Raw genomic sequence first — 144,179 nt, 5'->3', positions numbered from 1 at the left:
AGACAAAATAAATTCGATATTAATTGACCTTGAAGGGCATTTTACACAATAGTATCTGTATAATGACCATAATAACTCGAGCTTGTTCAAGCAAAAGTGCTTTGTCACGCTGATACTGAAGCCTGCAGCAGCCTGGTGGTAGGTTTCAATTCCCCAATAGATCGAATTGGTGGAAAACATGAGCTGGAGGTAACAGTTTCTCTCCTGAGATAATCAGCTCAGTTGGTTTATTGGCATCAATGCCAGCGTCTACCCGACGCTGTAAAAGCTGCCCAGGTACTGGTGTCCACAAGAAGCAGAGCCAAATCCAACACTTAACACGTGAATAACCTGCTCGGTTTGGGTTCGTTGGGGTAACTGGATCACAGAAAAGAGCTGAATTCCAGAGATGAGGAGAGAGTGTCTGCCCTCGACATCAAGGCTGAGTATGGTATCAAGGGATCCGAGTAAAGTTGTAGTCAATGGGTGTCGGAGAGCAAAGCCCTGCACTGACTGGAGTCATAACTAGCACAAAGGAAGATAATTGTGGTAAATCAATCGTCTCTGCACAGGACATCACTGCAGGAGTATCCTAGCCCCAACCATCTTCAACTCCCTCATCGTCATCAATCATGAGGTGAAAAGTGGGGATGTTTGCTGATGAGTGCATCGCGTTCAGTCTGAGACATAAGGCCTCAGATAATGAGGTGGAGATGCTGGTGTTGGACTAGGCTGATCACAGTAAGAAGTCTTACAACACCAGGTTAAAGTCCAACAGGTTTGTTTCAAACACTAGCTTTCGGAGCATTGCTCCTTCCTCAGGTGAATGAAGAGGTATGTTCCAGAAACATATATATAAACATAGTCAAAGATGCAAGACAATGCTTTGAATGTGAGCTTTTGCAGGTAATTAAGTCTTTACAGGCCCAGAGATAGGGGTAACCCCAGGTTAAAGAGGTGTGAATTGCCTCAAGCCAGGGCAGTTGGTAGGATTTTGTAAACCCAGGCCAGATGGTGGGGGATGAATGTAATGTGAGATGAATCCAAGGTCCCGGTTGAGGCCGCATGATTGCGGAACTTGGCTATAAGTTTCTGCTTGGAGATTTTGCATTGTCGCATGTCCTGAAGGCCGCCTTGGAGAACGCTTACCCGGAGATCAGAGGCTGAATGCCACGGATAACCTCACGATGCTCCACTTCTCCAGCTTCCAACCTAAACACATTAAGGAAGCCATCCTCTATGGACAAGCCCTCCGTATACACAGGATCTGCTCAGGCGAGGAGGAGCCTAACAGACATCTACAGATGCTGAAAGATGTCCTCGTACGAACTGGATATGGTGCTCGACTCATCGATCGACAGTTCCACAGCAAAAAACCACACCGACGGACTTCCGGTTGCGGCTATGCGGAGCTAAGCCGCACGTTCGGCAGCTCCCGCTTTAATATCTGGGTCCAATTCCAAACCCCTCTAGAACTGCCATCAAGTATCCCCATTCTACCTGGTCAAACGCTTTCTCGGCGTCCAATGTCACAACCACCTGTTTCCTTCCCCTCCACTGGTACCACAACCACATTCAATACCCTCCTAATGTTTGAAAAGTGCTGCCTCCCTCTCACAAACCCCGTCTGATCTTCATCTGTCACCTTCAGGAGGCACTCCTCCAGCCTACCCGCCAGTACCTTCGCCAATATCTTTGCGTCCACGTTTAAAAGTGATATGGGCCTAAACGACCCACAGTCCGTCAGATCCTTGTCTTTCATAAGTAACAGGGACATCGATGCCTGCCCGCAAGTTTGTGCTAACACCCCCTTCCCTATCGTCTCCTCAAACATCCCCACCATCAGCGGTACCAGCTTATTTTTGATTTTTTTATAGTATTCCACCAGAAACCCATTCAGCCCTGCCACCTTTCCAGACTGCATCCTCCCAATCGCATCTTTTATCTCCTGCTCCATTATCTCCCCCTCTAATGTAGCCGTGTCTCCCTCCAATAACCTCGGGTATTCCAGCCCATCTAGAAATTCCTGCATCTCCCGGCCTCCCCCAGGTGGCTCTGACCTGTATAATCTCTCACAGAATTCCTTAAAGACCTTGTTAATCTGATCTGGAGCTACCACCAACTTCCCTGCCCTGTGCTGCACCTGGACAACTTCCCTTGTCACAGCCTCCCTATGGAGCTGACCCGCCAACATATGGCCCACCTTCTCTCCATGCTTGTAAACTGCCCCCCTTGCTTGCCTCAATAGTGTACCGCTTTCCTGGTAGATAGTCGGTCAAAGCTCGCCTGGAGTTCCTTCCTCTTTTCCAACTGCGCTGGGTCCCTATCTTCTGCATACCTCCTGTCTACCTCCAGCATCTCATCTATCACCCTCTGATGTTCCAACCTCTCCTCTTTGTCTAGCCTAGCCTTGAACGAGATCACCTCACCCCTCACCACCGCCTTTAAAGCCTCCAAGACAACCACCTGTGACACCTCACCCGTGCAGTTAAAACCTACATATTCCTCGATTACTTTTTGATTTTGTCACAGAACCCTCAGTCCCCCAACAGTCCCGCATCTAACTTCCACCCTGGTCTCTGTACTCCGACCCTTTAACCCCAGCCAGCAGCGCCTTCCCCACCATGAAAAAGTTGATCCGCGAGTACACCTTGTGGACCGCTGAGAAAAACGAGTACTCCCGCTCCCTCGGGTGCAAAAACCTCCAAGAGTCCACCCCTCCCTTTCCGCCATTAACCCAGTCAGTGCCTTCAGGACCAGCCTGTCAGGACCAGCGAGCGCAGCTGTGACCTGTCCAATTTTGGTTCCTGCACAAGTTCCAGTCACCCCCCCCCCCCCCCCCCCCCCCCCTCCACTATCAGTTCGTGTGAGTCCAAGCTGGGAATGTAGCCTCCCCTCCAGCGCCCCTGTCACAATCATAAACTTACCCCCCCGATCTGCAACCACCTTCTCCATCTGACTATTTGCTGACCATTACCGCTACCCCTTGAGCTCTTCCGTCAAATCCAGAGTGAAACACCTGACTAACCCAGCCCTTTTTAAGTCTCACTTGGTCCTTCACCCTCAGGTGATTGTAGCATTGCTACATCGGCCTTCAAACTTTTAAGATGCGCAAGCACTCTTGACTGGGCCTCCCAGCCCCCTCACGTTCCACATGACTACCCTAACTGGGGGTCTCTCACCCCCCCCTTCTTATCCACCATCATCATACCACCTGTCCCTGCCCCATGAGCCTGACCCCTCCCTTTCCATTATTAATATTGAACCCCCTCCCCCCTCCCAGAATACCCCCCTACACTTCCCCTCAAGAAACTCTCCCCCAGTATCGATCCTTCCCCCCCCCCGCACTTGCTCGCCTCGTAGGCCCATCGAAACCTGATAACCAGGCTCCAATGTCTGCAGCCCTCCTCTCTCCTCACCTCCGTTTACTAGCCAACTTTAGTTAGCTAGTGTGGGTAGTCCCCCTCTCCCCCAAAAAAGCATACTGTCCCCTTCCACCCAGTCCCAGAAGAAAAAGAAAACCAATCTAACCCATGCAATTCAATGAAATAACATATAACCGTTGCAACAATAAAAAATGTAACTAGTCAGGTGCCACAGTGTTCGATCTTCAGGCCCCAACTATTTGCAATCCGTATTAATGACTTTGATGTTTGGATAGAAGGTACTTTGCCAAAATTGCAGATGACACTAAAATACGTGGCATAGTAAGTTGCAGTGAAGAAATAAGAAATTTACAAATGGATATAGATGGGTTACGTGAGTGGGCCAAAATTGGCAGATGGAGTTTAACGTGGATAAGCGTGAGGTTATTCATTTTGGTCAGAAAAATGGAAAGGCCCAAGTTGGTGGGGTATGGTTGTTGGTTGGGGGGGGGTGTTACTCACTGAATTATGTTTACATCTTTGTATCTTTTGTTGTTATAAAACCATAAATGCCTTAATAAAATGTTTGTTAAAAAAAGAAAAATAGAAAGGTAACTTATTATCTAAATGGACAGAAACTTCAGAGTGATTCAGTGCAGAGGGGTCTGAGTGAATCTCAGAAAGCTAGTATGTAGGTACAGCAGCTAATCAGTAAGGAATGAATTGGAATTTTATCCTTTATAGCTAAAGGAATAGAATATGTTATGATAGGGAGATGTTACAAAATTGGATCAGGGAATGGGATTGAAGATGTAGTGGGCAATTTAGGGGTTAACAGACTGAGTCAGAGGTATACACCTACACCTGGTCTGAGTTAGATTGTTCCATTCGTGCTTAAAATTGTTGGTGGGAATAAACGGGATACTCCTGTTCAGCTGGGTTGATTCACTCATGATCCACTGTCCTTGGCGATACTCTGATCTGACCAGCTATTAGCCCATTGCAGAGTCTGATGGCCTCTTTTGTCTGTAAATTGGAGGTTAATTGCATAGACATAGCACGGCCCTGTCCTTTTGTGTAAATGGGAGTGGGCAATGAAAAGCCCAGAGAGCAATGATGAGTTCAAGTCCAGACAGCCCAGGACAGAACCATTATTCGATGGGCTGGGCGGAGCTCAGAGTGAGAAAGGAATCCTGTTCAAAGAGGTGGGGTGAGACAAGGATTTGTAAAGTCACTGGGAGAGGTCATGAAAAGCTGCCACAGAGACTGGCTTTCAAAAAGGGGTCTAAAGGAACTATTGTAACAACAGGAATATATTCTGTGAATGCAAGAATCATTGTTGCCTGCCTAAGTGGAGTTGAGAGCTATATGTGCTGATTAATGGGAAATCATGTCATAGGATTAAAATAAACATCTAAGCTGTTCTTGTTAGGTTTGAAGTTTAGAAGTTTAAATGTTGTTTTTTCTTTTGTTTTAATAAGGTTTTGTTTGTAAAAATAACCAAGCCCTATTTCTCATACAATCACTCCTGGAGCAAATCGGTCTTTCTGCACAGTCTTAACTAATTTTTAAATGTTGCAATTCTGGCGCAGTATCTTAGCCACTATTGGGATCTGACCAGGTGTCCATAACAAGTATAAAAGTTGGGGATATAAAAGTTGCTGCAACTGTATAAGGCATTGGTGAGACTGCACTTGTGTACGGTTTTGGCCCCATATTTGAGGAGGGACATAGTTGCGTTACAGGCAGTTCAGAGGAGGTTCCCTAGGTTGATTCCAGAGGTAAGGGGTTTGTTAGATGAAGTTTCGAAGAATGAGAGGAGATCTAATTGAAGTATATCAGATGATAAAAGGTATCGACAAAGTAGATGTAGAGCAGATACTTCCTCTTGTGGAGCAATCTAGAATGAGAGGTAGCAGATTTAAAACAAAGGTGAGGAGAAATTACTTCTCTCAAAGGGTTGTGAATCTGTAGAATTCACTATCCCAGAGTGCAGTGGATGCCGGGACTTTGAATAAATTTAAGGAGGAGATAGACAGATTTTTAATCAATAATGGGAAAAGGGTTATGGAGAACAGGCAGGAAAGTGGATTTTTCATATAATTTACAGAGCAGAAAGAGGTCATTCGGCCCATCGTGTCTGCACCGGCTCTTGGAAAGAGCACCTTACCCAAGCCAATACCTCCATCCTATCCCCATAACCCAGTAATCCCACTCAACACTAAGGCCAATTTTGGACACTAAGGGCAATTTAGCATGGTCAATCCCACCTAACCTGCACATCTTTGGACTGTGGGAGGAAACCGGAGCACCCGGAGGAAACCCACATACACACGGGGAGAATGTGCAGACTCCGCACAGACAGTGACTCAAGCCGGGAATCAAACCTGGGATCCTGGAGCTGTGAAGCAATTATGCTAAACACTATGGTACCGTGCTGCCCATTTGAGGCCGTGAGCAGATCAGCCATGATCGTATTGAATGGCGGAGGGGGATCGAGGGGCTGAATTGCCTCCCAGTTCTTCTGTTCTTACGAAATCAAAACCTGAATACTCTTTAGCGTTTCAGGAGCATGCTGTTCTGGCTGACTAATGACTGTGGTAGTCTTGACACTTTCCACTAGCTGAAGAAGGTCAAGGGCTATGCAAGCAATTCTGCTCAGAAAAGTGAAATGCCAATTGTAGGCAACATACATCAGCTCAAAGATTTGTTTGTCTCCATACCACAGTGGTTCAAGGACTCGCTCTATTCCACACTTTGGGTGGCACAGTGGTTAGCACTGCTGCCTCACAGCGCCAGGGACCAGGGTTCAATTCAGGCCTTGGGGTGACTGTCTTATCTGGAGTGTATATTTTTGCCCCATGTCTGTCTTTCCTCTCACATTCAAAGATGTGCCGATTAGATGGATTGGCCATTATAAAATTGCCCCTTAGTGTCCAGGGATGTGCAGGTTAGGTGGGGTTAAGGCGATAAAGAGGGGGAGTGAGCCTAGCTGGGGTGTTCTTTCAGATGATTCGTGCAAATGCAATGGGCTGAGTGGCCTCCTTCTGCAGTTTAGAGATTCCATGGTTCCAGAGATTCTATAAAGTGGAGTACCTGTCATTCGAATTTAAATGCTTTGAGCCAAGGTTCCTTGTCTGACATGACTGTGACGCTGGCACCTGAATCTAATCTAAAATTTGTTAGATGACCACTTATCAGGGTGTCAGCATTCCAAAAGGAAGAACCACAATCCCTGATGACCCCCAAGAATAATGGTTGTGCAACTTCTGACTCTTCAAACTCTACCTCACAGATTACTTTTTTGGATATTTGTGCAATGCTGGGGATTTGTCTTTCCCAGTTCTACTACGTGAGGTAAGTTAGGAGTTTCACAATATTGAGCACTTTGGAAATGTGAGTCAGAAAGTAGAATGTGTCTTCCTTTCAACAATGTAATGATGCAAGTAAGAAAAAAAGCTTAAGGGACACGTACGCAGAAGGAACCAGAATGAACACCGACTATGACTTCGTATAACACAAGACAAGAATTTGTCAAATAGAACAGAACAAACGTCACACAGAAATAATTTAGTTGTGAAATAAATTGTCTGTTAGGTGCCAAGTGTTTTGTGTACCTTGCTCATCAATGCCACAGAGACCTTTGGACAGCTGCCCAGATTTTAGAGCAGTATTGATGTCTCGGATATACATAGAACATAGAACAGTACAGCACAGAACAAGCCCTTCGGCCCTCGATGTTGTGCCGAGCAATGATCACCCTACTCAAACCCACGTATCCACCCTACACCCGTAACCCAACAACCCGCCCCTTAACCATACTTTTTAGGACACTACGGGCAATTTAGCATGGCCAATCCACCTAACCCGCACATCTTTAGACTGTGGGAGGAAACCGGAGCACCCGGAGGAAACCCACGCACACACAGGGAGAACGTGCAGACTCTGCACAGACAGTGACCCAAGTCGGGAATCGAACCTGGGACCCTGGAGCTGTGAAGCAATTGTGACAACCACTATGCTACCGTGCTCTTTTAAACATACTTGAGACGGAGTTTCCACAGCTCTCTGGGCTAGACAATTCCATAGATTCACGACCCTTTGAGTAAAAAGATTTCTCCTCATCTTGGCCCTAAGTGGCTTCCCTCTTATTTTGAAATTGTGTTTCCTGGTTCTAGACTTCCCAACTAGTGCAAACATCTTGCGTGCATTGTTATATTTATTATTGTTTCAATGATTCATTGTCTGAAATTAAAACTAGTTAGATCTAAATTTGATGATGGAAAAGTGAGATTAAAGTGTTCAAAGGAGCCAGGGATGGAGAATATTTGAGAACTGTGCGACGTAGCTACTCTGATGGCTCAGAAGTTAAATGCGCCATATGCTGTGTTAGTGGGTCATGTAGGCCAGCAAGGTCCTAATGTTTGCACTCTTGGCTGCATGGAATTGGTTGATATAAGCCAAAGCAGATACCAAGGGATTAATTGTTCATGTCCTAACTTGCATCAAGTCTTATTCATCCCTCACCGGTGTGTTCGCTTCGGCCTCAGTTTTAAGATTTGCATCTTGTTTTCAAATTCTTCCATGGCCTCGCTCTTTCCCATCTCTAAACTCTTCTCACCCTACAAACCCCCAAGATATCTGCAGTGCTCTAATTCTGGCCCCCAATTTGAATCACTCCACCAGTGGTGACTGCTTTCAGCTGCCAAGTCCCTAACTCCAAAATTCCTTCCTTGAATGTTTCCTCCTTTAAGACATTACTTAAAACTTACCTTTTAATGATCTGCCCCAATATTTCCTTATGTGACTTGGTGTCAAATATTGTTCGATAATGCGTCTGTAAAGTGCTTTGGGTTGTATTTAGACATTAAATGCACTACATAAATATAAGTTGCTGTTGTTGTTGACTGTGGTTTTGCTTTCAGGAAATTATGTATTTAAATACCTAATTATCTTTATTCATTCTCATATTGCAATGTCCTTCGCTGAGTATATTCAAATTCCTTGTTTTCCTCACAAGATTTATTACTCTGTACTTAATACTAAATTGCTTCTTTCACCTTTGCCTAATCTGCTATAGCGCCTATATTTTTCTGGAGTCTGTTCACTCCACATTTACTACAGCTCCCGATTGTGTGTTGTCAACAAGTTTCACGATTGCATTCCCTCAATGAAAGTCCAACTCACATGAGGACTAAAGAGGACCCAGCACTTACCTTTGGGTACACCACTCCCAACTGTTCTCTATTCTGAGCAATACTAGGGGCTTTTCACAGTAACTTCATTGCATTAATCTAAGCCTGCTTGTGAGAATAAAGAATATTATTATTATTACCTATCCAGGTCTTTGTTTACTACTTATCAACCCAAATTTCAATCCATGCTGCTCTTGTGCCAAATGCCTGAATTTCCACTTATGCCATTTGCCTGGATATTTCTAACACGTTCCTTCTGGTACAATGCATCAAATATCTTTTTAAAAATCATATGTGGGTCTATTTCATTCCCTTTACCTCTCTCATTAGTCACTTCTTTAAAAAAAACTATTATATTTGCCAAACATGACTCGTCTTTAACAAATCCATGTTGACGGAATATGATTAATCCAGTTAAGAATTAGTCTTTCACCTTTGAGAATAGGGATCAAATCTGAACCCAAACTAATGAGGTAACATTTTCTCTATTGAGAGTAGGGATCAAATTAATGAGGTGAGATCTCCTTTATCTCCTGGCTGTATGGCATCTGTATGAAATAGATTGGGGAGTTTCGTTCCACATCTGTCCTAATTTGGCCCAACTCTTTCTCTCTCAATCAAGAGGACCACAAATAGATGCTGTAAGAAATTGAAAAATATTACACCACGGTGCTGCTCTAACGTTCATGCCGAGTTGGCATTTCATTGGACGGAGTAGAGGGACTTTTTGCTCTTCGCCTGTTCTATTTGGTTGGAGCGCCCCCTGTTGGGAGAGATGAGTGTGGGGACAGGGACCGCAGCTCAGCCCACAATTTGTGTGGGCTGAGCTGGGTGGAAGACGCGTGAAATATATTCTCAGAAGTAGAAACCCGTTTGTGAATAGCAACTCAATTATTTGTCGGGCGATACCTTCCCAAAGGAGACTCAGCACGAGCAAGTTTTTCGCCAATGCAATAGGTAGAATATCCGAGCCCTCGAATAAAACAGCCCTTAAGACACACCCTTGAACGATAGCTTGTTCACCTCGGATAAAACAGCCATTAAAAGTTGAAAAAGATTGAATGCAAAATGGCCAGCTGGTTCTGTGTACCCGGAAAGTTGAGCTAGGTGTCAAGTAACATAGACCTCTCACAAGGAGTATTTATTCTATCTAAATTGCATTTCTATAATAGTTTTTCAACTGGGCGTACAATTTAAGCATGGTTAGGAGCATTGTGGCGGATATTGGCCCACGTTTGCACCCAATTATGTTACACTGTCACTTGAATGTTGCACGGTTTGGGGTGAAAAAATGAAAATGAAAATCGCTTATTGTCACGAGTAGGCTTCAATGAAGTTACTGTGAAAAGCCCCTAGTCGCCACATTCCGGTGCCTGTCCGGGGAGGCTGGTACGGGAACCGAACCGTGCTGCTGGCCTACTTGGTCTGCTTTAAAAGCCAGCGATTTTGCCCCGTGAGCTAAACCAACCCCTTGGCAACGCAAACGTTTTTTTTTATTTAGAGTGCCCAATTATTTTTTTCCACTTAAGGGGCAATTCAGCATGGCCAATCCACCTATCTTCCGTGCCCGGTGCACTGCAGGGTTTGGGATGCTTTATTGACCCCTTTAATTACACCCTTATTTGATGTTTTTAAGTTTCTGTTGATCGAGAGGCTACTTGTGACAATGAGTGATTATTATTATTATCTTTGATATGTTTGGCCAGTGCCCCTAACAGGAGCATCCCTTTGTCCCTAAATTTATTTATTTTCTATTTTGTTGGTGGACCTCAAAAGCCTGGCCAGTCTACCTATCCAGCACATCTTTGTCTACCCACGCAGACATTGGGAGAATGTGCAAACTCCACGCAGACAGTGACACGGGGCCTGGATCGAACTCCTGTCCTCAGCACCCTAGGCAGCAGTGCTAACCACTGCCCCCCCCCCCCCCCCGCAATGCAAACGTGGCACTAACTCGGAAGAGCAGCCAAGAAAACGACTATCCAGACACAGAGTAGTATAATATCTCCCTAAGACTCCACATTAATACATAATAATGTATTATGGGCAGCAGGGTAGCATGGTGGTTAGCATAAATGCTTCACAGCTCCAGGGTCCCAGGTTCGATTCCCGGCTGGGTCACTGTCTGTGTGGAGTCTGCACGTCCTCCCCCTGTGTGCGTGGGTTTCTTCCGGGTGCTCCGGTTTCCTCCCACAGTCCAAAGATGTGCGGGTTAGGTGGATTGGCCATGCTAAATTGCCCGTAGTGTCCTAATAAAAGTAAGGTTAAGAGGGGGAGGGGGGGTTGTTGGGTTATGGGTATAGGGTGGATACGTGGGTTTGAGTAGGGTGATCATGGCTCGGCACAACATTGAGGGCCGAAGGGCCTGTTCTGTGCTGTACTGTTCTATGTTCTATGTTCTAATGATTAAGTTACTGGGAAAATACGGTTTTGTGCAACAGTAGTGGTGATTGGAAAATGGCGGGGAGATATTTTAATGCCTTTCTTTCTACCCATCATAGTGCACTGGGATATGGTGCAACGGAAATAGGATTGAAAATTTACATTGTTCCTGAACACAGCTATCAACAACACATACAACCGAATCATGTCCGTTTAAATCGACCTTAAGTTTCCTCACAAACATAGGATTGGCGCAAGTATGTTTTACCATCAGGTTGCCCAGGGCAAGATTAATCTTGTTTATGCAAATAAGGAGAAATTTTCCTGGGTGGCAATCCAACCGTTTCTTCCTCATTGTTGATCAAATATGTGGTTTTCCCCACCCTTGTTCAATAGTTCTGAAAGCGTGATATCAAATTATTACTTATCTAAGAGATAATGTTGAGAGCAAAAAGGTGGGGTGAATTTCCCAACGCGAGAAGGAAAATCTATTTGATCTGATTCCCAACGCCGATCCGCTTCTCTTTTTCAATCTGTATTACCCTGTGTCCGTGGAGAGGTTAAAACCAAGCCCTCGATGAGGTCTTTCCTTGTCAGCTTGGATCTTGTACGTCTCTCTTGTAGAGATCATGAATTAGATTCAATTTGAATTGTTTTTTTTGGAGCAGGCAAGGGGGTGGATTGAGGACATGCCTTGTCCACTCTGCGCACAGGCTTGGTAACTGTAAGGATGGAGTCATTTTGTTTTTAAAGTGGATTTTTCGCCCTGGTCATCCTTTCTACAAAACCCGACCTTGTTCAGTAACACGGGCCATTGCAAATACTGCCAATTTAGCATTGCCCTCGATCTCTACAAATACTGGGATTGAAAGGGAAATGTTATGATTCCACAGCCTCGAACATCTGGCCTATTTCACATTTCCGAATAAGGCGAAAATCCTGATAATGGTAAATAAAAACAAAACTCAGCCCTTGGGTCAGAACCTGCTGGGGTTAATGTTTTGGGTGGTGGAACTGACTATGTTACAGGGCGTGGTCGGTCAGTTAATGGGATCATTGTGGTGTCACTTTCCTGTTTGTATAACTTGCTGTTCCTCCTGACCCATCCAATAGCAACACTGCAGGTTATACTTTTCCTGTTGTAAAGATTCTCGTATCTGTGTGCCCCCCCGAAATTTACTATTTCTGTTCCTCCCTGTAAAGCTCCCTCTGAAAAGAAAAGCGAAAAGACTAACCGGCCCCTTCATTTCTCATTAACATTTCCCTCAAGAGATATCTCCCACCTCAGATCTTACAGATTTCTTGCTCTGTTTAATTATAAAACAGACGCCAACATTTTGTATTACTAAAACGAACATTTCATTTTACCGGTGGGTTGAGAAGGTGTGCAAACAAATTAAGCGTGTGTGCTTAAAAATGATTGTGTTTGGAAACTAACAGCATGTTGGAAGAATCCTGCTGGATTTACATATCCAGTCGGCGTGCGGTACAATTTGTGACTCATGAGGATGTGGAAGAGTTGATATCAAGACGAGTGGATTGGCTAAAGCGGGAAGTGTAAACAGCGCTGTAATACATTACACATTAAACAGACACCCTTCAAAACACTGAAGCGCGTTCTCACATTTCACAGGGTTCTGCTCAGGCAACACGTTTTAACACTTCCATACCTTCAGATGGCGCAAAGCACCGAGGACCCGCACTACTCCGTGGGGATCCTAGCCACATGTGCAGGTAAACACTGGAAATAAATGGCTCTCGTTAATTAATGAAAGCGTTTTGTTCCAATATTTAAACAAAACATCTCCTTTATTTCCCTTTTGTGTGCCAGGTGCTCTGTTGCTGGCGGCGAATCACTACAGCACAGTCTCACTGATTCCCAGCTCGGCTCTCGGAGTTTTGCTGCTTATGATCGCGGCTCTTCTCTGCTATACTGGTAAGTAACAGTTTACTGCCGTCATCCAAGACAGGGTTTGTTGCAGTTACTGGCATTCCAGTTTGTTGGATTACAATGTAACTCCTCGCAGCTTTGCAGCTGGGAACAATCATTACAATGTGAGAGATATCACCGAGAGGAACCCTCACCCAGACAGTTACTTTGATCTTCTATTTCTTACCTCAAACATTCTCTCCACTTCGTAAAGTGTCAATTTCTGGTGGGTCGCGTCTCCCAACTGGGGGATTCAACGGGGAGGGGGGGGGGGGGGGGACGACACACAATTATTTCTAATCAGTAATCGCCAACCTTTCAGGATCCGGGGTCCGCTCTTTCTAACTGGTCCCAAAATGGGCTGGCAGCTGTTCCAGTTAAACTGTTCCCCCACCTCCCTTTAACCCTCACTTACCCTGCCTTCTCCATGTGCAAGCCTAAACAATAGGGACGGACTATTAACCAAACAGGCACCAGGGTCAAATTTAACCACAAATCTCACCCGAAATCTACACATTGCGCTTTTATGTGGAGGCCACTGAATATTGAGCAGGAGCTGCTATAGGGACCCGGGTTCGATTCCGACCTCGGCTGACTCTGGAGTTTGTACGCTCTCTCCCTTTCTGCGTGGATTTCCTCCGACAGTCCAAAGATGTGCAGGTTAGGTGGACGGCCATGATAAATTGTCACTGGCTGTCCAAAGGTTAGGCTTATGAGGATAGGGCAGGGTCTTGGGCATGGGTAGGGTGCTCTTTCGATGGTCAATGCGGACACGATGGGCCGTATTTTTTCTACCCTTGTCCAGTTTCTTCCTAAACACATTTGTGATTCCTCGGATGCCCTACATCATTTCAACAATTTCCAGTTTTCTGGCTCTGACCACCTCCTCTTCCCCAAGGATATCCAATCCCTCCACACCTCCATCCCCACCCGGGTAGTGAGAGGACTATCTGCTTCTCCCTCAAAATGAGGCCGAACAATCCCCATCCACCAACTCCATCCTCCCTATCGCTGAACATGTACTCTCATTGTATTTCTCCTTTACCTTGCTCACTTCCTCTGGGTAAAAGGTGTGGGACACCCTGTTTCAATTCCCTATCACCCCAACACCTCATTCCTGGGACACCCTGTTCCACTTCCCTGTCACCCCCAACACCTCATTCCTGGGACACCCTGTTTCAATTCCCTATCACCCCCAACACCTCATTCCTGGGACACCCTGTTTCAATTCCCTATCACCCCCAACACCTCATTCCTGGGACACCCTGTTTCAATTCCCTATCACCCCAACACCTCATTCCTGGGACACCCTGTTCCACTTCCCTGTCACCCCCAACACCTCATTCCTGGGACACCCTATTCCACTTCCCTATCACCCCCAACACCTCATTCCTGGGACATCCTATTCCACTTCCCTATCATCCCCAACGCCTCATTCCTGGGACACCCTGTTTCAATTCCCTGTCACCCCCAACACCTCATTCCTGGGACACCCTGTTTCAATTCCCTATCACCCCCAACACCTCATTCCTGGGACACCCTGTTCCACTTCCCATCACCCCCAACACCTCATTCCTGGGACACCCTATTCCACTTCCCTATCACTCCCAACACCTCATTCCTGGGACTCACTGTTCCACTTTCCTGTCACCGCCAACACCTCATTCCTGGGACACCCTGTTTCAATTCCCTTTCACTCCCAACACCTCATTCCTGGGACACCCTGTTCCACTTCCCTATCACTCCCAACACCTCATTCCTGGGACACCCTATTCCACTTCCCTATCACCCCAAACACCTCATTCCTGGGACACCCTATTCCACTTCCCTATCGCCCCCAACACCTCATTCCTGGGACACCCTCTTCCACTTCCCTATCATCAGCAACACCTCATCCCTCCTCACTGTCCAAGGCCCCAAACACTAATTCCAGGTAACGCAGTGATTTACTTTCAGTTCTTTCAATTTACTCTACTGTATCCTCTGCTCCCAATGTGGTCTCCTCTATACTGGGGAGACCACACAGAAAAGGTGACCGTCTTTGCCGAACCCTTCATGTAGTCCGCAAGCATGACCCCAACTTCCAGAGTCATATTGGACGCAAAATGTTAACTCAGCTTCTCTCTCCACCGAAGCTGAGTTTTCCCAGCATTTTTTATATTTTTAGCCCTAGATTAGAGCCGATTACTTTCCTGATCACATGATTGATTGTAACTACATAAATTGCTGCATTTCACTCTTCAGCCACCAGGCGGCTACAACTAATACATTCAGATAACCATCAATATGAGTTGACAATTCAAATAAGCATTTGTGAAAGCTAGGATAGATCACAGAATTTACAGTGCAGAAGGAGGCCATTCAGCCCATTGAGTCTGCACCGGCTCTTGGAAACAGTACCCTACCCAAGGTCAACAACTCCACCCTATCCCCATAACCCAGTAACCCCACCCAACACTAAGGGCAATTTTGGACACTAAGGACAATTTATCTTGGCCAATCCATCTAACCTGCACATCTTTGGACTGTGGGAGGAAACCGGAGCACCCGGAGGAAACCCACACACACACGGGGAGGATGTGCAGACTCCGCACAGACAGTGACCCAGCCGGGAATCGAACCTGGGACCCTGGAGCTGTGAAGCGATTGTGCTATCCACAATGCTACCGTGCTGCCCCTTAATGTGGGTAATGCGACTGAATACTCACTGCCTCTAATATTGATGGGAGATGAGAATGGCACCTCTTGAGCCATTTAATTCACTTCATTTTAAAACACATTCTCAGGTGAGATGTTCAACTGAGGCCGCCATAGGTGGATATTAGTTTGAAGAAGGGCAGGTAGATTCTCCCCAGTGCTCTGACCTGTATTTATCCGTCAGGCATCACTGCTCAAACAGATTCTATGGTCATTGCCACATTGCTGTTCTTTGGAGCTTGCTATACACAAATTGGCTCTACATTTCCTACATTACAACAATGACTACACTTCAAAAACTTTTCTCAATCTCTCCTCATTTGCGAATACCCTCATTCCCGTCAAGCGAACCCTCAATGCCCTCTCACTAAGTCACGTTTGTCCTGCCTTACATAAGGAGTCTAAAGCTGCACCTAGTATGCCAGCTGTAGCCTGGTATAGATTGAAGTAAGACAAACACCAAAAGAATCAGAATCAAATGAAATGTTTGTAAAATACAAAACCAGTATTTACCCCTAAAAGACAACTCCCAGCATAAAGAAATTAAGGTAACAGATGGGGTAAGAGACAGTATCCAACTCAAAGAATGGGAGAAATGTATGAAATCTTTCTGTCTGAGAGAAATATAAAATGCCAAAGCGATGCAAAAAAGATGCAAAATGGGAATATGAAAAAAAACTTTAAAATGACATGAAAGCTAACAAAACTGTGTTCAGAAATATATTAAGAAGCCGTGGTAAATTGGAATGGGAGCTTATTAGAGACTTGTGTGTGTGTGTGTGTGTGTGTGTCTGTGTGTGTTAACTATGAAAGAGAAAATGGAGAGATGGGGTTATGGTTAGTTCCATAGGCAAAGGGTGGGACTTATAATTCCACAGGGAATTGTTTGCCACTGCGATCACTGTTGTTCACAATTTGCATTAAGGACCACACCTATCTGTGCACAGTAATATGGGCAACAAATAATAAAAGGATATAGGGGCATTAGAGAAACTGCAAAAAAGATTAATTTGGATGACTGTAACACTGAGAGGATAGTCATTCAAACAGGTTGGAGCTTGTTGCTCTGGGAAATAGACGGCTGAGAGGTAACCTGATAGAAACCATAAAGATAATGAAAGAGATTGACAGGGTAGATGTAGAGAGGATGATGGGATATTCCACCATACCCCACCATCCCATATGACGTATTTTGTGGCGGGATCCTCCAGCCCTGCCGTTGTTAATGAAGTTTCCCATTGTTCGCATGCTCTGGCGTCGGTGGGGGAGGGGTTACCATCGGCAGGGCCGGATGATCCCTCTGGCGGGAACGGCCAGAAAATCCTGCCCGATGTTTCCATTTGTCAAACAATCCAAAGTCATCGATAAAAGATTGTCACTAATAAATCCAACAGGGAACTTAAGAGGGAAATCAACATCTTTGAGGCAAGTATCATCGATGCATTTAAGGAAAAGCTAGATAAGCGCATGAGGAGCATGGAATAGAAATATAGATAGGCTTAGATGAAGTAGGGTAGAAGTAAGCTTGTGTAGGGCATTAATGCTGGCATATTTTGGCAAATAACCCGTTTGGGTGCAGTGTAACTCAATGATTGTGCACCTATATGTATGTGATGCCTCTTCAGTCTTTTTTTCTGTTTTTTGTCTGCAGGTATAAAGATGTGTTCAAGAAATGCTGTGCTATTTGTGAACCTGTGCCTAACAGTATCAGCTCTCTGGTGTGGATCTGGCCTTATTCATATCTTGATTGGGGAGAAAGTAGTTCAAGGCGATGGAATCAGGAATGCTCTTGTTCCTGGCTACTCAGCTTTCACCTTGGGGCTCTTCATCATTGGGCTGGTGGGGTTAGCCCAAAAGGAAGTGATCCTTTCTATGATTGCTTTTGCCATCTCGCTTGCTACTGCCCATGAAATTGCCGCATTATATGATCAATTCTTTGGGCGTTCTGCAGTAGCTTCAAATTATTTGATTGTATCCTCTATAGGGCTTTACTTTGGGTTGGGTCATGTTTTTGCATTCTTAACTAAAGGAAAAATCATTTTCCCAGGGACTAGTCTGCCTAAAAATAATTCCTCTCTGAAATCAGAAACGATCACAAATGACACAGTGGTCCTGGGGTACATGACAAATATGCTATCTGCCAGTGTATTAGGATGCCAGGTTTTAGGTGTAACTTCCGATTTATTTGTTGGTCAAGTCCCCTGGCTTTGGACAGCAGCCGTCTATCAGATTGCTGTTTGTGTTTTGTCTTACAGAGCCATTGACAGCCTGACTGCCACATTCTTTGGTTTTACCTCCATATTAAAATTTGCGGAAGGCTATGCTTTTCTTTACAAGCTCTGGCAAGACAACCAACCCTTCTTCCCAGTTCCAGTCCCTATTGTTCTTGCTGTCCTTTTCTTCATTCTGGCTCTGTTTATGACAAGTAAAAGTCTTGTTGATGGAATCTATTTGCTTTTTTTTGTTTCCTATTGTATTGCTGTGGCAGCTCACCCAATTGGCTTTTTTCATGGTGGTGCACAAGGTGTCAGTGTGGCCATATTTGTGGCATCTTCTTGCTTAATGTTGATTTCCCTTTTCAATAGTGCTGGACCCTTTACTATTCCCACTGGAAAGGGGATCATAAAGGGTTTAATCATTAGGATGAATGCATTAACTCTGAAGTCAGACAAAGACACCCACAGTCCTTATTTGGGATACTCCAGATATTCAGATGCTGAGATCCTAGCCCATGCCTGCAATGTTGTGGCTGCCTTTGGCATCACTGTATCAGTCAATGCTTCTGTACCTTTAGCCACTGTGGTCCTGCCCTGGATAGTCATTCCTGGGGGAGTTTTGCAGCTTCTTTGCGGTTCAATCTCTTTTTCTCGGGGTAAAACCCTGGAAAGTTGTGCTTTCATTCTATATGGTCTAATATGGATAATCTGGGGTTTGACCAGATACGGTGGTCTCTATGGCTCCACTCGGGGGTTTGGTATTTCAGTCGGAATTATTTGCTTCCTGCTTTTTAATTGCTTTGTGGTGATAGGGACTTTCTTTCTTAATGCAGCATGGTTTGCCTTTTCTCTCAGTTTTCAGTTGATTCTGATCAGCTTTCTATTGGATGCTGTTAATTCGAATCCTTTTGGGTATGATATTGGGGTCACCATCATTTTTGGGTTGGTTAGCTTTTACTGCTTTCTGGCCACCCTCTTCAACCAGAGTTTTGAGAGTCCCCAGTTGCCCTTGGGGCGTGCCTGGGCAAACATATGTGGTTTTGGGCAAGGCAGTGCCACTTGCCCTCATTTGTCTTCACGAAAAACCAGTTCAGTCCGAACAATTGCAGGTAAGATTCAGACAAACACTTAAGAAAATGTGAACTCTGCCAATTCACTATAGTGTTCATATATTTAAGGATGAACAGAGAAAAATGTTACTAAATTATTTTGTGCACTGATATGCCTCAAATTGAATCTCCAACGCAGGTGGTTATTCCCTGCAAGTATTAATTACTTAATTACTCGGCTGCTAGTTTTAAACCTGCTTTATATTTGGTGTGTTTCCTGATGTATTTGAAATTGGTTTGTGGAGTAATAATATAGGAATGCAGAAATGATCAGGAACACTAGAAGCACCTTCCATAAAGGTACCCAGTTATCTCTTGAACCTACTTATACAGTCTATAAATTATTTAGACAGAGACAGAAGGGAAATGAAATTTTGAGTTCGCTCATTATGACAAATTAAGGTCTTGGCAAACAGTAGGAAAGTTGACAGAAAAATGGAAACAGGTTAGGAAGATATGTGGTACACATTATTGAGTACACAGAAATAGTACATTTTGGGAAAAGAACAGTCAATGGAAAATACCCAAAATGGTCGGATTCTGAAAAGCGAAGGAGCAAAGGGTGTGCAGATATGGAAATCTATAAAGGTGAGAGGAAGGTCAGAAGAGGCTATAACAGGGCAAACTAAGGGCTAGATTTTATATATTAGACATAAAAGGAAGGATGTGATGTTACATTTCTACAAGACGATGGTTAAAGTGATCAATGCAGTTATATGCACTCATTAAAGGAAGTATATTAGTAATTGAAAGAATACAGAGAAGATTTATGAGAATTATGAGGTTATGGAATGTAGAAACATGATGTTAGATGTTAGAATTTTAATTTCTACACAGGCTTGTTGGAATGTGAAATGGACTAGCACACTGTGCCCATACAGTTAAAAGATCATGAATATCTAAAATACCTAAACATCTAAAAAGTAATAATATTTTAAAAAGGAGGAAAGCGTGGAGACATAAGATTATACTAATAGCTCCAGTTTAACAATATGCATTGGCCCAGGTGTGATGGGTCAATGCCTCCTCCTGTATTATAATGTCTGATTCTTTCCATCAGCGTTTTGTCTGATTTCCATTCATTCGTAGCTTCTGATTGTTTTACCAGTGCTTCCTAGTACTTGGCACCTTTCACCTGGTGATCATTTAATCAGGATTGACGGTGCCAATTCCCCGCATAACCTTACAGTTTCCTAAATCTTTGGCAGGAGTGCTTTTGGTGCTTAATTATTTTTTTCCAGATTTATGAAATGAAGAAAACCCATCACAATTTGTTCTCTGCAGAGATTATGAAAAATGGAGGCACATGTGGTATTCCAACAGACACTGTGTATGTACTGGTGGCAGCTTGTAATCGTCCCGATGCGGTGGAAAAGGCTTACAAGTACGATTTTCTTTTCTGTTCTGTTTTCTTTCAATGATTGTTAGAGATCTTCTGTTCTTGAGGGAAGGGTCATCACAGTTATAAATCTGGCAAGACGCACTTACTATATTCGGACATAGGAAACAGCAGGTTGTTAAATGATTTGCTTCCGTTACAAAAAAACCAAGACTAGAAGCATGAAAATTCAACTGGAGAAAATGAAAATGTAGTATAACTTTGTCCGATTTACCAACATGGTGATATTGCAGTAAATCTAATTTCATTGCTCATTAGGTCCCCATTGACCTATCTGAAATTTGGAATACGGAACACCAAGTCTTTGTATCAGTAAATCACACCATATTTATGAAGCTTCAATTCATTTGTCATAGGGTGTATCAAGTAAAGTAACAGCATCCCTCAGATTTAAAAACAAAACTGTAGCAGATCCAATACTCTACTTACTTGATTATTTCCTATTAAATCGATACTGTGATATAACTGAGGATTCAAAGATGATTGAATTAATTTCCTCTTTCATCTCCACCCCTTATGCATTAAATGGCATACGCCATGCCCCCCCCCCCCCCCCCAATATGAGTAGGTGTAGCTTGTTGATGTTTTGAGATTTATAAGAATGGGATAGACCAACACAAATATGGTGAGTGATTTCTTTTTATTTTCACAGTACAAAGAAACAGGCCAAAGAGAGGCCAATGTCTCTCTGGATCTCTAATGTCGCACAACTAGAACCAGCAAAACATACGTTAAACCCTCTACTCTGGGACTTCATGCAGAAAGTTTGGCCTTCGTCTATCAGTCTTGTCATCCCCAGAGGTAAGACCCCTTTTCTACAATTCATATTCTCCCATCGAGGCTCAAGTGACATTTGGGCAATCTCTGCTCTCCCAGTGTTGCTCTGCAGCCAGCTTTCTGGAGGTCTGAAAATGCTGTCTGGGAGGACCCAACTAGTTGCTTTTACTTTCTCAGTTTGCTGAAGTGTCTCACCTCTGTTGAAAATATTCTGTACAAGTGTCACAGTCTCAAACCTTTTTACTAGAATTCATGTCCTAAAATGTCAATACTCCTTGTTGCAATACAACGCATTGTGTCCAAATCTCAGTTAACTAAATGTGAGAAATTAACTTGAACAAATGTTATTATTGTTGAAAGGTGAGTGGTTGAACCTATTTGGACTGGAGCATGCAAGTAAATACATTGGAACTCCTCAGAGCATTGCCATTAGAATTCCAGACTGCTCTGTTACAACACATCTCATTGATCAGGTAAGATACTTAACTCTCCACATAGCCCCCATGCTGTTGAGTGTACAAGCTATTACTGGTGATTTTTAAAAAATTGCTGTGTCTTAATTCAGGGTCGCTTTTAAACTTTACAGAACCTGTTTGTTTTAATGGGAAAGGCCCATTAAAATGACAATTAGTTCTGGTCACATTATTCTTTAGTTTTATGGCCATTTTCTAAATAGCTCTCAATTTTCACCAAAATGTTAATGAAATGAAATAAAATGAAAACGGCTTATTGTCACAAGTAGGCTTCAAATGAAATTACTGTGAAAAGCCCCTAGTCGCCACACTCCGGCACCTGTTCGGGGAGGCTCGTACATGAATTGAACCGTGCTGCTGGCCTGCCTTGGTCTGCTTTAAAAGCCAGCTATTTAGCCCTGTGCTAAACCAGTCCCGGAATGAGCTTTCTGGTTTGAAATGTGTTAACACGAGGTAAACACGAGGTAAACCTACTGTCATTGTGTCCTGTATCAGAGTCTATGAAAATAGAAAAAGAAAATACGAGGCACCTCTCAGTGAATTATACAAAAATATTGGACAGCATTAAATAGCTGGAAAGACAACAAGCGGGATTCTCCGTTTCAGAGACTATGGACGTGATCTTCCCAAAAGGGGACAAAGTCCCCTAGCGAGCGGGTTTTGCCGCATGTTTCCCGATACTCACAGTACCGAGAAACGCATGACTATTCAACGCGAGTCCGCGTTGACTCGTGTTGAATGGGGAATGAGCGGCCCAGACTCATTTTGTCCCGTTTTGTACAGTGGGGAGCTCCGCTCAGTGGAACTTCCCATTGTAGCGAGAGATCTGACTTTCCGATCTCCGAGGCCCCCGAAACAATCCCTGCCCCCCCCCCCCCCCACCCCACCCCCCCCAAACATCCATGCCCGATCGCACATGTGCAGAAAATGCCAGCTTAGCACCCTGGCACTGCTTAAGCCAGCTGGCACTGCCAGGGTACCCAACTGGCACCAGCAGTGTCAGGGCACCACCCTGCCCAAACAGCATGTAGCTGGGGGCCTCCGATCCCCACGCATGCAGTTCCATCTGGTCCCCATTTAGGGGGACCAGTACCAAACAGCACTCACCCTGGGTCTCTGAGGCAAAGGGATTGGAGCTCGGGAATCTGCACATTAGAGTAAGACTTACTGCCTAGCTCCAATATGCAGATTTGCCAAAAAGTGGCAGGATTCACCTTGCAACGTTTCACGAGATTGCATTGAATTTCGCGAGGCGTTGCGAGCCTGGTAAATCTCGGGAGTGGGGACTCCCGGCTTTCAATGGTCACGCTGTGCCGCCGCGAGCAGCTTTTACGGCGCAACCTTGCTGTAGGATCGCGCCTAAGTGCTGACGCTGGGACAGAATCGGTGGACTTCTACGGCAGCAAAATTGGCGACACTCACATCAACCGTTAATGGGATAGCACTGCCGCCAAGTGGCACATGAGTGATTCCAATGTGAAACGGTGTTGGATACACTGGAGTCGGGATTGGCACTCGGGAGGCTGACAAGCTGCAGCCCATATTAGCACTCCACGCCTCACAGACACTCATCCCAGCCAACAAGATGGCACTGGTTGCGCTGGAGCCCGCCCATCCCATTGATGGGTTGGCTGGGGCCAGAGGATACCTGGAGGGTTAGCCTGGAAGGACACCCATACAACCTGTGGCACTAAGTTCACAGTGGGCAGTCAGTGGCGTGCGCAGCTGCATGGCTGTCTTGCAGGCTGCAGCAATAGTGTTCCATGCCCATCGACCCCGACCCCACAGCCCACGTCCTAGCTGCCCGCCACTGTTCCCCGTGATCCTGGAAGAAGCACCCCGGCCAGCGGCACAAGTGTCAGCACACGATAGCAATGTTGGACGCTTTTCCTCCCTCTCGCCCTCAGCAGTCATGGTGCCTGTTGACGGATTTTCTAAACCATAAGTGAAACTCGCCATCGGTAATTCCTCCCGGCGGAACATCACGGAGGCCCTGAAAAATACTGGGTCAGGCCCGTTAATGATATGTGGACGGCGTTTCCTGCACATGCTGAGTAGAATGCATTCACGCCGCTGTCGAGGGACCGGAACATGGCATTCTGTCGGGCACCCGTCGCTGGCCACGATTTTAGCTTCACGGCCAATTCCCCGTCCAATTGCCTTTCCCGACTTCGGCGTTGGCAGGCAGAGAATCCCGCCCAATGATTCTTCCAGTGCCCTACTCACTGGGGTTGAAGTTTACGTTAAACTTTTAAATCCATTTGCGAAATGAGGAGGATTTCCACCTCATCATTGTTCTCCTGAATGGGATAATAAAGGAGACTAAATTGAGAAACAAAAGGTTCCAAACTTTGTGATTGTGGAGTAGACCATCATTTTGGCAGGCTGCACTCTTACTGATATCAGCAGGGATTCCCTGCACACACCTAAATAAGCCAATGGGTCATAATTACAACCTAGATGACATTTTGAGCTTCCATTTGGCAGAACATGCACTGTACAAACCTCACATGTGAAAATGACCATAGAGTGGCCCTTAGAGACTGGATTACTTTGAAAACATGATGTTGATTTTATAAACAAAGTATGTGGGGCTTGGAAGAGCATTAATTTTATCTGAATTTTAATTGAGGCCTTATCAAACCATCATACTTTTATCAGAAGCCATTACACACTGATCAGATGCTAAACCAATTCCTGATTTTCCTCTCACTTGTCAGAGTGCCGAGGCTCATTATTGAACCCTTACTGACTCTTTGAGCTAGATTATACACTATCGTGGGTGAGTCCTCCTGTTAGCCGGCTCACACCACTTTAATTTTTCCTTTAATTAGTATGAGGCACGGTAGCAGAGTGGTTAGCACTGTTGCTTCACAGCTCCAGGGTCCCAGGTTCGATTCTCGGCTGAGGTCACTGTCTGTGCAGAGTCTGCACGTTCTCCCTGTGCCTCCATGGGTTTCCTTCGGTTGCTCTGGTTTCCTCTCATAAGTCCTGAAAGACGTGCTTGTTAGATGAATCTGACATTCTGAATTCTCCCTCTGTGTACCCGAACGGGTGCCGGAATGTGGCGACTAAGGGGCTTTTCACAGTAACCTCATTGCAGTGTTAATGTAAACCTGCTTGTGACAATAAAGAGATTTAAAGGCATGATTTTTGACAGTCTGCAGGAGGATGTCCGGCCTCATAAGAGTTGCTGACCAATCAGACGCCAGCAGCTCTGCAGGCCCCAAGTCTCAGCAGGAGTGGTGGCCATTACTGGTACTGCAGCTAGGCCAAGGTGATGGTATTCAGCCTGCATGATTGTGCCAGACTGCACATTCAATACTGGCTCACAAGCTGCCCATAAATCAGAGTGATAGCAGAATGAGCCCCTTAACTGAATGTTAATTGTCCACTTAATTATCTCAATTTGGCCATCAGTGGGCCACCCACCCAATGTCACCCCACTACTTGTAAATTAATGGTGGGGGCAGGCGCGTAACCAGCAGACACGTCATCAATCCCACGGTGCCCTAATTTACAGGTCCACCCACCTCTTTTACCAACTGTGGGTGGTTCTTAAAATTGAGCCCTTTGGCTGAAATCTGCACAGAACAGGGATTGAGCCTGGGGCTGCCTTTGTCTGGTGTACTAACGAATCTCTGCCGTTGTCTGCTGTACTAACTAATCTCTTCCTGTACAAATGCAGGTGGGACCTATTGCAGTGACATCAGCAAACCCAACAGGAGAAGCAGATACCACTCACCACAATCAAGTCTACGCCAAACTTGGTGACAAGGTGTTATTTGTTTACAACTTATTCTTTGACGTCTGAAAATAATTTCTTGTGTGTGAAGTTATAGCTGCTCACTCATAGAGAATTGTTTATCTCTGGTACAGGTTGATGGTGTATTGTGTGATGGGCCTTCACCAGAGAACATTGCCTCTACAGTTGTGGACTGCACCAAGATTGAGTCAGGGGCACTGTCTTTCTTTAGAGTTGGCCTTGTGCCCAAATCACAGGTATGATTTGTGAATAATGTCCTGTTACTTTGATGTCACACATTTGGTGTGAAATCTACTTTTAAGCAGTTAACTTAAAATTGGAAAGCATTCTAATAATGAAAGCCAAAAGGTTCACAAATGAATTACAGATGGGGAAGACATTTGACTCCACTTAGTTTATAGATCAAGAAAGGCTCTAAAATGACCCCACCCCCCTGCATCCGACCCCAGGATTTTCATTCTCTCACTACATGATTGAATCAGTGTCCCATTCTCATAATTTAGTTTAATGCAATTTTCCAAGTTTACTTGTTCCATACATTTACCGTCTTAAGATCACTTCCCAGATGTCTCCTCTTGAGGTTGAAAAGCATATTCTCCAGTGATTCCTCATTGCTAATTTCCTTAACATGAGAATCAGTCTTGTGCTTCTCTGTAGTGTGCCTATTGGTAGAATGCCTTACTTGAGTCTGTGTTCCTGAGCTGAGCATAAGGTGTGACTTAACCAGAGATTTCTTTCACCTTCACCGTCAACTATTTCAGTAACATTCATGGTGTGTGTGTTGACCATTTGTTATCCCGTGTGCATTACTTTATTCTTGTCTGTATTACGTGTCACCTACCATTGTTCTGCCCAGTTCCATAATTTATCCAATGCCCAATTTCAAGGCCATGGTTCATTTATTGAACTAAATCTTTGCAACTGTTTTGGTGGAAAGTATCCAAATGAGAGGAGACTGCCACTGAACATGAACACAAGCTCAGCAGGAACCACTTGTTCCTGCAGCCTAACTCAATTGAAAGGATCAAGTTCCAATTAATTGCTTCCAACTGTTAAATGTGGATTGTTTGCAATACGGCAGTGCCGGCAGGCGTGCACAATGTTCTCACAAGGTATCTATTCTTCAAAGTATAATTGTCACTTCTCCCTCTTCTCTGTTGAAACTCCTTTCTGTTGTTGGGGTGTCATTTCTGAGCTAGCAGGCTGCTAAGATGACTGACACATCCAAACCTAATCCTACTCACATCTGCACTAAATAGCAATCAGGAGTGAGAGGTTTTGCTACATATACATCTTCCTTTTCTAGGCCAGAAGCATTGAGCCTCAAACAGGCCCAAATGTGTGTAGGGTGTGATATCATACTTACTCATTAAACCATCACATGAATATATTAGAATATTTATTCTGGGAATAAATGTCATTTTAGCCCTATAAATCCAAACATTGTGTTTAGTATCTGTTTATTAATCTTACTTACATTTTGACTGAAGGTCTTGCAGCTGTTTGAAGAAGTGCAGAAGAAACATCTAAAGGGTCATATTAATGGTGGATTTAACCAGGATCATTCAGAACCCAGCACATTTCAACATCCACCGGTGACAGGTGCATATGAAAACCTTTCCTTCATAAAAGAGGACGAGGAGGACAAGATGTAACATACAGATATTACTGAAGACATGAAAATAGTCTAATTTGTATTTGACTTGAAAACACTTTAATGAACTTCAGCATCTGTGGAACAGCACCTCACCTTGAACTCTTCTCTCCTTTTCTGAAGACATTAAGAGCCCCTGCCACATTCCAGTACTTTACCCAAGTGACCATTCTTAGAGAGTCTAGACAACGAATATGAGCATGCTGTTGAAGGAAGGGAACGGAGAACGTTTCACAGTGACCTCTTTGGTTCCTGACCCTGTTCTTATCATACATCATCATACAGGAACATATTTCCTGTATTGTCTTTGTCAGTATGAAGCAGTTAAACTGTATGGAAAAAACAATTACGCTATAGTCAGTGGAAGGAGCCACTGGATGATTTTGTACCTGTGATATTTTTTTAAATACTGAATTTGGGAAAATGAAAATATGCAATATTTATTGTAATTTGTGAGCATTTTGTAATATGGATTTTTCTTAACTTATAACTGAATTATTATATACTTTAACAGTAATGTAACTGATTGTTATTGTGTTACTGGATGAACAAATGGACTGGATAAACAAATGGCTTTGTTCCCAGGCTGTAGCATTTATTGTTGAATCTTTACATTTTGATTTCCTCCAAGCTTTGAGATGGAGTGGAGAGTTGTTGTTCAGTGCCCTATGGCTTCTTTTTTTTAAATGAATTTAGAATAACCAATAATTTTTTCCAATTAAGGGGCAATTTAGCGTGGCCAATCCACCTAACTTACACATCTTTGGGTTGTGGGGGCGAAACCCACGCAAACACGGGGAGAATGTACAAACTGCAGACAGACAGTGACCCAGAGCCGGGGTTGAACCTGGGACCTCGGCGCCGTGAGGCAGCAGTGCTAAACACTGCGCCACCATGCTGCCCCTCTATTGGCTTCTTGGACACCATCAGTAAGTCCCTGAATTCTTAAGAAAACAGCCAGGCATTTTCTGTTTTGTTACAGGAGTTCTTCAGGGCAGTATCCTGGGCACAACCACCTTAAGGCACTTTATCAATGATCTTGCCGCCATCCTAATAAGAAGTGAGGATGTTCACTTGTGGTTGTGCAATGTTCTATTCCATTTGCAATTCCTCAGACAATGAAGCAGTCTATGCCTGCATGCAGCCAGACCTGGATAACATTCAGGCTTAGGCTAATAAATTGTTAAATAACATTTGTGGCACAAGTGCCAGGCACTGAACATTAAATCTAATCATCTCCCATTTTCATTCAATGGCACTACCAATGCCGAATCCCCCAACATCAATATCTTCGGATTAGCATTGGCCAGTAACTTAACTGAACCAACTATATAAGTACTGGACTACAAAAGCAGGTTAGATGCTGGGAATTCTGCAGTGACTAACTCACCACCTGATTCGCCAAAGCCTGTTTACCATCTACAAGGCACAAGCCTGGACTGTGATGGAATACTGTCTACTTATCTCGGTGAATGCAATTCCAACAACACCCAAGAAGCTTGACACTAGGTGAAAACAGCACACTTGATTCGCACCCGTCCATCACCTTAGTCATTCACTCCCGTTACTGCCAATGCAGTGTCAGCAGTGTGTACCAAAACAAGATGCACTGCAGGAACTCACTAAAGTTATGGCAGCTGCACTTTCCAAAGTCATGGCCTTTACTACCTAGAAGAACAAGGGCAACAGGTACACAGGGAGACGACCAGCTGCAAGTTCCCCATCCTGAGTTGGAACTATATCATGGTTCCTTCATGGCCATGGAGTCAAAATCCTGGAGCCCATTCCCTAACAACACCTTGGCGGTAGACTCATTTTATGGACTTCAGCAGTTCAAAATGTGGCTCACCATCACCTTCTCATTGGCAGTAAGAAATGGACAATAAATGTTGGCTGCGTCAGCGATGTTCACCTCCCATGAACATTTAACAAAAATTAGACTACATATTTTTGAACTGCAGCAATATCAAGGTAAATTATAATGTGACATAAAGTTAATCACTTCCATTGTACTCTGTTTACAAGAATGTATTGTGTGCAGGAAATGTTTGATTCTCCACATATTTGTTACATGGATTGGAAACTCAATCAGACTGAGACTTTGGCTAAAAAAAAAAGGAGACAGTTTATTTAACACATAGATAAATGAACAGTATTAAGCACAAACACTGCCTTTACAGTCATTATGCGCTTGTTAACCTCAGAAAAATCAAGCTGTTTTCCACAAGCTTAACTCTTAACTTTGAAATTAGCCTTGAGAGTAGCTCTTGAGTGGAAAAATCCTACCTCATTTCGAATTGCTCAAAACCTTTGCAAACCTAACAAGTTGTAGAGTTAAATGCTGTCATTCTGAGATAACCTCACACCAGCGAAAAAATTACTATGATTCATTGCACCTTCCCCTTCTCACAGGTCAGACCCAAGACAGCTATTAATTCAACATCACAACCTCCAGGTTATCAAACAACTTAGGATTTTTGATTTGAATGTGATGGTGCATTCACTGATTCGTGCCAGAAACCACTGTCCAGCAGCTATCAAAAACACCATTCGGCCGCCGAACAACAATGACTGAGTTCAATTAAATTAGTATTTTAAAATTATTTTGATCAAAAGAAATTAAGGATTTCAAGCCCACATTGATGCCTTTGGCCTTCCAGTCTGTAAAGCATATTCCTGTACTTTGGCTACATTTACATTGGAAGTAAATCAAACTTTAGAAAGAGATTGCACGTAGCACAGTGGTTAGCACTGTTGCTTCACAGCGCCAGGGTCCTGGGTTCAATTCCCACTTGGGTCATTTCTGTGCAGAGTCTGAACATTCTCCGCATGTCTGTGTGGGTTTCCTCCAGGTGCTCCGGTTTCCTCCCACAAGTTCCAAACGACATGCTTGTTAGGTCAATTGGACATTCTGAATTCTACTTCAGTGTTCCTGGCGAGTAGGGGCTTTTCACAGTAACTTCATTGCAGTGTTAATGTAAGCCTACTTGTGACACTAATAAAGATTATTGTTACAGTATGAAGCTGGCTGCATGGGATTGAGATCTATCAAAAGAGATTAACTTGTTTGTTTTAATAACATTATCCCTCTGAAAATGTATTATGGTTGGACAGAGTACATAGGGAGAAGCTGTAACCACTTACAAATGAATGAGAGGGCACAGATTTAAGAGGATTTTCAAAAGAAGCAAATGTGATGTGAAAAGAAACTTTTTCACACAACAAGTGATTCAGGTCTGGAATTCATCGACTGGAAGTGTGGTGGAGGAAGGTTCAATTGAGGCATTCAAGAGGTCATTATAAGATTACTTGAACAGGAACAAATTCAGGGGAAAAGGCAATGAGTCATGATGCTCGTTTGGAGAGCTGGTGCAGACATGATAGGCCAAATGGCGTCCTCCTGAGCCGGTTCAATTCTGTGGTCCTGTGAGAAATCCCAGCAATTTACTTTCAAAATGACACATGAATGAAAAGCAGATGGAAATGAACTCCCTCCAGAAATAGTCATTTAAAATAAAAAACAATTGCTGAACGTGAATCAGCAAGTGAAAAGCAGTTATAAGGATAGGGGACATGGTAGCATAATGCTTTTGTTCCTGGCCTAGTAATCCGAAGGCCTAGATTAATGATTTGAAGACAGGAGCTCAAATCCCACCGTAGCAGCTGGGGAACTTAAATGAAGTTAGTAAAAAAAAATCTGGAATTACAAGCTAGTATCAGCAATGGTGAACATATACATATGCTGTGACAACCCATCTGGTTCACTAATGTCCTTTTGGGAAGAAAACCTTACCTCACTTGGCCTATATGTGACTTCACAGCTACAGGAATATGGTTGACTTCAACAGCCCTCTGAATTGGCCCAGTAAGCCATTCAATTAAAGGCAATTAGAATGGGCAGTAAATGTTGATCTTGCGAGCGACGCCCAAATTCTGTGAATTAATTAAAAAAGAATGGTGCCAGCATTGATGGTCAAAAACTTTGGTCAATCTTTTCATAAAGTGGGCAATGTTGGACAACGTAGATTCAAATTGATATCCCAGAGGTTATCTTTGAGAGATGATAGTATAGTTTCACAGAAAGTTTACAGTTTTCTCTAGAATTTTCCTTGGGATTCTTCACGTCTTTCAGATGAGTGAATAAATTAGGAAACATTTATGATTCTATGAATTGCCAAGTTACGAATCATTCATCAGCTGGAGTGGGCCTGATGAGCCAAATGGTCATCTCATATTTCATGTTTTCTCAAATTCCTATTTAGAAAATGATTTGGGATTGTATACATTTACATAACTGCAATTACAGATATTTAAAAATCAACCGCTATTACAGAAAATCAGTTTGGGTATGTTTTACAAACGGAGGGGGGGGGGAGGCTAATGATGGAAATGGCCCTATTCAGAGTTGAGGAAAGGATATGAACGTGTATCGATCAACTTGCAGACTGAGACAGAGGTTTCACAATTTGATGAGAAAGACGAGTCAGCCCCACGGGCCTCCGAGATATCTGTGCTTCTCCAATTCTGCCCTCTTCCATTGCTGTCATCTCAGCTGCCAAAGCCTTAAGCTCTGGAATTCTCTCACTAAACCTCTCCGCTTCTCTTCCCTCCTTTAAGACGCTCCTTAAAACTTTGTCCTTTGACCAAGATTCTGGTCATCTACACTAATATCTCCTGATGTTACTTGGTGTCAAGTTTGGTTGATAACATTCCTGTAAGGCAGCTTAGGATATTTTACTATGCTACAGGCATGATATAAAACAAGTCGTTGTGAGTGTAAATGTAGGGAAAGCTGATGAAGTTTGAGTTTTAATTACAGAAGGTTTCCTTTAGCTGTAGGATGGCTCTTTCCTCCGTCTGGAGTAGATAATTATCTATGAATGGAAACAGCTCACTGGGTGTGACTGGTTGAATATAACGTTCCCTGTCTGTGCCATATTTGTCAATCAAGACAACATTAAAGTGCATACTGGATAGGTAATAGACCTGTCTGCAAAAGAAACCAAAAGAAGCAGAGGTTAATAAAGTTGGCACACAACTTTTCCAATTTATAAGCAGAGTGTATTGTTCGTGCAAAGGTTGTAACCAATGTAACAAGTAACATTTGGCTCCAGTTGCCCACTGGAGGAGGCCAGTGGACTTCTTCAACAAAATCGAAGATAAAATATTCGCTACCAAACTGCCTCCGATTATTTATTGTAAATCATGGAGGATGGTGACAAGGAATGACCACAAGAGACCAGTATTTGTTTCTTAGTGTTCAGGATTAGGTTAAAATTCAATAATCATTCTTACCATCAATCAACCCTTACCATTGGATTTTCCGTGATTTTCTTGAATCAATTGATCGCATTTAGAAAGAGAATTGAATTTAGGCAAGTAGTGAGGTTCTTTTGCTATGTTCAGCTCGGCTATCTAAACCAACTTTGTTTGTTCACAGATCAATCAAAATTTATTCCACATTTAAAAGCCAATTCAGCATCAGCCTTTTACCTGAGTTGATCAACAATTTCTGAAGAAAGCCGCTGTTCCTTTATACGTCCTATTACTCTTGGTGGACTTCCAACCAATTCTACTATTGTTACTTGTCTCAGTTCCAGACCACAGGCAGCTTCCTGAACAAGAGCAGAAACAATGCTTCAGCCAGAGAACTTTTTTGGCATTTAAAGCTTAATGATCATTCTCTATATAGGCAATATGCTATCCACAGTGCTATCCTTTGCAGCACCCATTATAGTAAATATTGTCTTCTAATGATTGTATCAAATGGAAGATTAGAATTTAAAAAATCATGGTTAGAGATTTCCATTGTATTCATTAATCTAAGATATGAGTATTTACAGTCTCTAAAATGATCTCGAGATAAAACACCCAAAATGCTCATTTTCAATACCACTCCCCAACCAATCAGATGGATTTGACTATTGCCCAGGTTTACAATCCTCACTGCCCCTCCCTGACTGAGAATGCTTCCCCATTCATTCATCAGCCCATTCCGTGAGAAAATCCCTCCTCAGTAACCTTTGATGCCACGGCATGGCAGTTCTAACTTTACCAGCTGGAATCAGTCACTTCCCAATTGTTTGGGAAGTTAGGAATTCTTGTTGTTGAGATTATTGCCTGAGGAGTGAGCATGGCCTGAGCTGAATCCTCCAAAACCTCCAGGAGCCAGTGATCATGCCCGGTGGGGGTTCATCCCTAATGTCTCCACCCATTCCCTCCTTTCCGACACTTCTTACCCTGGGCTCTGCCTTCTATTCCACCTCCCCCTCCACAATCCTGCCTCCCACCTCTGATATCTGCCTCTGATCTCTAATGCCTGCTTCATTCATGTCACTCAGTACCTGAAGGGAATTAAATCTGGACACTGACAACTGGGTGGACCCAACACAATTGGTCCAGGAACTGATTAATTATCTCATCTTCCCAATCCCATCCATTTGTGAAAATAAAATCTCCGGGGTCTTCTGAGTCAGATTTCTAGGACAGGGATCACTGAATATATTCCATTATGAATTTCAGTTCCTCTACCAGTTTTCATACAGTGGACGGGTCACATTATTTGTTCTCCCTCCACTCAGCAGTCTGTGGAAAACTTTTATTTTTAATGACTTTAAACTGACGCTATGGCTCAGATGGTATTAATTGGAAAGAGAGACATGCTGTCAAAGTTTTCCATTCTTGAACACATGGACAAATGCAAGAATACCAAAAATTAACTCCCTGGTACATTCGCCATGGTAATGCCTTGACCAGTCAGAGCTGTCCAGCCTCACAATCAACATCCTTTTTTCATGCAGTATAAATTGTTGCTTCCTTTGAAATCTGGCTTTCTTGCCTCTGTCATGATGACTGCAATTTGAAAAGCTTCGACAGCATGTTTCTTTTTTAAACAATACTCAAGCTCTGTTCAACCAAGCAGCTAATTGGAAAGCTCATTAGTGAAATCTCTATTTCAACAATTTTGTGTGCTGAATATCAGTATAATGATTATAGTGTTTAACTGTACTGCACTTTACTGCAAATATCTTACTAAAAGTTTATTTGAATAGCTCAGCTAGAGAGTTCATTTATTCGATGTTATCAGTCTATTTTCACATAAGTTGGAGGGAAGGACAGAAAGAGGCCGAGTAAGTTTTCCTAAATGACCATTGACTTCCCTTCTGCTGTAACAAGATTTAAAAGTTGTGTATTCATTTATGATACGTAGCGTCGCTGGTTAGGCCAGCATTTATTGCCCATCCCTAGTCATTTATAAAGGGAGATCTCCAATAAACATTGTTCAGCAAGTTGCTCATTTGAGAAGAGTCTGAATTCCTCAACATGATCAAAATGATTAATTACAGAATCACAGAATTATTACAGTGCAGATAGAAGCCATTTGGCCCATCATGTCTGCACCAGCTCTCCAAATGAGCATTTTAACTTCTCCTGCCTTTTCCGTGGAGCCCTGTACATTATTTAAATAGAAATAATCATCTAATGCCCTCTTGAATGCCTTATTTCAACCTGCCTCTACCACACTTCCAGGCAGTGCATTCCAGACCCAAACCACTTGCTGTGTGAAAATGAGTGTGATTTAACCACAGCACTGCACCTGGCGTGGATCTGGGTGCACCGGTTAACTAGCGGGAAAGGTCAAAATTGAGATTTGTGGCAGGATCGAATCAGTTTGCAATCTAACCGGTCTGTTCAAAATGGTGAGTTCGGAATCACGCCCAAATATGGCGAGCATATCATTGACCCCGACTTGCATTAATTTCCATCTGATTAGTGTGATTGAAGGCAAATGTAACGGCCTCCCAGGAATTAACCGGCTCCCCAGACGAGAAATCACACAGGCTTCGATTAGTGCTCTTTTTTAAAAACGTGAAGGTGGTGCATTAGCTACTGAAGGGAAGTGAGGAGGTGAGTAGCTATTTCCATATTCAGCCATGCAGCTCAAGGGCACTGGATTGCTGCCCAGTGCTCGGGGGATGGGGGACCCCTCGGGTGGGTGGGGGGTTTGGTCAGGGGGGGTGTTTAAGGGTTGCAGGGGCCGCCACTGGGCAAGGGCTCAGGTGGGGTGGGGGTTGAGGGGCTTTTTGTCTGTGAAGGCTTCAAGCCATCTTGAAATATTGTGGATAACAGGAGCAACTATAGCTGCTGCCTGGCTGTCATACCAAACACTTCAAGAGTCCTGTTCTTGGTTATATGCTGAACGTCACTTTAGCTCCCTTTGAATGTGAGCAGACTAGCTTCACGGCTTAAGTTGTGAGAGCACTTCACAGCTGCAGGTTGTATTTGTTGCTTACTCCTGCTGGTGACTCATGGTGCCTGGAGGCTGCTGTTGCAGTTTCCCTCCTTTTCTGTAGCCGGAAAAAAGGACAGATTATTCTAAGATATCTGTGTCCTGGAGCACCAGGCTCAGGGCGACGTATACGAGTCTAGAAGACAATCCAGTTTGAAGCAGGAAGGCGCTGTGGGACCTGGTGTGCGACATTGTTCCAAATGGGCCACCAGATGGCGCCATTGAAGAAATGCTGTCGCAGATTGCTGATGCTTTTGTTAGAGTGCTGAATGCTGCATGTAACAGGCACATCACCGTGGGATAAACACGCTGGAGGTCAAGGTGGTCAACTGTACCTTGAGCGCCAGTGGAATACTTGGATGCCAGAATTAGGTTCCAGCGAGATTAGACTGTGTGATAGGGCCTGCACAGCTGTGGCTCCTGGATGGAAAACAGCACTGATACGTGGAACAAGTCACACATTGATGGACATATAGGGCGGAATTCTCTAAGCCTCCGCGCTAAAATCGCGTGGGGCGGAGAATGTGCGTTAGACCCGCGGTCGGGTCCGACGCTGCTCCCGCGATTCTCCGGTCCCCAGAGAATCGACGCCAATCGGGCGTGCACAGTCGACACGGCGCCTGTCGGGGGCCATTGATAAAGGCCCCCTTGGAGATTCTCCCAGTGCAGCTGGCCGAGTTCCCGCTGGGGTGGTTCTCTCACGGCGGGCACTCGGCATGTCAGCTGCGGACCCAGTCCACAGCTGCCCTGGTGGGGTGCAGGGGGATCATTCACCGGGTTGGGGGGGGGGGTCTCCAGGACAGCCAGGCTATTGATTGGGGGCCTCCGATTCACAGCCGCGCGCGATCTGGGGGAGTGCTATCTTCTTGCAGTCGCTCCGCGCGTGGGTCGGCCATGTTGCCGGTACAGGCCGCCCCTTTGCACATGTGCGGACCCCTGACCGGAAGTGCAGAGGCGGAGCTACGAGGAGTACGCTGGAGCCCTGCTAGTCCCCTGCAAATTGCAGAATCACCCTGGACTTACTAAGTCCAGAGTGATTCATGCGTGTTTTATGGCTGGCATGAGGACATAACCCCATTACTGGAGAATCCCGCCCATAATTTCTGTGACAAAGTTCCCGACAAGGGGCAGCACGGTAGCATTGTGAATAGCACAATCGCTTCACAGCTCCAGGGTCCCAGGTTTGATTCCGGCTTGGGTCACTGTCTGTGCGGAGTCTGCACATCCTCCCTGTGTCTGCGTGGGTTTCCTCCGGGTGCTCCGGTTTCCTCCCACAGTCCAAAGATGTGCAGGTTAGGTGGATTGGCCATGATAAATTGCCCTTAGTGTCCAAAATTGCCCTTAGTGTTGGGTGGGGTTACTGGGTTATGGGGATAGGGTGGAATTGGGGTTACTGGGTTATGGGGATAGGGTGGAATTGTTGACCTTGGGTAGGGTGCTCTTTCCAAGAGCCGGTGCAGACTCGATGGGCTGAATGGCCTCCTTCTGCACTGTAAATTCTATGAAATTCTATGATTCTATGTTAATACATTCGCAGGCTTATCATCCATTTCTGTTGAGGAACCTGTGAGGGGTGAGACCGTGTATTTGTTTTTATTGTGAGCTAATATAGCTTATATTTGTACCAATATGGAACGGTGATGTTTCCTTGTTGTTCAATGGTTTGTGTGATTTGTGGAATGTTAAGTAGTTGATTTTCAAATCTTTGTTACCTTTGACCGTTTAATAAAGAAAATGTTCACAAGTGGAGTCTCATGGGTACACGTGCCGTGGCTGAGACGATGATTATTGCATCGCATTTCAATCAAACTTTGGAGCCTGAACAGTTTGCCTGAACTCTAGAAGTGCCAGCACCATAGAGGCAGCTGCCAACTAACAAACACTAAAGAACAGGGCTTCAGCACTGGGATATCCTCGTGACCAAAGGGTGAGTGTGTGGATCAGGGGAGGGAACCTGAGCACGGTCTCCGTAATGTTCCCAGCAGGGGTCGGTGGTCTGGGCTCAGGGGCTCCTGCTGTGGCCACGGGTGTGTGCGCAGAGTGAGATTTTATAGCACAGCAGGCTCGGTGGATGGCACTCAGAGAAGGTGGGACAAGTAAGGGTGGGGGAGGCTTGGGGGATTTGAGGGTCCCAGGGTGGAAGCCATAACTGATTGTTGGCCTCTCTCCTTCTCCAATTCCTTATGGATGGTGGCGTTGATCCCGAAGAGAATGCCCTCGCAATGCTGGTGGCAGACCGAGCGGCCAGATGCCGGAGAAGGTAGCAGTGTTGCTGCAAGCTGGAGGTGGCACCCAATATACTCCCTGAAGACCCGGCCGCCCATCAAGTCAAGGAGGAGCCAGAGGGGGACACCAGCGACGGTCCAAGGTGTATAAGAGTCGTTGGTCTGTCAAGGAGATGACGAACAGCATGTGCCGCAGGAGACTCCGTCTCAACAAAGAGACAGTGCGCCACCTGTGTCACATCCACGTGGACTTGGCACCCGTGGAGGAGGAGGACACCTGTGCCCAATGGCCACGAACATCACCGCAGCCCTGAACTTGTATGCCATCGTTCATTCCAGGGCTTGAGCACGGACTTGCGCTGCAGTATACAAGTTACAGCCCACAATTGCATCTGTTAGGTTACAGATGCCCTGTATGCCCGGGCAGCTGACTACATTAACTTTGCAGCCCACCAAGATGCTGGGGCTGCAGGATTCTCCGCCATTGCTAGGTGCCCTCGGTCTAGGGCAGGGGTGGGCAAACTTTTCCGTGCAAGGGCCACATTTAGAAATTCACAATTTTAAAGGGCCGCATAGTATATTAAGTAAAATAATTACTTCACCCGGTTATGATTCTGGGCGCCCCATATAGAACATAGAACAGTACAGCACAGAACAGGCCCTTCAGCCCTTGACATTGTGCCGAGCAATGATCACCCTACTCAAGTCAACGTATCCACCCTATACCAGTAAGTAACCTAACAGCCCCCCCCCCCCCATTAACCTTTAAAAAAAATAATAAAAATTTTTTAAAAAAAATTAAAAAAAATTTTTTTTTTTTTTTAATGACTTGGTGGGCCGCATAAAGACATTTGGCGGGCCGCATGCGGCCCGCGGGCCGTAGTTTGCCAACCCCTGGTCTAGGGAGTAATTGATGGTACGCATGTCGACCTGCGCGCACCGGGGCAGTAAGGGTTTGCACTCCCTGAATGTTCAACTCATGTGCGACCACACCCCAGGATTATGCACAATTGTGCACGCTTCCCAGAGAGTTTGCATGACAGCTATATCCGTGGACACGGAGATTCCCAGAATCTTCGAGAACCACCCCAGGATGATGGGTTGGCTCTTGGGAGATATGATATACCCGCTGAGGTCCTGGCTGATGATACCAGTGCGGAGGCCGCAGACCGAGACCTGATATAATGAGGCTTATGTTGCCACCCGTAACGTCAATTTCCATTCCGCGTAGCTACAGATTATGACACCATCCTCCCACCTCATGCAGTGCCCACTCAGTGATCTTTAATCTTCTTGATCGTACATGGTCTACTGCTATGTCTAGGTGTGTCCCCAGGATGCACATCAGTGGAGGCAGCCTGCTGCTTTCCACACCCTGTGGCCTTTGATGCCCTTGACAGACGTCCTCTGAAGGACTTCGAGGTGTAGGACGGCAGCCAATTTACCGGTGTCACTGGCATAGCTATGCCACCCTGTTCTGCCTGCTGCCTTTGAGATGCGCTGGTGTGAAGAAGGGTGTGGGGGAGGGGGGGGGGGGGGGGGGGGGGGGAGGAGAGAGAGAGAGAAAGAGATTTGGAAGAATTGAAGACTGCTGTCGTCTCCTTGGTGGCAGACACTGGGTTGGCTTCCAGCGCTTCCTCTTCCCTGAGAGTGCCCGTAGGGCCCTGAGGTCTCGATGGGACAGAGGGGCAGCTGGAATGAACTCCTGAGGTCTCTGCTTGATCTGGCTCCGCCGGTCCTGGCGCCTCCCCATTGTCTGCACCATGATGTCAACGCCGTCAGTGATGCTCCTCAGTGACTTCGGCCCATCGCGGGCCGGAGAATCGCCGGGGAGGGGCCCGCCGACAGGCGTGGCGCGATTCCCGCCCCCGCCGAATCTCTGGTGCCGGAGACTTCGGGAGACGGCAGGGGCGGGATTCACGCCGGCCTCCGACACCCGGCGGGGGGTCGGAGAATCCCGCTCGAGGTCTAACTAGTTTTGTATAAATTCAGCATAACATCCTTGTTCTTGTACTCTATGTCACTATTAATAACTTAGGATACTGTATAACTGTTCTCTCCATGTGACCTGCCACTTCTAGTGACTTATGCACATGTACACCCAGGTAGGTACCTCTGCTCCTGCACACTCTTTACAGCTGTTCCCCTTATGTTATATTGTCTGTCCATGTTCTTCCCATCAAAATGAATCACCTCATACTCCTCTGCTTTGAACTTAATCTTCCACCTATCTGCCCGTTCCACCAACTTGCTTGTGTCCCTCTCAAGTTCTACACTGTCCTCCTCACAGTTTGCAATGCTTCCAAGTTTTAAAACATCCGCAGACTTTGAGTTTCTCCTCCACACACCACTGAGATCTAAATCATTAGTATAGATCAGGAGGAGCAACGGTCCAAATATCAACCCCAGGGGAACCCTGCTACAAACCTCCCTCCAGCCCGAGGAATATCCATTAACCATTATTCTCTATTTCCTATTGCTCAATCAATTTTGTATCCACATTAGAACATAGAACATAGAACATAGAATAGTACAGCACAGAACAGGCCCTTCGGCCCTCGATGTTGTGCCAAGCAATGATCACCCTACTCAAACCCACGTATCCACCCTGTACCCGTAACCCGACAACCCCCCCTTAACCTTACTTTTAAGGACACTACGGGCAATTTAGCATGGCCAATCCACCTAACCCACACATCTTTGGACTGTGGGAGGAAACCGGAGCACCCGGAGGAAACCCACGCACACACGGGGAGGACGTGCAGACTCCGCACAGACAGTGACCCAGCCGGGAACCGAACCTGGGACCCTGGAGCTGTGAAGCATTTATGCTAACCACCATGCTACTGTCCCTTGCAGCAGTCCATTTTAAATCCTAGTGAGAAACAAATTCATATATGTGCAACATAAAATGATTATTGTTACTGTTTCCAGATGCAACTACACCTGTAAGGAATAGATAGAAATATAGTTAGAAGGTTTTTACCCCTGCTCATCTGTATTGACTATCAGGTCCCATTTACTAACCTGCAGCGTGTTTATTTGCAGACTGTAGTATCTATCAGATGAACTTGGAGAGGATATGATGAGGAGTCGCTGCATTTCATAAAACTGGTCCAAGAGAGCGCCCACTGAATTCACATCAACATTAATCTCAATTACTGCAATGATATGAAAGGAAGAAAATATTACCTCCCAGTTCACACACATGACATATTTTGTCTGTTTGGCAGCCTGCATGTAAAGAGGCAGCCAAGGGAGGCGAGTGCAGAGGAGACCAAAGTCCTTCCTATCTGATGCTCAGCTACTGATAGGATTGAATTTATGCTGAATTTATCAAGTAAATCTGGTAATATTTAGTAATAAATGTCACCACAGTCCCAGAGGCTGCCCTCCCCTTTGAGAGCTGACTGGTGGCGATTTAACATGAAGGTCACCACACCAGACGAGGGGCAGGATTGAGAAGGCGAAACCTTCTTAAATAACTTCAGCCTTGGTGGGAGGATGGGATTGTTGTTATTGATATGGGGATTACATTACATTCGTTACTGATTATTGTTTATTGTTGGGTGTAAATTTGGGAGAAAATCTGAAAAAGGAGAATTTTAAAAAATTAAAATAAATAAATAAATAACTTCAACCGGTACGGGAATTGAACTCACACTTCTGGTTTTGCTCCGCATCACGAACAAGCTGTCTAGTCCACTGAGGTGACCAACTCTCGGAAAGATTTAGTCATGAAGGAACGGTTAGTTGTACACATACAAGGATTCTTCATGTGCTGAATCCCAAAATTAATTGATACTACCCATCCATTTGTACTGTATGCGGACACAAACCTCCCAAGACGACAATTCAAATGCAGTTGGCGAAACGCCGAGAGGCTAAAGGGATAAGAGGGACATGAAAATTGCAATAAAAAAGTGAAGAACAGCTCCACTCAGGCCCCAACTGCCGACTGACAGGTTCTAGATGCAAGGTACCTTTAAAAACATGCAGCAGATGGCAGAGAGGGGAAGCAGAGTCCAATGTCATCCTTTTGAACAACCTCCCATCTGTTTTGGACCAAGAGGGGCTGCTGACTTATTTAAAAGCTGCCTGAAATGTGAATCATGTGGTAAATGTTCCAACTGATATTCCCCAGTGGGTCATGCATTTCTAAGGCAACAAACAGGCGGAAAGCGGTTGAAAATCCCCCACATTGTCTCTTTCCTTTGACTGTAGTACTTCTTCCCAGAACAAAAAACTCCTTCCGCAGCCACATGATTAAAAAGGTTAGGGTATATCCCACCATTGATTCTCCCTGGCATCATTTGAAGTGATCGCTGAGGCTAAGAGAGCAATTAGCGAGCCAATCCAAAATGGCTGACTGAGCATATCTGTGCGACCACTTACCAACTCTAAAGTTCTGTCTAAACCGAGGGTTGTGACTGCCTCCTGGAACTAAGTATCCAGGTACCCCGCCCCTCCCTGATGCCCTACAAGGCCCCTGCTTAGCGGCTCTGAGTTGAAGCTTCCTCAGCTGTAGACACTGCTGATATGGTTGACAGTGATTACAGTGCGTTCCATAGATTCCCGCATATTGGCTTGCAGGACACCACCAGTCAAGGGTGGTGCCACGGGACACCACCAGCCCTGCCGTTTCTAGCCAACCTTCTTTATTCAATTAGTTAATAATTTGCACCTATTCAGTAATAGAACATAGAACATTCAGTGCAGAAGGAGGCCATTCGGCCCATCGAGTCTGTACTGACCCACTTAAGCCCTCACTTCCACCCAATCCCCGTAACCCAATAACACGGCCTAACCTTTTTGGACACTAAGGGCAATTTATCATGGCCAATCCACCCAACCTGCACGTCTTTGGACTGCGGGAGGAAACTGGAGCACCCGGAGGAAACCCACGCCGACACGGGGAGGACGTGCAGACTCCGCATAGACAGTGACCCAGTGGGGAATCGAACCTGGGACCCTGGTGCTCTGAAGCCACAATGCTAGCCACTTGTGCTACCGTGCTGCCCACACAAATAGAAAGTGGCTGACTGAGCTTGGAGACAAAGGAAGAAAACTCACCAACTAGTGGAGGCTAAAGTATAAAAAACTGTTGCCCTTTCCCCCTCTGCTCTGAGTTTCTCACCTGAACCAAATTCCTAACTGCACACATTTTCATCTACGTTTCACTCGGGCTGAGTCTCCTCCCCATCACCAAGAGATCATTCAGGGTATGTTTTTGTTGGAATCATAACAGGGCAAATGCAAGTTTGTAGTAACTATGGCTGCACACTTCTAAAATCTACATTTGAGAGTATCCCAGGTGAAAAGGATTAAAGTTTCTTCTTTCCCTCTGTCAGATTTGAGTATCTTAAGTAGCATAATTCTGTGTAGTGGCAATCCAGTTCTGAATCATGGTGTGCATTCCGGGCCCACTGTGATGGTTCTGCTGCTACCAGATTGTTTCTTCATTAAGCCTACTGAAAAACTTCCTGGTGATGCCTTAAAAGAGCATCAATAAACTCCTATGCAGCTCCCAGAATGGAGAAAGGAGCTCCAAGACCTTGCTACATTCCATCCATTCATTCATCTCTTCCATGCCTACAGAGAGACATGTGAGGCAGACGTGAGGCACATAATCATGTCCTCATGTCTGTTCCAATAGTTTGATGCCCTGTCACCACCTTAGCTATTAAATCCTGGGGTGGGATTTGGACACAGAGCTAGCAGATCAGAGGCACCTCTTACTGTATCAGGACTAAAATAATTTTAATATTGTTTGAAGTTGGCTGCTGGTCGCTGTGCTGCAAACAGACCTCAGACCGAGCAGGCCTGTGGATGGATTCGGTGTCACATTGGCAATATCCAAGAAATCCACTTACATACACAAGATGGTGTCGTTCCAGACCAACTTCGATTAAACAGACACACTCTTTTGTAGGTTCCCTGACGCTCATATCCTCCCTCACATGTGTAAGTGCAGGTCGCCCCATAGTTATTCCCAGCAGACGTACAGGTGATATAACCATGGACTGGTGGCTTCAGAAGAGGGCATCTTCTAACTGACAATCAAGAAATAGATGAATATTCAAATTTTACAGTGAGAAACATTGCAGATGCACAACAGGTGATTGATAATGAAGAGACCACTGCCGTCTATGTGACCTATGTTTTAAAAATAGTCAATCCACACTCTCCCATACCTCTAGTACACTATTCACCTCTACCACCTCCCCTGACAGTTGTCTGATATGTTTGCCACTCACAGTTGAACAGTCAACTTGTCTATATATCTGAGCCTGAGATCTATAGGCTTTGTAATCACATCACATACATCACTGGGGTGCAATTATCTTGGATACTTCAGTAAGAGCACCAACGAGCCTTCTTTTCTCCATACTGAACAATCCAGAAGGTTATTTACCATAAGGGCGGTTATGGCTGGACGTGCAATGCATTCCTCTGTCTAACATTTTTGCAAGAGTATTAATCAATTCATTTTGAACAAGCAACAGAGGATTGTCAGGTTAAGACTTCATCCATTAAAATCAGCAATAATTTGCAGCTTCATGTTAATTGCACGAACAGTAAGGCTCTCTAATAGCTCAGTGGATAAAATACTCTGCCTGGTGTTACAAATTAGTGATACAGAACAAGGAAATGTTCGATCATTAATCTGTCCTGAGCTCATTAATCTGCCCTAGCTCATGCTTTCCAAGACAGTGTGGGCATGACAACTGGCACTGGAAGTGCTAGAAATGTGCAGGACTTCTACTCCAGATTGTTCATTGCTGGGAAGGGTGAATGTATGGGAATCAGCTGAGTTCAGACTGAGATCCAGCAGGACATACTTATTGATCAAACTGGCCTGCTGGACCTCATTCTTACTCTTTCCAGAGCCTCGCACATTTACATAGAACTTACAGTGCAGAAGGAGGCCATTCGGCCCATCGAGTCTGCACCGGCTCCTGGTAAGAGCACCCTACCCAAGGTCCACCCTATCCCCATAACCCAGTAACCCCACCCAACACTAGGGGCAATTTTGGACACTAAGGGCAATTTATCATGGCCAATCCACCTAACCTGCACATCTTTGGACTGTGGGAGGAAACCGGAGCACCCGGAGGAAACCCACGCACACACGGGGAGGATGTGCAGACTCCGCACAGACAGTGACCCAAGCCGGAATTGAACCTGGGACCCTGGAGCTGTGAAGCGGTTGTGCTATCCACAATGCTACCGTGCTGCCCCTCATGACGAATATTTACTTGGATGAGACCCCGAATAGCTACCAGAGCCTATGCAGCCGGTTGTGACCGAAGGCAAGGACTCCACATGTAGCCAGATAGATGGGATACAAGAAGGTTTATTCTACTACTCCACAATACAATAACTCTCTCACTCTCCACTCCTCCTCAGGTTCCTGTTCCCCCACCTGTTCCCAGGCCAGGGTTTATATTATGTGGGGGATCCTCAATTGGGAGGAAGCTCTGCATTCGAAACACCTAGGGAGTTCGTACTGTAAGGAGGGGAATATGATACAATGTACATTCTACCTACTTTAGGGGTTGTAACACAGCCCATATCCAACAAGTGTCAGCAATCAGGAAAGTAAAGGGATAAAGTACGAACAAAATTAGAGGCATAAAATAGGCTTTTTACCATTTATGACAGAAAAGTTCTAAATGACCAAATTGCCTGCTTTGAATTAGCACCAAACTGAAATGCACCAGCCTGCGACCCCAACCTCAGCTGCTTGCTTTCTAACTTCCTAACTTCATCTACCGGAGAGCAGTTCCTCACTGAGAAACAGTGGCTCCACCTTATAAGTATAAATCTCAGTAGAGGAAGCAGTGAATGAGTCTCCCATCTTTGTGTACGTCGGTAAATTTTCCACCTCTCTTTGGAAATCTGCCCATTATACCAATCAATAGTATCAACAGAATCAAGAGAAGCTAAGAACTGACATAGTTGTACACTGGGCCTTCCAGACCCTTGAAATTGGGCCTCTTTGAGAGGATCAATTACCATTGAAATTTCAGCAAATTACTCCCTTTGGAGTAAACAGAGTATTCAAGCGCATGGCTGCTCCAGGACCACCAGCGGATCGGACAGGTCAATTAAGAGCCCTTATGGCCTCTGATAGCCATGTAAATGACCCCATTATCAGGGTTTGGGATCCGTAGTTTCCACTTTGGACTATAAGGAGATCTGCTGCACCATTTGTGCCAGTGGAGTGGGCACACTGGAATTTCAGCTTTGGCTTTCTCTGCTCCATTTCCCAGTATTATTTCTATTATCTCATTTCCTCTTATCTAGTGTTTCTGCTTCCATCTATCTGCTTTTCACTGCTCACCCAAACTCTCAGTCGCTCATTCTTTTTTCCTTCATCATTCGTTGAACTGACAATACATTTCTTACTACAGTATCACCAGTGTTTGTTTCCCTGATGGTTAATTTGAATGGAACAACTTCTACAAATGTCATTTTTACTGTTATTTGGAGATGCCGGCGTTGGACTGGGGTGATCACAGTAAGAAGTCTTACAACACCAGGTTAAAGTCCAACAGGTTTGTTTTGAATCACTAGCTTTCGGAGCACAGCTCCTTCCTCAGGTGAATGATGAGGCGGGTTCCAGAAACATTTATATAGACAAAGTCAAAGATGCAAGACGATACTTTGAATGTGAGTCTTTGCAGGGGAATGTAATGTGACATGAATCCCAGGTCCCGACTGAGGCCGTACTCACGTGTGCGGAACTTGGCTATAAGTTTCTGCTCGGTGATTCTGCGTTGTTGCGCGTCCTGAAGGACGCCTTGGATAACGCTTACCCGAAGATCAGAGGCTGAATGCCCTTGACTGCTGAAGTTTTCCCCGACTGGAAGGGAACATTCCTGCCTGGCGATTGTCGCGCGATGTCCGTTCATTCGTTGTTGCAGCGTCTGCATGGTCTCGCCAATGTACCAAGCTTCGGGACATCCTTTCCTGCAGCGTATGAGGTAGACAACGTTGGCTGAGTTGCACGAGTATGTACCACGTACCTGGTGAAGAAACGTATAGCCAAGTTCCGCACACATGAGTACGGCCTCAACGAGGACCTTGGATTCATGTCGCATTACATTCATCCCCCACCACCTGGCCTGGGCTTGCGAAATCCTACCAAATGTCCTGGCTTGAGACAATTCACACCTCTTTAACCTGTAATTACCCCTCTCTCCATTTGCTCCATCTGAACCTGTAGACTTAATTACCTGCAAAGACTCACATTCAAAGTATCATATTGCATCTTTGACTTTGATTTTTACTGTTGGTCATCCTATCATACATTCCAGAAAGTGGTAACTAGAAGGGCAGTGAAATATTTGGTAGGTAACCTACCATGAACTGTGACAGTGAATTTGCAGGAGGATTTGTTCCTCTCTCTGTCATATGCCACATAGCGAATAATATGTTCACCCTTTCCAAACTCAGAACCTGGGGGTGGTCCTTTCAGAACAATTCTGTGGAAAAAAAAGACAGGGAAGAGAAGACTGTCAGCCAGATCCCAGGAATTGATACACTGCTGTTGAGTCATTTCAAACTCTGATGCCCCAACCTGAGGTGTGAAGCTTGATCAAAGCCTGAGGTGTGAACCAGAGTTCTTTTTTCTTGCCCTCTTACTGGCTTGCTGCCTGAAATCTATGGATTTTACAGGGCACCACGGTCCCTGTCCTCTTCCAGCTACAAAGGTGAGGGAGAGGCTGCTTACAATCCCAGCGGCCTCCCCACAATAATTTAATGCTGAGAGCAGCATTACAAGACTTCCACCCCTCACTCGGGAGGAAGTCCCCATCTCGCCAATCAGATGGCCGACCGAGCTGTAGCCACAGCAGCGCTAACAGGGAGTGGTGGCCACTGCTGGAATTACAGGCAGTTCCACCTCACTGAAGGGCCCTGCAGGTAAACCCAGGCTCTGGGTTTCAACAAGGGCAGTGAGGGTGGAGGGGATCTGGGTCCACAATATTAAATAGGGAGCAGCCTTTGGTGGGGGCAATGTCTCTGATGGGTCCGGGCTTCCTCAAAAGGTAGACCCAATCCCTTTCCTAACACCATCCAACACTGCTAAAGCTGTTGAGCTTCCCATGTTGTGTGAACCCACCCTCTCACTGCCCTACCCCTTGCCACAGGTAAAATACTGGCAACATGGGATGAAGTCCTCAAGTCACCTTCCATGCTAACCGGGATCTAACATGAAAATACTTTAAATACTGCAGCTCCCAGGAGAGCTGTGCCACTCTTTAGATTATCAAGAAATATAAACCCTGAAGATCCAATGATTAATCTGTAGCCTGAACTGAATGGAGTACAATTGGCCTCAATACCCTGAGCTATAAAATAGTAAATTCTGCCAGAACCCCATTAAATCTTTGTTGGAAAGTTTAAGATATGAGTTGAAAACCAGAGAGAGCCAAATTGTGACTGTACACATGGTCTAATCATCTCTCAATGATTGGCTGCCTAGATGCACATGAAGAATCATTACTTGAGAGACACTGGGAAATCTCCACCTGGGAGCCAAAGTGTTGATGCCAGGACTGAATTGCGTGCGGTCCGCGTTCCCGTTTGGGGCCTTATTTGTGGAGATAATGTGCACTCTGCTGGCGCAAATTCCAAGCAATTCTCGGCCTAGTGGGCATTCTAACCGCGGGGCCAGAGTTAGCACTAGAGAGTTTTTTGCTCCGCTTACCAGACACCACAGTGGCCACCAAGATGGCTCAGAGAAGACTTACATCCCCCGAGGTCCAGAGTCCGAGGTGGACCCATAGCTCCATGCCAGTGAGGAGCGGAAGGACACCCTCTTCCCCAGCATGGGCTGCAGGCTCAAGCCTCCCCTCCTGAACATTGGCTGGGTGGTGCTGGCAGAGGCTGAGAATGCTGCCATTCTCACCAGGAGGAGACTGGGCTCACTGCTGAGGATTCCAAAGCCCACGGTGCAGGTTTGGGGTGAGCTTTGCTGATCCTCTGCTTTTCTGCAGTAGGGCAGCGTTTCTGAGGATTACCAACACCTGGTGGGCTCCTGATTGAATTTGGACTCGACCATCCCCTTGATGATACAGCTGGGGCATGAGGGTGTCCGGAGGGACGGCTTGGGTGGGTTTCATGGTGACCCAGAGGCCTCTTGAGCATTTAAGGGACACAGGCTGCACTCAGCAGTGTGAGCAGCCGGGGCCTATAAGGAGCACCAAAGGGGTGCATTTAAAAGATAGACTACAGTAATGGTGGTCTGAGCCAGGCCACTCCGATCCTGAGGGGGGGGGGCACCAAATCACTACCCACTACTGCCCGCTACCAGGGCAGCCACCCCCCCAGCACGCCCAACAGTTTTCAACAGTTTTTCAGTGTTTTTTAGCCTCCCACTCCCCCACTGCAAACATGGTGCCCAGTCCACATTTGTAAATATTGTAATTCACACCCATGAGACTTCCGCCCGAGAGGAGCACAGCATCACGGAAGGGCGGAGCATTCTGTGTCCTGAGACATTATGAGAAATGGACAGAACTATAAGGGTTAATGTTATGTCCGAATCAACCATTAGAGGGAGCTAGATGCTGAAAAGCATTGGGGGGGAAGGTGGGGGAAGGGAAAGTCAGGGAACCAAGAGGTGAAGGAATCAGTGGGAAGCGTAGCTGCTTAGGATTACAAAAAATCACAAAAAGACAGAGCTCAGGAGAGGTTACGATAGTCCCCATCTCACAAAATATGACACAGTGTATGGAAAGGCTCAGTAAACCAAGGTCCACCACACTAAGAAAACAAAAAGGGACAGTCAATAGGGAATTAAAGGTGCTATATTTAAATGCCCGCAGTGTACGGAACAAGGTAGATGAGCTTGTGGCCCAGATTGTGACTGGCAGGTATGATGTGGTAGGCATCACAGAGACGTGGTTGCAGGGGGTTCAGGACTGGCAGTTAAACATCCAGGGATTTACAACCTATCGAAAAGACAGAGAGGTGGGTAGAGGGGGTGGGGTTGCCTTGTTAATTAGAAATGAAATTAAATCAATAGCACTAAACGACATAAGGTCAGACGATGTGGAGTCTGTGTGGGTAGAGTTGAGGAACCACAAAGGCAAAAAAACCATAATGGGAGTTATGTACAGGCCTCCTGACAGTGGTCAGGACCAGGGGCACAAAATGCACCACGAAATAGAAAGGGCATGTCAGAAAGGCAAGGTCACAGTGATCATGGGGGACTTCAATATGCAGGTGGACTGGGTAAATAATGTTGCCAGTGGACCCAAAGAAAGGGAATTCATTGAATGTTTACAGGATGGCTTTTTGGAACAGCTTGTGATGGAGCCCACGAGGGAACAGGCTATTCTGGACTTAGTGTTATGTAATGAGCCAGAATTGATAAAAGATCTTAAAGTAAGGGAACACTTAGGAAGCAGTGATCATAATATGGTAGAATTCAGTCTGCAATTTGAAAGAAAGAAGGTAGAATCAGATGTAAAGGTTTTACAGTTAAATAAAGGTAATTACAGGCGCATGAGGGAGGAACTGACGAAAATCGACTGGAAGCAGAGCCTAGTGGGAAAGACAGTAGAACAGCAATGGCAGGAGTTTCTGGGAGTAATTGAGGACACAGTGCAGAGGTTCATCCCAAAGAAAAGAAAGGTTATCAGAGGGAGGATTAGGCAGCCATGGCTGACAAAGGAAGTCAGGGAATGCATCAAGGCAAAAGAGAGAGCCTATAATGTGGCAAAGAGTAGTGGGAAGTCAGAAGATTGGGAAGGCTACAAAAACAAACAGAGGATAACAAAGAGAGAAATAAGGAAGGAGAGGATCAAATATGAAGGTAGGCTAGCCAGTAACATTAGGAATGATAGTAAAAGTTTCTTTAAATACATTAAAAACAAACGGGAGGCAAAAGTAGACATTGGGCCACTCCAAAATGACGCTGGTAATCTAGTGATGGGAGACAAGGAAATAGCTGAGGAACTTAATAAGTACTTTGCGTCAGTCTTCACAGTAGAAGACATGAGTAATATCCCAACAATTCAGGAAAGTCAGGGGGCAGAGTTGAATATGGTTGCCATCACAAAGGAGAAAGTGCTAGAGAAACTAAAAGGTCTGAAAATTGATAAATCTCCGGGCCCAGATGGGCTACATCCTAGAGTTCTAAAGGAGATAGCTGAAGAAATAGTGGAGGCGTTAGTTATGATCTTTCAAAAGTCACTGGAATCAGGGAAAGTCCCAGAGGATTGGAAAATCGCTGTTGTAAGCCCCCTGTTCAAGAAGGGAACAAGAAAAAAGATGGAAAATTATAGGCCAATTAGCCTAACCTCGGTTGTTGGCAAAATTCTAGAATCCATCGTTAAGGATGAGATTTCTAAATTCTTGGAAGTGCAGGGTCGGATTAGGACAAGTCAGCATGGATTTAGTAAGGGGAGGTCGTGCCTGACAAACCTGTTAGAGTTCTTTGAAGAGATAACGAATAGGTTAGACCAAGGAGAGCCAATGGATGTTATCTATCGTGACTTCCAAAAGGCCTTTGACAAGGTGCCTCACGGGAGACTGCTGAGTAAAATAAGGGCCCATGGTATTCAAGGCAAGGTACTAACATGGATTGATGATTGGCTGTCAGACAGAAGGCAGAGAGTTGGGATAAAAGGTTCTTTTTTGGAATGGCAACCGGTGACAAGTGGTGTCCCGCAGGGTTCAGTGTTGGGGCCACAGCTGTTCTCTTTATATATTAACGATCTAGATGACGGGACTGGGGGCATTCTGGCCAAGTTTGCCGATGATACAAAGATAGGTGGAGGGGCAGGTAGTATTGAGGAGGTGGGGAGGCTGCAGAAAGATTTAGACAGTTTAGGAGAATGGTCCAAGAAGTGGCTGATGAAATTCAACGTGGGCAAGTGCGAGGTCTTGCACTTTGGAAAAAAGAATAGAGGCATGGACTATTTTCTAAACGGTGACAAAATTCATAATGCTAAAGTGCAAAGGGACTTGGGAGTCCTAGTCCAGGATTCTCTAAAGGTAAACTTGCAGGTTGAGTCCGTAATTAAGAAAGCAAATGTAATGTTGTCATTTATCTCAAGAGGCTTGGAATATAAAAGCAGGGATGTACTTCTGAGGCTTTATAAAGCACTAGTTAGGCCCCATTTAGAATACTGTGAGCAATTTTGGGCCCCACACCTCAGGAAGGACATACTGGCACTGGAGCGGGTCCAGCGGAGATTCACACGGATGATCCCAGGAATGGTAGGCCTAACATACGATGAACGTCTGAGGATCGTGGGATTATATTCATTGGAGTTTAGGAGGTTGAGGGGAGATCTAATAGAAACTTACAAGATAATGAACGGCTTGGATAGGATGGACGTAGGGAAGTTGTTTCCATTAGCAGGGGAGACTAGGACGCGGGGGCACAGCCTTAGAATAAAAGGGAGTCACTTTAGAACAGAGATGAGGAGAAATTTCTTCAGCCAGAGAGTGGTAGGTCTGTGGAATTCATTGCCACAGAGGGCGGTGGAGGCCGGGACATTGAGTGTCTTTAAGACAGAAATTGATAAATTCTTGATTTCTCGAGGAGTTAAGGGCTATGGGGAGAGAGCGGGTAAATGGAGTTGAAATCAACCATGATTGAATGGTGGAGTGGACTCGATGGGCCGAATGGCCTTACTTCCGCTCCTATGTCTTATGGTCTTATGGATACTAAGCCTTCTGGGAGAGTGTTGAGAAGAAGGCTAGGAGAAAGACTGTGGGGAAGCTAGTGTGAGTGAGAGCAGATCATGGTGATTATATTAGTGTAGAGATTAGTGGTAGATGAGTGTGGATTGTATATTGATTGTCAATTGTTTATTATATAGAAGTAAGAGGTCGAATTCAACTAAGTAGTGTAAATAAATCTTTAGCTTTGTTTAATACAAAAGGTAGTTGTGGTCTTTGTGAACTCCGCCAACCATCATAGGATCTGAACCACAGAGAACACCAACCCGCTACTCAGATTTAAATAGATGCAAATGCCTGTTTAGCATGTCGGCACCAGCACGGGTGTAAACCTAGTTATTGCCACCAGCGAGGGACTTGGAGCATGGCTCCCGTATCGGCACCTGGCACAGACCCCGGTTTTGGCCCAATGCATGATTCTCTGCCCTACCACAGTTCGCGTTTGCGGCGCTGTGAGGTAGAGAATTTCGCCCACTGTCTGGCTATCTGCTTCCCAAGGCAATGGAAACTTACACACAAAATAATTGGAGAAAGTGTGGAAGGAAGTGCAAAATGGGAAATAGAAGATGAAGCAAGGACGGGATGGAGGAGAAGGAAGGGAATGGAATTGTAAGGCAACTATAAAATGTCATATCCAACGTAAATTAAAATTAGTGAAAGGGTCACAATATTCCATTTCAAAGTACATTGAAAAAACCTGTTTAGTGGAAAACACATTATAAATGTATGAACATTTTGTGCTGCAATGATAGGAACTTTCAATGTTACATTAGAAGGTGTGTTCACGTCTCCCGGAGGGGTCCGAAGGAGCGGACCGCTGGGGCATACATAGCGGGCATGTTCGAGAAGTTACTGGGGGATGGGATGTTCTCCCGACCCTTGGAGGTGGACAGGGCTCACAGAGCTCTCGCGAGGAAGCCGCGAGTGGGGGGACTCCCCCCGAGAGCAATGCTGGTGAGGTCCCACAGGTACTTGGACAAGGACGTATTTTACGGTGGGCCAGGCAGACATGGAGTTGTAATTGGGAGAATAGTATCCTGCGGATCTATCAGGATCTGAGTACGGTGGTGGCCAGGAGAAGAGGGGGTTCAACCAGATAAAGGCGACCCTTTTTCAGAAAAAGGTGGTGGGGGGGTGTTGGTCGTTCTGGGTGAGTGTGCTTAACACTCAATTTGGCTCTGTTTCTTTACTTAGCTCTGGAGTCGCCAGGTATCGTTAAGATACCGCCACAAGTTCAAGGTGAAGTTCAAAGCAATAAATCCATACACCAGTTAGTAAGTTCAAACAACTGAGTTTATTATAATACAATTATAATAACTACCCATGCACACGCTAAAAGGATTAAGCTATTCCTACCGCTAAATAAACTAATACTTATCTCGAAGGAACTGCCGGGTCAGGGAACAAGGCCTCTTGCTCTGCTCTGGTCTGCAGACTTCAGGTTGGTATAAGTTAAAAGGGGTCAGGAGTGTCTATCTCTGGTAGCGATCGTTGTGAGACACTTACTTGCTGGCGGCTGCTGTCCGAACCCTCTCCTCTCTCTCGTTTAAGGTCTTCTTGGCAAAAGCTGGTCGAGGTGCTGGTCCACGGAGGAGTGCTGGTCAAAGAGAGAGGAGGGCTGGACGAGGAGACTGAACCATGTGTGGGACCTGTCTTTTATAGGCCCCAGGGATCCGCACACCTTTGGGCGGACTCCCTTACCTGCTTGGAATCGATTGGGTCTCTTCCCAGTCGATATGTTTGAATCCCCCCAATACTGAGGCTGTTCCTTAGCTACTGGGCGGGCTCTCAAGCTCTTTGTTTTCGAACCCTGCTGGTGCCTGAGTGTCTGGTGTCCTTTACAATGTTGCAGTTGCTTCCCCATTTGTGTCCATTGTATCTGGAATCGTTCCATTAACATGCTAATATCCCGGTGATTGTCTCATTAGTATGCGGAACGTTCGTTCGGTGCTGTCTGCTTTCTTAGTAGACAGAATCCACACCTGCTAGGTGCAGCCTGCTGGGGCTGCAAACATTGTCCATTTTATCCTGTATGCTTTGCGTTTTGTATTTAGGAAAATGGCCAAATTCGGCGGCTACGGTGGGGGGGGGGAACAATAGTTGGGAGAATGTCTGACGCCATGGGTGGGGGTCAACAAGCTAGCTGGGCGGGCTAGTTTACGGAAGTGCAGTGGTGATTTGGGCAGCCGAGAGTGAAGGAGTTCTCCTACTCACATGAGCATAAAGTGTACTCTCGGATTGATTTTTTAATTTTGGATAGGGCTTTACTGACGGGGGTAGTGGACAAGGGGTATTCGCAATCACAATCTCTGATCATGCCCCGCACTGGGTTGACCAACAGGTTAGCAAGGAGGGTAGCCAGCGCCCACACTGGAGGCTGGACGTGGGGCTTTTAGCTGATGAAGAGGTGTCCGGGCGGCTGAGGAAATGTGTTCAGAACTACCTGGATGTCAACGACAGGGGTGAAGTTTCGGCGGTGGTGGTCTGGGAGGCATTGAAGGCAGTGGGTTAGAGGGGAGCTGATCTCAGTACATGCCCATAGGGAGAAGGTAGATAGAGTAGAGACTGACCGACTGATAAAGGAGATATTGAAGGTCAGCAGGAGGTTTGCAGAGACCACAGAGGCAGGGATTCCCCGTGTTAAGGGAACGACAGAGGCTACAGGCGGAGTTTGGCTTGTTAACTACAGGGAGTGAGGTACAGCAGCTGACAAAGGCGAGAGGGACAATCTATGAGCATGGGGAGAGGGTCAGCAGAATGCTTGCGCAGCAGCTTAGAAAGAGGGAGGCAGCCAGGGAGATAGGGAAAGTAAAGGACAGGGGCGGGAACCTGGTTGGAGACTCAGCAGGGGTGAATAAGGCGTTCAAGAAGTTTTACAGTAGGCTGTACAGGTCGGAGGGGATGAGGCACTTTTAAGGGGGGCTGAATTTCCCGAAGGTGGACGGGGGTTGGTAGAAGGGCTGCAGGGCCCCGATCGGGTTGGAAGAGATAGCAGAGGGTCTGAAGGCCATGCAGTCGGGTAAACCCCCGGGGCCGGACGGGTACCCAGTGCAGTTTTATAAAAAGTTCTATGGGATATTGGGGCTGCTGTTGTTGAGGACATTCAATGAGGCAAGGCAACGTGGGGTGCTTCCCCCGACGATGTCACAGGTCACAATCTCATTGATCCTGAAGCGGGACAAGGACCCGGAGCTATGTGGGTCCTACAGGCCGATATCCCTACTAAATATGGACGTCAAGCTGCTGGCCAAATTCTTGTCCTCTAGGATTGAAGACTGTGTTCCGGATGTGATTGGGGAGGACCAGACGGGGTTCGTTAAGGGTAGGCAGTTGGTGGCCAATGTAAGAAGGGTGTTAAATATGATTATGATGCCCCCAGAAGGTAGGGATGTGGAGATAGTGGTCGCAATGGACGCAGAGAAGGCTTTTGATCGGGAGGAATGGGAATATCTGTGGGCGGTATTGGGACGGTTCGGATTTGGGCGGGGTTTTATTGACTGGGTCAGGTTGCTGTATCAGGCTCCTGTGGCGAGTGTACAAATAGGACAACATCGGACTATTTTAGGCTGCATCGGGGGACGAGACAAGGATGCCCCTCTCCCCACTGTTCGCATCAGCCATAGAGCCACTGGCAATTGCACTGAGAGCCTCAAGAAGCTGGAAGGGGGTAGTCCGGGGTGGGGGAGTGGAACACAGAGTCTCGCTTTACGCAGAAGACCTGCTCCTGTATGTATCGGACCCAGCAGAGGGGATGGAAGACATTAAGAGGATTCTGGGGGAATTTGGACGGTTTTCTGGGTATAAACTAAATATGGGGAAAAGTGAGATGTTCGCAGTCCAGGCAAGGGGGCAGGAGAGGTGATTGGGGGAGCTGCCATTCAGGGTGGTGGGGGGAAGCTTTTGGTACCTAGCCATCCAGGTGGTACAGGAATGGGAACGGCTACACAAGTTAAATTTTGCCTGATTAGTAGACCAAATGGTGCGACGCGCTCCCGATGTCACTAGCTGGGAGGGTGCAGACAGTGAAAATGACGGTCCTCCCGCGATTCCTGTTTGTGTTTCAGTATCTCGCCATCTTTATTCCACGGTCCTTTTTTAAACCGGTCAATAAGGTGATCACTGGCTTTGTATGGGCGGGTAAGACCCCGCGAGTAAAAAAGGAGATGGTTGAGCGGATCGGGGGGGAGGGCGGGCTGGTGCTACCAAACTTTAGCAATTATTATTGGGCGGCGAATATAGCCATGATCAGGAAGTTGGAGGTGGGGGGAGAGTCGGTTTGGGGAGCACGTTGAGGCAGCTTCATGCAAGGGCACCAGTTTGGGGGCGTTGATAACGGCGACTCTGCCGTTCCCGCCAGCACGGTACTCCACCAGCCCTGTGGTGGTGGCAGCCCTGAGAGTCTGGGGGCAATGGAGGAAGCATGTGGGGGCAGAGGGAGCATCGGTCTGGTCCCCAATTTGTAATAATCACGGTTTGCCCCGGGAAGGATGGATGTAGGGTTTCGGAGATGGCTGAGAGCAGCGATTGAGAGGATGGGAGATATGTTTATAGAGGGGAGCTTTTCTAGCCTGAGGGGGCTGGAGGAGAAATTTGGATTGGCAAGGGGAAACAAAATGTAGGTACCTGCAGGAGCGGGACTTCCTACGCAGGCAGGTCTCAACCTTCCCGCTCCTACCACAAGGGGGATACAGGACAGGGTAGTTTCTAGAGTGTGGGTGGGAGAAGGGAGGGTCTCTGACATTTACAAGGAACTCATGGGGTCAGAGGAGACGCAGACTGAGGAGTTGAAACGCAAGTGGGAAGAGGAGTTAGGAGGAGAGATAGAGGGTAGTCTCTGGGCGGACGCGTTGAGTAGAGTCAACGCGTCCACAACATGTGCCAGGCTTAGCCTGATATAATTTAAGGTCGTTCACTGGGCCCACTGACAGTGGCCCGGATGAGCAGGTTCTTTGGGGTAGAAGATAGGTGCACAAGGTCAGCGAACCATGTCCATATGTTCTGGGCATGCCCGAAGCTTAGGGGATTTTGGCAGGGGTTTGCGGATGTCATGTCCAAGGTGTTAAAAACAAGGGTGGCACCGAGTCCAGAGGTGGCAACTTTCAGTGTGTCGGAAGATCCAGGAATCCAGGAGGCGAAAGAGGCCTTTGCTTCCCTGGTAGCCCGGACATGGATTCTATTAGCTTGGAGGGACTCAAAGCCCCCGAAGACGGAGGCCTGGCTAACTGACATGGCTAGTTTTCTCTGTCTGGAGAAAATCAAGTTCGCCCTGAGAGGGTCAATGTTCAGATTCGCCCAGAGGTGGCAGCCATTTGTCGACTTCTCTGCGGAAAATAGTAGGAATTAAGATGGAAATGTAATCATGTCTGTATGTAATTACAAGTTCTGACCACTAAGTGTCACCGTAGAACAGGCTCATTTGCAGCCTCTATTGTATTAGCTCGCAGATAAGTGAGAAGGGAGATAGTTTAGAAATACCATTCTCTGATGTTAAAAAAAACTTGTGGGCTCACCAAGTATTCTCCTAGACAAATCCTGTTGGCATATTTTTTTCTTGGTTCAACTTTGCAAATAGTCCCCCCATGCACCATGCTCCTAGGCTTTTCCCTTGAGTTGCTGGGAGTAGTGTCCGGAATAATAATCTTTAATTTGCGGCAACTCCACAACCATCCTGGAGGGCTAATAACCATATGACATACAATCAGGGCGGCACTGTGGTTAGCACTGTTGCTTCACAACTCCAGGGTCCCAGGTTCGATTCCCCGCTGGGTCACTGTGCGGAGTCTGCACGTTCCCCCGTGTCTGCGTGGGTTTCCTCCGGGTGCTCCGGTTTCCTCCCACAAGTCCCGAAAGACTAATTTGGACATTCTGGATTCTCCCTCCGTGTACCCGAACAGGTGCCGGAATGTGGTGACTAGGGGCTTTTCACAGTAACTTCATTGCAGTGTTAATGTAAGCCCACTTGTGACAATAAAGATTATCATTTAAAAAGTCAGCAGCAACTTGCTCACCCAGGCTATATCAGTCTGTTTGGTCTGCAATCCTTGAACACCTGCCACTTCCAAAGATTTGAGGTGGGATTCTCTGTCCAGCAACGCCGGAATCGTGAAACGCGATTGGGTGGAGAATCGGGTGCGAGCCAAAAATTGTGGCCGGCGCCAGGGGTTATCCGCTGGGATCATGGTTGACGTCACCTATCCGGAGGACACAGGCCAATGCTGAGACCTGCTACTACCATGTTGAGGCACCCTCAATTACGACGTGAGAGCGAAGTCGGTAATCAAAAGGCTTTAATCTACAGAGAACTGAACAGCATCCGAGAGAAGTGTGCTCACCACATGGAGCCTTATCCTATATACCGTTTCCTGGGGGCGGAGCCAGAGGCGGAGTCCACCAGGGTTCCAAGCCTCTTAAAGGGGCAAGGTATGAAAGGTCAGGTACCATTTACAGCAGTTATTAATACTGTTCATCACAGACGTCCATGCTGCGACCAAGGACATGATCGAGCTGTGTCTTAAAGAGGCGGTTTAGGTGCCTGGACTGCTCTGCGGGGGTCTCCATTACAGAGCTAGGAGAGTGTCCCACATAGTGATGGCTGCTGCATCCTCCACAACCTAATATGGCAGAGGACCGACATGCTGGAGGAGAGGATGGACGGCAGGCGCGTCCAATGAGGAGGATGCCTGGGAGGGCCAGGATGGGGAGGGAACAGTCAACATGTGTGCCAGGGCCGATGCGGTGTGCATGTGATGCTCTAATTATCCCCAGGTTTGCCAACTAGGGGGGACTGGCCAGTGGTATGAACATCCCATCCCACCCCCCCATCACCCCTCATGTCCACCTTCCCTGCATCAACCCACACCAGCATCCCCACCCCACCCGGAACCCCTCCGTGATCCCTACCTGCCTCACTACAGGGTGCGGGCCCTGGATTGGCAGTGACAGTGGGTCAGGTCCATGAGATGGGGGATGATGAACTCTGGTGCTCTGCATCGTTTGACAACGTCTGACTCGTGCCCAGAATAGCACTTTGCACCGTTACCTCGGTGATCGCAGCATGCGAGCTGGCCATTCCATCACACGGTCCCATGCGGGTGACGGAGTTCAGGACAGGGTGTAAAGAATTGGGGGTGGGGCCTGGTATCGGAGCAGTGAGAAGTCGCTGAACTGGAGGCCCTGGCCTGTAACCACCTCCAACAGCCGCCCAATCCCCCTGCCCCACCTCCCCAGCACTCCCTCACCAGCCAGCCCAGCCAAGCCCAGACCAGCTCACCCTTCACATCCTTCTGACAGAGCACTGGGCAATGCCGCCCACACCCGCAGCTATGACCCGTTGTGACTGGGCCAAACTCTGAAGCGCCGCTGCAATTTCCAGCTGGCCCTGGACATACTGCCTGACTGCCTGTGCCTGGCTATCCCTGTCCTGTGCTTCGGCCACTGCCCGCACAGAGTGCCCTAGGCCTTGGACATCCTGATCCATCGCCCCCAAGGCCTCCACCGCGGACGCCACCAGTGCGGTGTTGGCCTGGGTAGCACGCATGGTCAGCATCACCTCCTGCCCCTGTAGGCAGTTGGACTCTTCCAACTGCACCTGCAGGCTCTGGCTGGTTGCTGACAACCCCTCATGCAGTCCCCGGCTCTGGGTCTGCATCTCCAGCATCAATGGGACTGCCCTTTCCAGAAGCCCAAGACCCGTCTGGGCGGCAGCTAGTCCCTGGGGTTGGGCTGCCCTCCGACCATCTGCCCCCTCAGGCGTATCTACCTCCACCTGATGTACTGCTGCACATGTGTGGTGCGCACTAGATAGTATCCCATGAGCCTCTTCACTAAAGTGCCCAACTGAGGTGAGTAACTCTGCCGAGGTGGAGGGTGTTGGAGGCAGCTATGACGGAAAGTTGGCGTCTTCCGCAGACTGGTGCTCCGTGCTGTCATCTGGGGGCTCAAGTCGCTGTCCGTTGCTGCCCCGGTCAGGCCGGGGGCAGGGGACTCCAGAAGGGCCCGCCTCGTCGCCAGGTGATCCTGTCAGGTGACATGGCGCATGGTTGGATCGCGGGTTGGGTGGTGTGGGGGTGGTGTGGGTTGTGCCATGTGTGCCCTAGGAACACCGCAACTCAGCAGTGGCTCGCTTGCCCAATGCCAAACTGTGCCTCAGCGACTGCCCTCTCTCCGGAACAACCAACCAGCTCCAGTGCCCAGCGCTCCATGCCAGTGAGGGGCCACAGTCCCAGTGGTCCCCCTCCTGTCTTCTCTCTCTCCCTGAGGTTGTGTGCCGCTCTCTGCTAGTGGGATTTGGGACACGATGCTGGATATTACTCCGGCCGTCCTGAGGAGGTCATGCAGTTTCTTGCAGCACTGCTGGCTGGTCCTGGCGGCGTGGCCCATGGTGCTCATGACCTCTGCGACCTGCGGCCAGGCCCGGTGTTTGGCAGTGTATGGTGGCCTTCTTCCCACCCTGGAGTACAAGGTGGCCCGCTTCTCCTCCACGGCGTCGAGCAGGATCTCCAGCCTTGCATTCGCGAACCGGGCCACTCTCCGTGCTGCCATCTTGTTGGCTGGGATGAGTGTGTGTGGAAATGGAGTGCTAACATGTGGCTGCAGCTTGCCAGCCTCTCGAGTGGCAATCCTGACCCCAGTGAATTGGACACTGCTTTTCATTGGAATCGCTGGGGTTCCACGTGGTGCCAGTGCTAGCCCAATAACGGATCATGAATTGCTCCGGGACCGGCGCCACTTTAATGTTCATAGAAGTCCACCGACTCAGTCCTGGCATCAACACTTGGTCTCTGCAGCGGAGGATCCGGCCCCTGATGCCCTGCACTGATCACCTGCTCCTCCTTACTCAAAGATTATTTCAGCTCTTCGTTACCCAAAGTGGAATCCTTTGCACACCCCCCTTACAACTTGCATTTCTGCATTGCCACTGCCTTCCCCACACTGTCAGCTTTTTAGGCCTTTCTACCACCCCTATAAGAACATAAGAACTAGGAGCAGGAGTAGGCCATCTGGCCCCTCGAGCCTGCTCCGCCATTCAATGAGATCATGGCTGATCTTTTGTGGACTCAGCTCCACTTTTCGGCCTGAACACCATAACCCTTAATCCCTTCCTTCTTCAAAAAACTATCTATCTTTATCTTGAAAACATTTAATGAAGGAGCCTCTACTGCTTCACTGGGCAAGGAATTCCATAGATTCACAACCCTTTGGGTGAAGAAATTCCTCCTAAACTCAGTCCTAAATCCACTTCCCCTTATTTTGAGGCTATGCCCCCTAGTTCTGCTTTCACCCGCCAGTGGAAACAACCTGCCCGCATCTATCCTATCTATTCCCTTCATAATTTTATATGTTTCTATAAAATCCCCCCTCATCCTTCTAAATTCCAACGAGTACAGTCCCAGTCTACTCAACCTCTCCTCGTAATCCAATCCCTTCAGCTTTGGGATTAACCTAGTGAATCTCCTCTGCACACCCTCCAGTGCCAGTACGTCCTTTCTCAAGTAAGGAGACCAAAATTGAACACAATACTTCAGGTGTGGCCTCACTAACACCTTATACAATTGCAGCAGAACCTCCCTAGTCTTAAACTCCATCCCTCTAGCAATGAAGGACAAAATTCCATTCGCCTTCTTAATCACCTGTTGCACCTGTAAACCAACTTTTTGCGACTCATGCAGTAGCACACCCAGGTCTCTCTGCACAGCAGCATGCTTTAATATTTTATCATTTAAATAATAATCCCGTTTGCTGTTATTCCGACCAAAATGGATAACCACATTTGTCAACATTGTATTCCATCTGCCAGACCCTAGCCCATTCACTTAACCTATCCAAATCCCTCTGCAGACTTCCAGTATCCTCTGCACTTTTTGCTTTACCACTTATCTTTGTGTCATCTGCAAACTTGGACACATTGCCCTTGGTCCCCAACTCCAAATCATCTATGTAAATTGTGAACAATGTGAACAATTGTGAACTATGAGGAACATGTCATCAAACCCTGCACCCCACTTTGTTACCAAGCATGACAATGAATAAATCCAGCCTTCCTCCAACCTCCCAAGGCTCTCCGCTGAGCAGTGTTGCTGACCCATTATAGCTTCCTCCTCCACAGAGCTTCAAAGTGGACCCAGGAAACTACTGCTCTTCTATCAGAAACTCACCAATCCTCAACCTCCTCTTCTCCCTCCCTTCTTTCTCTCGCTCTTCCCCAATTCACCTTCCCTCATCCTCCTCTTCCCATCTTTCTCTCCTATCCTTCCTCCCATTCCCCGCCCCCCCCCTCCCCCCCCCACCCGCCTAACACTCTCCTCTCTTGATTTCATTGCCATATAGATCCAATGACTGCATTTTTCCTTGGACACTGTTTAAATACCACATTTGAGTTTGACTCCTCGAGATAAGCCAGTTAATGAAATAGGACAAACTTGGTGCTGTGTTTATCAGCCACATCTTTGACACGTGGTGAGTCCCAATATACTCGCGTAGTCAGCCGCCCTGGTTCAGCCACCTTCTCCCTGGGCCCGGGACACTTTATCCTCGGAGGTTCATAATCTATTAAAATCAAGAAATTGTTAATTAATATCCTTTTGCATTCTGATTGTTTCCCCACGTCCCACCCACCCTGAAGGCAGTGAGCAATGCTTTGATGTTGTTTTACAGGTACCAGCAGTTCGAGAGCCATATGTCCATGCTGTGAGTTGTGTGTGAATGGAGTGGAGCATCACATCCAGCACTGGTCCTGTTCTGTTCGAACCGGACAGATGGTAATCTGTAGTGTGAAACTCAGTTGACTTTTTGCTCCACCAACCCAGAAACACTAATGTCAATGTTCAATAACTCCATTCCTATATGGCTGTGGTGGAGAGCAGCTAACTTGGCACAGGGCATGGATCAGGCCAGGAATCTTACAGCTGTGTGTGGATCGGTTACATACACTGTAAAATATTTCTAAATGTATTTGTACTGCACTGTATAGATCAAGTCAATTTTGTTCCCAATAGGCCAATTTATGAAATCAGGTTGGCTTTGTGACAAAACTATCTTGGGATAATTAATAAATAAAAGGTTTATTTTTGGAGAGCACTGGCTCAGTTTTCTCTGATCTTGACAGATTCTGGTTCAGCCCAGCTGAGGTAATCAGCATTTCCAATTTTTGATTCAATGGTAAATTACTTTGGCCAACTTCAGCCTTGGTCCCAGTGGAGACCAGGGGCTGGATTCTCCCCTACCCAGCGGGGCGGGGGATCCCGGCGGGATGGAGTGGCATGAACCACTCCGGCGTTGGGCTGCCCCAAAGGTGTGGATTTCTCCGCACCTTTAGGGGCCAGGCCCTCACCTTGAGGGGCTAGGCCCACGCCGGAGTGGTTCCCATCCCGCTGGCTGGCATGGAAGTCTTTGGCGTGGGATTCACGCCGGCCCCCGGCAATTCTCCGACCCGGCGGGGGGTTCGGAGAATCCAGCCCCAGATCACCAAAATAAAACTGTTCACTCGAAGAGGGTACAAAATGGTAAGGATTAAACACAGGAAACTTTGAACCAGTATATTAAGGCATGCTGACAGGGCAGAATGAGAAGACTTACTCAGAACTGGTCATTTAATATTTGATTTGGGGTTATTTGATGCTGGCACCAGTTAATAAAAAGACCTATAACCAAAATCTTCACCTTAACAGGCAGAGGTTTGAAAGTTGTTCAAACAATTAAAATGTCACAGAATTGTCACGGAGCAAGATTTGGCCCATTATGCCTGTACCAGCTCTCCTTGGAGCTGACTTTGTTTGAAATTACTCTCAGCTGAGTCACTGAATGAATTAATCATTCTTATATTTCAATTTTTAAGAGAAATGTTAACTCAGAATTTGAAATCTGTTAACACCTGTCATAAAGTAGCAGGCAAAGGACTATCATAGAAATAAATTCAGCATTCATCTGCCAGCATCACCAACAGCAATTATCACCAAAATAATGCCAGTGTGGAACTTCAAATGAAAGGAGGAACGACTAAAACAACACGATGTGGTTACAGAGACTTCTTTGGTGAGCTCTCGGAAACTCACAGAATTTGGGTTTTTTTTGACAACGTTTTGATAGCGTGTTTCTCATTAAAGTGTGTGTGAACAGTGAAAGCACAGTAGAATTTTGAGGAGCTGTGTTTGACACATAGGATAAGGAAGTCAGGAAATAAAACCCATTCTTTTTTCCTTTTATAAATTGCGAGAATTTAATAATTACAAAACCAAGTGGGTTCCAGTCCAATTTACCTACACATAAAGGTTCACTCCCACTCCACTGGCCATTCTCCAGGCACTTTCTCGTTCTGTCTCCTTCCAGTTGGTATCCTTGCTCACATATGTACTCACACTGGGAATCCATACGTATCCCCTTGGAGCACACATACGATCCATATGGAAACGCCGGAAGTGTATGACAACGCACCTCTGGGAAGGAAATAGTCATTAGCAATGCAATTGGACTATCAACATTGTGATGTTGAAAGGTAACAATTTATCCCAGTTACACTGTACATAAAATTAGCTTAAACTCACGGTTAGTTTGTGAATTTGAGGGGTTTCTGACCCGGTTGGTTCAACTTACAGTATCGACACAGCAGAGAACTAGTTTATATAAATGCATAATATTTATGAAACTCCCATAGTTTTGAATTATGATTATATGAAATGTTGCCAAAAATCAGATCATTATTTATCCGTAATCCATTTATCAGTAATCCAGTCAAATAGGCTAAGTTGGATCTTGGAGAAAAGCTACTGGCATCTAAAATAAGCTTATTAATTTGTTGATCATGCCCACCTTGCGACACAAATCTTGCTCCTGAGTAATGTAAAGGAACCAGTAGAGTTGATGAGGGGGAGCCAGTGGATGTGGTTTACTTGGACTTTCAGAAAGCTTTCAACAAAGTCCCACATAAGAGATTAGGGTATAAAATTAAAGCGCTCAGGAATAAGGGTAGTGTATTGAGATGGATAGAAAATGGATTGGCAGACAGGAAACAAAGGGTAGGAATAAACTACTAGAACTCCAGCAATTCACAATTAATGATTTAGATGAGGGAACTAAATGCAATATCTCCAAATTAGCAGAAGACACAAAGCTGGTGACAATGAGCTGTGAGGAGGATGCACAAATGCTTCAGTGTGATTTGGACAAGTTGAGTGAGTGGGCAAATGCATGGCAGATGCAGGAAAATGTGGATAAATGTGAGGTTATCTGCTTTGGTAGCAAAGCAAGATGGCAGATTATTAAATGAATTGTTCAAGAAGGGGAGTAGAGATAACCCCAGTAACTATAGGCCGGTGAGCCTAACGTCTGTGGTGGGTAAAGTCTTGGAGAGGATTATAAAAGATACGATTTATAATCATCTAGATAGGAATAATATGATTAGGGATAGTCAGCATGGTTTTGTGAAGGGTAGGTCATGCCTCACAAACCTTATCGAGTTCTTTGAGAAGACAGGAAACAAAGAGTAGGAATAAACTACTAGAATAAACCTCACGGTAGCATGGTGGTTAGCATCAATGCTTCACAGCTCCAGGGTCCCAGGTTCGATTCCCGGCTGGGTCACTGTCTGTGTGGAGTCTGCACGTCCTCCCCGTGTGTGCGTGGGTTTCCTCCGGGTGCTCCGGTTTCCTCCCACAGTCCAAAGATGTGCGGGTTAGGTGGATTGGCCATGCTAAATTGCCCGTAGTGTAAGGTTAATGGGGGGATTGTTGGGTTACGGGTATACGGGTTACGTGGGTTTAAGTAGGGTGATAATTGCTCGGCACAACATCGAGGGCCGAAGGGCCTGTTCTGTGCTGTACTGTTCTATGTTCTATGTGACTGAACAGGTAGACGAGGGTAGAGCAGTTGATGTGGTGTATATGGATTTCAGTAAAGCGTTTGATAAGGTTCCCCACGGTCGGCTATTGCAGAAAATACGGAGGCTGGGGATTGAGGGTGATTTAGAGATGTGGATCAGAAATTGGCTAGTTGAAAGAAGACAGAGAGTGGTAGTTGATGGGAAATGTTCAGAATGGAGTTCAGTTATGAATGGCGTACCACAAGGATCTGTTCTGGGACCGTTGCTGTTTGTCATTTTTATAAATGACCTAGAGGAGGGCCTAGAAGGATGGGTGAGTAAATTTGCAGACGACACTAAAGTCGGTGGAGTTGTAGACAGTGCGGAAGAATGTTGCAGGTTACAGAGGGACATAGATAAGCTGCAGAGCTGGGCTGAGAGGTGGCAAATGGAGTTTAATGTGGAGAAGTGTGAGGTGATTCACTTTGGAAAGAATAACAGGAATGCGGAATATTTGGCTAATGGTAACATTCTTGGTAGTGTGGATGAGCAGAGGGATCTCGGTGTCCATGTACATAGATCCCTGAACGTTGCCACCCAGGTTGATAGGGTTGTGAAGAAGGCCTATGGTGTGTTGGCCTTTATTGGTAGAGGGATTGAGTTCCGGAGCCACGAGGTCATGTTGCAGTTGTACAAAACTCTAGTACGGCCGCATTTGGAGTATTGCGTACAGTTCTGGTCGCCTCATTATAGGAAGGACGTGGAACGGGTGCAGAGGAGATTTACCAGGATGTTGCCTGGTATGGAGGGAAAATCTTATGAGGAAAGGCTGATGGACTTGAGGTTGTTTTCGTTAGAGAGAAGAAGGTTAAGAGGTGACTTAATGGAGGCATACAAAATGATCAGAGGGTTAGATAGGGTGAACAGCGAGAGCCTTCTCCCGCGTATGGAGGTGGCTAGCACGAGGGGACATAGCCTTAAATTGAGGGGTAATAGATATAGGACAGAGGTCAGAGATGGGTTTTTTACGCAAAGAGTGGTGAGGCCGTGGAATGCCCTACCTGCAACAGTAGTGAACTCGCCAACGTTGAGGGCATTTAAAAGTTTATTGGATAAGCATATGGATGATAAGGGCATAGTGTAGGTTAGATGGCCTTTAGTTTTTTTCCATGTCGGTGCAACATCGAGGGCCGAAGGGCCTGTACTGCGCTGTATCGTTCTATGTTCTATGTTCTATGAATGACCATAGAGCGGGAGAGAGGAATGTGCAGCAGGACCTGGGTGTTCTTGTGCACCAGTTGCTGAAAGTAAGCATTCAGGAGCAGCAGACGATAAAGAAGGCAAATGGTCTTCATTGCGAGAGGATTCGAGTACAGGATTAGAGATGTTTTGCTGCAGTTATAGAAATCACACCTGGAATATTGTGTGCAGTTTTATTATCTTTGTTTGAGGGCGAATGTTCTTGCTATGGAGGGAGTGCAGAGAAGGTTCATCAGACTAATTCCTGGGATGGCGGGACCAATGTGTGAGGAGAGATTAACTTAGTTAGGATTATATTTGCGGATGCAGAAGGGATGTTCCTGGCAGGGAAGTCCAGAACCAAGGGTCACAGTCTGCGGACTCTGGGTAGACCATTTAGAACTGAGATGAGGAGAATTTTTTTCACCCAGAGAGTGGCGAGCCAGTGGAATTCGCTATCACAGAAAGCAGTTGAGGCCAAAAGTATATTTTCAAGAAGTTAGATATTGCTCTTGAGGCTAAAGGGATCAAAGGATATTGGAGGGGGGAAATCAGGAACAGATCACTGAGTTGGATGATCAGCCGTGACCATAATGAATGGCGAGCAGGATCAAAAGGGCCAAATGGCCTCCTCCTGCTCCAATGTTCTGTGCTTCTATGAGTGTAATACACTTCAAAATGACTCAGTTGGACTGGTCGGGTTACACTCCGATTACATACTGGACACTTTGGCCACCTTTGAAACATAGAATATTACGCCACCTGTGTCAGTTTTGCAGACTAACCTGCACAAGCACTGTAATGTTTTCAGTTTTAAAGAAACTCAGAGAAGACTCACTGTTTATAGTCAGTATAACAGGCATTATATTTTTGAACTCGCTGCCTAGTAACTAGAGGATTTAGGCATCTGACAGTAAGTAGGTGTAATTGATTGAAAGAAAAAGACACTTCAAATGCTATAAATTATGAAACAAAAACAGAAAATGGAAGGAGAGCAAACCACATTATTCAGAATTTATAAGGCACAGGACAGATTAACATTTTGAATACAGGACTGAAGGAGGTGAAATATGGAGAGGTAAAGTTGGAACAGGAAGAGTAAAAGTAACATTTTTGACTTTATATTTATCTGTGGTTCAGGAAAGAACAATGATATTTAGGGAATAGTTGTTAAGAATCCAGCACGGTTTGTAGAGTCAAATAGAAAGTAACTTTGTTGACAATGATATGTACACAGGGCCAGTAGTTCACTGCTGGTTCCCTCTCTAGCCGGTAGCACACTGACCAGCTCTATTTTATTTCAACGTTTTCTTTCCAATTAAGGGGCAATTCAGCGTGGCCAATCCACCTACCCTACACATCTTTGGGTTGTGGGGGTGAGACCCATGCAGTCACGGGGAGAATGTGCAATGTCCTCACAGACAGTGACCCGGGGCCGGGATCGAACCCGGGTCCTCAGTGCTGTGAAGCAGCAGTGCTAACCACTGTGCCACCATGCCACCCGACCAGCTCTCTTTATCCAGCTGCACTGCTAATGATTGCCCCGCCCCTCTTTGGGGGAGCTCAGATTCTCCAAGGAACATTGGGTAACCAATTGTCTCCAGCTAATAAGATCCGGGCAGTTTATAACATCTGCCTAAACTGCTTTTGATCTCTTTCGCACAGAGGTGATGATACTCGGGGCATAAATTAGAAGAAGGGCCATAAATTATTGGCTTAGATTTTGCTGTGCTTAATAACGGCAAAGCAGTCAAGGCTTGGGTAATTCCGGCATCAATGTCTGGCAGCTGCACATGTGCAGTTAAAAGCAGAAATCAGGAAGTTGCTGTCAATGATACGCTGTGCTGTTGTATTCACTGATGGAACATGCATAGAGGTGATAATAATGGCGTCATCCCAGGGTAATTACTTACTAGTGTCATGGTAAGAACAGATTAAGAGGTTAGGTTTTATGTAATCAGGAATAAACAAGTTTTTAAATGGCATTAGTGATAATTACTGAACAACCTTTCTAGCCATGAACAATGAATTTACAAGTGTGGAGTCACATTCCCAAAGAGAATAAACGCTGCAGATTAAAGCAAAATCATTTTTATTTTTTCTGATTCAAGTCTCTCCCTTAACCCCATGTGCATAACCCAATCTATATTTAGTTTTTTGTACAATGATTTAAATGCGGTTTATATTTAGTATTTGTTTGCTTCCTGTTTTGCCTCAGTGAGGACTCTTCACCCTGATTGGTGTAAGAGCCTCCCTGCAGCTTGCCCTACTCACATACCCCTGAGAGATGATGTTGCATTGGGCTAGATGCTAGAAAACTAGAAGTCACCCCTGACAATCTTTGGACACACGTATGCAAGATGAACAGTGAACGCAGTTCCTTTAGCATGCACAACAAAATCCAGGGCATTGTCTCACATGGGAAGAGTGCTTAGAGGTCCAGGAAATGTCATGAAAGGAAGTGAATACGCACGTGCTGCATCTTCCATAGTCCAACCAGAACATGTGAGAGGAAGACCACAAATTCTTTGCAATTTGGAGCAAGGATAAAGGGCAAGGGAACAGAATGATTAATTGCCCACCACTGAACAAATCCTAACATATATCAGAGATTTTAGTGAATGACAAACAGTTGCACGACCTGTGATAAAGATGACCTTTTTGTTGTTGTCTCAGTTATGTAGTTTTAAATCCCTTAATTTATTTTCCATTTCAATCGGCACATTCATGTTGGTTGTTGTCTACTGTTTCAGCACAATGAGATTATAAGGTCAACACGCCATTCTGACTTCAATCTTGGCTCCTGCTGCTGATTTTAATCTCTGGTCTTTATTTCGATCCTGGTGTATTTTCCTAAGGTCAGATGGAGGTCGGGGAGGAGATTTGTTGTATATACTTCCCGGCACTGGAAGAGCAGAGCTGAGCAACAGCTGCTTAAAAGGTCTTGACACAGTGCTACCTCTGGATTTACTGCCTTTGAAGAAACTGTTTTAATAGAATGGAATTTTGAGAGAGCTTGAGATGATTTTTCCATTCCCTTCCCCAGACACCTCCACACTGCCTGTAAAGGGGCTGAGGCAGATATCTTGGGTGGGTGGGATTCTCCATCCCGCCAGCCCAGTTTTCCAGCGCGGCTCGCCCACACTGGCAGCAGGATTCTCCATTCCCGCAGCTGACCAACGGGGTTTCCCATTGTGGCCATCCCCACGCCATCGGGAAACCCGCGGGTGTGGGTGCGCTGCCAGAAAAGCAGCAGATCCTACCGACAAAGAATCCCACAGTTTGTCTTCTATAAAGATGAAATACAACATGCACTTTATCATTTACTTTTATTTATTTCAACTCATTTTCCAATTTCCACTTTTTTTATTGTTAAATAAAGCTGCCATTTGTAACAGCTGTTTTTTTAATTGTAGTATCTTTAGTGTATGTATTTAGGTCATCAAGTTCTTAAAGTGTCAAATAATAACAGAATTCATGTGAATACTTCTGTGGGGACATTTATATTGTATTTCAGTACCATGAGGATTTGCAATATTCGATCAGACAACAGCCTTCCTGTCTCATATTGAGACAAGTTAAGGCCTGTGTTTTTGTAAAGATGGAGAGGTTGGCTGGCTTACCTAAAATGGTCCGGAGACCTGGGCCGGGATTCTCCCCTACCCGGTGGGGCGGGGGGTCCCGGTGTGTCGGAGTGGCGTGAACCACTCCAGCGTCGGGCCGCACCTTTAGGGGCTAGGCCCACGCCAGAGTGTTTTCCACTCCGCCGGCTGGTGTGAACGACCTTTGGTGCCACGCCAGCCGGGGCCGAAAGGACTTCGTCAGCCGGCGTAAGTCCGCGCATGGGCCGGAGCATCAGCGGCTGCCGACGTCATACCGGCGCATGTGCAGGGGAGGAGGTCTCTTCCGCTCCCGCCATGGCGGGGGCGGAAGAAAAAGAGTGCCCCCACGCCACAGGCCCGCCCGCTGATTGGTGGGCCCTGATCGCGGGCCAGGCCACCGTGGGGGCACCCCCCGGGGTCAGATCGCCCCGCCCCCCCCCCCCCCCCAGGACCCCGGAGCCCACCAGCGCCGCCATTCCCGCTGGTACCAGAGGTGGTTTAAAACACACCGGCGGGAAAGGCCTGTCAGCGCAGGGCTTCGGCCCATCGCAGGCCAGAGAATTGCCGTGGGGGGCCCGCCGACTGGCGCGAGGAGCCCGCTGACCGGCGCGGCGCAATTCCCGCCCCGCCGAATCTCGGGGGCGGAGAATTCGGGACACGGCGGGGGCGGGTTTGACGCCGGCCCTGGGCGATTCTCCGACCTGGCGGGGGGTTGGAGAATCCCGCCCCTGATTCTGGAACACAGTACGTTTTCACCAGAGGTGGAACGGAACCGTTTGTAGTTTTTTACAGACTTGGTTCCCAGAGACAGCTGTACATTAAAAAGTGCAGCTGCCTTCAAACAAGTTCAATTTTCGCAAGTGGGAAAATTGTGGTAAAGATTTGTAGTCTTTACATTTTTCAGCAGAAGACCTAAAGCTGCCAAAGTTATTTGGAGAGGTAGAGTATGTTTTTGAAGAGGCCAAGGGATACCTTTGAGAGAAGTAAGGTGCCCTTTGCGAGAGGTCAAGTGCCCTTTGGGTTTATTAAAAGTAGACATGAATGTGCATAAACCAATTTCAAAAAGAAGTCCTCCAACCCTCACACCCCCTGCCCGCCCCCCCCCCCCCCCCATCCATGTCAACCTACGTCAACTCATGCTGCTACCTAATCCTCAAGTCGCTTATACCCTCCTATACCCCTCTACCCACCCTCACCCATGCTTTCTCAATCTCCTCCAGGTCAACCTATGCCCCTCTACCCACCTCCATTACCATTTACAGCTCTTATGCCTAAAATTGGATAGATTCATTGACACTGTCCAGTTGTGAAGGCATTTAACTTTCATTGGAATTGTCAAACACATTAGAACTTTTAAAATGTCACGGCATTTAAATTTGCTGGCCTTTAAATGGTAAAAAATATTCTGCTGTTTTAAAAAATCTGTGCTTGCTATTTCACTCTGTCGGTTAGCTTAACGTTACAGGAATAGTGCTTCATGACTGATTTTACAACCTATCATTGTCACCATAGGTGGGGCTTGTCAGTTCCATTTGATTGGCAGATCCAAGGAGTTATAAAGTATTTGATGTGGGGCTATGAGTTAAAATATTTGCTGTTATTAGGAATAATGTAGCTGAAGAAATGTAATGTGGTGAATGGGTATTGAATAAGAGTGTTTTATAAACAATAAAGTCTGCAATAGATACTTCAACCTTTTAATTATTCTAACATGGGTCCTGAGGTCTGACCATAGTGGATAATGGGTGAGTTGGCGCAGAGTAAGATCAGAGAGTGGGGAGCATGGGTTGGCAAACATTGGCACTAAGTAGGCATAAGAGCTGTAAATGGTAATGGAGGTGGGTAGAGGGGCATAGGTTGGCTTGGAGGAGATGAGAAAGCATGGACGGGGGTGAGTAGAGAGGCATATGAGGTACTTGAGGAGTAGGTAGTAGCATGAGTTGGCGTGGATGGTGCATGAAGAGTATATGGGGGGGGCAAGAGGGTATGAGGGGTGAGGGTTGGAGGGCTCCTTTTTGAAATTGGTCAAAGTCCTGGATCGCCAACGTGAGCCTTTCAGATAGTCCGCTTCCACATCCAGCAGTCCCTGTGGCACCCTCCAAGCTTTCTGCTTCCCCCCCTCTGCTTCCCCCAACAACCACCAGTGCACTTCCTGTCTTTCCATGCACTGGTAGATGCCCTACTCCATCAACAGATAGCTGATAGATGATCTGGTGTCGATTGTCCCTTAAGTAAATGCAAGTTTCCCTGTGGCAGTTTTCACTATGAAGCAATCATGTCCCACACTTGTTGAGATATGGCGATGATCCCCTTGAACCAACCATGGACACAAGTTGAGTGTACATGGAATGAGACTCGGTCTGCTACCAAAATCAGCGCACAATATTAAACGGATCTCTACCCATTGTTTCAGAAGCCTCGAAAGATTTGTGTGCCTTACTGTAAAACACTATGAGGTTCTTCAAAATCATTTGATGCATTCAGAATAACTACACAGTTGTGAAAAGATGCAAAGGAACAGCCAGTGCTATATATACTTGGTCCAGCCACATGGCAATAGGATTTATTTTTGACAAGGTAGCCACACATTTCCTTTCCAATTTGACATCAAATTTGTACCTATCTTTGGATACTGGACTCTGTATTAGCACCTTTGGGGAACCTTGCCCATGCATTAAGCATAGTTTTTATTTTAGGAGGGGTGGGGGGAAGCTCTGCATTCCAAATAGGACAGCTCACCTATGGGATACCTTTTGCAGGCTAAAGGATCTGATTCCCCTGGAGCTGCAGTGACTGAGCTGCTCTGCCAAGCTGTTCACTGACATCACCAACAAGGAACTACTCCTGGGCTCTGTTCTACTTTAAGACGTTGTTGCAGCCCTTTAAATATTTGCGCTTACAAATTCCAGTGTGCAGGAGGAAGCGGCAAAAAAAAAATGTGTTCACATTGCTCATATCCCATCATATTCTGCTTGCTTATCAATATTGCAGAAGTTGGATTTTTTATCGTTAAGAGAGCACTGTACAAATCCTGAGCAGCAATTGGTGACACCAGGCTTGACCTATGAAAGTCTTGATTAAAGGACGCAAGGGAGATTAGAGGATGTAGGGAATTATATCATTCACCTAGTGCCACATAAACCAACAGAGGAAACCAATGTCCCAAGTCGTTCTCCACATGATTTTCAACTGGGGACAGGAAAAGTATTTTGACCATTGATGAAAGGATGACCATTGACCACTGATGGAAGGATACTGGCTTCAGAAGCCACAAATCAGATGAGACACAATCTATCTTTCTTGTGAAGAAGGAGCAACAAGTTTTATGATTCTCCATTGATACCCTCTTACTATTCAAAACATGTTTCCTTCTGCCCTCCATTTCCTGTTTTTTTTATTTGCTTCTTTCATCCATCTTCCACCACTCAGTGAACATCACACAGATGAAATTAAACTTGCCAAACTCCAGACTATTGGGTTGGACAAAAGGAAGCACCAGTGGTATATCACAGAGCTAGGGACATGATCAGCACAAGATGTATAGAAGAAGCTTCTTCATGCTCCTAGTGCCTGTAAACCTCAGGCATCCATTTTATTTGAAGTCTGGTCAAGACAAGAAATAAATCTGGAAAGGTTTTATTCCAGACTTCCTGTCCTCTCCTGCTCTCCATACTCAGCAGCTCATGCATAATCTTATAGCGAGCAAAGTGCCTCAGGCAACAACTTTGCTTCAGCTTTGTGTTTCTAATCAGCCGTGCATTTGCGTCTGATGTAATACTTTTGTGAAGAAAAACACAGTTCAAAAAAATTATATATAATTTCTCCCGGGGAATACAGTTTAAATCCTGAATCAGTATCCAGTGACAAAACAAATTTCTCAATTTTCGTCCCGCTCTTCAGACAGCATTGATTATTGTACTTGGAATGGGAGGCTGCAGGAAGAGGCTTCGTACCTTGGAACCATGGCCTGGATTTTATGTTCACAAATCGAGTGGGCTGCCCAGTCCCACACCACAACACCCGGGCACTGGGCTGGCAATACGGTGACATTCCACCAGTCTCCCAAATTACAAAGGCAAACAGGCACAGAAATTAGCAACTCACCCACCATTTTGAAATCACTAATTAAAAAGCTATTAAGTTTGTTAACAACCCACCATCTGCAAGTATTAGGCATCAGATGTAATAAAAATTCGGAGCCTTTAAGTAAGTGGCACAAGAGTGGAAGGCAAACCCCAAACTATTGGGTTGGACAAAAGGAAGCACCAGTGGTATATCACAGAGCCAGGGACATGATCAGCACAAGATGTATAGAAGAAGCTTCTTCATGCTCCTAGTGCCTGTAAACCTCAAGCATTCGAACAATGATTGAATATATCAGCAGATTCCGCTGGGGAAGGTGGCAACATCTGCATGTTTGTTTTGTGACATTTTCTTTTATGTGTTTTGGGTTTATTAAAAATAAACTGAATCTGCGAGCAGACAGCATGTATAATTCTAAACATGACCAACGTCCTGTTCATGGTATTACTCGTGTCACAGGACATTCCAGCCTACCTGGAGCCTCCTTTTGTTGTCCTAATTTGCCTCCTTCCCAACTGATGGCTATTAATTGACCATCTGATGTTTGCACGACATAGTGGGGCAGGAACCCAGACAGCCTAATTGAAACTGCTGCACCCCAGAGAAGACATTGCTTGATTAACAGCCCAGTTTCCCTGATTCTGCTGTCAATTTCACAATGCTTATTTACATAATATTAAGTAGTTTTAAAGATTTGTGATTTTTGTTATTGATGCTTTAAAAGGACTGGACGATAGACACTTCTATTGCCCTCTCAGCAAAATTAATCTTTTTAAAGGGTAACAGAAAGGTATGAATGAATTAATGTTTTTAAAGCATTTTTTGCACATCTTACTGTGCCTATGGGGTTTATTGGTTCTGCACGGTGCATCGTGGGCTCTTGGGCATGAGTGCTATAGCTTGGCAGAGTTTGTCAGAAGGGGCATGAGGGGTCTTAGGAGGTGGGTGGGCAGCATGGGGTGGCATAGAACAGACATTGGAGTGTATGGGGTTGATGGGGTGTGAGGAATGAGGGCTGGATTTTGTAATTTTGTAATCATGACTCCTCAAATGCTGAAGTAGTTTGTGTCTTTATGCAGCAAAACATGAATTACTTCAGGCTTTGGCTAATAGTGGCAAATAACATTCATGCCACACAAGTGCCAGGCAATGACCATCACCAACATGAGAGAATCTAGCCATCACTGTTTGGTATTCAATGGCATTGCTATACAGAACTTTGCCAACTCTGGCTTACATGCCTCGAAGGGTTCCTGGCATCGACAACCACCCCCCCCACCGGGGCACAGAAACTGCACGTCCTCCACTCCAGCGTGGGTATCGACACCTACGCAATAATCAAAGAAGAAACGACTTATGATGAAGCAATACTAAAGCTAAAGGGACAATTCATCAAACCAGTCAACAGGGTATTCGCCCGACATCTGCTGGCCACCAGACGGCAGCTCCCCGGTGAGTCACTAACCCAATATTACCGGGCCCTCCATACCCTGGGGAGGAATTGCTCCTGCGTCGCAGTCTCAGCTACGGAGCACATGGAACTACTGATCAGAGACGCTTACGTGGTTGGGATGTTGTCCCCCGCTATCCGCCAGCGGATGCTGGAGAGAGACAACCTCAGCTTAACTGAGACACTGACCCTCTCCTCCTCTCTGGAGGTCGCTGGTCAAAACGCCCGCTTCTATGACCCCAGCCAGGCCTCCTGGCACGCTTCCCAACTGCCATCCGCCGCTCCCGACCTCCCTCAGGCCTGTGCCGCGGGACACCCCGACAAGTCCACGGGGCCCCGCTGCTACTTTTGCGGGTTCGCGAAACACCCTCGCGCGCGCTGCCCAGCCCGCTCCGCCCTCTGTAAGAGCTGCGGGAAAAAGGGCCACTACTCCACGGTCTGCCAGGCCAAAACGGTGGCTGCCGCGCTTCTGGACGCCACGCAACACTCTCCCCCCCGCCCCCGGGTCCCTGCTACCGGCCTGTGCGCCTCTCTCTCTCCTCCGGGCCCTCCCAGTCCCCTCCTAGCCACCGCGCAACACTCTCCCCCCCGCCCCCAGGCCCCCGCGCCTTGCCTGCTCACCTCTCTCTCTCCTCCGGGGTCGCTCCAGCGCACCGAGCTCCTCCCAGCTCGCGCCCCGCCGGCCTACCTGCACACCTCTCCCGGCCCTCCCGGTCCCTGCCTGCCCGCCGGGCACGTTTCCCCCCCCCCCCCTCCCCGCCCCCGTGCCCCCGCGCCTGGCCTGCGCGTTTCCCTCCCTCCCCCGAGGCCTCTCCTCCCAAACCGCCGCCCCCGGGCCCCGGCACCCGACATGCACGCCTCTCCGGGCCCTCCCGGTCCCTGCCTGCCCGCCGCGCGAGTCTCCCCCCCCCCCGCCCCCGGGCCCCTGCGCCTGGCCTGCGCGCCTCACCTCCTCCGCTCGCAGCCACTCCACTCGGCTCGCCGGCACCGCTAGCCCCGCCCCCAGCGACCACGAGGGACTCATGGGCGTTGCCATCTTGGGGCGCCGACCCCACGTGCGGGTCCTGGGCGCCGCCATCTTGGGGCGCCGACCCACGTGCGGTCCCTGGGCGCCGCCATCTTGGGGCGCCGACGCCACGTGCGGGTCCTGGCGCCGCCATCTTGGGGCGCCGACTCCACGTGCGGGTCCTGGGCGCTGCCATCTTGGGGCCCCGACTCTACGTGCGGGTCCTGGGCGCTGCCATCTTGGGGCCCCGACTCCACGTGCGGATCCTGGCCACCGCCTTCTGGAACTGGCACGCAAAGTTCCTCCAGCATCGACTCGGACGGTGACGACGGACACGGATTTTCTCCACGGCTCGCGGCCATTCAGCTCGACCAGTCACGTCCACGCACGCTCGCCAAAACGACAACGCTGATCTACCTCAACGGCCACGAGACAGGCTGCCTGCTGGACTCCGGGAGCACGGAAAGCTTCGTTCACCCTGACACGGTAAGACGCTGCGTGCTCCCTGTCCATCCGGTAACACACAAAATCGGGTTAGCCTCAGGTTCGCACTCCGTCCACATCACCGGGCGCTGCATCGCGGACCTCACGGTCCAGGGGAAGGTTTTTAAAAATGATAAATTCCTTGTCCTCCCTGACCTTTGCGCACCGGCACTCCTAGGACTGGACTTCCAGTGCAACCTGCAGAGCTTGGCCTTCCAATTCGGCGGCCCTATACCCCCCTCACTGTCTGCAGCCTTGTGTCCCTCAAAGTGGACCCCCCCTCCTTGTTTGCCAATCTCACCCCCGATTGCAAACCCGTCGTGACACGGAGCAGACGGTACAGCGCCCAGGACCGGACCTTCATCAGGTCCGAGGTCCAGAGGTTGCTGACGGAAGGGGTCAGAGGCCAGCAACAGTCCCTGGCGAGCCCAAGCGCTGGTGGTCCGGACTGGGGAGAAAAACCGGATGGTCATCGACTATAGCCAGACCATCAACCGGTTTACACAACTGGACGCATATCCTCTCCCCCGTATTTCCACCATGGTAAACGAGATCGCGAAATACAAGGTCTTCTCCACTGTGGACTTTAAGTCCGCTTATCACCAGCTCCCCACCCGCACGAGTGACCGCATGTACACCGCGTTCGAGGCTGATGGGCGCCCCTACCACTTCCTTAGGGTTCCGTTTGGTGTCACAAATGGATTCTCGGTCTTCCAACGGGAGATGGACCGAATGGTCGACAAGTACGGATTACGGGCTACCTACCCTTATCTTGATAATGTCACCATCTGCGGCCACGACCAGCAGGACCATGACACCAATCTCCAGAAATTCCTCCAAACCGCAAAACTCCTTAACCTCACACACAATAAGGATAAATGCGTGTTTAGCACCGACCGTCTAGCCATCCTCGGCTACGTAGTGCGTAAAGGAGTGATAGGCCCCGACCCCAAACGCATGCCCCCTAATGGAACTCCCTCTCCCCAATACCCCAAAATCCCTCAAACGCTGCCTGGGGTTCTTCGCGTACTGCGCCCAATGGGTTCCTAATTACGCCGACAGGGCCCGTCCCCTCATTCAAACCACGACCTTCCCGCCGTCGACAGAGGCCTGCCAGGCTTTTAGCCGCATCAAAGCGGACATCGCAAAGGCCACGATGCGCGCCATCGACGAGTCCCTCCCCTTCCAGGTCGAGAGCGACGCATCAGAAGTTGCTCTGGCGGCCACCCTGAACCAAGCGGGCAGACCTGTGGCCTTCTTCTCCAGAACTCTCCAGGCTTCCGAAATCTGCCACCCCTCTGTGGAAATGGAAGCCCAGGCCATAGTCGAAGCAGTGCGACATTGGAGGCACTATTTGGCCGGCAGGAGGTTTACCCTCCTCACAGACCAACGGTCAGTAGCCTTCATGTTTGATAATGCACAAAGGAGCAAGATCAAGAATGACAAGATCTTATGGTGGCGGATCGAGTTGTCCACGTACAACTATGATATCTTGTATCGTCCTGGGAAGCTCAATGAGCCTCCTGATGCCCTGTCCCGCGGTACCTGCGCCAGCGCGCAGATAGACCGCCTCTGCTCCCTCCACGCGGACCTCTGCCATCCAGGGGTGACCCGCCTCTACCATTTCATTAAGGCCCGCAACCTGCCTTTCTCCATCGCGGAAGTCAGGTCAGTGACCCGTGACTGCCACATCTGCGCTGAGTGCAAACCGCACTTCTACCGCCCCGAGTGCGCACACCTGATCAAAGCATCCCGCCCCTTCGAACGTCTCAGCATTGACTTCAAGGGGCCCCTTCCCTCTAACAACCGCAACATTTACTTCCTGGCGGTGATTGACGAATTCTCCCGCTTTCCCTTCGCCATTCCCTGCCCCGACATGACCACATCGACCGTCATTAAGGCACTCCTCTCCATCTTCTCCCTGTTCGGCTACCCCGCGTACATACACAGTGATCGGGGGTCCTCCTTTATGAGCGATGAGCTGGGTCAATTCCTGCTCGACAGGGGCATTGCCTCTAGCAGGACGACCAGCTATAACCCCCGGGGTAACGGACAGATCGAGCGGGACAATGGTACCATCTGGAAGACCATACTACTGGCCCTCCGGTCCAGAGATCTCCCTATTTCCCGATGGCAAGAGGTGATCCTCGATGCCCTCCATTCTATCCGCTGCAACTATTCAGACACCCCATGAACGTCTTCTTGTCTTCCCCAGGAAGTCGTCCTCCGGATCCACTCTCCCGACATGGCTGGTCACCCCCGGACCCATCATGCTCCGGAAGCATGTGCGGGTGCACAAGTCCGACCCGTTAGTGGAACAATTCCAGTTACTCCACGCAAACCCGCAGTACGCATATGTGGAGTACCCCGACGGTCGACAGGGCACGGTCTCCCTCCGGGACCTGGCACTCGCCGGCGTGCGGCCTTCCCCCCTCCCCCACTACAGACCCCCCCTCTGTTTTTCTCCCCCCAGCACCCCACTCAGGTTCCCCATTCCACATCCATGGCGTCTCCACAGCCAGCTCGGGTGACGGAGACCATTCAAGGACCATCGCTCCCGGACTCCAGGACGTCAGCGGAACCATCGGCCGACCCGATGTCAACTCCTCCACTGCGGCGGTCTGCCAGAACGTCACGGGCCACAAAAAGACTGATCGAATCTTTCTAAAGTTCTACAGCTCCATGGACTTTTGTGTACATATCGCTTCTTGTCTGGGCCAGTGGGAAGCCCCCAAATTCGATAAGAGAAAGGAGAAAAAATGTTATCCTCCCGGCTGCTACTCATATCACCAGTTCTCTCCCCCACCCCCCACTCCCGCCCCCCCCCCCCCCCCACCCCGGCTCTCGTTCATAACCCCCCCCCCCCCCGGCTTCCTTCTCCGCAAGGGGTGAATGTGGTGATATGATTTGCATACCTGTCTGCCATTGGGCCAGAACACCGGCTTACCATTGGCCCTGGTCGGTCATGTGCCTCTCGACCGATTATCCGAGAGGCTGAGTTAACCACGCCTCCGTTAACAAGGTATAAATGGACAAACGCCCACCGATCGTCCATTCCATTATAGACGATCGCAGAGCTATGTTCTAGTCTATTAAAGCCTGACTTTTGTAAAGCACTCGTCTCTCGTACAATTGATGGCACATCACTGGCACAAACAAAGATTACTGTGGTTGTTGGAGGTCAGTCATCTCAATCCCGAGACATCGGGCGGGATTCTCTGGTATCCGGCAGGTGGGCCGTACCGGCGCTGAGGAGTGGCGTGAACCACTCTGGCATCGGGCCGCCCAGAAGGTGCGGAATCCTCCGCACCTTCGGAGGCTAGGCTGCCGCTGGAGTGGTTGGCGCCGCGCCAACCAGCGCTGAAGGGCCTCCGCCAGCCGGCACAATTTGCCACATGCGCAGGAGCGCCAGCGTGTTCCCAAACCCGCTGGCGTGATTCCTGCGCATGCGCAGCGGGTTTTTTCTCTGCGCCGGCCATGGCGGAGCTTTACAGCAGCCAGCGGGAAGGGAATGAGTGCCCCCACTGCACAGGCCCGCTCACAGATCGGTGGGCCCCGATCGCAGGTCCCCTCCTCTCCCCTGGGGCCAGATCAACCACGCCCCCCCCCAAGGACTTCGCAGGCCCCCCACAGGGCGAGGACCCGCCGGTAAGAACTTTGTCTAAGTTACACCGGCGGGACTGGCTGAAAACAGGCGGCCGCTCGGCCCATCGCCGGGGGGGGGGGGGGGGCGCTGCCAACGGTCCCCAACCAGCGTGGCGCGATTCCTTCCCCCGCCAGAAAACCGGCGCCGGAGAATCCGGCAGCCAGCGTCGGGGCGGTGGGGCGGGATTCACAACACCCCCCCCCCTCCAACCCGGCGAATCTCCAGCCCGGCAGGGAGTCAGAGAATCCCACCCATCATTTCAGGAGTTCCTGAGGCTAGTGTCCTAGACCAAACCATCTTCAGCTGCTTCATCAATGACCTTCCTTCCAACATAAAGTCAGATATGGGGATGTTTGCTGATGATTGCACAATGTTCAGTGCCATTCACAACTGCTCAGACACTGAAGCAGTCCACGTGCAGATGCAGCAAGACCTGGACAATATCGAGGCTGGGTCTGACAAGTGGCAAGTAACATTCATGCCACACAAGTGGCAGGCAATGACCATCTCCAATAGCAGATAATCAAACCACTGCCACATGACATTTAGTGGCATTAGCATTACAGAATCCCCCACTATCAGCATCCTGAGGGTTGCCTTTGACCAGAAACTGAACTGTACTCGCCAAAGATATACCGTAGCTACAAGAGCAGGCCAGAGGCTATAGCGTGTAACTCACTTCCTGACTCCCCAAAGCCTGTCCACCATCAACAAGGCACAAGTCAGGAGTGTAATGGAATACTCCCCACTTGCCTGGATGAATACAGCTCCAACAACACTCAAGAAGCTCGACATTTTCCAGGACAAAGCAGTGTGCACAATGGCAGCAGTGTGTACCACCTAAAAGATGCAGTGCAAGAACTCACCAAGGCTCCATAGGCAGCACCTTCCAAACCTACGACCATTTTCATCTAGAAGTACAAAGGCAGCAGATATGTGGGAACACTGCGACCTGAATATTCCCCTCAAGTCAGTCACCGTCCTAACTTGGAAATATATCACCGTTCCTTCACTGTCACTGGGTCAAAATCATGGAACTCCCTACCTAACATCACTGTGGGTGTACCTACACCGCACAGACTGCCACAGTTCAAGAAGACAGCTCACCACCACCGTCTCAAGGGCAATTAGGGATGGGGAACAAATGCTGACCTTGTCAGCAAAGCCTACATCCAGTAAAAATTTATTTTAAAAAGAAGGCCAGATCAGAGATAGGAATTTGGTGGTCTGTAACTTACCCCCTAACTCCTCAAAGCTTATCCACCATCTATAAGGCACAAGACAAGTGTGCGAAAGAAATATTGTTCAGTTGCCTGGTTGAGTGCAGCTCCAACAGTGTTCAAGAAGCCTGACGTAATCCAGGACAAAGCAACTTGCTTGATTGACACACTATCTACCACCTTAAACAGCCACTCTTTTTACCACTGGTGCACAGTGGTAGCAGTATGTACCATACAAGACACACTCAGCAACTCGCCAAGGAACTTTCAACAGCATTTCCAAACCTGCGACCTCTACCACCCAGAAAGGCAGGGCAGGAGGTGTGTGGAAACACCACCACCACCCAGTTCCTCTCCAAGGCACACACCATCCTGTCTTGGAACTAAATCACCATTCCTTCAAAATCCTGGAACTCCCAGACCGGAACTCAGTATCAGATGGACGGCAGTGGTTCAAGAAGGCAGTTCACCATCATCTTCTCAGAGACATCTTCTCATTTTCATATTATAGAAATGCAACAATCTTTCAAACCGAACCCTAGTGTTACCAGCAAGTATTTCTTGATTCACTTCATCGTTTCTTTTCAACTTTGTTGGCATTTTCCACACTGAGATGCCGGAGAATCTCAACAATAAATAATAAATGAACATTGTACTTTTGAAGCTATCAATATTGATGCTGTACTGGGTTTGATCATCAAGAATTTCTGATATCCACTCCAAATGCTTATCTCAATAGTGCAGCAATATGATGTTTTTGTTCTTTTTTTTGTAAATTTAGAGTCCCCAATAAATTTTTTTCCAATTAAGGGGCAATTTAGTGTGGCCACTCCACCTACCCTGCACATCTTTGGGTTGTGGGGGTGAAAGCCACGCAGACACGTTGAGAATGTGCAAACTCCACACAGACAGTGACGCAGAGCCGGGATCGAACCCGGGTCCTCGGTGCCGTGAGGCAGCAGTGCTAACCACTGCACCGCCGTGCCATCCGCAACAGTATGATGTTGTTCAGAGACCAACATAGTTACCATGACGATTTCTCAGGAGTTGTAAAAAGCTTTCCAGATTGCAGTTGAAGAATTTGGAATTGTTCCCTGGATCTTTCAATTTGTATGACGGGCGTTGAAATTGGGAGGCTAGTATGAAGGAATTTCAATTCTGAATAATGTGTTTTCAGTAAAATATTACATTGCCCTTTTAAAAAGTGAAATAAGATGGACTTTCTATTTTTATAGCAGATGTGATTTCCAGTATTTAAAATTATTCTTTTTATCTCATGGTACAGTAGAACTGTTACATTCTCTTCATTCACAGGAGAGTACAGATTGTGGTAAGGTACCATTTGTTTTCCATTTATGCAGCTGTATAAAAATTAGATTTATTATTTAATACAACTAAAGCAGCAGAAGAAATCCTCCCCATTGTTGTACATCCAGTCCTGTGTAGTTTACATTCACCATTTTCTCCTTAAACCATAGAATTGGATCCTGGAACATATTCAATGTCTGACTGCAATGAATGATCTCTATTGTTCTGCTACACTGGAGTTGATGGGGTTTTAAATTGCAGTTCCTTTGGAATAATCCAAAGGTTTTGCCAGGTTGTGCAAATAAAATTATACAGTTCTGTCTCACTTTGTAAGACAATGAACAAAGAAAACAATGGCCAAAATCTTCCTGCCCCAGAAAGGTGCACCCCCCCCCCCCCCCCCCCCCTCCTCCGCCCCCCGGTGGGATCCCCGATGCGGAGGGTGAATAGAACGGAAACCCTGTTGAAAGCGACGGGATCAGAAGATCCCACCACTGGCCAATGGCGGGCCAACAGCACCACAACAAAACACACCGCCCCTTCGCCGGCAGTGGGATTCTCCGTTCCCGCCACCGTCCAATGGGATTTCCCATTGTGGACACTCCACACCGCCGGGAAACGCATGGCTGCGCTGCCGGCACAATGGACAATCCTGCCCTATATCTCCCGACTAATAAAAGACAGAGAGGATGGAAAGGGTGAAAGGCAGGAGATTTCCATTGTAACAGAACGATGCAGGTAAGAGCAAGGAGAAGCTCCATTAAAACTACCATTGATCTCATTGCATCCATACTGCTTCTTTACCAGAGTAACCCAAAACTATTCCCACTATGTCACATTCTCTCCAAAGCCCTGTATCTTGTTCTGCTTCAACTAATGATCCAGTCGCCTTGAAAGACACAATACTTTTGTTCACTATTACTTTGCATTGAAAATCATTCCATGCTCTAACAACCCTTGATGTAAAGTGTCTGAATTTTTTCCTCACAGGTTTACTTTTCCAGCTCTGGCATTATACTGAGGAATTTACTCTGCGATTTACCCGAGATTTATGTCGTTCTATAATGGGGCATCAAAAGTTGCATGCAGTACTCTAATTGTAACCCAACCAATTTGTAATATAATTTCATCATTAGTGTTTTCTCCTGTACTTAATGCTTTTATCGATAAAATCCAAAATGCCATTGGCCTTTTCATGGCTTTAGAGGTACTGGAAAAGCAAAAATCAATCAGCAATAAATATTTGGTCCTCTCCATTTTTCCCCTGCTTCTGAAGATGCTTAGTTGTACTGGGAAATGTTCCACGGCCGCTGACTACAGTCCACTACCTCACCCAAATAGCAACGTCCAACTGCAGTACATTTACGGGATTGTCAGCAGGTTATTCAGCCAGCGGATAACTGAACCTGACTGATCTTGTTCTCACCAAACATTCATAAACGGGCATTTTGGTGAAAAAAAATCACTCTCTAATGATCTTGAACAATACCATTTCTTAAATTGCCTTCTAAACCCAGTAACGCTGAAGTTTATGTTCGCACGGTCTGCCAGCCCAAGCTACTCAGCATAGACTCAAAATTAAATCTAGAACCTTCCAGGTTTGCATGACTCAGTTACATGCAGATTTACTAATTGACCTATCTGGTAGAATAGCATGAGATTTAAGGAAACAACTTTTCCACAGACTCACCTTTGCACCTACTGATTCCGGACCAGCGTCTGGTCAACGTACATTCAACCTGCCTTCGGCCTATCAGCCGATATCCTCTGTCACAAAATATTCGACATTGTGTTCCAAACATGCTTCTGTAATTTGGACCCCTCGGTGAACGGCATTTGACATCACCATTGTCTATCCTCAATGGGTAACACCATCTTGGCTCTGAAAAAAAAAGTAAGTTCAGGTTGAAGAGAGTTAGATATTTAGATTTTCTCATCCCCTTGTTCTTGGAGGTATCAATTCAAGTTGGAGAATGTTTCCATAAACAATAGTGCTCTCTTTTCCCTCATCAAATGGCCACCTAAGGCTGATCCTGTTCTCACCCGACTTCCACAAAGCTTGTGAGGCAACAGTCGGGATGGGAATGCTGCCTGAGCTTGTTTTTTCCCCTTTACCCCCATGGAACCACAGCTCCCACAGAGCCTTGCACAATTACTTTGTGTTTTCTTTTCTCCTCCAATTTGTTACCTTCCTCTCCTGAAGGTGCGCACTTGCTGAGGTAGAGTTCATAAGGGCTAGTTGCTGTCCCATTCGGCTGGTCATCCTGTGAGCCCATGCACTGGGTGCCAGCAAAGTGACTAACTACCAGAAGGCAGAAGGATCAGTCCCAATCCAGTTTGCACACACTTGCATTTTCTAGTGGGGGCTGTGGATGATGGGAAGTGATTCTTTTCTTGCCTCTTTTTGTAGCCCAGAAGGCAATCCCAGAAGGAAATCTGCCCGCTCAGCAAACACGGAGAATTGAACCATATGGCCCAAGAAGATCCCAGACTCAGCTTCTGATGATTTTTTTTACCAAGAACCTTGGGAAAGCTAACACCTGTTTTTATATATTTGGGGAGATGTTCCAAATGAAACATTGTGGTTCAATGATATTGGTGATCACAAGACTATTAGATAATTAGTAATGATGGAAATTTCACCTACATTAGTTAATCCATACAAACCTCCCCCATTGAAATATTTAAATGTTTCACAAACTCATTTGGGTTGTTGCTTCCATCACTCTGCCCAAAAGCTCATTCCTGAGGCCAGAATTGTTATCAAGCTGGAGAAAATCTCTGGCTTAGTCAAAATGTGGGCATCTACCTTCAAACAGATCAAGTGTTTGTAACTGGGATATCCAAAACACATCCCGTGGGCTTTAGACCTTTCAGGAGAAGGCCAAAAGCTGCCAGTGTTCCTGAGAGAGGTACTTTTGGAATGCTCCAGAGACTCATTTGGAAGAGGTCAGGTGCTCTTTGGGATTATTAAAAGGAAATATGAATTTGTGGAAAATGTGGAAAAACTCATTGAAACTGCCAAGCTAATTGAAACTGCCGAGGTGTCAAGGGAATTGTCAAGCGAGCTTTATATCTCATCTATAATTCTTTTTAAAACTGAAGTTTAAAGAAAAACATTGCTTGCTATTTCACTCTGTCTGTTGACAGAAGCCTGAGGACTAGCATTATGGAATTTCTGTTAAGTGACTGATTTCACAAACTATCATTATCACTGTAGGGTTCCTGGCAGTTCAAAGCTTAATTTCCAGCTTCAAGTGGTTCTAAAATCTTTGATGTGGTGCTACGAATACAAATGCTTGTTTTTTATGGGACTAAATATTTGCATGAAGTTCGCTCCCTGTGCTCCATGGCCTTGAGCATGCAGACACTGGTCAAGACCAGAGCAGGCTTCCAGGGCACAGAAGCCCATCACGATGTCGGCGATTCTCCCAGCGTCATACTGGAGGTCCCCTCCATGACAGTCCAGGCACCTGAACTGCATCTTCAGGAGGCCGAAGCAGCGCTCAATCATGCTCTTGGTCACTGCATGTGCGTCATTGTAGCGGGTCTGCGTGTCACCTTGACGGCACCGGGAGCGGTTCCAGATGTGCCATCATCTCCAGTCTGTGGCTTCCGGATTGGTGTCATCAACCACAATAGCAGTGGATAACCCCTGTCACTCAGAAGCCAATCCCCCATCCGGGGTGGGGGGAGGATGGGAGAGATCTTGAACATGTCAGGAATCATCGAGTGTGGCGGGATAAAGGCATCGTGCACACATCCCGAATATCGGGCCCAGACGTGTATGATGCGCCGCTGATGGTCACATATCAGCTGCACTTTCATTGAGTGAATCCCCTTTCGATTTATGTAGAGTGGCCTGGTATCTGCAGGTGCTCGTAGGGGGACATGCATCCCATCTATCACCCCCTGCACCTGGGGCATTCCAGCGATGGCGGCGAACCCCACTGCCCGGGCATCCTGGTGCGCTCGGTCCACATTGAATTAGATGTATTGTGACGCCTGAGCATATAGGGCCTCTGTAATGGATGCATCTGTGCACTGAGGTCTGTGAGATCCAACGCAGGTCCCACTCGGTGCCTGCAAGGATCCCGTGGCATAAGCGTTTAGGACGACAGTCACCTTGATGGCCACCTGGAGCGGATGTCCTCCCCATATCCTCACGGTGCCAGAAATGTTGCACTGTCACTCTGCTCAGATCCTCGAATAACAGATGGCGCCGATACACGAGGCCTCACGTGGCATCTCCTTGGTACCTCCTCCTCCTCCTTGGCCTGTTGGGCAGCTGGCTCTCCAACCTGTGCGGCTGCCTCCTGTTCCTCTGGGGCAGCCTCTTCTGCTGCAGCTTCCTCCGCCTCCTCCCCGAGCAGCGCCAACTCGTACAGCTGCAGGGCATTCCCCAGGACTGCGGCGACTAGCAGGAAGGTCACCATTGCTGGTTGAATTCCAATATCCATTGACTGCAGGGGGTGAAAGACCAACATGTTAGCATGCTGCGTACCCTTGTGCCCAACCAGGACCACTGGGCTACATGGTGGCCCCAGTTGGCACTGCGGACTCTGCCCCCACATGTCCCCTCATCCCTGCACCCCAGGCCCGGCCCAGTCAGTGGTCATCACCGTGGGGGCCTCTGATGCCTGTCCCTGATGCCAGGGATTGGCTGGCACTGCCTTCGCCAGGGGTATACTCCACTGGCCCCATAGCTGCTATTGTGGATGTTGCCTCGGGTAGGCCACCGGCGGGTGGCGGCCGATGTCACTCTGCAGAACCAGATGGCCGCGGTAATGCCGGTCTGTGCCTGGAGGCCGTCCCAGTCCCGTGGGGGTCACCCTGACCACCCAGCCTAATCCCCCGTCACTCCCCTCCCCTGGTATTGGCATGGCCCCCCAACCCAACCAGCCATGCCAGTGTCCAGCCCGACAGGTCACAATCGCTCCTCTCTGTGTCCCACCTCCTCTCTCTCCTTCATCAGCCAGTTTCAGGATTTTTGAAAGCACAAGTGAACTCGCCCATCAGAGGAGGAGAATCGCGGAGGTCCCGGAGAATACCGGGTCAGGTCCGCTAATGATATGCAAATGATGTTTACTGTGCGTGTATTTTGGTACGCTTTGACGCCGCTGTTGAGGTGACGGAGAATCGTGATTTGGCATTACATCGGCGCCGCCACGAATTTGGCAGCGGAATGTATTCTCCGCCCAATCGCCTTTTGCAATTTCGATGTCAGCCAACAGAGAATCCTGCCCCATATATTTAACCTTTACTCTATTCTCATTCTCAACTATTGGAACAGTGGAGCAGCACGATAGAACAGTGGTTAGCACAGTTTCTTCACAGCTCCAGGGTCTCAGGTTCAATTCCCGACTTGGGTCACTGTCTGTGCGGAGTCTGCACGTTCCCCCCGTGTCTGCGTGGGTTTCCTCCGGGTGCTCCGGTTTCCTCCCACAGTCTAAAGATGTGCAGGTTAAGTGGATTTTAGCCTAAAATCACTAGCATAGAGCCTTAAGTGGATTGACCATGCTAAATTGCCCTTAAGTGTCCAAAAAGGTGAGGTGGAATTGCTGGGTTGTGGGGATAGGGTGGAGGCGTGGGCTTAAGTAGACTGCTCTTTCCAAGGGCCGCTGCAGACTCGAGTGGCCTCCTTCTGCACTGTAAATTGTACAGTTCTACGAGTGCGCTTCTATATACCTGTTTCCAATCTTTCATAATTTTAAACACATCTTTGACCCTGCAATATTTGTTGTTCAAATTTTTTAAAATCCAATTTTTCTCGCCTTTCTTCACATTTGCTTTAGGCAGCAATCCATTGAATGTGAGCTTCACTCTCTCACTAGCATAGAGCCTTATATCATGTAATCCAACTGGGGTCCTATTAGTGGTTCATATCGAGCCAGCAGCAATTTATGGATTTTATATTCTATACTTCTTATGATGAAAGCTAGAAGCGGCACTTTATTTATGTTGTGGTCTAACCTGAGCAGCCCACAGCTTGATCCTGACTTTCTTCATCTTACATCTGCCGTTTTAATGATGTGGCTCAATAGTCTAGTGGTGGTATTGGTGCTGCTCGGCATCTGATGACCATGTTTATTGTTGAGCCCACTGACAATCCGAGGCATATCGTCATTTCCAATAGAACGAGAGTCAGGTAACAGTATTTGGCTGAATCGCATTCGCAGTATTAAAGCCACTGCAGTGTATTGTTCAGTTTCTTAAAAAAATAACAATTTCTGTGGTCAGAGATTGTGGCTTTACAAACTGAAGGCCCCTTTGGAAACCTAATCCAACAATATAATAGATATGTAATATACAGAACTGAAGAATTTATACTGATATAAAACATATGTCTTGGCTCCAGTATGAAGACTCCTGATCGCTGCATGACAATATGTTGGGATTTTTAAAAACGTTTTCTGCTTCTAGCAAACCTTAAAACTTTTTTTAAGAATATGGGTGTGATCTAACAGAAATGTCTCTCAGGGCGGGATTCTCTGGCCACACCAGCCCAGCAACCGGGATTCCCTCCTGAGGTCAATGGACATTTAATGGATCCGCCCGTGGCGATCTTGCGACGGGCGGGGCGGAAGAATCCAGCCCCAAGTGTCATTTGTGGCAAGTTTTGTTGGTAGTTTCACCCTGGTTCTATCAGCGAGTTCCCCACTGCTATCTAACCAGTCACCTTTCTGGGCCTTGGGGAGTTTCTCCCCAGTCAAGCCCACTAAAATTTCATCACTGGGAAGCTGAACCCGCTGGCCACACCAGCTCCTCGGAGATGGGGGGGCATCATTTCGAAAAGGGTACCCCGATCTCTAAGTAAGCTTTTGGGTTCCCCCCTACCCATTGGCAATGGCACCCGCACACACATGGGTATTACCCCATATCCCCTCGAAGTGGTGACATTCCACTATCGGGTCGTTGAGGACCACGCCCTTTCCAGGTCTTCCCACGCCCCCTCGATCCCCTCCCCCTTTTCATGTCCGCCACCTCCCCCCCCCCCCCAACCTTCTGGAGGCCTCTTCATACCTGCCCTGTACCCCCCAGTTCACACTTTCCCTCCACCCTCCTTTCATGGACATGACCCCCCCCCCTTGAGGCTATGGCACTTGGCAGTGTAACCTTGGCACTGACAGAACGGCCACCCTGGCAATGCTCCTTTTGACATTTCAGGGTGTTTAAGAGGGAGGGCCAATTGGCCACCCTGCCCTGTTCTTGACCTCCTAGAAGCGTCAGATGGCCTGGGAAACCCTCTGGTGCGGTTCCACCTGGTCCATGTTTGTGTGGCACCCAGATGGGGACTCCCTGCGGAGTAGATGCCAAGAGCCTGATCACTCCTGGGTCAGCATGTCTAAGCGGGTTTCAAACATACTTACGAATGCAAGGCTTGGTCCTGCCCACCGTGGGTGGGATCCTGATCGCGACGCCTTTCATGCCTCTTCCCTACTAGCCCTATCACACTCCGGAGAAGTGAGAATCGCCGCAGGGGGCTCCGCACCTTTGGGGGCCAAGCCCTCACATTGAGGGGCTAGGCCCACGCTGGAGCAGTTGGCACCACGCCGACTGGCGCCAAAACCGGCACCAGCGGCCTTTGACACCCGCCGCCCGGCGCCGGGGCTGGCCGAAAGGCCTTCGCCGGTTCGCGCATGAATCTATCATCAAGGAAGAAATAGCGAGACATCTGGATAGAAATGGTCCCATTGAGTAGGCACAGCATTGTTCATGAAAGGCAGGTCATGTTTAACTAATTTACTGGAATTCCTTGAGGACACTATGAGCGCGGTGGACAATGGGGAACCGGTGGATGTGGTATATCTGGATTTTCAGAAGGCATTCGAAAAGGTGCCGCACAGATGACTGCTGCATAAGATAAAGGTGCACTACAGCACTATGGGTAATGTATTAGCATGAATAGAGGATTGATTAGCTAGCAGAAAGCAAAGAGTGGGGATAAATGGGTGTTTTTCTGGTTCACGATCAGTTGCTAGTGATTAGTCTCAGGGATTAGTGTTGGGACCGCAATAGTTTGCAAGTTACATAGATGGACCAAGTGTAATGCGGCAAAGTTGGCAGATGACACTATGATGAGTGGTAGAGCAAAGTGTGCAGAGGACACTGAAAGTCTGCAGAGGGATATAGATAGTTTAACTGAGTGGTCAAGGGTCAGTCAGCTGGAGTACAAAGGTGGTAAATGTGAGGTCATCCATTTTGGTAGGAATAACTGCAAAATGGACTATTATTTAAATGGTAAAGAAATTGCAGCATGCTGCTGTGCAGAGGGACATGTGCATGAATTGCAAAAAGTTGGTTTGCAGGTGCAGCAAATTAATGAATTTTAAACTCTATCCCTCATTGCCAGATGGATGGAATTTAAAAACAGGAGGTTATGTTGCAGCTGTATGGGATGTTGGTGAGGCCACATCCTGCAGTATTGTGTAGGGTTTTGGTCTTCTTACTTGAGAAAGGATGTACTGCAGAGGAGATTCACTAGGTTGATTCCAGAGTTGAGGGGATTGACTTATGAGGAGAGACTGAGTAGACTGGGACTATACTCATTGGAATTTAAAAGAATGACGGGAGGGAGGGTCTTATCAAAACATATAAAATTATGAAGGGAATAGTAGTTAAGATAGAAGCTGGGAAGTTGTTTCCACTGGCAGGTGAAACTAGAACTAGGGGACATAGCCTCAATATAAGGGGGAGCATATTTAGGACTGATTTGAGGAGGAACTTCTTCACCCAAAGGGCTGTGAATGGGTGGAATTCCCTGCTTCGGCGAAGCAGCTGAAGCTACCTCATTGAATGTTTTTAAGGCAAAGATAGATAGATTTTTGAACAGTAAGGGAATTAAGAGTTATGGTGAACAGGCAGGTAACTGGAGCTGAGTCCACAAAAAGATCAGCCATGATATTATTGAATGGCAGAGCAGGTTTGAGGGGCCAGATGGCCTATTCCTGTTCCCAGTTCTTTTGTTCTAAACCTGCTTCACTAATGTCTTTTAGGAAACAATATCTGTCATTCTTACCTGGTCTCACCTATATATGATTCCAGGCCATGTAATGTGGTTGTCTCTTAACTTCCCTCTGAAATATCCTAGAAATATCCAGTGAGTTCATCCAAACTACTACTGAAAAGTCAAAAAGGAATGAAGACTAGACAATAAACATGACAACGGCACGACCAGCCCTGTGGACCCTACAAAGTCCTCCTGATGAACATCTGGGGCTGGGTGCCTTCATTGGGAGAACTGATCCACCAATTAGTACAACTCGACAGTCATGCTCACAGAATCATTCCTTCCAGTCAAAGTCCCAGGCACCAGCTTTACCATCCTGGGTATGTCCTGTCCACCGGCAGGACAGACGCACCTCAGATGACAGCACAATGGTATATAATCGGGAGGGAAATGCCCAGGGAGTCTTCAACATTGACTCCAGACTCAATGAAGTCTCAGGTCAAATATGGACAAGAGAACATCTTGCAGATTACTACCTGCTGCCCTCCTTCAGTTGATTAATCAGCGTCCCTCCATGTTGAACAGAGCTTGGAAGAAGCACATTAAGGTGGCAGAAGCACAGAATATACTGTGGGTGGGAGTCTTAAATGCTCATCACCAACAAAGCCACATTCGCACCACTACTGAAAAGCTGGTAAAGTCCTGAACAGCATACCTGCCACACTGAACCTGTGGCAACTGGTGAGGGTACCATCAAGAGGTAAAAACCCGTTTAACCTCGCCCTCACCAATTTACCCATCACAAATGACAGCATTGCTTCTGTTTCAGTTGTGTTGCACCACAAACTAACATCCATAATCATCAACATTTTTATTATGAATATGGTTAACAATGTGATAATGATCAGATAATCTGTTTTGGTGATGTTGATAGAGGGATGGATATTGAGAGCTAAATATTGGTAAGAATGACTAACATATTCATTCAGACAAAATCCTGTCTTCACACTGAAAATACCACTGCACCATGCTGAATGGGATAGATTCAGAACAGATCTAGCAACTCAAAACTGGGCACTATCAGCTAGGAACAGCAACAGATTTGTATTCACCAACAATCTATTACTACATGGCACAGCATATCCCCACCCTACCATTCCCATCAAGCCAAGACATCAACGGTTCAATGAGACATGCAGGAGAGCATGCCAGGAGCAACATCAGGCATACTTACAAATGAGATGCCAACCTGATGAAGCTGAAAGACAGGACTACTTGAATGCATGCCAAAAAGCAGAACCAGCGTGCAATCGAAAGAGCTAACAATTCCTCACCTAACGGGTCAGATCAAAATTCTGTGGTCCTGTCACATCCAGTTGTGGTGGTGGACAATTGAACAACTAAGCAGAGGAGGAGGCTCCACAAACTTCCTCATCCTCAATCATGAGGGAGCATAGCAGAAATCACCCATTTAAGACAGAGATGAGGAGGAATTTCTTCTCTCAGAGAGTAGTGAACATTTACTGCAGAGGGCTGTAGAGGCTGGTTCATTAAATATGCTCAAGGGTGAGATAGGAAGATTTTTAATCAGTGAGGGAATCAAGGGTCATCGGGATAAGGTGGGAAAGTGAAGTTGAGAATTATCATATCAGATCAGTCATGATCTCATTGAATGACGGAACGGACTCGATGGGCCGAATGGTTTACTTCTGCTCCTGTGGTATTATCAGTGCTCTTATGGTATTATCAGTGCAAAAGACAAAGCTGAAGAATTTGTAACTATATTCAGTCAGAAGTGCAAGTGGATTACCCATTTTGGCTTCTTCCTGATGTTCCCAGTATCACAGATTCCAGTCTTCAAATTGATTCACTCCACGTGATATTAAGAAACAACACAAGGTTTTTAGCAAAGCCAAGGACATTGACCAGATCCTGCCAGTTTTACCATATTGTGGGCAAAGTCTTGGAAAGGTTTATAAGAGATAGGATTTATAATAATCTAGAAAGGAATAATTTGATTAGGGATAGTCAACACGGTTTTGTGAAGGTCGTGCTTCACAAACCTTATTGAGTTCTTTGAGAAGGTGACCAAACAGGTGGACGAGGGTAAAGCAGTTGATGTGGTGTATATGGATTTCAGTAAAGCGTTTGATAAGGTTCCCCACGGTAGGCTATTGCAGAAAATACGGAGACATGGGATTCAGGGTGATTTAGCAGTTTAGATCAGAAATTGGCTAGCTGGAAGAAGACAAAGAGTGGTGGTTGATGGGAAATGTTCAGACTGGAGTCCAGTTACTAGTGGTGTACCACAAGGATCTGTTCTGGGGCCACTGCTGTTGGTCATTTTTATAAATGACCTGGAGGAGGGCGTGGAAGGATGAGTGAGTAAATTTGCAGATGACACTAAAGTCGGTGGAGTTGTGGACAGTGCGGAAGGATGTTGTAGGTTACAGAGGGATATAGATAAGCTGCAGAGCTGGCTGAGAGGTGGCAAATGGAGATTAATGCAGAAAAGTGTGAGGTGATTCATTTTGGAAGGAGTAACAGGAATACAGAGTACTGGGCTAATGGTACGATTCTTGGTAGTGCGGATGAGCAGAGAGATCTCAGTGTCCATGTACATAGATCCCTGAAAGTTGCCACCCAGGTTGATAGGGTTGTTAAGAAGGCATACGGTGTGTTCGCTTTTATTGGTCGAGGGATTGAGTTTCGGAGCCATGAGGTCATGTTGCAGCTGTACAAAACTCTGGTGTGGCCGCATTTGGAATATTGCGTGCAGTTCTGGTCACTGCATTATAGGAAGGATGTGAAAGCATTGGAAAGGTTGCAGAGGAGACCAGGATGTTGCCTGGCATGGAGGGAAGATCTTATGAGGAAAGGCTGAGGGACTTAAGGCTGTTTTCGTTAGAGAGAAGAAGGTTAAGAGGTGACTTAATTGAGGCATACAAGATGATCAGAGGATTAGATAGGGTGGACATCGAGAGCCTTTTTCCTCAGATGGTAAGGGCTAGCACTAGGGGACATAGCTTTAAATTGAGGGGAGATAGATATAGGACAGAGGTAGATTCTTTACTCAGAGAGTAGTAAGGGCGTGGAATGCCCTGCCTGCAACAGTAGTGGACTCGCCAACATTAAGGGCATTTAAATGGTCATTGGATAAACATATGGATGATAAGGTTAACATAGATATAGAACGTACAGTGCAGAAGGAGGTTATTCGGCCCATCGAGTCTGCACCGACCCACTAAGCCCTCACTTCCACCCTGCCCCTGTAACCCAATAACCCCTTCTAACCTTTTTGGTCACGAAGGGCAATTTATCATGGCCAATCCACCTAACCTGCACGTCTTTGGACTGTGGGAGGAAACCGGAGCACCTGGAGGAACCCCACGCAGACACGGGGAGAACATGCAGACTCCACACAGACAGTGACCCAGCGGGGAATCAAACCTGGGACCCTGGCGCTGTGAAATCACAGTGCTACCCACTTGTGCTACCGTGCTGCCCAAAGGGAATAGTGTAGATGGGCTTCAGACTGATTTCACAGGTCGGCGCAACATCGAGGGCCGAAGGGCCTGTACTGCGCTGTAATGTTCTATGTTCTATATACTTGAGCTCCTCTAGAAATAACATATCACAACTAGTCATTTGGTAGTCCAGAACCTGAGTATTGCTGAAAAAGGATATTTTGTTAAAGCTTTTAGTTTTGCATTCATCAGGTCAATTCACAAGAATATCAGTGCCAGAGAAAACAAGAAATTTATACCATGTAATAAGAGAGTGCCGATAGTGGACTCTGATTGGTGGAGGTGTTGCCATGAAGAATGCACTAGTTAATGGTGACGGGCAATTAATTGCCAAGAATTGGTTGAAATTTAAAATAGGCAGCTTGACTCTGATTTTTCGAGGCATTGCTCTGGGTAATATTTTGTTCAGCTAAAACAGGTGAAATGTGTGTACATGTTCTTTCTGTCTGCACAGAACAAGGTCCTGTGTATTACTTCATGTAGCTTCCTGTATATGCTATTGCACCATGCTGCATGCCCAACTGAAAATCTTAAATTAGTTATCAGCATAATTCTTAGCACACTGAAGATTATTTAGCAAATAGAACATAGAACGTAGAACGATACAGCGCAGTACAGGCCCTTCGGCCCACGATGTTGCACCGACATGGGAAGTCAAAAACTAAAGGCCATCTAACCTACACTATGCCATTATCATCCATATGCTTATCCAATAAACTTTTAAATGCCCTCAATGTCAGCGAGTTCACTACTGTTGCAGGTAGGGCATTCCACGGCCTCACCACTCTTTGCGTAAAAAACCTACCTCTGACGTCTGTCCTATATCTATTACCCCTAAATTTAAGGCTATGTCCCCTCGTGCTAGCCACCTCCATCCGCGGGAGAAGGATCTCACTGTCCACCCTATCTAACCCTCTGATCATTTTGTATGCCTCTATTAAGTCACCTCTTAACCTTCTTCTCTCTAACGAAAACAACCTCAAGTCCATCAGCCTTTCCTCATAAGATCTTCCCTCCATACCAGGCAACATCCTGGTAAATCTCCTCTGCACCCGTTCCAAAGCTTCCACGTCCTTCTTATAATGAGGCGACCAGAACTGTACGCAATACTCCAAATGCGGCCGTACCAGAGTTTTGTACAGCTGCAACATGACCTCATGGCTCCGGAACGCAATCCCTCTACCAATAAAGGCCAACACACCATAGGCCTTCTTCACAACCCTATCAAACTGGGTGGCAACTTTCAGGGATGTATGTACATGGACACCGAGATACCTCTGCTCATCCACACTGCTAAGAATTTTACCATTAGCCAAATATTCCGCATTCCTGTTATTCTTTCCAAAGTGAATCACCTCATACTTCTCTACATTAAACTCCATTTGCCACCTCTCAGCCCAGCTCTGCAGCTTATCTATGTCCCTCTGTAACCTGCAACATCCTTCCACACTGTTTACAACTCCACCGACTTTAGTGTCGTCTGCAAATTTACTCACCCAACCTTCTGTGCCCTCCTCTAGGTCATTTATAAAAATGACAAACAGCAACGGCCCCAGAGCAGATCCTTGTGGTACGCCACTCGTAACTGAACTCCATTCTGAACATTTGCCATCAACCACCACCCTCTGTCTTCTTTCAACTAGCCAATTTCTGATCCACATCTCTAAATCACCCTCAATCCCCAGCCTCCGTATTTTCTGCAATAGACGACCGTGGGGAACCTTATCAAACGCTTTACTGAAATCCATATACACCACATCAACTGCTCTACCCTCGTCTACCTGTTCAGTCACCTTCTCAAAGAACTCGATAAGGTTTGTGAGGCATGACCTACCCTTCACAAACCATGCTGACTATCCCTAATCATATTATTCCTATCTAGATGATTATAAATCGTATCTCTTATAATCCTCTCCAAGACTTTACCCACAACAGACGTGAGTCTCACCGGCCTATAGTTACTGGGGTTATCTCTACTCCCCTTCTTGAACAAAGGGACCACATTTGCTATCCTCCAGTCCTCTGGCACTATTCCTGTAGCCAATGATGACATAAAAATCAAAGCCAAAGGCTCAGCAATCTCTTCCCTGGCTTCCCAGTGAATCCTAGGATAAATCCCATCAGGCCCCGGGGACTTATCTATTTTCACCTTGTCCAGAATAGCCAACACTTCTTCCCTACGCACCTCAATGCCATCTATTCTAATAGCCTGGGTCTCAGCATTCTCCTCCACAACATTATCTTTTTCCTGAGTGAATACTGACGAAAAGTATTCATTTAGTATCTTACTTATCTCCTCAGCCTCCACACACAACTTCCCACCACTGTCCTTGACTGGCCCTACTCTTACCCTAGTCATTCTTTTATTCCTGACATACCTATAGAAAGCTTTTGGGTTTTCCTTGATCCTACCTGCCAAAGACTTCTCATGTCCCCTCCTTGCTCGTCTTAGCTCTCTCTTTAGATCCTTCCTCGCTTCCTTGTAACTATCAAGCGCCCCAACTGAAACCACGCCTCATCTTCACATCGGCCTCCTTCTTCCTCTTAACAAGAGATTCCACTTCTTTGGTAAACCACGGTTCCCTCGCTCTTACCCCTTCCTCCCTGCCTGACTGGTACATACTTATCAAGAACACGCAATAGCTGTTCCTTGAACAAGCTCCACATATCCAGTGTGCCCAACCCTTGCAGCCTACTTCTCCAACCTACACATCCTAAGTCATGTCTAATGGCATCATAATTGCCCTTCCCCCAGCTATAACTCTTGCCCTGCGGGGTATACGTATCCCTTTCCATCACTAACGTAAAGGTCACCGAATTGTGGTCACTGTCTCCAAAGTGCTCACCTACCTCCAGATCTAACACCTGGCCTGGTTCATTACCCAAAACCAAATCCAATGTGGCCTCGCCTCTTGTTGGCCTGTCAACATATTGTGTCAGGAAACCCTCCTGCATACATTGTACAAAGAACGACCCATCTAATGTACTCGAACTATATCTTTTCCAGTCAATATTTGGAAAGTTAAAGTCTCCCATAACAACTACCCTGTTACTTTCGCTCTTTTCCAGAATCATCTTCGCCATCCTTTCCTCTACATCCCTAGAACTATTAGGTGGCCTATAGAAAACTCCCAACAGGGTGACCTCTCCTTTCCTGTTTCTAACCTCAGCCCATACTACCTCGGAAGAAGAGTCCCCATCCTTTCCACCACCGTAATACTGTCCTTGACTAGCAGCGCCGCACCTCCCCCTCTTTTGCCCCCTTCTCTGAGCTTACTAAAACACCTAAACCCCGGAACCTGCAACAACCATTCCTGTCCCTGCTCTATCCATGTCTCTGAAATGGCCACAACATCGAAGTCCCAGTTACCAACCCATGCTGCCAGTTCCCCTACCTTACTTCGTATAGAATTATAGAATTATAGAACAGTACAGCACAGAACAGGCCCTTCGGCCCTCGATGTTGTGCCGAGCAATGATCACCCTACTTAAACCCACGTAACCCGTAACCCAACAATCCCCCCATTAACCTTACACTACGGGCAATTTAGCATGGCCAATCCACCTAACCCGCACATCTTTGGACTGTGGGAGGAAACCGGAGCACCCGGAGGAAACCCACGCACACACGGGGAGGACGTGCAGACTCCACACAGACAGTGACCCAGCCGGGAATCGAACCTGGGACCCTGGAGCTGTGAAGCATTGATGCTAACCACCATGCTACCGTGAGGCCCCCCTGGCATTGTATACTCCTGGCATTGAAGTAGACACACTTCAAACCACCTACCTGAACACTGACACCCTCCTGCGAAGTCAAATCTGTGCTCCTGACCTCTCTACTCTCAATCTCTCGCACCCCAAAACTACAATCCAGGTTCCCATGCCCCTGCTGAATTAGTTTAAACCCCCCCAAAGAGCACTAACAAATCTCCCCCCCATGATATTGGTGCCCCTCAGGTTCAGATGTAGACCATCCTGTCTATAGAGGTCCCACCTTCCCCAGAAAGAGCCCCAGTTATCCAGAAATCTGAATCCCTCCCGCCTGCACCATCCCTGTAGCCACGTGTTTAATTGCTCTCTCTCCCTATTCCTCATCTCACTATCACGTGGCACGGGCAACAACCCAGAGATAACAACTCTGTTTGTTCTCGCTCTGAGCTTTCATCCTAGCTCTCTAAAGGCCTGACTGACATCCTTGTCCCCTTTCCTACCTATGTCGTTAGTGCCAATGTGGACTACGACTTGGGGCTGCTCCCCCTCCCCCTTAAGGATCCGGAAAACACGATCTGAGACATCACGTACCCTTGCACCTGGGAGGCAACATACCAAACGTGAGTCTCTCTCGCTCCCACAAAATCTCCTATCTGTGCCCCTGAGTATTGAGTCCCCAATTACTAATGTTCTACTCCTTTCCCCCCTTCCCTTCTGAGCAACAGGGACAGACTCCGTGCCAGAGGCCCGTACCCCATGGCTTACCCCTGGTAAGTCGTCCCCCCCACAAGTATCCAAAACGGTATACTTGTTACTCAGGGGAACGACCGCAGTCGTTCAAATGTTATGCAGTCAGGGAATCACATTTAATGTTGGGGCACTGTTTTGAGTTTTGCAAACATGGCAATGCGGAATATGAATTGAAGAGCCAGTGTGATGCTCCGTATGTAGGCCGTATGACCCAAAGAATAGCAGATCATATCAAACAGACCCTACCCATCCAGCCGCTGCTTGCCAAACTTGACAAAATATCTGAAATATTAGAAATGTGATAACCATAAGAACATTTTCCACTAATCTATTTAGGCTTGTGTTACACTAGTCAATGCCTTACCTCAAATTTGTATTTAAAAATAGCTTTTGGCATCTGGCTTCCATCATTACACTGACATGAGGCCAGCATAAAAGCTCACTGTTCTAGAATCGCTACTAGCGAACTGCAAATTAGAAAATGGATCAGCATAGACACAAATGTAAATTTCTCAACTTAAGTGAAATGTGACTTGCAATGTTTTACATCTTATCTACATATGAGCATAACACAGGAGTTTTATTTTTTATAATATAAATTTAAAGTATCCAATTCTTATTTTTCCAATTAAGGGGCAATTTTAGCATGGCCAATTCACCTACCCTGCACATCTTTTTGGGTTGTGGAGGTTAGAAACGTGGTGAATGTGCAAACTCCAGACTGGGGGCCGGGATCGAACCCGGGTCCTCGGTGCCATGAAGTAGCAGTGCTAACAACTGCGCCATTGTGCTGCCCTACAGAGGAGTTTTATTTATTAACTGTTCCATGAGGCAGTACTTTAAATAACAGGCTTATAAGTATACCATATTTGTTCCAGATACAATGCTAAACTGAATACATCACCAGTAAGCTTAATATCCCATTCATTTCATTATCTGGTTCCTCCAAATATCAGACCATCTATTATCTTGAATTGGACTAATAGACAACAAGCTGCATTCTACCAGACAACATTCGTTCATCAACAAGTGAAGAACAACCATCTGAGAAAGAGGCAGAAGGATTACTCATGCCAACAGAACCTCTAAACAAGTCAACACCTTCAATAGAGAATTAGAGGGAAAATTAAGAAATAATAGAATATATTTGAAAGATTAGTAAGCCTGCATGTTAATAAAAATAGAATAGTTATAAGTACATATTTGTGGTTAACCTTTCATTGTATGTTACCAAGATTCCCATAAAATAAATGCAAGAGTAACAATTTTGATTTTACTTGTGTAACTAGCATTATGATTAGTATTAAAATAATTTGACTTGATTATGCAATCGGAAAAGTCAGTGATTATATTACAGATGTATGTCTATAAATGAGTAGCTTACCTTTATAATCGATGTAGTAACTGCTTCCTGTATATTGAACACTGTGATCAACATCATGGCTTCCAGCATATGAATACCCTGACCCTAGGAAACAAACAACTACATGATAACACACTTATATGTTTCATTCAGCTCTTGTTTCCATAATGTTTAACTCTCAGCAATATTCTATTGTATTAAGACTTGTCCAACAATAATTTCTATTGATTTGAACAGGGTAATGGCCAGTCAGGGCAGTGGAGCACGAACCAACCGGGGCAGCAAAATAATGTCTCATTGATAGCCAGTGTATTTTGGGGAAAGTGAATTCCCCAGGTGCCAGCTCTGGATGCCGGTGAGAAGGATTTCTGTAAATACAGGAACATTCCAGCACAGAAAGCGCGTAAGCAGCATTCTGGTCAACAGCAAATGGAGTGTGAAGTAAAGGGGAGGGGCGAGGAAGAGAAGAGACTCTGATGCTGGGTGATAAATTACAGAGCTGACGGAAATCTCTGATATGGTTCACATTGTTATGGGCCAGGATTTAGAAACTCCGAAGTGTATTATGAAGCCCACCTGATCTATAACTTTTATATTGACTTTGGCTAGGATCAGCACAAGAGCCTTCACTTCAGGTATGAATGGGCAGCACGGTAGCACAAGTGATTAGCACTGTGGCTTCACAGTGCCAGGGTCCCAGGTTCGATTCCCTGTTGGGTCACTGTCTGTGTGGAGTCTGCACGTTCTCCCCGTGTTTGCGTGGGTTTCCTTTGGCTGCCCCGGTTTCCTCCCACAGTCCAAAGATGTGCAGGTTAGTGCGATTGGCATGCTAAATTGCACTTAGTGACCAAAAAAAGTTAGGAGGAGTTATTGGGTTACGGGGATAGATGGAAGCGAGGGCTTAAGTGGGTTGGTGCAGACTTGATGGGCCGAATGGCTTCCTTCTGCACGGTATGTTCTATGACTACTCTATGATTCATCAGACTTCCGAGGCGCTTTTTATCAAAACACAGTTTATCATAAGAATGTAGTTAACATATATAAAACAGTTAGCAAGAAGTTGTTCTCAATTACAAACATGAAAAAACACACAACAGCTACAGTAATCTGTGTATATAACTCTTTATGAATCAGCTTTAGTAGCTGTTCCAATTCAATACAAAATCCAATCAAACGAAAACCCCTTTCAAGAGCATGGTCCAACACACTGTAATCTCACTTGAATGGGACTGGTCCTTTTCCTGAGATTCTGGTCCAGCCTTCAACCAGCAGATTTAAAACTCCTTCCAGAAAGCAACTCTATCTTTAAAGTTACCAAGGCAGTTTGCCACACCCAATATGCTTTCAGTTCACTGGAACAGCTTTAAAATAAAAACAGAGAAAACAGGGAAACACTGCTTCTCTTCTGCAGTCCAAACCAACAAACCAAAACGGAAACCCAAACACTAAACCCCCCTCTCACCTGACAGTCACAGCCCAGCTCCATCCAAAAATGACATAACTGAAGCCATGCTACAAGCCATGTGGTCAAACAAAACCTTTCTTAAAGGGACACTCACATGACAACAGAGAGGGAAAAGCTACGGCAGCGAATTTTACTGGAGTGGCAGTTGACATCGCCACTGGGGATAGCGGTTTGGTTTGGTGACCTGTACAATTCCTGCGGTTGGAGAATATAAAGTATGTTAAGGGGCTCTGCAGATGGATTTGAGAGAAGGTGGGAGATGTTTGTGACCGTGTTTGAGGAGCTGTTTGTCATGGACGGGGGGGGGGGGGGGGGGGGATGGGTGGGGAGTGAAAAGGGGGGAAAAGTTTCCATAGAACATACAGTGCAGAAGGAGGCCATTCAGCCCATGAAGTCTGCACCGACCCACTTAAGCCCTCACTTTCACCCTATCCCTGTAACCCAGTTGTATAGACTGTATAGTTGATTGCTGGGAAGTATGTTTCCCGGGGTGTTTATTTACTGTAACCTGTTCTGATACATGTTTGTAACAAAATATATTTAAAAAAATAGAGGAAAAAGCGGCAAACTGGCACATTAGAGCCATTTTGAGAAAATTATTGGGACACGGGGACTTTTAATGAAAAACCAGGACTGTCCTGGCAAAACCAGGGCATCTGGTCACCATGGAAATGTGGCAGCCAATTTACAAACAGCAAGCTTCTACAAGCAGTGTGACAATGACCAGATAATCTGTTCTGTGATGTTGAATGAAAAATAAATATTGACCATGTCACAGGGAATAACTCCCATGCTCTTTAATGAAACAATGCCATGAGATTGTTCACAACCCCCTAAGTTGGAGCTCCAGTTTAACATCTCTTCTGAATATTGGCATCACTGCCAATACAGCACGTCCTCAGTATTGCACTGGAGTGTTGCCCCCACAGCTCCTTTTTCTAGGAAGCACTTGAGGATAAAGAGACAGCCTCTTAAAACAATCTGTGGTGAGAAAACCAGCTGCCCCCTGAGTTAATGGATCCCTGCAGAGTTATATAAATAAACAATCTTAATGTCACCCCCTCCCCCCATGTCCATTGAAACTGCCTGGACCTGTCAATCAAAAAGTTTTTAAGAGGCAAATAATGCATTTCAAAGCTTTTAGCCTTCTCAGCATACAAACAGGCTTCAACACTTTAAAGGCAATGACATTTACTGTGAGAAAACCACTTCAAAAGATTATATCACATTAAAGGGAATACTTCCACCTTCATCTCATAGATCTTTGAACTTGGCATACTGACAGACTGTTTGAAGTGTTTAGGACTCCAGAGGGGAACACTTTCACTTTATTATGAGAGAACTTTAATTTTTAGATACTGACTGACTATTTAAAGGGTTAAGGCCGCAGATGGGAAGAGCAGCCAAATGAAAATGAAAATCGCTTATTGTCACGAGTAGGCTTCAATGAAGTTACTGTGAAAAGCCCCTAGTCGCCACATTCCGGCGCCTGTTCGGGAAGGCTGTTACGGGAATCGAACCGTGCTGCTGGCCTACCTTGGTCTGCTTTCAAAGCCAGCAATTTAGCCCAGTGTGCTAAATGAGCCCCATCCCTGGAAATAGCCCCCCCACCTGAGCTCCTCCAACCCAGCACAAGCCCCCCTGATCTCCACTTCCCATGCAGGACCGCCCTCAGCACCCTGGAGACAATAAAAGGAGGATACTCACCCCCCTTCCCACCCGTTGGACTGCAAAGTGCCACGTTGAAACTGTCAAGGGGAGGAGCCTGAAGGGTGGGAAATGGGAGGGGGCCTAAGGGGGGTATTGAGGAGGGGTGAGGGAGGAATAAGGGGAGTTGAAGCCAGGCACTGAAAACCTGACTGAAGATAAAGTTTCTTCTAAGTTCCATTGAATGGCACTTCAGGGTTGCTCCTAATGCCAGGGGAATCACTCTGACTGTCCCACTGGCGGGAGCACTTTGTCGCTGATTGGGGGAATCATGGCCCGTTTCTCACTATCTACCCAATCTGTTCCTCTTAATGCCTTGAAAAGTTTAATCAAGCACCTCATAACCTTCCAAATCCAGGGACCCCAACCCTAGTTTGTGAAATACCTCCTTGTAATTTAACCCTTGGGGTCTTGATATAATTCTGGTAAAACTACAGTGTACTCTCTCAAGAGCAATGTATTTTCCCTAAGGTGTGGAGCTTGGCACGGCTCAGAGTACTCCAACATTGACTGAACAAAAGCTTTGCCTAGTTGGGCAGCACGGTAGCATGGTGGTTAGCATAAATGCTTCACAGCTCCAGGGTCCCAGGTTTGGTTCCCGGCTGGGTCACTGTCTGTGCGGAGTCTGCACGTCCTCCCCGTGTGTGCGTGGGTTTCCTCCGGGCGCTCCGGTTTCCTCCCACAGTCCAAAGATGTGCGGGTTAGGTGGATTGGCCATGCTAAATTGCCCGTAGTGTCCTTAAAAAAAAGTAAGGTTAAGGGGGGAGGGTTGTTGGGTTATGGGTATAGGTTGGATACGTGGGTTTGAGTAGGGTGATCATTGCTCGGCACAACATCGAGGGCCGAAGGGCCTGTTCTGTGCTGTACTGTTCTATGTTCTATGTTCTTAAAGCATGATTCCCACTTCCGTGATTTCTAGTCCTCCAGATATAAGGCCAGCAATCCATTGACGTTTTCAGTTATTTTTCCTTATCTCTTTATTACATTTTAGTGATGCATGTACCTAGATCCCCCAGTCTCTTTACACATGTTTCTAGCTTTTCACCATTTAGGATGTATCCTGTTCCATCCTTTATCGATCCAAAGTGAATGACATCACATTTGCCTATATTGAAATTCATACTAGGTGGAATTTTATGGCCCTGTCGCAGTGGGGGTAGAGCCGTAAAACACAGCAAATCATTCCAAGTTCCATTGAATTCGACGGGAAAAGACCATCCTGCCGACAGAGCTTCCATAAAACACTGCCCAATTTTTTGGGGAATTTTATTTTTCCATCCACTCTGCTTACGATGTCACCTATCTTTGTTATCATCAGCAAATTTGCATATCTAAATTTCTATCCCATTATCTAAGTCATTGAGAATTATAATCAATAGTTGAGTTCCAAGCACAGACCTTTGCAGGATATCAATTTTCACACTGCAGCAATTAGAGTACCCACCCATTATTCCTATTCGACCTTCTGGAAATCTGAAAAACAGGAAATGCTAAAGATACACTTCAGAAAAAGGATAATGGTTGGGATTCTCCGTCGGCCGACACCAAAATTGGGAAACATGATTGGGCGGACAATTCAGCAACAGCCGAAAATGGGGCTGATGCCGGGCACCAAACAGAATGCCATGCTCCGGTCCCTCGACGGTGGTGTGAATACATTCTACGTAGAACACTGGGGTGGGTATGCAAATTGTACGGTAAAGGCCGTTTGCATATCATTAACGGACCCCCCCCCCCCCCCCCCCCCCCCCCCCCCCAACCCCACCCCCGGAATTCTCCGGGCCTTCCGCGATGCTCCGCCTCCACCAGGAGGAATTACCGACTGCGAGGTTCACTTGTGATATTTCAAATCAGGAAACAGGCACCATGGCTGCTGAGGGTGTGGGAGGGGGTACAAACAGTGTCCAACATCGCTATATTGTGCTGACAATGTTTCTGAGGCGACCCACAACCAAATGTGACCCAATTTGTTTATTTTGTGTTGCAATAAGTGAATAAAATTGTGCGCTCTCTAGTTTTAGCCAGCTTCTTTAAATGCAGGGCTGCAGTCCCTGCAATTTATTGCTTTGTTGGGTCCGCTTCAACCACTGCAGGTGATGGAATGTTTCAGATGTGCTAGGTCTTGCCCTCTCAGAGTGAAATACATCATTATATTCAATAATGAAAGAGGGATGTCAGAGTTCTTATTTAATGAGCCTGTTTTTAACAGTTCTTTGCTGAGTATTTTTACAATAACACAGCCAGCTATCCTTCTCTCTCAGGCAAAATAGTCAGGAAACTTTGCCTCAAGTAATTTTCCAGCTGTAATGAATGAAGCAATGTTGTGGAAAGTACCTATTCATGGAAAACTATACAGCAACATTTTGATTGATGTACTCACCATAAACCTTTGATTCTGGTTTTTAGAATTAGCCAACAAAAGTTGATCCAGCAGGATAAAAGTCAAATACTCCATTCAGAAATGGAAGCAAATTTCCATCCCAGAGTTGCCACTCCGCACTGCAGTTCTCCAATCTTCCACCTTCTATGATATTCTGCTTGAAAATTATCCCAAATTATCCTGCAGTCTATACTCCGTGGCCAGAATTTTACATTGCTCTGGTGGGCATGCGCCCGACCCAGAAGCATGTGAAATTATGCGAGAAGGCGTTGGTAGTCATCCCAATGCCATCGTGCAGACGTGCAATATTTCAAGTTAGCTGCCACTTAGGAGTTGGAAACTCAACTGCTGATAATGAAGCAGGCAATTTCGCCCTTTAAGGGGCAATGCAATTTTACATGTATTAACAAATGGCCTTTACATTTTAGCTGCAACCTTGATCCAGGGCAGGATGAACCACCAGGGCTGAAATTAAATGAACTGAAGTCTGTTTATGATTGTGCTGCCTGGACACTCGTGGCAAAGTTTTTCCATCACAATTTATCGTTTACGGGTCAGCAGCTCCCTGAGACAGCTCCGCAGTGGTTGTCCCCCTGACGGAGCACGTTATTAATGCCAGCCTGCATTCTCCCCGTTGTTGGTGTTTGTCCTCTTTCTGCCCTCCCGGGCAGTCCTCAGCCTCTCACAAAGTGGGTTTCACACTGGATCTCCCTTAATTGGACAGTGTGAAACTGCTCCAGAGCCGACCATGGTCAGGATACTTTTCGCATCCGCTTCCAGGCCCACCAAGTGCACGCTCCCAATGGTTGATGAATTCAGGCCCATATGTGTTGCTCCCATGCTCTCCTTGTTTCAATGATAATTTTCCCTCAGTATATAAAGCATTTATTTACAGAAAACATAATAGGATAACATTTATCAGGGATCATTAAAGAAGAAAGATCAATTGGTTGAGGAGGCAGGCAGGATTGTATCTGGAGAGAAAGAGTAGGAATATGATCAGATAGGGATAGATGTACTGGTAATAATTCCCAGAGTAGAGTAGTTTAGTGGATTAGTAGAATACTTATGGTAATGAGTGATGTAGACTACGACGTATCTGTAACACCAGTAGTCATGTGCCAGATAACCGGGAGAGGGGATTAAACAGCCTGCACTGTTGTGAGATACACCTACTCTGTATTCAATCTTTTTTGTGTTGTAAACCAGTTGGAAGAAACTACCAAAGACTACAGTCTCTCTCTCTAGATAACCAGCAGCTTTACCACTAGTATATGAAACATTGTGGCAGCAGTGATTTACATAGAATTTACAGTGCAGTGGGAGGCCATTCGGCCCATCTAGTCTGCACCGGCTCCTGGAAAGAGCACCCTACCCCCTACCCAAGGTCAACACCTCCACCCTATCCCCACAACCCAGCAACCCCACCCAACACCAAGGGCAACCCTGGACACTAGGGGCAATTTATCATGGCCAATCCACCTAACCTGCACATCTTTGGACTGTGGGAAGAAACCGGAGCACCCGGAGGAAACCCACGCACACACGGGGAGGATGTGCAGACTCCGCACAGACAGTGACCCAAGCCGGAATCGAACCTGGGACCCTGGCGCTGTGAAGGGATTGTGCTATCCACAATGCTACCGTGATGACACCAATCTAACAAAGGGTTGCTGCCATTAACAGGATCATGGTGAAAAAGTGCAAGAAAACCGGGAAGTAGTAAAAATCTATAAATAGACTGAAGAAGGCGGCAAACTGGAGAACCAGTAGTGATGCCAGCATCAGTCAAGCAATCACTGTCCTTTCTGCAGCCATTCAAAAACGTCAAGCAGTCACCTGGAGACACTTACTTTACGGTGCAGACACCAAGATTTCTCAACGGAGGGTCCAGAGTGTTTCCAGTGCGGGAGAACCATAAGGTCATAAGATATGGGAGCAGAATTAGGCTAATCAGCCCATCAGATCTGCTCTGCCATTCGATCATGGGTTCCACATAGCCATTCTCCTGCCTTCTCCCCAGAACCCCTGATCCCCTTATTAATCAAGAAATCCCCATATTAATCAAGAATACTGGACACAATTCCAACAACTTCAAGGAAGGAAGAAGACAAGAGAACATTTATGAAATGCACACTATCCAAGGAGTTGAAAATAATGACAAAGGCAACGTTACAGAATTTCTAGGGGAAGTAAATGGTCTTAATATGGACTATTGGTCAATTACAGTGCAAGTTAAAGGCTTTGAGACCAACTTTAAAAAAAATATTTTTTAAAAATAATTTTTATTGAAAAATGTTGTACTTATATAACAACGAACCGTAATAAAATACCAACAATAACAATAATGATAACAGTCATAAACATTCGCTCATCCTTAATGAACAACAAAACATATTAACAACAATTTAAATTAACACAATATTAAGTTAAATAACCATAGAAAAAAAAAATTAAAAATAGAAACAATAAAGAACACCCTCCATACTAGGCACGCAAAGGCCAGAACACCGGCCTCTTTCGCCTCCTGCACTCCCGGCTCCGCCGCAACTCCAAAAATCGCGAGTCCCCAACCTGGTTTGACCCTGGATCCAACCACCCTCGACACCCCCTTCCAGAATTCTTCCAGTGCCGGGCATGCCCAGAACATATGGACTCCCCGAACACCTGGTGCACCTGTCCTCACCCCCAAAGAACCTACTCATAGAACAGTACAGCACAGAACAGGCCCTTCGGCCCTCGATGTTGTGCCGAGCAATGATCACCCTACTCAACCCCACGTATCCACCCTATACCCGTAACCCAACAACCCCCCCCCCCCCTTAACCTTACTTTTAAGGACACTACGGGCAATTTAGCATGGCCAATCCACCTAACCCGCACCCGCACATCTTTGGACTGTGGGAGGAAACCGGAGCACCCGGAGGAAACCCACGCACACACGGGGAGGACGTGCAGACTCCGCACAGACAGTGACCCAGCCGGGAACCGAACCTGGGACCCTGGAGCTGTGAAGCATTTATGCTAACCACCATGCTACCGTGCTGCCCCGTACTTATCCGAGTCACAGACATATGGGCCCGATGTAGCACCTTAATTTGGATGAGACTAAGCCTCGCACATGAAGAGGAAGAGTTGACTCTCTCCAAGGCATCCGCCCAAGTCCCGTCCTCTATCTGCTCCCCTAGTTCCCCCTCCCATTTAGCCTTCAGCTCCTCCACTGACGACTCCTCCACCTCCTGCATTACCGTATAAATGTCAGACACCTTCCCCTCTCCGACCCACACCCCCGAAAGCAGTCTGTCCATCGCCCCCCACGAGGGCAGCAAAGGAGATTCCTCCACCTGTCGCCTAGCAAACGCCTTTACCTGCAAGTATCTAAACATGTTCCCTTGGGGGAGCCCAAATTTATCTTCCAGTTCCCCCAGGCCCGCAAACCTCCCGCCAATAAACAGGTCCCTCAATTTACTGATGCCCACCCTATGCCACCCCCTAAATCCCCCATCAGTGTGACCAACTTTAAAATTGACGCCAGAGCTGGTGTTACAATATAAGCTTATCCTCTGGACAGCTTCAGTCAACACTCGTGCATCTATCAGATATTAAATTGCACGGTCCAGGTGGCATAAACCTTCCAATAACAAGCTGGGGAATTACTACTCTTCGCCTGGAGGAGCGACAGACATTGATTCCCCCTTATGTTGTTCACAATAAACACGACTCCTTATAGAGTGGATATCTTGGTATATCCCTGGGTATGTTGGAAAACCAGATGATGACCTGCAGAGGGACAACTGGATGTCTTCCATGTAAGGATTTCGAAAGTCATGTGAAGAACCAATTGATTTTCATCCTACAGCTGCAGATTCATCGAGCAGCAATTCATTGTCCATTACAGAACATCATCCATTATATCCCAGGTATAGATATTGAGGTTGTGGCATTCTTTTCAAAACTAGGGCAGATAATGCAGATGCAGAAGGCACTGCAGAAGACAGTGGCCTTCTGGAAGATATTTGGACTTTGGTTTGATCTCTCCAGAAGACGGTAATGAGAAAGAAGCCGTTGTAGCACCAGTGATCCATTGGAGAATGAGGTCCTAGAGGTTGGGACGCTATTCAAATCTAATGCTGAACCATATGAAGTCTCTGTTTTTCTCGAGATATCTAATAGCTTCACTGTGGCAGAGCAGCATTCAGATCTTTGTCTCACTTAATCCACCAATGCAATGCCTTGTGTATCACTGGTCAACCAAGAAGAGTTCTCTGAGGAAAAGAACATACTTGATTCCATGCTGAAGTCCATATGGGCCACACTGCCAGCAAGTTGGTAGAATCTATACAGGGTGAAAGTAAATTGACGCTCACACTTCAGTCTCATCTGAAAATATTCGACCCAGTAGAGCTGTCCTTCAGCACAGATGCCGAGGCAGAATCTTCAGAGCTTCGACAGCTTCAGCATCCTGTACAGGAAGTTCATTTTCGTATCGTCTTAGAAATTCTTCCTATTGTCTATGGTGGAGCTGCCTCACAGAGAGGAAAGTGTCCACAATCCACAGAAAGTGAACATCTTTTCTGAAATGTCATCAGGAAATCATCTCTTCTTCATTTCGTACAATGTTTACAGGAATTTTGCCATTCTCTTTAAGATTCTTTTGAATCTCAGCTTCAAAGCCTTTTTCATCCTCAATGCAGCAGTGTGTGATACAGCTGTGAAAGTCTTCATTGGAATTGAATATTCTTCACCTTCTCAAGTCTTTGGTCAGTGTGTGTCGAGGAAGTATAGGATTCCTGAGCGAGTCCTAACTTTTTCTCTTCTAGATCAAAGGAGCTCAAGTGTTGATGTCCTTGAGTCATCTCTCTTGTATTACTCTTTCTTTGAAAAGAATCCACAGCCCTTTCTATTCAGTAGACCTGAAGTTTACACTTCAATTATCAACAGTCTTGAAAAGTTGCTGTCCCATTTCTCTGTCGATGATATCCTCCAAGGAAAACAGGAATCCCAAGACATCCAAGATATCTTGCCAGAGAGCCAAGAAACACTGTGGGAGATTGAATCCCCAAAACAATGACCAGAAGGGGGTACCGGGGGGGCGGGGGCGGGGGGGGGGGGGGGGGGGGGATAATGTGTAAGAGTTTGGTAGAATCTGCAGCAGTAAAAGGGAGTTACAGAAATATAAAATAAATTGTTTGAAATATAATTTAACGTCATTGCTAAGAAATTGCTAGAATACTTGAATACTTGTAGGGTGGTAAAGTATAACGGGTTAATAGATATTGTAATGAGCAATGTGGACCATAATGTTACAGTGATATTAGTAATCATGTGATAGACACTTAGGAGAGAGGCTGGGACAGTCTGTACTCGTGGGAGACATACAAACTTTGTAACTTATCTTATATATAGTGGTAATAAAACAGTTGGAAGAAACTACAGATTACAGTCTCTCTAGATAAGATAGACCATGTGACCAGCAATCGGGCCGCCAGTATATGAAACAAGTGGGACCACCCACAGCCACAAGGTCAACTTCTATATTTAGGCTGATACTGGTCATGCCTAAGTTTAAGCTCAAATTCCTTTCCGAGACCCCTTAAGATGCTTTTAAAATCTCTCTTTTTCACCATGCTTTGGGACATCTGTTTTAATATCTCCTTATGTGACCCTGTGTCAAAGTTTGTTTGATAACCTTCCCCGCAAAGTACTTTGGAATTTTTTGCTGCTTTAGAAGGTGCTTTATAAATGCACTTTGTTGTTTTTGTGATGGTTCTCCAGTGTTTCCCTCGACCTCTAAATTATCACTATTCTGGCAGACTGCCTAAATTACATTAAGTCAAGGATGAATCACAGTTTTGTCTATCTAAACATCAAGAAGAGCAAAACTACTTTCCGGGCACACTAAGTGATCCCTTACCATGAACTCTATTCTCCTCTCCAAGTTGGGTTATGGGAGAAGGCCCTAAGGAGAGTCAATGAATCCTCATTGTGTGCCAGGCCTTGCCTGATCAGGTTCAAGGTGGTCCACAGGGCTCATGACTGTGGCCCGGATGAGTAGGTCTGATGAGGAGGTGGACAGGTATGAGTGCTGTGAGGGAGGTCCTGCGAATCATGTACACATGTTTTGGGTGTGTCCAAGACGGAGGGGATTTTGGCAGGGATTTTCAGATGTCATGTCAGAGGGATGACAACACCTTCCAAACCCATGACCACTACCATCTAAAAGGACAAGAGCAGCAGATACCTGAGAGACTCACCACCTGGAGGTTCCCCTCCAAGTCACTCACCACCCTGACTTGGAAATATGTCGCCGTTCCTTCACTGTTGCTGGGGCAACATCCTGGAACTCCCTCCCTAACAGCACAGTGGGTGTACCTTCACCTCAAGGACTGCAACGGTTCAAGAAGGCAACTCGCCACCTTCTGAAGGTCCACCAGGGATGGGTAATAAATACTGGCCTAACCAGTGATGCCCACATTCCGTAAATGAATTTTACATTTTGTTTATGGATTTTCAAATTTAGAACAATTTCCCTATTAGCCAATCAAATCACAGCCTTCCTGTGATGTCACTTTTCAATTTTCTTTCCACAGTCACCTTCCCAGACTGCACTCTGAATTTCTCCCGCTCACAGCCCCCAAAGTGAAGCCCATAGAGCAGAGCTAACAGAGTGGCCAGGTTGGCAATGAACCTCCTGTAGTAGCTGGCTAATCCTAAAAATGACTAAGTTCAGTGGGGTTCTTTAGTGTTGGGGCCTCTTTTATAGCACAAACCTTATCCTCCACTGGATGCAGACCATTCCAGTCCACCCTATAACTGAGATAGGTCAGCATTCTAGCGCGGAACACACACTTGCTCATTTTCAGCCGTGCGTCTGCATGGGAAATCCACCATAGCACTTCCTGTACGTTTGCCATATGTTCCTTCTCTGTGGATTCAATGATGACCACATCATCCAGGTAGACAGCAATTTTGGGTAGACCCTGCAAGATATTCTCCATTAAAATCGCTGGAGCTGAAGAAACTCCAAATGGGAGGCGGGTGTACTCAAACAACTGATCAGTGTTGATGGTTGTGAAATTTCTAGACTCACTGCAGAGGCGGACGGTCTTATCGGGCTTCATTACTGGCACCGCAGGCATGACCCATTCTTCAAACCTGACCGACGCCCAGATCCTGCAGGCTCCAAAGTTCCACATCTACCTTCACAAGTAGCGCGTGCGAACAGGCCTTGCCCTGCAAAACTGGGGTTGAGCAGCAGTATCAACGCATATATGGCTTTGGCCCCCTTTATCCTGTCCTGGCCTTCCTGGAACACCTCGGAGTATTTACCCAACACATCATATAGGTCGCCGGTGCCCATTCTAAAGATCTGTTGCCAGTGGAAATGGTGAGCTCTTCTCTCGGCCCAACAAATTTGGCATGGGTCCCTGCACTGCAACAAGAAAGTCGGACTGACTGCCGTCCATACATTACCAGCATCAAGATGATCCCCACAATCTTTAAGGGTTCCATGGTGTAGGTCTTCAATCATGTTGATTAATTGCGCTATGTCAGAGGCATGATCTCTGCAGTTGCCGAAATGTACGGTGGTCCACAATGGAGGCGGCAGCACATGTGCCAATTTTCATGATCACTGGATGACCATGTACTGCAACGTGATCCATATCGGTGCAACTTTCAGAGCTGTGACACCATTAACAGTCCTCCTCCTCGGAGCATCCATGTGCAAGGCCCTGGTTCATGGCGACCACGGCGGCAGGCGCAAGCAGCATTCTCTGCTCCGATATTGGAGGCCCTGAGCATAACTGTCCGCAAACCAGACATTCCGAAATGCAGCCAGTTTTCCCCTTCATCCTCAGGAGAGATATCCCACTGGCCAGCGGTAGGGCACGAGATTCGAACTCTGCCGCGGACTTCTCGTTAGTACTGTCCTTTTGGAGGACGTCTGGCCAGAGCGGCACCATCTCGTGATGCCGACGGAGTTCAATAAGGAGGGCGTGCCAAACTATGTATGCCGTAGTCCATGGACCCCTGCAGCTCCAGCCCACCTTTCTCCGCATGCTCTTGAGATAGGGAAAGTTCAATGAGCTGGCCCCCTATCTGGGAAGCTTGTAGTCCACGAGTCCCATGGGGAGATCAATGATTGTTTCCCCTTGGTCCTCATGGGGATTACGATACAGGATTTTCAGGTGCCTTGATCCTACCTCTGGAACTCCTTCCCTCAACTCTGCCAGCTCCGTAATTCTTTACTGTAGTAAAGATACTGTTGATAACTAAAGGCTGCTGTTAAGTACGGTTGTTAGAACTCATGCTGAAAAGTCCTAACAAGTTTCAACTGCTAACTTTAACACAGTTGAAGGATATCACATAATAATCCAGGTTAAAATATTTGAAATCAATGAATAAAGTAATTGATGTTAAAAAAAAAGTCTGATTCGACTACAATGTGATGGGTCACTGCTGAGAAATAGTTTGTAAATCTGAGGTCTTCTACTTAAATGAAATGAAAATCGCTTATTGTCGCAAGTAGGCTTCAATGAAGTTACTGTGAAAAGCCCCTAGTCGCCACATTCCGGCGCCTGTTCGGGGAGGCTGGTACGGGAATTGAACCGTGCTGCTGGCCTGCCTTGGTCTGCTTTAAAAGCCAGCTATTTAGCCCAGTGTGCTAAACCAGCAAATTTGGCTTGTTGATTAAAGTTTTTCAGATTTCCTGTTCACATCTGATGTAGGAACCTTCAAGATTTCTTCATAGTGTTTGTGAAATAAAAGTTTTTCAATGCATTGATTATGAGGTTTCCTTGGTAACTCATTAAACAATTGTATGCCAAATATGGTAAAGGGTGATATAGACCTAATCATTCCAAGTTTACTCCCCAGTCTGTGCTGGGTTAGCCAATCTGAGCCAGGTGATGACTCGGATACTACATCAGCCTGAGCTAAGGTAGAAGGGTAGAAAATGCCCGGTCTTCAACTCTGCACAATTCACCAGGAGCACTCACTGGAAAGTGGACAAATATATACCCACGTGAAGACAGAATGAGGCTCATGTTTAATGTGCTTATGCTAAAATAGCATGGAAATAATAAACAGTGCTTATAAACAGTTAAACCAATCTTGTTGGCAGCGCATGCAGAATGTAACTGTGAAGAATTTGTGATGGTAGAAAAAAATATGTTCTCTTGGTAGGAAATGGTAATCCTGAGGGGGAATCACGTCTGTGTTGGTGTGTTTTGAATTAATTCTACAATGAAAATTGCCAGTGAAAAAAGCATTTGGTCGTTTGGCTTTGCATTTAAGCTACTGCTCTGAGTCATTGAAAAATAATGCAATTGAAATTAATCAGCATCTACATCCCACCATGAGACGAGACAGGAATTCTTGACTCATTCCGCAAAACAGTAAATACACTGATTTCCATTCCAGATGCAGAGTCGGTCACAAACAAGTACTTCAGTCTTCGCCATTTTATTCAGGTGGTTAGCTGAAGGGTTCTCTTCCTGAAATAATCAGATTTCTAAATGTACAGAAGAATGTAAAGGGACAGCTCCAGTTGTACTGTTTATTTGCTGTCTGCATCAGCAGGAAGCCCAAAGTTAAAACTTGCCAGTACCATTTAAAACTAACCAGCACCTATTTAAGGCTGCTGACAGTCATGCAGGAACTGAATCTGACCTGGCAAACAGTACCCCCTACTCACCTCTCTATCAGACTAGTACCTGGCATTTATATGTTCCCCACACCTTCTCACTTAGCACTGCTGCATGCCTCACATTCACACGTCACAACTTATAAACAGCCACATCCCAGCACATTGCACCACACTCACTGGCACACTCTCTCTCTCTTGCACGATAAAATGGAGCTGCGGCAGGGAATAGGCAAGACCAACTTTCTGCCATGCAAGCTCAGAATGCTGCCGTCAGGAAGGGTGAAGATCACAGTGTGTGAAGGGCTGGCACGGTATCACAGTGATCTAGCAATCTACCCTCCAATAGATCACTGGAATTGCTGAGGTACAACACCAGATAGTGGCAATGGCTCCACATTGCTGTCTTCTCCCGGGAACTCTTGCCAGTATTCTTGTTGTTGTCTGTTTGGCCAGCCAACCAGCCCAGAATGCTGTCACCTTACAAAGATCATCTTACAAAGCATTCTCTTCCAGTCAGGCAGCGTCAAGACAGGCAAAAGCACAAGCCAACCTCGCCGTCGGGAATTCAGCCCATTGGAGGCAGAGAATCGTGGAGGCCCCGGAGAATACTGGGTCAGGCCCGCTAATGATATGCAAACGGTGTTTTCTGTATAGGCATCTGGAATGCATTGATGCTGCTGTTGAGGCGAAGGAAAATTGCAATTTGGCGTGAAATCGGCACCAGTCACGACTTTTGCGTTGGAACCGAAAAATAGGCACAAAGGAAATGCACAATCACGGACCCGGCAAATCCCGCACCCTTTTTCATTGGAATCGATTGTGTTCCATGTGGCGCCATGCTAGCCCCTCCACAGTCGTTGAATCGGTCCAGATTCGTCACCAGTTTTGCTGTTGTGAAAGTCCACAAATCCTGCCCGGCATTAGTCTCAGGAACGGAGAATCCAGCACAACATTTCCTCCCCCCTTTAAATCAAAGGCCCCTGACATAATAAACAGGATAACATTAGCAATCAATTAGCGACATGAACAATCAATCATCAAGAATCGTCAATATGACAGACATTCCAGAGATCGCTGTTCTCTGTGTGGTTGTCGGCAAACCTCAGGCGTCTGCCTTTTTTAAAAATGTATTTTGTTACGAACATGTATCAAAACAGGTTACAGCAAATAAACACCCTGGGAAACATACTTCCCAGCATTCAAATATACAGTCTGTAGATTTTCCCCCATTTTCACCCCCCCCCCCCCCGCCGCCCCCCCCCCCCCTCCCCCCCCCCCCCCCCCCCCCCCCCCCCCCGACGAACAGCTCCTCAAACACGGTCACAAACAGCCCCCACCTTTTCTCAAATCCCCCTGCAGAGCCCCTTAACTCATATTTTATCTTCTCTAACAGCAGAAAGTCGTACAGGTCACCCAACCAAGCTGCTACCCCCAGTGGCGATGCCGACCGACACTCCAGTAAAATTCGCCGCCGGGCAATCAGAAAGTCGAAGGCCACAACATCGGCCATCCTCCTCTCCATAAGCTCTGGCTTCTCTGAAACTCTAAATCGCCACCAAAGGGTCCAGGTCCAACTTCTCCTGGCAAAGACCGCGAACACCCACGGCCAGAATCTTCCCAATTTTTCACAACCCCAAAACATGTGCGTGTGATTCGCTGGCCACCGCCCACACCTCTCACACTCATCCGCTACCTCCTGAAAGAACCCACTCTTTCTCCTTGTGCCCTGTGCACCACCTTAATCTGTATCAGGCTCATCCTTGCTCAAGAGGAGGTCCCGTTTACTCTATGCAGTGCCTCATTTCATACTCCCCAATTGATCTCCCCTCCCAACTCTGCTTCCTATTTCTCCTTGATCTTCACCACCCGCTCACCTCCCTGTTCCCTCAAACACTTGTATATATCCCCAATTCTTCCCTCCCCTTCTACATCCGGAAGCAGTAGTCGCTCCAGCAGGGTGTGTCCCGGCAACTGAGTGAACCCACTCCAGACCTTTCGCACAAAGTCACTAACCTGCAGATACCTGAACTCACTCCCTGATAGATCTACCGTTCGGTTTCAGCAGCACTTTGCGATTACTGGAACACAGTAGAAATTTAAGTTAAAACTTCTCAGATGCAAATGGGAATCGTTTTATTTGTCTTCTATGATTACAATTTGAAAGTCATTTAAAAGGCAATTCGTAGACAATTTGAAGCTTTCAAAGAATCACAGAAATTATCTTCTTGCTGAAACAAACAGCTCGCAATAACATTAAAAGTCAAAGTCTGAAAATGAAATATGAATACAGGGAGACAGTGAATAGTTCAGATCAAAGTATAGATGATTCATGAAAAAGAGAGAGAGAAAATAATCCAGCTAATGATCCAGCCCAGCCCCAGCTAAAAATGGCCAAACGAAACTTTACAGCAAGACTGTTTCATATCTGTCTTTAGCCATCTAATTACACCCGAATAGAATCCAAATTGGTTTGGGTTAGACTCAGACACATCTGATTTGATGGCAAGCCGTCCATCTTTAATATGCAACATTAGTTCTAATTGTTTCGTATCTGCATACTTGTGTATGTTAAAGAATGCAATATTGTGCTGTTATCAAGGCCAGTTTGAACATGTCTTTTGCTGACTTAGCTGTTATAACAATAGAGCCTTCATGTTATTTTGTCGTGTCATGCTGTTGCTATGGATCCTGCCCTATCCATGAACACTGTCTTGAAAAATGTATTCATTAATTCAGGTAAAGTGTTTGTTTTAATCTCTACTGCCTTTGCATGTATCAGGCTCTTTTGTGTAGTAAAGTGAATTATGCTGTGTTATGCTGTTTTGTAAGCTGTATGTTTTGAGATGGCCTGAGGTTATGAGAGTGTTGAAATCCTTAATTTAAAATGGATAAAACTGGGGCTTAATATTTATCCTAAATAGCTATCTTTTACCTATAAGGTATGTTCGGAAATAATTGATTTCTACACTCCCCCTCTACCCTCTCCCCCAGCTCCTCCAGACTGGCGAACCCTTCCTGCAAATACAGATAGGCTATTTAGTGCTTGCTTCAACTTCTGGTGTCTTTGGGTTGGTGTGAGTGTTGTCAGTGGTTATCTTAACCACAGAAGACGTAATGGTCTGAAGTTGACTCAGTGTTTGATTCGCAATTGAGGTGCTGTTTTCTCCAATTCGATCGATTACTGTCAGGTTCTTCGGAAGGTCTAAGCCGTCTCTTGGCACAGTTGGATCTGGACTCGCTGTCAGTTCTGCCTCTGGTGGATTGGTTCTTGTTGCCCAAAGTTGATCCAAATGCCTTCTGCATATTACATCGCCTTGGGTTTGTATAGTGTAGGAGACCTGTCCTATCTGTGCTAGGATGGCAGCAGAAATTCACTTTTCACTTGTGGTTTAATTTCTTGCCAGAGCCTCTTGACCCTGGCAAAAAACACATTTGGCCCTGTTCTCCCACCATGTAACCTTATCCTGCTGCTTTTTCTCGACAATTTATTTGGTCTTGGCTGGCTTTAGCAAATCGAATGTTCTGAATAATTGATCTTTAACTATAAACAACGCTGGAGAAACTTGGGTTGTTGACTGCACAGTATTCCTGAACGTGAGCAGGAATTGACTCAAACATTTAGACAATGAACCTTGTTCTCTAGTTACCTTTTACCTGTGCGGGACTCATCCAGCTGGGGATGATTGTTCCATGCAGGGTTATAACAGAATGTTTCATCACCTGTGCAAAGTGTTCCGCCCCTATTTGTGGCAGGGTGGTAAGGAGTGAATTGGATGTGCTGAATTCCATTCTCCTTCAAGCAGTTTATGAACTCTTGAGATATGAACTGCCGTCCATTATCGCTCACCGGGTGTTCAGACTAATCGAATCTGCTGAAAATTTCATCAATTGTTTTTTCCGATGACATCCACTTCATGATGGCAATTTCAGGTCATTTCGAGTGAGCACCAATTAGAATGAGAAACATTCACCTTCAAAAGGTGTGGTGTAATCAACATGTACCCAAAGCCAGGCCCCCTTTGTCCACTTCCATGGATGCAATGGGGCTAAAGATGGCAGGTTCCACACTTTTGCACAAGACAAACATATTGCCACTTACTTCTTGGTTTCAGCATCTAGCCCAAGTCACCAAAAATATCTCCTGGTTATCTCATTCATCCTTACAATGCCCAATTGGTCCTTGTGTAATTGGGTTAATCCATGGTTTTCTTAATAATGGTGGAATGGTGACTCTCATTCCCCCAGAGGAGACAACCTGCCTGTATAGATAACTCAGGTCCTTGGGTGGAATATGTCTTTAACTCAGGGTTTGCTCCTGAAATCTTGACTGGAAGCACCATGTTCATAACCTCTGACAGTACTGGATCACTTCTGGTATGTTTATTCAGCTGTCCTAAGGTCACAGTATTGTTGTCTATTTGCTCAAAGTAGAAAATGTTTCCACACAAACTGCTTATTGCAGAACTATTTGGTAAGAGCAGTCGAGAGAGTCCACAAGCATTCCCATGAAGGTTTGACTGACGATACTTGACCGTGTATATGTCTGCTGACAAGAGCAATGTCCACCTCTGCATTCTGCTCGCTGCCAGTGATGGTATGAGATCCAAAAATCATTGTCAGTGGACGGTGCTCCATCAATAAAGTGAATTTCCTCCCATACAGGAATTGGTAGAACTGTTTTATTCCAAAAATGATTCCTAGGGCTTTTTTCTCTATTGGCTCATAATTGCTTTCGGCTTTATTCAAGATTCCCAACGTGAAGACTATCGGTTCCTTTTCGCCAGTCGGCATGTTGTGGGAAACCACCACCCCAACCCCATGACAGTTGCGGGGATAAATTTGGATCAAAATATATCAGGACTTCGGACTTGAATAGTGCCTCTCTGGTTTGCACGATGCTCTCTCACACTGATCCACCTCCCCATTTCCATTTTTTAGTTTGACACAGTAGAATGTGCTGGGGTTTTACAATGGTTACCAGATTAGGAACAAATTGTCTCAAACCAGGACAGTTGGTAGGATTTTTCAATCCCAGGCCAGATGGTGAAGGTGAATGTAATGCGACATGAATCCAAGGTCCCAGTTGAGGCCGTACTCATGTGTGCGGAACATGGCTATAAGTATCTGCTCGCCGATTCTGCGTTGTTGCATGTCCTGAAGGCCGCCTTGGAGAATGCTTACCCGAAGACCAGAGGCAGAATGCCCTTGACTGCTGATGTGTTCCCCGACTGGAAGGGAACATTCCTGCCTAGCGATTGTCGCGCGATGTCCGTTCATCGCCGAGCAGAAACTTATAGCCAAGTTCCGCACACATGAGTACGGCCTCAACCAGGACCTTGGATTCATGTTGCATTACATTCATCCCCCACCATCTGGCCTGGGCTTGCAAAATCCTACCAACTGTCCTGGCTTGAGTCAATTCACACCTCTTTAACCTGTGATTATCCCACTCCATTTGCTCCATCTGGACCTGTAAAGACTTAATTACCTGCAAAGACTTGCATTTAAAGTATCGTCTTGCATCTTTGACTTTGTCTACATATGTTTCTGGAACCCACCTCTTCATTCACCTGAGGAAGGACAGTGCTCCTCCGAAAGCTAGTGATTCAAAACAAACCTGTTGGACTTTAACCTGGTGTTGTAAGATTTCTTAATGTGCTCACCCCAGTCCAACGCCGGCATCTCCACATCATGTTTTCCCATCAGGTTCTTCCCATTAAAGCTGGATATCTTCCTTTGACTATGTGCCAGGACAAATTTGCCATTTGTCCATTCAATTGCACTGTTACTTCAATACGGCCCCTCAATGGAACCACTTCTACGGTGTAGGTTTTTAAAAAAATATTTTTATTCTCCTCCTTTTTCACATTTTCTCCCAAATTTACACCCACCAACAATAAACAATAATCAGTAATGAACATGTCAATCAATAACAACAATCCATCCTCCCACCAAACCCCAAACATTAGTCCGCATGTTCACATAAAATGACAAAAAAGAATCAGGAATCACCCATAGTGACCATTAACATACACAGTCCACATCCCGCCAACGTTCCCAACCACCCCCAACTAATGTTCGATGTTATCCAATTCTTGAAAGTGCAGAATGAATAATGTCCATGAATTGTAGAACCCCTCCATCCTTCCCCTCAGTTCAAACTTAACCTTCTCAAGAGTCAAGAATTCCAGCAAGTCCCCCCGCCACGCCAGGGCACAGGATGGAGAGGTTGCAGAGCCTGATCTGACACCCCGAATATGGCCTCCCGAGGGCCCGGGTCCAGTTTCACGTGCACCACTTTAGAGATTTCCCTAAAAATCTCCGCCCAGTAATCCTCCAGCTTTGGACAGGACCAAAACATATGAACGTGATTTACGGGACCCCCTCCCCCCTGCAACACTCACACACATCTTCTACCCCTTCAAAGAATCAGCTCACCCTCGCCCTTGTGAGGTGTGCTCTATATACCACCTTCAGCTGTATCAGCCCCAACCTTGCGCATGAGGTGGAGGCGTTCACTCTTCTGAGCACCTCACACCAGAACCCCTCCTCCATACCCTCTCCCAACTCTTCCTTCCACCTTGCTTTGATCCCTTCCAGTGGTGCCTTCTCTTCCAAAATAGCTCCGTAAACCGCCTACGGTGTAGGTTTTTAACACTATCTTTAAGGGTTGCAGGGAAATATGCTGGAACTTTTCTTGATAAGCAGTCTCTGGCAGCAGCGAGATGGCTGCTCCAGTATCCACCTCCATCTTCACCGCTGACCGTCCTGTAATGGAGTGACCCATTATCGGTCTGTTGTACCAGCAATAGCTGGTACATTTAATGGCAGTTCATCTTCGGACTGTGAATCAAGTTCCTCCTCACTTCCCTTTTGTGTGGACACTTTTTCCTTGATTCAGCTTGCCATTTGTTTTATTTGCCTCTTGCTTCCTCTACTTTTGCTTGAAGCTTGCTTCTTTCTCAAAAAAGCCAGTGCAATGTGGCCTTTTCTGCCTCAATTCCTGCACATGATGCCTTTGCACCAATAATCTGCTGCTGAGTGCCTGGATTTTGCACTCCTATGGTAAATGTGAGTCTGTGTGTGTGTTTGGGTTTCGGCCAACATCTTGTGAATTCTTGTGCTTGAACTCAACTGCTGAGCTTCTTTGGCTGCTAATTCCATGGATACTCCCAAAGTAACATATATCCCAGTTAGAAAACTTCCAGAAATACAATATAACCAGTCAAAGTGTTTCTGAATCAACCCAGGTTTTACTCTCAAGTAAAAATGTGGATCTATGACACAGATGAGGCACAGTTGGGGATTTTTGGTCTTCCTGGGATATATGTGCAACTTGTATATACGTTGTCTCAGCAGCATTCCTGCCATTTCCACATTTACCTTACAAACGAATTGGCAATGATTTTCCTTAATGCAGTCGTGTCTCAAATCCGGCTATCCAAACATCGGAGTGGTCCAAAAAACAAACATTTTTAGAACATGCCATGTATCAATTTTAATTGAGTAAAATAAAAAATAATTTACCTGGGCAATTTGGGAAGGCGCCTCATTGGTGCAGTGTGGCTTGTGTACCAGTCTATTCCTGTGCTCTAAGCAACCCTTGGCTCCTTCCGATCTAGCTTGACTCAAACCATCCATGGTCTGAGCCACCCAACCCAGAACCCAGCAAGGTCTGAAACTTTGCAGGACCTCAGTTCCCAGGTTGCTGGTTTTGAGGCACTGAATCTGAATTGGCTCACAACAGAAAATTTGATATCTGCAGTGCACACCCATGGCATTATTACTCATTGGCCCAGACTTTTGCAGTTGGCAGTGAAGTGATTGCTGTTGGCATTACAAAAACTGCAAACAGAAATCTAGCAATCCGTGTAGTGGCAGTTTTCCCTTTGAGTTCAAATCTGCCACCAAGTGAAGGGGATCTTCTGACATCCAACAGCAGTATTATCAATGAACATGATAATCAACCAATCAAAGTTAAGCATTCTCACAGGCAGAAAACCAGACAGCAGAATGCACTGAATGTTTCAGTTTTATTAATATTTTGCAGAGTGAAGTAAATGATTGGGACGTATATATGGGATTAAGGGGAAGCTGAACTATCATAAACTTAAAAAAATAAAAAAAAGTTTTTTTTATTGCAGTGGAGAAATTTGACATTCCACAAATATTTTCTCCATTCGCAACTGGGGTGGGCCCTACTTCTGCCTAAATTAATAGCCATTGGTCCCCTTGCAGCAACAGGGCTATTGCATGCAAGGCCAACATGTGCACGGGCATTTCATGTGGTCTCCTTAATCCATCTTTGTAAGATGCAATGGCCCATAGATGCTCTTCCTCAGAGCCCATGAATATCCAAACAAGGAAACTAAATAAGGAAAAAATCTTCAGTTCCTAAGAGTGCATGCGATATGATTTTTAAAAGGCAAGATTGGAATTAATTTCGAGTGACTTCACAAAGTCCAGGATCCTCGTCAGGACCTCCATGAAACTCTCACATTTCTTAATTGGTCCATGTTCCATTACGGTTTACTCAATAAGAATTGTGGGCCCAGATAATTGTTCAGTATGTGACGTTATTCATTTTGAACCTGTCATCTGCTTCTTCACTTAATGGCTAAGATAGTTGACATTATTTCAGGTCCCTGAGGATTTTTATTGGCACATTTTTCTTATCCCTCTGCTCCAGAAGTTTGAGCTAAGATTCATTGCTGCAGAGTAGAAGGAGCTTTAACCCATGCCTGACAATGTTGAGACTGATTGCCAAACCATAAGAGTACTCCAGTTCCTTGTAATGCCTCCCTCACTTTGATGAACACTAAAATAATCAATTCAAAAAAATGTATCAATTAATAAGATTAAAATGTTTTTGCTCTGAATACATAGGACATGCAGGCATCTCTGTCACAGTCTTCCTCTCCCCTAAGTACCCCCCACCCACCCCCACAACTCCCAACTCTTCAGGAATCCCAGCAGCTGATCTTGTCACTTACGAGGTAAGGGTCCCAAGCTCAGAGTGACAAGAAATGGACAATGGCAGCTCAGAGTGAATGTTCAGTGGTTATGGCAAAAGAACTGGGACCATGAGTGAAACAGCTGCTTACAGGTGAAGGACCCTTCAGGAAAAGGATTTATGTTTCCTATAAACACACACGAGGAAGGCAATTGGAAATCACCTCATGTATTTTTTACCGCCGTCATATTGTTCACTGAAGTTGAAAATGGGATGTTCCTCTGAGCAACTGAAGAAAAAGCATGAGACTGCGAGCCATGAAGAAATTAGCAGAGAAGCTGTCCTTGTGGGCATATCACCACTACACACATGACATGTCCATCGTGCAAAGGAGAGTACACAGATTGAAGAAATTCAGCAACACTGGCTTCGGAGCTCATTAAAAACAAGAAGACACAACAAAATAATAGACAAGTGAGCAAGCCAAATTTCAACTACACATGCGTAGGTCCACATGCATGGGTAAACAAAACAGTGATATGTTTATTCCATTTATAATTTGTAATCCTGTGGCCTCAATTTTAACTTCAGGTCAGTTTAAAATGGGTGTGCCCTAGTATGAGTTAGAAACTTACCCACTGCTCTGGAAATGATGCCCAGGATATTTTTACTCCAAAGCCTCGTTTGAATCCCAATAATTAATTGCATTCAAGTTGATGCAGCAGAAAATAACCAAGACCAGGGAGGTGATAGGATCAGCCACTGGGAGTCCTGCAAAAGCTGGGAGTTGTGGGGAGGGGGGTGGCGGGGTTTGCAGGAGAGTAAGATCATGGTGGAGAATGCTTACATTCACCTCAAAGGCCCTTAAAGAGCATTACCATTTCTTCTACACCTTCAAGGGAAGTAGAAAAAAATATAAATTTCTATCTTTGGTTTGGACACCTACTACTTTTCTGCTGGATTGCCTTGGCAAGATAAAAAGATCTCAGCATTGTGTTAAAAACAAACCCATTGGCTTTGGAAAATTTGTCCTGCTTCCTGATAAGGTTAATAAGTAAACATCCAAACCTGACAGCTTTAGGGCAGTTAAGTAGCTTGGGCAGTCCAGCTAAACATTCCCTCAGTTTCTGCCAGACTGGTAGGGTTAAAATCATGTGAGTTAAATGGTAAGAACGTGGGACTAGGAGTAGACCATTCAGCCCCTTAACCTTGTTCCACCATTCAATTAAATGATGGCTGAACTTTTCCAGTTTCAGCTACAAATTCTTCAATACCCTTAACTAATTAAAATCTATCAATCTCCGTAAGTTCAAATTCTACCAGCATCTACAACCTTTTGGAAAGAGTATTCCCGATTTCTATTATTGTGATCTGTGTCAATTTAATTTTGGAATTTTTGGAAATTGATTTTGCATACCAATCATTCCACAATGGCATCCCTGTCTTGGAACATCATCATTAAAACTTAAGCATTCTTGCTGTAGATTTTTGTGGAACATGTCAGACGTTACAAAGTGGAAGGCACCAGACGTTAGTGAAAGGAGCTCTGTTTTCCTTAAGAAAGATGTGGCAAATTCATTATTGGCTTCCAAAGACAGAAAAGCCACCATCTGTCATTTTCATCATGACAATATCAAATTAACTTGTCGATGAATGATTTAACATAGTTCAGTACAATATAAATTATTCAAACTGTGCTCCTCAAGACTATAGTCTGCACTTTAGAAAATTAGATATATCTATCTGGGAATGTCATGCTCCTGCTCATAGGAACTGTAATTGTTTAGGATTCATATTCACTCCAAAGGTGATCCAGGAGCACATTCTGAGTTGACACAACAGGAGTTAGCAACAACTCCCCCTAATACGCTGCACATGAAACATCTTGCTGCAGTGGCAGTTTCTTTTCATAGCTTTGCAAATAATTTAAAATACCATTCACAGATGCATCAATGCACTTTGAGTTACAGACTCACCCTGAATTCAAACAAGTGCATATATGGCGAGGGACAATAGACTTCCAATTCGCATGGCATTGAGCTTTTTCTAACAACACAGATAAATCAATTGCAACTTGTACAACAAATCTTTGACAGCACAAATTTAGAAATCTCACAGAGGAAATAATAGACAGCAATTTTTCTGAATGAAAAAAATAAGGCCATGCCAAAGCTTGAAAATATCACTGTGTCAAGTCTGGGAAGAGAATGATGGGGATTAAAGATTAGATGAGCACAACAAATCTTCACCACATTTTATTGACGGTCTGACAAACTTCAGCATTGTGATGATTTTTCCCGTGCAGCAGTCAGTTAAGTGATTGTGAAAGTTGTTGTTACTTATTCTACATAAGAGTACCTTCCCCCCACCCCCACCGCAACACCCCCATTCACCCCCACCCCTGAAACTTATTTTATCAGTTAAGTATTAAATATTGGGTTGAATTATCTTGCTTCCTTTTGGATGAGATCATCTTGCTTCCTATTGGAAAGGATCAGATTACCTGTTGGATGGAATGTGTTCCAGTTTCCCAAATCGCCTCTCCTCAGTGAAACTCCAGAATTATTATCAGAATAATTGCTGTTGGGCTTTTGAGCTCAAACGTTCTTACCGTTCTCATTTTCCGATATCCCTAAACCTCCTGGTACCACTTGATGCTCATTTTAATTCATTAAAACCGTCGCAGCTTTATAACCTCAATAAATCTCAGCTGTGTTCAATCATAAATATTTTACAGCTAGCTTTTTAGCTAATCACCCTTTGGCAATTCACCAAACTGAAGTTGAATGGAAAAGCAGTAAATCCGAAAGTACTGTACAAGAAAGCAGAAAGCCAGCAATTTTCTCAATTAACACCCTTAACCATTGTTTTTTTAAATATAATTCTACTTGTGATTTTCTCCAGCATTAATTGTGAATCATTGGCACATAAATGAGAGGGAAAGCACTCCCTATTACAAGACACTAAGCCAAGATTTAATATAGAAATCTTTATTCTTCTCTTAAGTGGAATGAAATAGTTCAGCTGAGTTCCAGCTCAGGGGGAGCCCCTACAGAACTAAGTCTCCAGGCGTCACAATGAAAGTCCAGGCCTCACCTGACCTGCCTTCCCTCCCCCTTCCTTCTCCTCCCTCTCTCCCCCTCCCATCTCCCCACTCCTCTCCCCATTCACCCCTCACCCCATCCCCATCTCCACCCTCCCCCATCCCCATCCAAAAGAAATAGGAACAGGAATAGACTACTTGGCCCCTCGAGTCTGCTCCACCATTCAACAAGATGATGTCTGATCTGACTTTTCTCACATCCACTTTCCTGCCCTTTCTCCATAACCCTTTATGATCCCTTATGATCCCTTGATCCCTTACTGATCAAGAATCTATCTTAGCCTTAAATATACACAAGGACTCTGTACACATAGCTTTTTGTAGCAAGGAGCTCCAAAGACTCACAACCCTCTGAGAAAAGAAAGTCCTCCTCATCTCAGTCTTAAATTAGCACCTCTTTATTCTGAGACTATGCCCTCTGATCTTAGACTCTCCCCTGGGGGTTAACATCCTCTCAGCATTTATCCTGTCAAGCCCCTTAAGAATCCTACATGTTTCGATGAGATCATCCCTCGTTCTTCTAAATTCCAATGAGTAGAATCCCAAGCTATTTAGCCTTTGCACATAAAACAATCTCTTCATACCGGGGATTATCCTCGTGAACCTCCTCTGAACTGCCTCCAATGAAATAATGGGGTGAATTCTCCACCCCCAGTTGTATGTTTCTTGGCAGCATGGCATCGTTGGCATTCTCCATTCCCGCTGCTGCCCAACGGGATTTACCATTGTTGACACCCCCACGCCACCAGTAAACCCCACTGATGGGGAGTGTGCTGCCGTTGGAACAGAGAATCCTGCCGGTGGAGTGTTCACCCCAATATCTTTTCATAGATGTGACCAAACTGATCACAGTAGTCCAGATGCAACCTCACCAATACAGTGTACAGTTGCAGCATCACTTTCCTACGTTTATACTCCAACCCCTTTGAAATCAGGGCCAACATTCCACTAGCCTTCCTGATTACCTGCTGCCCCTGTGTGCTTGCTTTCTGTGTTCCGTGCATAAGTACCTCCAAGTCCCTTTGTGTTGCAGCTTTCTGCTGATTTTTCTTCTTTAAATAATAATCTGTTATTTTGTTCCCCCTTCCAAAAGGAATCTCCCATATTCCCACATTATGCTTCATTTGTCAACTTTTTGCCCACTTATTAATCCATCAATATTTCTTTACAAACTGTTTGTAGACCTCTGGCAACCTGCCTTTCCACCTATTTTTGTGTCATCTATAAATTTGGCTAAGTTTGTTTGTTTCCTTCCTCCAAGTCATTAATATACATTGTAAACAATTGTGGTCCCAGCACTGATCCCCATGGAACTCCACTAGTTACAGGTCGCCAATCTGGAAAAGAACCTCTCTCCCAATCCCCATCAACTCTCAGACTATCCCCATCTTGACCCTCCCTATCTCCACCATCCCCACCACCCCATCTCCCTTCTCCCAGCCCCCTCTCCCCATCCGCCTTAGCCCCATCCCCTTTCTCTCCATTCCCTCCTTCCCGATCCAAATTATCCTCATCGCCCTCCTCCTATCCCCATCTCCACCCTCCCCACCAGTGCCAGAACCTTGCTACACTCCATTGTTCCACCATTTGTATCTCCCCAATCTGACGCCTGCAAGTGTACTAGGAATGCCCCATTTTTGTCCTTCCCCACTGGCCAACAGCCGCTTTCTCCCAGCAGCTGCCCGTCGCGTTACGAGCTAGGCCCAATGGTTAACATGTTCTCAGCCTGTGCCTCACACATCCACTCTGCTTTGCCATGTGCTGGTGCCCAGCCTCAAGCCAGGAGTTATAATCAGCTCCTTTTTCCTCGCTCTCTACCTCAGGGTCAGAATCAGCCACTCTGGGCGAAAGCAACAAATTCTTCTTATCAATGATGGAATTCCACAAAGTCAGCCTTATTAAAATAAATAGAAGTATTTCCTCAACAAACCAACAAGCACACGTCAAAGAAACTGCTTTATAATTTACTTCCTCCCATTGAAACCACCTTCTATATAACAGACCTGTTAGGTAAACTTATTCCACAAAAAATGAAATCCACTTTCTCATTTTGGTATTAAGGGCAGCACAGTGGTTAGCACAGTTGCTTCACAGCTCCAGGGTCATAGGTTCACAGGTTCAGTTCCCGGCTTGGGTCACTGTCTGTGCGGAGTTTGCACGTTCTCCCTGTGTGTGCGTGGGTTTCCTCCGGATGCTCCAGTTTCCTCCCACAGTCCAAAGATGTGCAGGTTAGGTGGATTGGCCATGATAAAAAAAATTGGCCTTGGTGTCCAAAAAGGTTAGGTGGGGTTACTGGGTTATGGGGATAGGGGTGGAAGTGTGGGCTATCCAACGCTGGTGCAGACTCGATGGGCTGAATGGCCTCATTTACATTGCAAATTCTTAGTGTTATGTACTCCAGATTCTCTGTCTATCCTGAATTCCGCTGAGTCCCAGTTGCACCCCACGGAAGTACTTCAGGTCTCCTGGCTCACTGAACAGTGCAGCGAGATCAATGGTTTCAGGGGAGGGTGAAAAAGTACAGGAAATAAATTGGAAATGAATGAAAATTCCCCAGCTCTTATATTGTCCCCAAATCACAAGAAAACGGAACAAAACCTACTGACCTTCATATCCATATCTGTATCCAACAGCTACTCTCACAGAGAGTGTCAGCAAAAATATTAGCCTTCTCATGTCCCGCTGGTGAACTGATGCTTTGGTTCAAATGTGTTTGAAACTTCGCAAGTCTATCTATGAATGAGATTGAAGAAAATCATTCAACTGTGCCAAAAAGTTATTATTTCCATGGCAAAAGACATGTACAGTGCCCAAACAGGATAATAATGCATGAATCATTCACGGATCTGAAGGACGGTCACTGACTTCGTTTAACTCCACTGAAGGAAGGCGGACTTGCACCTTCCCCAAACAGTCAAGTGTTGAGATGTTTTTGAGTGAACAGCAACTGACGAAAAGGGGAAAATATAATGAATGTTACCTTTAGATTGTATTCCTCGTCTACCGTACAGGAGGATTTCCAACCCTGAACTTCGGTCGTCTGTGGAGAGCAAAGAAACTGGCAAGGGGAGCGAATGACATCATCCTGCTACATCCAGTGAGGGGCTCCTTAAAGCTGCACTGTCCCTGTATCAGGCATTGCCAGGAACTTCAATCAACCGCACCGAAAACTTGCTTTAATTGACCACGGCGGGTTAAAAAAAACTTTTTGTGCTGGATGGGAATCAATATTTTCCTCCCCGTATTGTTTTCTGGATGTATATACGAAGCAGCTTCGCAGTGAAGATGGCAACATGTGAGAGAGTTTAACGTGTACTCTAGTTTTGAGGAAAATAAGAATGAGAGTATTCATTTGCAAGCAATTGCCACATCAACCGCATTGGATAAAATTATTCTGAAAATGGTTAAACTTTTTTTTTCTGAACAGCAAGCATCCCCAGAAATGTGACATATGTAGTAGGTGGAGCGCTCTCCGTGGTGGCAGTTACGTCTCTGAAAGCCTTTTACATTTAATGTTTTCTGATAGAGGATGAGCACTCTGCAACAGTTGACACGATCACACACCGTCAGTCACCGCAAAAGCAGATAGCCAAAATATGGTTTTGAGGACTGCAACACCATCCCCTCTGCTTCTCCATCCACTGACACTGACTGCTGAGTTTTCCCAGAATTTTATGTTTTTATTCTGAAATTGCTAAGAGAATAAAGCCTCAAGATTTGAACAAATAAATATAAACTTTACTATGCATGGTCAGAATGAAAGAATAATTTACTATTTATCTTGTATTCTAACATTCATGGTAAGTTGGAGGTAGATGTGAATTCAGGCAAACTCTGGTCGGGCCACACTACCCAATAAATGACAGTTTTGACCAAAATTCCATGGATTTCTCAACAGCCCATCCAGACATTAGTCACAATGTGAGTCAACCGACCTCACAAACTCCGTCACACTCATCAGAGTTTCCCAGATTCACTTTTGAAAATCTCATCTTGCAATTTTTTCCAATTGTCGCTTCAATTCAGGTGGATTTAACAATGGCCAAGTTACAGTTTCAATCTCACCTGAGATTAATTTCCCCTGGGTTCCGAGTCACTCAAACATCAACTTACAGGTACGATTTCATCTCTTTGGCTGTGCCAAGCAAAATACCATTGCTCCAAAGAGGTATCTTCACCCCAACGGACCGCAGTAAGGAATCACAACCTTTGGCTGCCTTCTTGGACCCTCAGGACATCTTCTGAGCCTTCATCCCATTTCAGGGTTTCTCTGGAGCCTATTTAACTTAAAGTCTGCTCCCTGAATTCCTTTTCTCCAACTGGAACCTGTTTCTCTGCTCCTTCGTTTTAACTGAACCTGATTGGGACCTGTTACTGTCTCTTGTTTTTTGCCTCTTACCTGGGACTCCTCTTCCTCTTGGAACCTCTCTGTGCCTCCTCTATCTTGTCCCTTACCTGGGACATTTCTTGAGGCCTGTCCCCTCTCCCTGGCATGCAGTGGCGGACTAGGTCTAAAAATATTGGTTGCCAGCAGAAAAAGGGGGCCCACCGACAACTACAATGCTATCATTTAATTTTCATAACAAATAAATAAAATTTTCAAAAAATTATTATGGAAAAAAGGATACAATTAAAATGTTTGCGGAAAAAATGTGTATTTCTTAGTAATTACAGTGTACATGTACTGTACATATTACTGTCAGTAGGTACCAAATGTAAATACAGAATGTTATAATTGAATTTTTTATTTATGTTTTTAATTTTAAATAATTGGTTGATATTTTTAAATAGTTTACTGCACAATTTACACATTAACAGATAGTTCAAAAGCACAATAGAGCAGTGCATGCAGTCCACCATATTAAGAGCAATTGTTTGTGTTCGCTAGATGATTGTGCGAATCTGCCAATAATTGCTTCTGCATCCAATTCATCTAACAATTCCTTTTCAATGGATAGCAACATGCATGATTCCAAATTCTCCTCAGACAGCAAATTTCTTAACCTTGTCTTTATGATCTTTAGCTTTGAAAATGTCCTCTCACATTGGATTTGAGTAACTGATAGTGTGCAGATGACTTTATAAAGTTCATAAAGGTTATCATATGCCTTGTCATGACGTCTGTTGGATGCCAGAATTTTTAGTACACACGATGGGCAAGTGCTGCAAATTTTACAATTGTTGCAACTGAAATCCATAGTCTCACCATCATTAAGCAATAGCTTTAATACAATTTTACAATTTCCAGTTGGAATTTTTTTTTTAAATTAACAACTAATTAAATATAATAGAGATGTGGGGCCAGGTGATGTATTCTAGCTGCATGATGTAGGAGCTGCTGGATACCACTGTGATTCCTAGTGGACACATCTGTAGAAGGTGTTGGTTGCTTGAGCAACTTTGGCTCAGAATTGATGAACTGGAGTCTGAGCTTCAGACTCTGTGACGCATGAGTGAGGGGGAGAGTTGCCTGGACACTGTGTTTCAAGGAGGTAATCACACCCCTTAGATTAACTACTTTGAATTTGGCTAGTGGTCAAGGAGAGGAGGGTGTGACTATGAGTGAAGCAGGTAGAGGGATCCAAGAGGTAGGGTGCAGGAGCCTCAGCCCTTGTTCAACAGGTTTGAGATTCTTGCCCCTGTGTGGACGAGAGCGGGGACTGTAGACAGGATGAGCAAAATGACCACGGTACCATGGTACAGGGAGCCATTTAAGTGGGGGGAGAAAAGAGAAATAAAGTCGTAATCAAGGATAGTATAGTTAAGGGCATAGATACGGTTCTCTCTGATTAGGATCGAGAGTCCCGAAGGATGTGTTGCCTACCTGGTGCCAAGGTTCAGGATATCTCATTTGGGCTGCAGGGGAGTGGGAGGGGAAAGATCCAATTGTTGTCGTCCACATATGTGCCAATGACATAGGTAGAACAAGGATAGAGGTACTGCTGAGGGACTATGAGAAGCTAGGAGCTAAATTAAAAAGCAGAACCAAAAAGGTAATAATATCCGGATTATTACCTGAGCCATGAGTTAATTGGCACAGGTTCAATAAGATTAAAGAGGTGAATGCATGACGCAAAGGTTGGTGTGACGCTGCGAGTAAAGGAAGAGATCAGTGCTGGAGTAAGAAATGATGCAGGCACTGGAGATCAAGATGTGGAATAGTCTGGGTAGAAGTAAGAAATAGCAAAGGAACAAAGTCCCTGGTGGGAATAATCCATAGATCTCCAAACAGTAGCTCTGCAGTGGGACACTGAATAAATCATGAAATATCGGAGATTTGTAAGAAAAGTATGACAATAATCATGACTGATATTGAGGTGCACATGGACTGGATTAATCAAATTGGCAAGGGTAGCCTCGAGGGAGAGTTCATTGAATGTATTTGAGATTGTTTCTTGGAACAATATGTTGTGGAACTAACCAGGGAGCAGGTTATTGTGGATTTGGTATTGTGTAATGAGGAGGGAGTAATTAATGACCTCATAGTTAAGGATCCTCTCGGGAGAGTGTTCACAGCATTATAGAATTTAAATTCAGTTTGTGAGAAACTGGAATCTCACACTAGCGTTCTGGAATTAAGCAATGTTAATTATGTTGGCATGAGGACAGATTTGGTCCCAGTGGACTAGTCGGGAAGTCTAAAAGGTGAAACAGCTGATGAGCAGTGGCAATTGTTTAAGGAGATATTAATTTCTCCTAACTAAAATATATTCCAGAGAGGAAGGAAGATTCCAGAGAGGAAGAAAGATTCCAGAGAGGAAGAAAGATTTGTAAGAGGGGGGAAAACATCCATGGCTAAGCAAGGAAGTAAAAGATAGCATAAAGACAAAAAATAAGGCGTAACATATTGCAAAGGCCAGTGGCAGGCTGGAAGATTGGGAAACTTTGAAAGACCAACAATGGGTTACCAAAAAAAGTAATAAAAAGAGCAAAGGTAAATTATGAAAGGAAACTAGCATAATGTTTAAAAAAGGAGTAGCTAAAGTGAATGTTAGTCCCTTGGAGGATGAGACCGGGTAGTTAACAGTGGGGAAAACCAAAACGGCATCGATGCTAAATTAATATCTTGCCTTAGTTTTCACTGTGGAGAACATTAGTACCATCGCAATAGTAACAGGTAATGCAGAGGTAATAGAAAGGGAGGAACAAGTCACCAGGGCCTGATGGCTTATATCCTAAGGTCTTAAAGGAAGTGACAATGGAGATGGTGGATCCATTGATTTAATATTCCAAAATTCCCTGGATACGGAAAAGATCCCAGTGGATTGGAAAAATGCTAATACTTATTCAAAAAGGGAGGAGGGAGAAACTCCAGACCAGTTAGTTTAACACTGTCATTGAGAAATTGTTAAAATCCATTATTAAGGAAGTAATAACCGCATATTTAGAAAGTTAAAATGCAGTTCATCAGAGTCAGCCTGAAGGATAAATCGCGTTTGACTAATTTGCTAGAGGTCTTTGAAAATATAACAAGCCAAGTAGATAATAGGGATGCTGTATATGTAGCATATCTGGACTTCCAGAAGTCATTTGATAAGGTGCCACACAAAAGGTAATACACAAGGTAAGATCACATGGGATTAGAGGTAATTTAATTGCTTGGATAGAAGATTGGCTAACCAAACAGAAGGCAGAGTCAGGATGAATGGGCCTCTTTTTATTCATTTAAAAGATGTAGGCGTTGATGGTCAGGCCGGCATTTATTGCCCATCCTTTGTTGCCCTTCAGAAGGTGATGGTGAGTCGCCATCTTGAACTTGAGATCTCCACTGTGCTGTTGGGGAGGGAGTTCCAGGATTTTGCCCCAATGAAAGTGAAGGAACAGCGACAGTACACACTGTGTACACACGGTTGCCAATGTTCGTTGGTGGTGGAGGGTTTGAATGTTTGTGGAAGGAGGAGCAATCAAGCAAGCTGCTTTGTCCCGGATGGTGTCAAGCTTCTTGAGTGTTGTTGGAGCTGCACTCATCCAGGCAAGTGGAGAGTATTCCATTACACTCCTGACTTGTGCCTTGTAGATGGTGTACATGCTTTGGGAGGTCAGGATGTGAGTTACTCACCATAGATTCCTAGCCTTTGACCTGCCCTGGTAGCCACAGCATTAATATGGCTAGTCCAGTTCAGTTTCTGACCAGAGGTAACCGCCATAATGTTGATTGTGGGGGATTCAGCAATGGTAATGCCATTGAATGTTAAGGGGCTGTGGTTAGATCCTTTCTTTTTGGAGATGGTCATTGCCTGGCACTTGTATAGCACAAATGTAACTTGTCACTTGTCAGCCCAAGCCTGGATGTTGCCCAGGTCTTGCTGCATTTGGACATGGACTGTTTCATTATCTGAGGAGTCGCGAATGGTGCTGAACATTATGTAGTCATCCACAAACAACCCACTTCTGACATTATGATGAAAGGAAGGTCATTGATGAAACAGCTGGAAATGGTTGGGCAGAGGACACGACTCTGAGGAACTCCTGCAGTGATGTCCTGGAGCTGAGATGATTGACCTCCAACCATTTTCCTTTGTGCCAGGTATGACTCCAACTAGCGGAGAGTTTTCCCCGATTCCCATTGACTCGAGTTTAGCTACGGCTCCTTGATGCCATACTCGGTCAAATGCTGCCTTAATGTCAATGGCAGTCACTCTCGCCTCACCTCACTTCTGGCATTCAGCTCTTTTGTCCAAGGCATTAATGAGGTCGGGAAGTAATGCAACCCTGGCGGAACCCAAACTGAGTGTACATCAGCATGTTATTGCTGAGTAAGTGCCACTTGATAGCAAGTTGATGACTCCTTCTATCACTTTGCTGATGATGGCGAGTAGACTGATAGGGTGGTAATTAGCTGGGTTGCATTTGTCCTGTTCCTTGTTTACAGGACACACCTGGACAATTTACCACATTGCCGGGTAGATGCCAGTGTTGAAGCTGTACTGGAACAGCTTGGCTAGCCAGTTGTGGAGCATAAGTCTTCAGTACTATTGCCGGAATATTGTCAAGGCCCAGAGTCTTTGCCGTATCCAGTGCCTTCAGCTGTTTCTTGATATCATGTGGAGTGAATCGTAATGGCTGAAGACTGACATCTGTGATGCTGAGGACCTCGGGAAGAGACCGAGATGGATCATCCACTTGGCATTTCTGGCTGAAGATTGTAGCGAATACCTCAGCCTTGTCTTTTGCACATATGTGCTTGGCTCCTCCATCATTGAGAATGGGGATATTTGTGGAGCCTCCTCCTCCAGTGAGTTACAAAATTGTCCACCACCATTCACGGCTGGATGTGGCAGGACTACAGAGCTTAGATATGATAGGTTTGTTGTGGAATCACTTAGCTCTGTCTATTATTTGCTGCTTATGCTGTTTGGTACACAAATAGTCCTGTATTGTAGCTTCACCGGGCTGACACCTCATTTTTCAATATGCCTCATGTCCTTCCTGGCATGCTCTCCTGCACTCTTCATTGAACGAGGGTTGATCCCCTGGCTTGGTGGTAATAGTAGATTGGGGGATATGCCGGACCATGAGGTTGCAGATTATGGTTGAATACATTTCTACTGCTGCTGATGGCACCTCATGAATGCCCAGCCTTAAGTTGCTAGATCTGTTCGAAGTCTATCCCATTTAGCATGGTGGTAGTGTCACACATGTTGGAGGGTATCCTCAATGTGAAGACGGGACTTTGTCTCCACAAGGACTGTGTTATAGTCTCTTCAACTGATACTGTCATGGAAAGATGCATCGGAGCAAGCAGATTGGTGAGGATGAGATCAAGTTTTTTCCTTCTTATTGGTTCCCTCACCACCTGCTACAGTCCCAGTCTAGCAGTTATGTCCTTTAGGACCCAGCCAGCTCGGTCTGTGGTGGTACTACCGAGCCACTCTTGGTGATGGATATTTAAGTGCACTGGCTACCCTCAGTATTTCCTGTAAGTGGTGTTTAACATGGAGGAGTACTGATGCATCAGCTGATTGTTGGCAAGGTGTAACCTGTGGTGTGCCACAGCATTTGATCTTTGGGCCCCAACTCTTTACAATACATATTTATGACTTGGATGCAGGGATAGAAGGTACTATAGCCAAATGTGCAGATGACACTAAAATAGATGAGAAAGTAAGTTGCAATGAGGAAATAAGAAATTTGCAAATGGATGCAGATAGGTAAGGTGAGTGGACCAAAATATGGCAGATGGAGTTTAATATGGATAAGTGTGAGCTTATCCATTTTCACCAAAATGGAAAGGCAACTTATTATCTAAATGGAGAGAAACTTTAGGGTGCTTTGATGCAGAGGGATCTGGTTGTCCTCATGCATGAATCTCAGGAAGCTAGCATGCGAGTACAGCAGCTAATAAGGAAGGCAAATAGAATTTTGGCCTTCATAGCGAAAGGAATAGAGAATAAAAGTAGAGAAATATTGCTGCAACGATACAAGGCATTGGTGAAATTGCACCTGGAGTACTGTGTAGAGTTTTAGTTACCTTATTTAAGGAGAGATGTAGTGGCATTGGGGGCAGTTCAGAGGAGGTTCACTAGATTAATTCTAGAGATGAGGGGTTTGCCTTATGAAAAAAGATTGAGCAGTTTAGGCCTATGCTCTCTCCAGTTTAGAAGAAGAGAGAGAATCTAATTGATATATATAAGATGCTAAAAGGTATTAACAAAGTAGACATAGAGCGGTTGCCTCCTCTTGTGGGGAAATCAAGAAAAAGAGGTTTTAGGATAAGGAGCAGCAGATTAAAACAGACATGAGGAGAACATACTTCTCTCAAAGGGTCGTGAATTTGTAGAATTTACTATCCCAAAGTCAGGGAATGCCAGGACATTGAGTAAATTTAAGGAGGAGGAAGACAGATTTGTAATTGGTAATGGGTTAAGTATTAAGGAAAATGAGTGGGAAAAGTGTAGTTGAGGCCAAGATGAAATCAGCCATGAATGTATTAATGTATTGAGTGGAGGAGAGGGCTCAAGGGGTTGAACTGCCTGCACCTAGCTCTTATGTTCTCCACACTCTCTCACTCCTCCTCACACTCTCTCACCCCTCCTCACACTCTTCTCTTCAGGGTGGCACGGTAGCACAATGGTTAGCACTGTTGCTTCACAGCTCAAGGTTTGATTCCGGGCTTGGGTCACTGTATGTGTGGAGTCTGCACATTCTCCCTGTGTCTGCTTGTGTTTCCTCCGAGTGCTCCGGTTTCCTCCCACAGTCCAGCTGAGGTGGATTGGCCAGCGAAAGTGCCCTTAGTGTTCAAAAAGGTTAGATGGGGTTACTGGGTTACGGGGATAGGGTGGAGGTGCGGCTTTATATAGGGTGCTCTTTCCAAGGACCGGTTCAGACTCGATGGGCGGAATGGCCTCCTTCTGCACTGTAAATTCTATGATGCTATGAGACTTGGGCGGAGAAATTGCAGATGGAGTTTAATCTGGACAAATGTGAAGTAATGCATTTTGGACTGTCTAATACAGGTGGGAATTATACAGTAAATGGCAGAACCCTTGGGGATATCAACAGGAGAGAAATCTAGGTGCACAGCTCCACAGATCACTGAAAGTGGACATGCAGGTGAATAAGGTATTTAAGAAGATTCATAGATTGAGGCACTGAATACAAAGATTGCCAAGTCATGCTGCAGCTGGACAGAACCTTTCGTAGGTCACATTTTTTTTTCATAGAATTTACAGTGCAGAAGGAGGCCATTCGGCCCATCGGGTCTGCACCGGCTCTTGTAAAGAGCACCCTACCCAAGGTCAACACCTCCACCCTACCCCCATAACCCAGTAACCCCACCCAACACTAAGGATAATTTTGGACACTAAGGGCAATTTATCATGGCCAATCCACCTAACCTGCACATCTTTGTGACTGTGGGAGGAAACCGGAGCACCCGGAGGAAACCCACGCACACACGGGGAGGATGTGCAGACTCCGCACAGACAGTGACCCAAGCCGGAATCGAACCTGGGACCCTGGAGCTGTGAAGCGATTATGCTATCCACAATGCTACCGTGCTGCCCACGGTTTGGAATTTGGAATATTGCGTATAATTCTGGTCATCACACTACCAGAAGGCCGTGTGTGTTTTGGAGAGGGTTGAGGCTTACCAGGATGTTGCCTGGTCTGGAGGGTATTAGCTATGATGAGAGGTTGGATGAACTCAGATTGTTTTTTTTTGGAACGATGGAGGTTGAAAGTCGACCTGTTAGAGGTATTCAAAATTATGAATGGCACGGACAGAGTGGAAAGTCAGATGCTTTTTTCCAGGTTGGAAATGTCAATTACTAGGGGACATAGGTTTAAGGTGCAAGGGGGAAAGTTTAGAGATGCACAAGACAAGGTTTTTACACAGAGGATGGTGAGCGCCTGGAACGTGCTGTCGAGGGAGTTGGTGAAAGCAGATACGATAGCTGCGTTTAAGAGGCATCTTGGCAAATACATGAATAGGATGGGAATCGAGGGATATGGATGCCGGAAGTGCAGGAGGATTTAGTTTAGATAGCATCATGATCAGCACAAGCATGGTGAGCCTGTGCTATGCTGTTCTCTGTACCATGCCCCATCAGGCTGAGAGTTGAAGGGGAACGAGAAAGACCAGGAGTCATTGAACCAGTTTCTATGGGTGATTAGGTAACATCAATAGTTCTGAAACAAGTTGGCTCAGTGAGAAAAGGTGGAGATTTTAAAACAACTATTAACCCGGTATTGTGCTAGATCACTGTCCACTGTCGCTGAGTGTTTGCTGGACAGCCTGGAGGACATAAATTCAGTAAAATTGATTTATCACAGGCATATTTACAAATCTATAAATTCAAAGCCGCTACTCACTATCGTGACACACAAAGGTCTGTTTGATTACAGAAGACTTCCTTTTGGAATAACATCTGTCATGCTCTTTTTCAGAGGTCCATGGATCAAATTCTGGGTGGGTTAAATGGGGTTTAATGGTATCTAGATGACATTCAATGGGGTTAAATGGGGTTCAATGGTATCTAGATGACATTCTCGTCACCAGCTCAAGTGAACAGGAACACTCCCCGTGTCTGCGTGGGTTTCGCCCCCACAACCCAAAAATGTGCAGAGTAGGTGGATTGGCCATGCTAAATTGCCCCTTAATTGGAAAAAATAATTGGCTAATCTAAATTTAAAAAAAAAAAGTGAACAGGAACACTTGAAGAACTTGGAAGCTACACTGAAACGTCTGCAAAGCTATAATCTCCAAGGAAAAAAGGAAAAAAGTGTAACTTTTTAAAAACAGCCATAAATCATCTGGGCCACATCATCGATAAAGATGGCAAGCACAAGGTGCCGAAGGAGATGACAGCCACCTTAGAAGCATGACAGCCTAAGAATGTGGCACAACGAAGGTCATTTTTAGGAATGATCAATAGTTTTGGCAAATTAGTGCTGATCTTAGCAACAGGATTGAAGCCTTCACACACCAGGGGCGGGATTCTTCGACCCCAATCGCCGGGGGCCGGCGTCAATCCCGCCCCCGCCTTGTCCCGAAGTCTCCGGCACCAGAGATTCGGCAGGGGGGGGGGGGGGGGGGGGGGGGGAATCGCGCTGCGTCTATCGGTGGGGCCCCCCCGGCGATTCTCCGGCCCGCGATGGGCCGAAGTTCCGCCGCTGTCATGCCGGTCCCGCGGCGTGGATCAAACCACCTACCTTACCGGCGGGACCAGGCGGCGCGGGCGGGCTCCGGAGTCCTGGGGGGGGGGCGATCTGGCCCCAGGGGGTGCCCCCACGGGGGCCTGGCCCGCTATCGGGGCCCACCGATCGCCGGGCGGGCCTGTGCCGTGGGGGGCACTCTTTTCCTTCCGCCTTCGCCATAGTCTTCATGCTGGCGGAGGCGGAAGTGACCCCCTCCCCTGCGCATGCATGGGGATGACGTCAGCAGCCGCTGACGCTCCGGCGCATGCGCGGACTTCTGCCGGCCGGGGAAGACCCTTCTGCCCTGGCTGGCACCCGCCAGCAGGCGAGGTACCAACCACTCCGGCGCAGGCCTAGCCCCTCAATGTTAGGGCTTGGTCCCTAAAGGTGCGGAGACCTCCGCACCTTTGGGGCGGGCCGACGCCAGAGTGGTTCATGCCACTCCATCACGCCGGGACCCCCGCCCCACCGGGTAGGGGAGAATCCCGCCCCGGTTATGTGCTGAATAGATATGACACTGATCAGAAGAAACCAAAAGTGCATACAAAGAGATACAAGATGCCTTACAAAAATCAGAAATGTTGATTCACAACAATCCCAAGCTGAAATTACAATTTGCTTGCGATGCATCACCCTATGGAGTTTGTGCGGTTGCATCACACATAATGCTTTCAGGAGAGGAATGACCGATTGCATTTGCTTCACGTTCTCTTACTAGCACTGAAACAAATTACGTCCAAATAGAAAAAGAGGCTTTGAGCATCATTTTCGGGGTAAGAATGTTCCATCACTGCCATTATGGATGTCACTTTACTCTTCTGAAGGATCATCAACCCTTGGTAACAGTCTTTGGGCCATATAAAGTTATTCCCTCATTAGCGGCTGGTAGGTTACAAAGATGGTCTTTGATATTGTCAGCAGACACATATGACATTCAATATCCTAAGTCAGAGCAACATGCAAAGGCTGATGCTTTGTCAAGATTGCT

General features: G+C 46.2%; 2 protein-coding genes across 2 annotated transcripts; one reads left to right on the top strand and one right to left on the bottom strand.

The window, feature by feature from the left end:
• The first annotated feature begins 12,556 nt into the window (after window positions 1-12,556).
• si:ch211-153b23.4 (uncharacterized protein LOC335392 homolog) lies at window positions 12,557-27,528 on the top strand. Its single transcript, XM_038776212.1, has 9 exons — window positions 12,557-12,655; window positions 12,753-12,857; window positions 17,200-18,873; window positions 20,158-20,257; window positions 20,925-21,073; window positions 21,410-21,522; window positions 25,211-25,300; window positions 25,402-25,524; window positions 26,779-27,528. Exons 1-9 carry the CDS (start codon window positions 12,598-12,600, stop codon window positions 26,941-26,943), a joined length of 2,577 nt encoding a protein of 858 aa, XP_038632140.1. The 5' UTR covers window positions 12,557-12,597; the 3' UTR covers window positions 26,944-27,528.
• A 1,523-nt stretch (window positions 27,529-29,051) lies between these two features.
• Window positions 29,052-132,662, bottom strand: srpx2 (sushi-repeat containing protein X-linked 2). The gene is made up of 11 exons (XM_038775634.1): window positions 132,534-132,662; window positions 132,160-132,286; window positions 102,318-102,401; window positions 85,683-85,874; window positions 64,418-64,594; window positions 62,582-62,708; window positions 46,827-46,948; window positions 43,331-43,510; window positions 40,485-40,618; window positions 32,436-32,557; window positions 29,052-31,932 (listed from the first exon to the last, which is right to left on the bottom strand). The coding sequence occupies exons 2-11, from the start codon at window positions 132,227-132,229 to the stop codon at window positions 31,752-31,754; spliced, it is 1,389 nt and encodes a 462-aa protein (XP_038631562.1). The 5' UTR covers window positions 132,230-132,286; window positions 132,534-132,662; the 3' UTR covers window positions 29,052-31,751.
• Window positions 132,663-144,179: the final 11,517 nt, after the last annotated feature.

Source organism: Scyliorhinus canicula, chromosome 17 (genome assembly GCF_902713615.1).
Source record: "Scyliorhinus canicula chromosome 17, sScyCan1.1, whole genome shotgun sequence".
Lineage (NCBI taxonomy): Eukaryota > Metazoa > Chordata > Chondrichthyes > Carcharhiniformes > Scyliorhinidae > Scyliorhinus > Scyliorhinus canicula.
Note: the sequence above shows the minus strand (reverse complement) of the source record. Positions and strands in the feature narration are given on the sequence as shown.

Coding starts and splice junctions, on each gene's coding strand:
- si:ch211-153b23.4 (XM_038776212.1), top strand. CDS start 12,598: ATGGCGCAAAGCACCGAGGACCCGCACTACTCCGTGGGGATCCTAGCC. Junction 12,656..12,752: donor GATCCTAGCCACATGTGCAG/GTAAACACTGGA, acceptor TTTGTGTGCCAG/GTGCTCTGTTGCTGGCGGCG. Junction 21,074..21,409: donor CAGTCTTGTCATCCCCAGAG/GTAAGACCCCTT, acceptor TATTGTTGAAAG/GTGAGTGGTTGAACCTATTT.
- srpx2 (XM_038775634.1), bottom strand. CDS start 132,229: ATGAGAAGGCTAATATTTTTGCTGACACTCTCTGTGAGAGTAGCTGTT. Junction 64,595..85,682: donor CGGAATCAGTAGGTGCAAAG/GTGAGTCTGTGG, acceptor TTTCCTTCCCAG/AGGTGCGTTGTCATACACTT. Junction 46,949..62,581: donor GCTGATAAACACAGCACCAA/GTTTGTCCTATT, acceptor TTTTTTCCACAG/AATTGTTCTGAAAGGACCAC.